At 42.4% G+C, this 144179-nt stretch overlaps 1 protein-coding gene across 8 annotated transcripts; it reads right to left on the bottom strand.

Moving 5' to 3' along the window:
- Nucleotides 1-914: 914 nt before the first annotated feature.
- SYBU (syntabulin) lies at nt 915-69581 on the bottom strand. 8 transcript variants are annotated; one of them, XM_045861345.1, is made up of 8 exons: nt 69555-69581; nt 65649-65729; nt 63701-63905; nt 42807-43004; nt 12909-13011; nt 5934-6137; nt 4205-4354; nt 915-2727 (listed from the first exon to the last, which is right to left on the bottom strand). In XM_045861345.1, exons 2-8 carry the CDS (start codon nt 65670-65672, stop codon nt 1623-1625), a joined length of 1989 nt encoding a protein of 662 aa, XP_045717301.1. In that variant the 5' UTR covers nt 65673-65729; nt 69555-69581; the 3' UTR covers nt 915-1622. The 8 variants fall into 8 exon arrangements, with proteins under 8 accessions (XP_045717301.1, XP_045717304.1, XP_045717302.1 ...); XM_045861348.1 differs by lacking the exon at nt 69555-69581 and adding an exon at nt 65945-65997 and having other exon boundaries at nt 63701-63902; XM_045861346.1 differs by lacking the exon at nt 69555-69581 and adding an exon at nt 65945-65962.
- Nucleotides 69582-144179: the final 74598 nt, after the last annotated feature.

Here is a 144179-nt window from a genome sequence, read left to right on the forward strand (position 1 = left end):
TCACTGCTGAAGACAAACCCAGTAAAGGGCCTAGTATGTGAGCACCCAAAAAGAATTCGTTGGATGGATTACTTCATTCAACAGCTATGTTAGAACCCCTCCCAAGAGTGTATGTGCCATATACTCTTGTGAACAAAATAGAACACAGATTCCTACACTCGGAGAGCTCATATGTTAGGGCGGAATGGGCAATAACCAGGACACAGTAGGTAAAAATATAGTTCTATGTTTAAAGGTGGTAAGTGCTGTATGGAAGACGAGTTTCTGGGTGAGAACCCCGGATCTTCTCCAGGTCTCTCCCCTTTGTGTGGTAAAGTGGAAAGGCATTGGCTTTTCAGACACCTGAAATCCTGGCTTCTAGAGATGAACTAGGACATCCTGAGCAATCCACCTCTTCGAGGCTCAGCCCCCTCTCTGTAAACTAGAATGGTACCCACCTCACAAGACTGGTGTGAGGAATAAATGAATATAGATAAAATACTGTCTCACCCACCCCTTTCCAGCCACCCACCCTCACCCTATTATTCCAGGAGGAGGAGGGCTTATGGTACTAGAATATTCTCCCGCTCTGCACCCTTAACATGCTTTTAGAAAAAAATCAGCTCAACTTTCCCAAAAATACTCAACACATCCTTATGGAATAAATATGTGGAGAAACAAGTGTATGGGTAATTTAAAAGCATACAAAGAACCAAAACTACTTTTACTCACAGACTATGCTTTTTTAAAATTCAGAGTAGGACATCCTTACCTCTGTTAAATAGTTATTTTCCCTTCTCCTCATTTCTTAAGGCAACCTCATTTTTACAGACTCCTACTGATAACCGTGGAAGGATCTGCTGCCCATTTAATCTTTGTTATATATCAAAGTGAAACCACAGAGGTAATTATTTTATAGCAGGATAAGACATCCATTTAACTGGAAACACTAATCTTTATTTTCATCATGCTGAAGTGTGTGGTTACAAACAGTTCCCAAGAAAACACTATATATAATAAGCAAAAAATAAGTTAATACATTGTAAACTTACATACAGTTTCATCAATTAACAGGTTTAAGAACAAACAAGCCATTTTAAGACTTTGGAGCTACATTTAGTAGAAAACTGCAAACACTCAAATCTGCTCAACCCCAAGTAAGACACTAAAGGACTAGTTAAGACTTCTTCAACCCAATGACACAAATACGTGTTTATTTTTGGTTACAGTCCCCTGCTGTGCACAAGACCATTGGAATGCTGGAACTATCACACATTTGAAAACGGCACAAAGCAAAGCAAGGAGATAACATGCCAGCCTTACAGAAGCTGTCTTGAAAGTGCAAACTTTGCATTTTCTCTTCCTGAACCACTAGGGAAAGAACGGGTACCTCGGACGACACGGCAGGGTCACGAGCATGCTTTCTACACCTCACGGGTGGGACATTTACTTGAATCAGGTCTCCATGCCTTTGAAGATACCTCGGGTCCTCGACAGTGAACAGGCTTCAACTAAATATAGTGCAAATCAAATACCGAGGAGCAACACAACAGAACTGAGACCGCCCTAGGTCGACCTGCTGTTTCTCCACCTGGCACCACATCACACGGGACAGATTGGCACACGGGAACAACCACTTCTATCTAGGTTTTGATCTGAAAGGCGGTGCGGCGCAGCGAGTGCAGGGCCACCACGCAGCAGCCCCGGAGCAAGGCTCCGATGTTATAAACGGGATCTGTCCCCCCTCTCTGAGTACTGAATGCCCACAGCACGGTGGGGACCACAGGGGCAGCCACAGCCAGGAGATCCACCAGGAAACTGTGGCTCCAGTATTGCCGCCCCACGGTCCCCCGGGCCAGCGGGATGATGCTGTCCAACCTTTCCTCTGCGGTGCCTGCAAAATCCAGCTCTCGCATGAGGCGGTTTGCATGAGCTTGCGGATCCACCGTGGTGTATGGGGTCTCCACGGGAGACAAAAGGATGGCCGAGTTTGGATTCCTTGGGGTTAAATCAACCACTAACGCAGAGAGGGACTCCAGGAAGCTCCCTGTGGAGTCAGCAGTGGACTCGTCGGGGGACACTGAGCTCGAGGGGTAGGGGTCCTGGAGCTGGAGCACATACTGAACGAGCTCCGAGACTGCAGGGCTGTAGGGAACCACGTCGGTCTGCACCGCCCGCTCCACCGCCAGGATGCCCTCCTCCGGCCCCGCCACCAGGGGGAGGCCCTCCAGGACCTTCGGCCCCGCGGGGGAATGGAGAAGCTCCAGGTGGCCAGCCTCGGTGGCCGTGGCCGTCACCAGCTCCTCCAGCGAATCTGTGGCATCAGCCATGCTCTCACCCACCAGCAGCTCGCTGTAAGCCCCTTCCTCTGTGACCTGCCCTTCCAGCGACAGCCCCCCTGCCATCTTGTCAAAAGTGGTGTTTCGGGGGAAGCTCTTCTCTGGGGAATCACACGGGAGGTCCAGACAGAGCTCATCCCGCAGGGAGCCGCTGTGTGCCATCTCCATGCTCTGAAGGAGGGACTCCAGCTTCTTGTTTTGAATGTTTATGTCCACAAAGTATTTCTGAATGCCTTTATCTTTATCCGCCAGGTTGCTCCTCATGGTTTCGATGACCTGCTTGAGCTGTTTGATCTCTTTCCTGGCTTCCTTGAGGGCCAGCTGGGCCTCCACCCGGTGGCACTCTTCTTCAATCCAGTCTTCCCTCATCCGGGCCAGCTGGGACTTCAGCTCCACAATTTCCGTTTCCCTGGAGTGAGAGGACAAGCACGGCTGAGAAACAGGTCAACCTGGAGCCAGGTGGCAAGCAATTCTGACACTCGGCCAAGAGCCCACACTCTTCCCCTTGAAACCCAGAGGCTATTCAGTTTTGACATTTCTTTCTTTCACAGGTATTAGCCACGAATGGCCCCCCACCACAATTGGAAAATGGCTTACGTAATCATAGTAGAATCAGAATAAAAAAACACCACTATTTTTTTTTTTTAGTGCTTACTACATGTCACACATTGCATTAAATACTTTACAAGCATTATACTCTAATACTTAATATTTGACATTTTATTATTAGAACACACTAGAGTCTCTCAGCTTTATTGCCATAGCTTGCCCTTTCATGTCCCTAGACTTTGTGGGAGCAAAGTCCATTTGACTTCTCATCACGTATCTAAGAAGGCAGAATTGTTGTGACCATATTACAATGAAACTTTAAAAAATAAATCATATAATGCTACATACTGCAAGGATTTTGTGGAACTTGAATTATTCAATCTCCTCTTAGGTAAGAGGATATTGGATCCATCCTACACTGAAGAGAATATATCCTATTTTCTTAGATCCTTCACAGGACTCTATTTCAAGATCTTAGCTGAAAGTTTCTTCCTTACATATAATTTCTTCCTATGTCCTCACATTCTCCGTGGCTATGAAGACCAGGTAGTCAGGGTCCTTATATGTAGGAAGAGATGTTGGTATTGCTGCTTTAAGTGTAGGCTTGCATTTTCTCCAGTTTCACTGCCTTCATACCTCCTTCTCATGACTGCTCGAACCCTCCCACGGTTTCCTCACACCTAAACCAAAGATTCCCACAAAGTACGGTCTGACTCACTGCAGCCTTAGCCTGGGTTCACGGCTACCCTGGCCGGAGCTCTGCCCCACCATCCTAAAGCGTTCCAGGGAAAACCAGCCAGCAGAGAATCAGGGCTGCTCCAAGATGTCAAAGGTCTTTTCTCTCTGAGATAAGATCTCTTAAGCATGGGGCTGCTTTGTTTTGTTTTGTTTTGACCTCAACACTTGGCCAAGAATAACGAACCTCTTCCTTCAGCACAGAAATAGCTTGCAGGGATCACGGCCCACACACACAGTCAGCCCCTCTCTCACAGAAATACAGAGCTTAACAGGGGCTCACTGTGTGTGCCCCATTCTGCGGGAACTAAGGCTTGTTCATCTCAGTGTTCCCGCCATTTAAAAATAGTCAGGCACACACCCAGCGCCTCACGTCAAAGCTGCACACACCCAGAAAAAGCAGGCGGTCTCCTCTAACTTTGGGGTGGTCCCTTCAACTCCCGAAACAGCCAACACTTTTGAGAGACTGCTTTATGAAATAGAACAAAAAGGAAATAAAATCACATTTCTTCTTTTCTGTTTTTCTAGAGGGCAGTTTCACATTTCATCTTATAGGAAAAACAACTGTCCTAAAGCACCACATGCAAGGCCTGTGGGTTCACCTCTCATGGAGCCGGCGCTCAGATTCCTTCAGCCTGGTCTTCAGGTGTCTCACCGTCACCTCTTTCTGCTGCAGAGGAGTCAAATACTGCTCAGGATTCGGGGGCTTGACACCATGGTTTTCACCACAGGACATATACCTCCCGGACCGCCTGAAAGAGCACAAGTTTTGACAGGTTACTCTTTGCCCATTTCCTTTTGTGTGAAAAGTTAAGGCGCAGATATAGTTTGAGAAGAAATCGCAGTCGTGTGCTGGGGTCTTAAACCTCAGTCACGTCTGACCTCACTGTGAAAGGGGACAGTAATACACCTGCCAGTCCTAGGATGTTCATTACTTGGAAAATTGGGGTGCTGTTTGTGGAGGGTGACGGGAACGGGGGGGGGGTTCCCGTGGCTTTCTAAAGATCTCATATAGAATAGGGTGCAATTGCCCATGGCCTGCCTGTCGGTTCAGAGTAACATGCTGCTAGACGGAAGGACAAAGAGTGGGGCAGGGAGGGAAGGGAGCGAGATGACCTCACTTTCCACACAATGTGCCCCTAAGATCCTGATTGTTGTGAGCTGAATTCAAATTGTTCTGGAAGAAGTCCCTGGAGTGACTGTGCTGATTCAGTGGAGAGCTTCCTTCTTCTGACGGGAATGAGGCTACGGCACTCTCACCAGAGCGTGCTTTGTAAGAGAGGTGCCCCATGTTCTAAAATCTCCCTCCCCGCTGACCAACCGCAGCTGGAATCCGGCCCGGCCCTTCTCGGGCCTGACCAGGAGCCGGGCTTCCCTCCTGGGAGGGCTGACTGACGGAACAGGACGCCCAGAGGAAGAGGACCGAAGGAGCACGGCTGGCAGCTTCTCCGCTGACTCTGGACCCAGCCCAGGCCGCTGCGCTCGCCCTGCTCCCCTGCGCCTGCACTCCTTCCAGGATGGGCTGAGTCCAGTTCCCCGTCCCCCAGTCCTCCTGTCCAGGCCCATTTGGATGTGCAGTTCCTTCTTTCTGCCTCCCCACCCCCACCCCCACCCCCAAGGACTAACTCACTCCTTACTTGAACTTCAAATCTCATTTCCATTCCCCTTTCTTAGTGAGGCCTCCTCCGATCCCTCCAGACCGCAGATGGACCCACTGGCCACCTTTTACATGCACACATACTGGCAGAATAATGGGAATGGGAGTTTTTACAATTTGGTTGATTTTAGAGGGAGAGGCAGAGAGAGTGGTTTGTTTTTCCACTTACTTATACACACATTTGTTGCTGACTCTTATATGTTCCCTAACTGGGGGGTGAAACCCACAACCTTGGCATGTTGGGACGACACTCTAACCAACTGGCCAGGGCATCTTATTGTGTTTTTGCCATTAGATGAATAAGGTCCTTCTTCTCCTCTGGGTGGTAGGCACAGAGACCATCTGTTGGTCACTGCTCTGTTCCCAGCACTGTACACAGTACCTGGCACAACGTGGCACTCCACACATGGCTGGTGTTTGAACAGACGCATGAATGATCCCATTTTTCCTCCCTGTCCAGTCACTGCTTGGACTGCTGAAACTTACAAACGATTGTGGCTCGTGTCCTTTCTGTAGCAGCCCTTAACCAATTAGCTGAGCGTGGAAAGACAAGTGTCTTATTGCAGAATAAGGCAGCGAATCAAGAGTTGCACAACTTTTTTTTTTTTAAAGAAAACTTACCACGTTGGACAAACTAGGAACCATGAACTGAAGGACGATCAGTACAGACTCACCTCATGACTGGGCTGCAGTCACTTCCTTTGTAGGAGCCCGAGTTGCTACTGCTCGGGGAAGAAGGCGCGTAGCTAGGGTGGGTGTTCACAGGGCTCAGCTGACTCCTGCACAGCATGGACAGCAGGTCCTTTTCCCGCGGGGACGGCGGGCTGTTGCCGGACTTGTGTGATGAAGTTCCATTACTCCGCCCATGGGGACCTCGACTGGGGAAAAGCATGAGACAAGGTTAAACCCCTCGGGGCTACTGGCGCCCAGTGAGAATGCTTTACTCCTTAGAGCTACTTACCACCAAAGGAGTCCAACTTACAGTGTGGAAACAGGTGCTGTCATCACTAGTGCAAACTGCCCTTTCCCTCCCTTCCCACCTGCCCAGTACTTCCTCTCCTTGTGCCGTCAGCACAGGTCATCTCTGCTCTGCTGCCCTTTTCAATGGTTTCTGACCACAAAGCTTGTTTTGGATTAAACCCAGCTGAACAGTAGGAACACAAACCATGTAAATATTGACTTGGTTCAAGTTCATTTTGGAGACTGCTTTGAAGATGTGGTTTTTGTTCCAGTGCACCTGTTTCAGCTTTAAAATAGTTGCGTTTGGTTCAGGTTGAGGTAAGAAAATTGGGTAGGTTCATTTGGAAGATGGGGGAAAAGGGGGTTGCCCATAAAGAAGAAGGAGAAAATAGGACAGATAAACATAGCCCACATAAATGCATTGAGTCCATAATTTTAACCTCCTTTTCCCCTCTCCCCAATAACTTAATACAACCTTTATCATTTAACTGCTGAAATGTTGTAACAGCTCCCTCTTCATTCCCTGGTCTCTTGTCTTGCCCCCTCTAGCAAGAGGCTGACTTTGTGGCTGGAGTGGCCTTTCCAAAGTGGAATTTGAAGACCACTGCCCTCCCCAGGGCCATCCCCTGACTCCCCACTGCCTCCAGAATAAAGGGCAAACTCCTTGCCATGCTCACAAGGTCCCACTGCCCTGTCCTACCCACCCTCTGCCACTTCCCCTCCTCCCTCCATTCCGGCCTTCCAAATGACTTAGTTTCCTGCGGATTCACGTTCCCCATCATCTTTATATATATATTAGATTTATTTTATTTATGTTCAGACAGAGGGGAAGGGAGGGAGAAAGAGAGGGAGAGAAACATCAATGTGTGGTTGCCTCTCACACACCCCGTTTGGGGACCTGGCCTGCAACCCAGGCATGTGCTCTGACTGGGAATCAAACCAGCGACCCTTTGGTTCACAGGTCAGCATTCAATCCACTGAGCCACACCAGCCAGGGCTTTCTTTATATATATATATATATTTTTTTTAAAGATTTTATTTATTTATTTTTAGAGAGGGAAGGGAGGGAGGGAGGGGGAGAGAGAGAGAGAGAGAGAGAGAGAGAGAGAGAGAAACATCAATGTGCGGTTGCTGGGGGTTATGGCCTGCAACCCAGGAATGTACCCTGGCTGGGAATCGAACCTGGGACACTTTGGTTCCCAGCCCATGCTCAATCCATTGAGCTATGCCAGCCAGGGCGACTTTCTTTATATTTTTAAACGTATGATTTCCTCTGCCTAGGATACTCTCCTTCTACTCTCTACCCTAAGCCTCGGGATACCTCCTACTTCGAAACTGATAGGAACCTACTCCAAGCAGCCTTCTCTGGACTCTTCCTTCCCCAGGCCGGTGTAGGTACCACTGCTTGGTGCTCCCTAATACTCTGTGCAAACCTCCATCGTGAAACTTACCACACTGCATCACAACTGCAGACTTGCTTGTCTTTCCCGCTAGACTAGGGCATGCCGAGGGCAGGACCAGAGCCTCGTCTTTTATATCCCCACCGCTGCCTGGCACGTGCCAGGTGTTCCTCAATGACTGACAACTGAGTACACTGGGTTTACGTCCTGACACTGCCACTTCCTAGGAATTCAGGCAAGTAAGCCACTTAATAGATGGGGACCTATAATAACTTATCCTGTTTTCCTCACAGAGTTGAACGCGTGTGAGTGCATTCGATTAAGCTGGTAAGGGCAATTGAACTGTGGGGTATTATATTATAGAATAAACTTGTTTGGACCTCCCTGTTCGTCTATTTCCAGGGGAAACATTTTGAGAATGTTGAAATTACTTAAACAGGACAACTGTTCTGCGTCAGGAAGATTTCTTGACGACATTACAAGAAAACAACAGGGAACAAGATCCCTTTCATGGAGCAGCCCTGCTTTCTGACATTCCCGCCCTTGCCATTCTAATTACAGCTGCATCCAGCAGACACGCATCTCAATGAGAAACGTGTGTCAGGGGGGATGTGAGAGCGCGTGTGGGCATACTTGGCCCCATAACCACAATTACTTATTTAAAATCACATACAATTTCAACCAGCCGTCAACCCAGTAAATCACGCATAAATGAAACATCACCACCTTGGAAAGTTAAAAAAGTTCTTTCCTTTTGAAATCATCCAAATGGACTCTGCCTCCATTTCACGAATAGGGGACACTTTATATAGAACAGATGGGCTGATGGCTTTGTGACAAACCGACTTGAGCAGCCCAGGGGTGGGAGGCCTTGGGGGAGCTGAAAAGAACGTGTACTCTGGCTTGGATCCGCTTCTCCACGCTGCGCTGCTCAGTCTGGCACCAACTGGCCTATTTCTTAATGCGGCTGTGGGAGACCTGGAGGATTAGCCAGTACAAGAGAGAAAGCAAAGGACTACCCCTGATTTTCACCTGGGGAATTCGATTCTGAGTTAACCTTCACCGAGGACCTTCTGTGACCCCAGCCCTATTCCCAATGCTTCATGAGCATTGTTTCTCGTAATTCTGACCATCATGCCCTGTAGCTGGTACAATTATTGCCTCCTTTTCTTGTTATGCTGAAGTACTCATTCGGCTAAGTAACTGAGGCTCAGGGGGTAAAAAAGAGAAAAATTGGCCCAGGGACACACAGATGAACTGGAAATGAAATGCAGGTCTTGTAATTCTATAGAAATGTCTCCTAATTTACACAAATGGGATGTGCTGTTTGGGGCTTGTAGACAGGTATATTAGGTACTGCCTTTATATGTGGTTATTACCTAAAGAATTCGCCACTGACTTCTCTAGCAGGACATATGTTCTAAGATACAAATGAACTTAGATGAGGATTTTGTAAGAACTCATCTGCTTTACAGGATACAGCAAAAACTATTAAGCTATGAAACATTACTAGAGTTCAATCAAATCTTCAAATATATTTTAGGAAATGAATTATTAGACTGTTTGGAACAGCTTTTACAAAAGAAACTACATGCTTAAAAATATCTGTTATGTCCCTTGCATTTAATTTAATTCCAAAGCTAACACATATGGGCAGAAAGTCATCATGGTTGATGATAAAATATTTTCGAAGGGGAAGCAGGGGTTCCCCATTCGTCAGAGCTGTGAACAGGCAAACCCAGCACTGCCCTCCTCAGCCCACCCTGAATCCCCTGGTTTGGTGGATGAGAATGAAGTCCACAGAGAGGAGGCAGAGTTCTGCTGACCACCCCCACCCCACCCCCCGCCCTATTTCCACAAACATGAAGACAATACATGGAAAGTGAGAGAAAGGAAGAAGTGAAGAGCAAACTTCAGAAGGGGCCCAGGTGAATTTCTATTCCCCAGCCATTGTCCTTTACTCCAGGTAACATTCTTACAACACCACCATCATCACCATCATCAGTGCCATAATCATTGTTACGGGCTGAATTGTGTGCTCTCCAAATTCGTAGGTTGAAGCCCTAACCATCCAGTACCTAAGAATTGTGACCATATTTGAAAACAGGGCTTTCAAAAAGGTAATGGAGTTAAAATGAGGCTGCTAGGGTGGGCTCTAATCCAACTTGACTAGTGTTCTTGAAAGAGGAGATTTGAACACAGACAGAGGGAAGTATTGGTGAAGAAATGAGACAAGACGGCCCTCTATAAGCTAAGGAGAGAGACCTCAGAAGAAGCCAATCCATGCTCACACCTTGATCTCAGATCGATAGGCTCCAAAATTGTGGGAAAGTAAATTGCTGTTGTTTAAGCCACCTCGTCTGCGGTATTGTATTAGGGCAGCCCTAGCAAACCAGTACGATCATCATCACCATAATCACTAGCACCAGCAGCAGCAGCCTGAGTGAGATGTCGTTATTGCCCTATTTTCCAGAAGAGGCAACTGAGCCTCGGGCTGCGGGTCATGCCCCTAATAAACAGTGGACACTGAACTCAAGTCCAGGGCTCTTGACTCTAAATCTCAAGGTTTTTTTTTTCTTCTCACTTCTGTCTGCCTCTGACTAGACAAGGTTCTAGTTTAAGAAAGAGACTTCCTCAGAAATATGAGCAGAATTGGCCTTCTAGAAGGACAGATTATTTGTAAATCTCTAATGTTTTATTTTTAAAATCGCCTATTAAAAATATTCTCACCAACTCCGCCTGTTCCTCATTTCTCCCACCGCCCTTTACCGAATGTTCCCATCGCCCTTCCTCCCAGGAGCTGACTCTCCACAGAGAAAATTCCTGTATTACAGGAGGAAGGAGGCCATTAAAAAAGCCACAAGCTATTACAGACTTTGGCATGAACACTGGCCCATCTACAGGAGCTGTCCTCGATGCATGGTCCTTTGGAACACAAAGATTACATGAAATGCCAGAGCTGTTTCATCATAGAAATCTACGCATGATGCTCTGTGCCCAGGTCACATTAAAAAAATAGTGAGGATAATGGATAGAACATTGCCTGTTTCAATTTCCCATCTATTAAGCATACATTTTATTTGCACATAATTATATTAATCTATTCTACGTTTAACACATCAATTTTCAATCACTGAGAGAAACCATGAACTCTAGATTTGAATATTTTCTCTAAGTCACTCAGTACTATTGACATTACCTTCGCATTTAATCACAAACACGAATTCCTTTGAAATGCTTAATAAAATTGTCTTTTTTCTTCATATCATTTTTTTCCTCTCTGTTCTTTGATACCTTGTACCATGGGTATGTGTTACTTTCTCGAATGGATTAGATAAGTGGTTTATTCTCAGAGCGAGCCACATCTGATTTATACAAAGAATGTTTATATTCCTGTCCTCTGATCCCAGATGCACTTTATTTCCATAACAGATGGTATTTGGGAACAGAATAATTGTGCTTTTTCACTGTGGGCTTCACTCTTTTGTTGCAGGTTTGTCTGGCTTCAGCTTTGTTTTTACTAAACTCTACACTGTGGGTCTCAGGTCCCTTTGTAAACACCAGCCAAAGCTTCTCCTTACCCAGGGGGAATGAGAAATGCTTGCTGACTCCTGGAAATACCAGACTTTAGAAATAAAACAGTTTTTATCCAGGAGAGGACCTTAAAAATCACATAGTCCAACCTCTTTTATACAAATGTGGACACTGTGGCCCACGAGAGTTAAGGGACTCCCCCACAGTCTACAGACAAATCATACCCAAGTGTCCTGTGGCTCATACATTGCTTTGTTCAGGTCTCTGCTCTGAGCTCACCCCCTGGCAGAGGTGTCCTGGAACCAGCCTATCTAAAATACACCACACACCCCACTACTCTCTTACAGCTGTTCCCTGCATGTTTGAAAAATCATGGTGTCATTTATGTGCTTACTGTCTTTCCCTGCTAGAATGAGTATAGTTCCCATGGCGTTTGGTTTACTGCCAGATCTCCAGATCCCGTCTCACAGTCGACACTCAACAAATACTTGTTGAATAAGCCGCTGTTGGTGGCAGAGAATCCTAAACCACTGAATGTGGACAGAGGCTCCCATTCCTCCCTGTCTTCTCTCCCACAATCCAAATAGCATCCATGGTGGCCCTGGTCGATGCTTACTATGCTCCAAGCACTGACCTCACACTTTACCTGTATTAACCAATTAATCCTAATAATAAACCCTACAAGGTGGGTAGGACCATAGCCCTATTTTTTACAATTACTAAAATAATTCTTATTTATTTTTAAAATTATATTTTATTGATTATGATATTATAGTTGTCTCAATTTTTTCCCCTTTGCCTTCCTCTGCCCAGCACCCCCCACTTCCTCAGGCAATCCCCCCATCATTGTTCATGTCCATGGGTCATGTGTATAAGTTCTTTGGCTGCTCCATTTCCTATACTGTAATTTACATCCCCATGGCTATTATGTGACTACCTATTTGTACTTCTTAATCCCCTCACCTCTTCACCCACTCTTCCTCACCCCCCTACAACCTGGCAACCACCGAAACGCTCTCTGTATCCATGATTCTGTCTCTGTTCTTCTTTGCTTAGCTTTTTAAAAAATTCCATTGTTGATAGATATGTAGTTATTGCCATTTTATTGTTCATAGTTTGGTCTTCTATTTTACAGATGAGATAACTCAGGCACAGAGAAGTTAAGCAACTTACTCAGGGCTACACAGCCTGTAGGTGAAGCTGGCTTTCAAACCAAGTGGCCTGGCTCCATGGCCCACACACTTAGCTCTTTTGCTCTGTTGCCTCTTTCAGTGGTGGCCACTCATGCCTCTGGGCTTGACACTTCCTTCACCCCTTCCCCAAGGGAATGTTGGGGTGCCCAGAGGGTCACTTATGCTTTTTTCATGAGGATTTAAAAAGAGAAAAAAAAAAGAAGCTCGGGTAGCAGAAAAAAAGGCTGAAATCAGAGTCTTCATAGCTAAAAGGCAACAGAGATGGGGAGGTGGGGTGGGAAGTGGAGACAAGCTTAATACCCAGATGAGCACACAGGTGAGTGAGGAAGCGAAAGTAGAGTGGACACAGAGCCAGTGGCTGCATGAGAGAGAACACTGGCCATGCCATGTGACCCCAGGAGGACTGGTAAAGAATACTGATTTCAAATCACGAAAAAACAAACAAAAATCACTCACTGGATAATAATAAAATACGAATGGGCAGTAATGTGGTGGCTCTACAGAAGCACCCAGTGCAGGGGTAAAGCACTTGACTAATTAGAGAGCAGGAGACATCGCCTACTTGCGTGAGGAAGAGGACCGCTTGCTTCCCGCAGCAGACATGTGGACCTCGGGAGCAGAAATGCTGCCAGTGCTGCTGGAGGAGCTGAAATCGGCTTCGCTACCTGGAAAACAACAGGGGAGACAGGAGGTGAAGGGAAGGAAACTGAGAACACACTGGCCGGATCCCTGCCCCACCCCGAGGTCCCTGGCTCCCTGCCTTTGCACTCTAACTCAGCAAGTGGCAAGATTCCAGGGCTCCCAGTCTCTCATCTGTTTTCCCCGAAGCAGGCAAGAGAAGGCGCAAATGCAAGGACATCATTTCCTAAACACAGCTTAGAGGCACAGGAGGGCCGGTCTTCCAGCAGATGGTATACCAACAATGACCCACGTGGCAGGGAAAATACACAGCCCTCTCTGTGAGCCGCACGCTCCCTCAACAACATCAACACTCGGGCCCAAACTTGGAGCATGACAAAAGCATGCTTATCAGTCTCAGAGTAGTTTTTTCAAGAAAGTTTCTCTTTGGGCTTCTGTAGTCAAATAGCCAGGCTTGCATGTGTCACCTGGGTCTGAAGACAATCACCCAATGAGAAGCAGTCAGGAGGACAGCCTGGGCTCCAGGTAACTGCCCGGGAGACACTATCTGCTTACTGACTTTCTCTCATTAGACTGCAGCTCTGGGTTTTCTATGAAGAACAGAGCCTTAACGAAAAGCAGCAACAAACAATTCCAAACAGAAGGAAAAAAGTTCACAGTGATGGAAGCTCTGAATTATAGTCAAGTTTGAAATTTCAGGGTTTGGGGAGGTGCAGTGGAGAGAGTATTCCGTAGTTTACAAAGATCACATTACAATCTTGAGTACAGACTAGCATTTGGTATGTAATTAGAAACATGCTGTGTGGTAGAAGAGTTAATATAAACTCGTTTCCAACAAAGAAATAGTATGTAGTTGTGAAATTATAATGAAAATAATCCATGGATTGCCTGGGGAAATGAAGCAAGAGGGAGAGAGGCAGGAGAGAACAAGTGGGAAGAAGAAAGAGGATTAAAAATAAAAAGATGAAATTCCATATGCTTTCAGAAAACAGATCGAGGTGTGCAGTGTCGTTGGCCTCGCCTCTCAGCTCCCACAACACAATTTCTGAGTCTGCTCTAGGACCTAGAGCCAGCTCACATTTCTGAGCTGAGGAAAATAGGAGTGATTTAAATCCCTTGAGTTACTAACAAGCCGTGAGCGATGATTATCATAAAAACTATGTATTGAGTGGCTAGTAGGGCCCAGGCCCTGTGTGAAATGCTTTCTATTCTTCATATTTTTGACAACTTTGCAAGGCAGGCATTAATATCACTGTTCTACAATTGAGACCAAAACTGGCTTACCCGAAGCTCGTGAATGACAAATCCTGCCCGGGACAAAATCCCTGTGGGATTTCTATGGACCGTGCTGCATCCTTAGGAAGGCAGTGGGAAAAGAGGGCCATGGCAGGGCTCTAGAGTAAACGATATACCACCATCTCACTAACTCGCAAGGTGAGCACAAGTGCAAGATGTGGCCAGACTGGCCCATGGGGGAACAGGTCCTGTCACTGACGGATTGCATTAGTTTTGCTAAAGGGGAAGGTAAACAGCAGCGAGGCAGAGAGACAGAAATCCCTCCCTGGCTTCCACGACCTCTCAGGAAGCTCAGCCTCTTCTGGGAAAGAGATGAAGAATGATCCCTGAGCACATATGACAGGAATGAATTTCACCTCCCAGCACAATTCTGGGAGGATTACGGTGGCAATTTATTAGGACAGAATGGGCTATGCCTTCCAGATTCCAGAGACTTTGTCTAATGATATAATGAACTCTAGAAGCTCCCCGGACTTAATTAGTTGCCTCTGAGAACTGCACTGGCTAAACTGTATTTACAATCTCAACGATTCGTGATTGGTAATGGTATCTAGTCCTGACAGCTTCATTTAGTCAGGCCTGTCTGCTAGTAAATTATCAGATCATAAATTTGGTTATTAAATCATAAACTTGGATGCTTTTAAAAAATAGATATTGTGGCTGAGGCTACCGGGTTTAAGATATTATTTCCGCCCTGGCTGGGTAGCTCAGTTGGTTAGAGCATTGTTCTAATAAGACAAGGTTGTGGGTTCAATCTCCAGTCAGGGCACATAAAGAATCCACCAATGAATGCATAAGCAAGTGGAATAACAAATCGATGTTTCTTTCTCTCAAATCAATAAATAAAATTTTTAAAAAAGGCATTTCCTAATATAAAGTTATTACTCTGAAATGCCCAATTTTCATTCCTTAAAAGATACACAATAGCCGTCAATCATAATTTAACCGTTTGCAGAAAAATGGAAATTCTTAAAGAGGAACAGTTGCTGAGAATCCATTGTTCCCACACGATGCCTTTGATCTGTGGTAATTATGGCCTCTACCTGAAGGGACAACTTTTTTCTACACTTCATCGCTACCGGAACCAAGTATATTGACTCTCATGTCTTTTCAGGGCCTAAGATCACTGCATTCCTGTACTTTTCGAATTTTTCTTCTGCGCATCTGAAAAAGATTAGAAGACTCATTCAGGACACCCAGGAGATGCATTCGGGACTATTTGAATAATATGACAGTGAAAAATATATAGGCCACTTTTCCACTATTTCGGCTTACGATTTGAAAAAAACATAAACAGTTTCCAGTTTGGTTAACACAATGTAAAGTCAATGCACTCTATTTAAGGGATACACAAAAAAGTCAGTTTTACTACATCATCTGATTACTAAGCAAGTTAACTAAGAGGAAGGCTGGAGACCTGAGGACCCCCATTCATCTATTAGTTGACAACAAAGACACAAGGAAAGAGAGGCACTCTTTATTCAGTTCCTTTAAACAGTGAATGCAGCAAGGTTAGTGCCATGAGCACTGCAGTTCAGAGGTCTTTGGGGTTACGAAGATCACACAAACACTGCACCTAACCTAAGAATACAGACTCTGAGTCAGACAGTCGGGTTCAAATCCCACATCTACTGCTCGTTAGATAGAACACATTAGCCATATTACTTCACCTCTCTGTGCCGCAGTTTCTTAATTGTGATGGGGTTAAAAAGACAAGCTTTATTATACTATATATCTCCTTTATAGATAATTTAGAATATAGCAATGGTCCAGAAAGAAAAATGTAGCTTATTAATGTCATCACCAAAAAAATTAGCTATAGTTAACCTTTGGATATATAACTATTCAGACTTCATACTTAATACATTGTCATGTAACCTAATTGTTTTTCTTTCAATATGTGAATATCTTTAGGGCACACCGCATGTTGTTTCATCAAATCAATGAATATGTAGGTTATTTCCAGTTTTCCTACTATGAGTAACAAACACTGTGTGCCGGAAACCATCCTAAGCATCCTCTACATATTAAATCATTCGTTTCTCATGCCAGAACAGCCCCGATGAAGCAGGGACAATTATCAGTCCCTTTTACAGGTAAGGCAGAGAACTGAGTGACACCAATATGGGGACACAGCTACTAAGAAGTGGAGCCAAGGCTGGGACCCAGGTCTTCGGACCCCAGGGCTGATATTCTTAAACACAGGCTAAGTGTTCAATGGGTACCTTGGGCAGACAACTTTATACCCTTGTCTGCTTATTTCTTTAGAACAAACTCCTAGAAGTAGAATTTTGAAGACAAAGGATAGGCTCAATTTAAACACTTTTCATATTTCAATATCATTAAATATTAAAGGCTTGCAATATTTAGCAGTTGCCCCATTTGTCTACGTGTAGACACCCAACTGGGCATCTCTGATGTCACAGGGGACTTGACAATACTTGAATGTCGAAGAGTCACGCCTGAAAAGATGAAGGGAATTTAAAATATGCATATCCAACTCATCCTCATCAATACTGTCTTTGTTCCTTATTAGTACTGTCTTTGATCAGCTGCTGTGGTTGGTGGAGCAGGGTTCCAGGAATGAGCAGGCAGGATGAACTTGACCTTTAAGATACTGTGTGGTGCCAGGCCTGATGCCTGAGCATCCTGCAGCTGAAGGCATTTCCAACCAAAAGCTACGTTCACTGGCCTCCAGAAATTCTGGTGGTGTTTCATCTGGTAGTCTTGCTAGACTACTGAGAGGAGTTACTTTATTCATAATGCTGATACTAAGCATTCTCTGCATATGATGGAAAGTCCAGGAATTAGAGAAGGAAAACTGGAGACAAAAAGAATATGTGCAAAAACCGATGGCTTATTTTTTAAAAGAACACTGACTGTGATGTGGTCTCTCAGGACATTATTAATTTTGCCTGCTTTCAGGATACAGTGGAGTCCTCATACATCAGTTCACCAAGGACCTCTGAGGACAGACCAATCCTGACATCTACAAAGCTGAATTAAGCCATTCTAACCAGAGATTGATGCAACCCCAAACCCTCCCTTATCCTTAGCGTGTCACCACAGAGCTATCAAATTAATTCAGGTTGGCCGCCAATAGCCCCACCTCAAACAGAGGCCACAAATTAAAAAAGAAAAAAAAACCCAAAGCCAGTTCCTTATCCCTTCATCCTCTCATGCCCTGTCCCCACCTGCAGATGCACAGATCTTTTATTTAAAGGTCTCTAGGGAGCAGAGATGAGCCATTTTCACTGAAGCCAAGCAGAGCTATTAGGGAGCAGCTGGGGCAGTGGACAGATGTAATTATACAAGACACTGTAAAAGAAGCTACTCTATAAAGCGGATTCAGAGCTGACTCTTAGCTGCAAAGCTTGGGTGGGGGGAGCAGCCAAGTAATCAAAAAAAATGCTACACAGAAAAAACAGGACTTTTGTTTCAGATTTTGCACACTATTCCTTGAACCTGCTCAGGTGGTTTATCTCAGAAAGGGAATATTTGATCAAAAGGCCAACCGATTAAAAAATATAGAGAGCTATTCTTATATTTCAAAAGAAGTCTTCCTAGAAATTGTGAATATCACTTCCATGTATATCATAATTTCTGAAAAGGTTTATCTTCATTCTGATTGACGTGCAAGGAATGGAGCTGCCATAAACATAACTTCCTTCCCCCCTAGCCCTCTCTCTAAAATTAAATAAATAAAATCTTAAAAAATAACATCTAGAGTTGCCCCTGGGTGAGAACCGTGCCTTCTCAGAGAGCCCCAGGGACAACGCACACAGATTCACAGCAGCGCTGTCCTGGCAGGGGCCCGCCCCGAAGCCAAGTAGCTCTGAAGGTCTGAGAAAGGGAGGCAGGGAGGGAGCGTGGGAGAGGAGGCCCCAGAGGGCCAGCAGGGTCAGAGACAGCTCCACCCAGTTCACTCCTTTATCTTGAACTGGCTCAGCCACCTGTCCTGGCAGAGACACAGGCAAGCCACCTGCCGACAAAGAAAACAGATGAATGAAGTGATAAAGGGGTTGTAAAGGGATTGCAAGAAAGGAGGAGGAAGTGGAAATTTCTGATCAGGGCAAAAGTTTATGAATTTCCCACAGGGACCCAGTATTCCTCTGCTTTACCCCCAGGGGAAATCAGGACAGTGCACTGGCCAATCTTAGTAGAAGCAGGAGAATGGGTGCTGTTTGGCTTTGTGAATGAGCACCCAACCTCCCAGGGCTTGCGCTCTTCATTAGTTATAAATATGTGGCCCTGTCAATTTACCAGAGAGAGCCAAAAGAAGAACGCTAGAGATCCATCAGTTCAACCAGAGGCCCATCAGATGCCTCTAACATTCTCCAGTGCCCCTGCCATGCATTACCCAGCATCACCAGAAGGAGGCGCCAACCTGAAAACTCACACACCCACAAAGTCAACCTAAAGAAGACGTTGTTAAATCCCGGCTCTACCTCTCATTACTTAATGTGCTATTGGCCAAGTGTTTTTAACCTCCCCAAGCCTTGGTTTCCTAATTTATGTATTACACATGTCCATACACGTGCATATGTGCATGTTTTTAAAGGTTAATTCATTGTTTATTCAACAAGAATTTATTGAGCATCTGCCACGTGCTTGACATGCTCATGAACATTAATCTTATAATTAATATTAATAATGCAATGAGTCTTAAACCTTACTGTGCATAGGATCACCTGGGAAGTTGAATAACAGGGCAGATTTTCTGGCAACACTCACAGAAGTTCCAGTTCAGAAGGTCTGGGGGGAACTCAGGAATCTGAATTTTTAATAATCTTTAATAATGGTGAGGAAGAGCGCGCCAAAGATAAGAGTACCTAGCACCTCTCTCCAGGGCCAGTCAAATACAAGGGCTTTCCTCAGTGGGAAGTGGAAGGTGAGTAAGCACAAGCTAAGGCACATAGGCAACAACAACAAAAAAGAATTAATTTACAGGCAAAGCATGCAGGAGCAAAGAGCTTCAGTATAGAGTGACCTGTCCCCTCACAGCTTGGCAGGAATGTCTACCTGGGCCGAATGCATTTTCAGAGGATTGGAAGGGAAATGGGACACAGAGAAGGCACAGGTTGTTCACAACTGGGCAGTTCCAGCCACACTCGTGTGCAAAAACATTGGTTTGTAAAGTGTACTGGAGACTTAACGGTTAAGCCGAGATTTGAAAGTCCTTCCAATCCTGTTTGAAAGAGGAGGGACCCCCAGTTTAGAGTTAGGGGTCTTGACCACCATTTGGTCGAAAGAAACCCCTCATGATCCAGCCTGCTCTCCATCTGGGTTATCCCATCATCCCTAACTTGCTGCCTTTGGTGTGGTCGATGTGTCCATGGCTGACGTGCTGAATGGCACCAAAGGAACTTGCATCCCCTCCCACATTGAGTCAGCATTGGGCACGGCCCCTTAGGCAGGTTAGCTAGAAGGCAGCCCTGTCCCCTGCTGCCCTTCACTGAGCAAGTCTGGGAAGGGCTCCATCCACAGTGTCCATGAACTTCATGCACATCGATTATTTTAGGGCCCTGGAAATAAAAATAAAAACACCCTGAAGAATTTTTCAGACTCTCACATGTTCTTTCCCCTTGATTTCTTGACGAATATCCTGTACTAAACTGAATTTCTGCTCCTTTAAAAAGCTAGCTGGAGAGCCTACTGCTTCTATTTAAAGAGAAGTGTTTATCCAGTGTTTACCATAATGAGGTGCCTGCCCTCATTTTGTCTGGCAAGAAAACCTAAATCGGGGAAAAGCAGCAGTTGGGGTGCGGAGGTGGGTTCAAAGCAGGGGTGTCACTGTGCGGGTGTGAATAGCAGGAAGGAGGGGATGGGGGTAGGAGAGGGAAATGGAGACTGAGATGCCACCAACACCTAGAAGTCAGGGCAGGGCTAGGGCCTGTCTGTGACTTAAAGTAGAGATCATAAGGGAGAAGGAAGGGATGGCTCTCTTGGGAAGTCACCTCATTTTCCATTTTTCTCAGTGACATGGTGCTGTCTGCAAGCAGTGTGGGACCACGAGTGGAACAAAACACCCACTCATGAGGAGAAAGATGACATAATTTACAACTCACTGCAGAGACATGCAGTGAGGGCTCTAACACGTTTTTTAAACTCTCACTTCTGTCCTTGAGTGCAGCTCTTTACATGGACTCTAAGCCTAACAGTCTTGACTGCCTCTCCTCATCCCTGTCATCGCAGGGGGCGGCCTCCAGGGCACAGCAGACTATCTGCTGTCCACACACGGGCTTCCCCCCGCCCTTGGCAGCAGCCCCCGGTGTCACGGTCCACAGTCGACACTCAAGGGGGTCCACAGCTGCTCGCTCCCATGACTTCCTCAGCAGCGCTGACCTTCACCTTCGCTCCACTTAACAGTCTGCCTGCAGAGTCCCATCGCTGGACCTTGTCAGCACTCGGCCATGCTTCACTCCTCGTATCTGACATCCTTTCCCCAGCCACCACAAAAACCGGAACGCTGACGCGAACTTACGGCTGTCTCCCTCGTCCTGCTCACCAGTTGCTTGCCTTCAGTTTTACAAAGAATGATCTCATCTGTGTGTATTCTCAGGAGGTGGATTTGCTTTCTACTTTTTAAAAAATAACAGGTCATCGTGATATATGTAAACTCTTTGGGGGCAATTTTCACTCAAAATGATATGGGGAAAATTCTCAGTATAACTGCAGTGCACTCACTTGACTGCTATATAATATTCCATTTGAATGACCTGTACCGCAATTTATGTCTTCATTCTCCAGAGGGTGAGAAAATGAATCAGGTTTACTTCACTCACTCATCTAGCTAGATTTTCCATTCTGATAAACATCTATTTGCATTTCCAGAGACACAAGTCTCCTTAAGAATGGAATTGCAAGAGTAAGCCTACTTTTACACAATGTGTTCTGTGGGCAAAAAGAAGGGCTCTGTGGGTCCTTATGGCCCTTTCCCTCTCACTGTGATGTACGATTGGCATTAAAGGCAAAACCAGCATCTCTGCGTTAACCTATCTCAGTATTAGGATTCAACATGCCTACGGTGACCTTTGGTCCTAGGGCTGTTCTGACCCTGAGTAGTCCTAAAAGCTCAGGAATTACCTGATGCCCTTTGGGTTTGGCTTGAGTCACTCCATGGCCTTTCGCCCTTAGCCTTGGCAATGAGACCAGCTGACCCAGAGTTACCAAATCATGCTGACCCAGAGTTACCAAATTATGCTGAGGGGGTAAAAAACAAAACAAAACCCTGTCCTAGGGTGGGGAGGACAGGGGACAGCTGGCTGCATCCCTGTGAGCATGTGCCACTGCTTAACGCAGCCCAGAACTTTGTTAAGTACCTGGTACCTGGTTCTAAGGCCAAACCCTCACCTCAGTCACAAGTGAGGGAAATGCCTGAGTTTTCAAACAGGCCCCAATGTTTCAGAGAAGGGGACGCAACTGTACACAGGTCTCTGGATTAGAGGGAAACTGATATGCTTTAGAAACGGGAAAGCCGAAGGCATTATTTCTGTCTTTCGATTTGCATCTAAGCATCTAGGCGTCAGATGTGACGTCTGTTGCTTCAGAACATCCTGTGAACTTAAATAAGTAGGTCTGTGGAGCAGGTCAGGCAATTACAGGGTAGATTGTAACCCATCTGCTGCTCCTGAACTCACCAGGCATCTTCTCATGCCTCTAAGACAGCCACTGGCTGAGTGTGGCCCCAAAGGGGCAGCAGTGGTCTCACCTGGGGACTCCTCAGGTTCTCAGACCCCACCCGGACCTACCGAGTGGGTACCGAGTCAGCGACTCAGAGGCCGGGCTGCAGCTCAGGCATCTGGGTTTTAATGAACCTTCAGGTGTCTAAGGTTGGAGAACCTCTGCTCTGAGACCCCTCTGACTGAGACCCCTCGCCTAGCAGCTTCTGGAGCAGCTGCCTCTGAGAAAGGGGGCCGCAGGCTTGACTGTGACTTAAAATACAGCTGCCCACCATCGCACACATTGGGGGAATCACTGTTACATGTTCCACATTCAAAATCAGTCCATTTCTTCATTTCCTTGGCACAGCACTGGGGGTCACTAGCCATGCCGCCGCTAACTGGCAGTCCACATTTGACAGCTGTGGTTACAAACCAAGTTCTTGCATTGGATGATTCCGAGTTCAAATATCACATTTTCCTTTAATGACAGTGTGACTCAGGCAACTGCTTCACTTCTCAGCCTCAGTTTCCTCACTCTAAAAAGAGTGCCTGTCGCACGGGATCACTGGAAGGGTTAAATGACATGGTAGGGAGTGGTGTAAGTCCGCAATAAGAATGCACCGTCATTACTGGCCTACTTTCCCGTGTGTTTGGTATGTGTTGGCAAACACTAAGTTTCTCTAAGATTTCTTGCATGTAAGCACCACACACTGTCTCCTAAATGTGTGAGTTTTTTTAAAATACTGTGACTTAAGAAGGGTTTATTACATGACTAAACTCTAATTGAAGTGATAAATTTCACTATAGGACATCTGGCTTCTTTCTGTACTGGTCAGAATGGCCTATTATATTCACATACTTTCAACGTGTTTTACATGCATTCTCACTGAATCCTCACATCAAACGTAGGAGAGAGGCACAATTTTATTCCCATTTTACAGATGAGAGCAGGCAAGAGCAGGTCCCTTGCTCAAGGTTACACAGCTCGTGAATAGTGTAGCTGGGATTTGAAGGGCCAGCATTTAGGCCTCAGATCTATCACACCAATGAATGCATCCGAATATGCCTTAAATGTTAATAACACACACCTGTGTGGAACTTCCAACAATTGGGAATTTTTTGGTTTCCCCATAAGTGTATGCTTTGGCAGAGCTGTCACTGAAACCCTTGAAAATTCATTTACAGTCTGCAGCAGGGGTCGTAACAAGATGATTACCACTTTGCTCTACTGGGCATTGCTTACCAGAAAGCAAGTAATAAGGGAACACGGACCACACGAGCAAGGAGACACTCTTTTTTTTTTTCCCTGTGGACCCCTGGGGCTGAGCCATTCGCCTCTCTTCAACAGAGATAATAAGACTGAATCTCCACTCTAAGTGAAAAGTTAACATACTGTGAATACACCTAGAAGTATTGCTATTTTAAAACACCTAGCAGAAAGGGCTTTTCATGGTGTTGTCTGAGGGCCAGACAACAGTGTCGCCTGGACTGCTTGCTGAAATACAGATTCCTGGCTCCTGCCCCAGATCTGCTGCCTGAAATTTCCTCTAGTCATTCCCATGAGCCACATTTTTTACAAATCGCTCAGGGGATCTTTCATGCACACTGAAATTTGAGAACCAATATAGCAAATAGTTCTGGTTTTCAATATTTAACTATAAATCACAGCCACCATCTCAAATCTGTCTGTTTAGGAACTCGGTGATCGGGCTGCTCCTTCCCACGGTGAACACTCCCCCGCCCCCCAGGCCGTAGTCATCCCTTCCCCCACCACCCCGAGTTAGGACACGGTCACTCCCTCCGTCCCAGCTGCCGGTGTGGCTCTGAGCACTCCATCTTCCACCCCGCTCCTGAGCCATTAGGCGATTTACCTGGGGGCACCCTTTAACAGCAGCCCGTGTCCTTAAGATAAAGCCCAAACTCCACAGCATCGTTTACAAGCCCTTTACGATCTCTTCTGCCAGCTCCGCGGTGCCCTAGCGGCACAGTACGATCGCCGCTTTCCAAAGGCGAGGCATTGCTCTCTAGACGCCCTGTTTTCACACCCGCTATTCCCTCCACCTGGATTATTGACCTGTCCCTCTGGGCCAAGCTAGCTTAGCTGCTACCTGTCCTTCAGGTCACAGGTTAGCCTCCGCCTTTAACTCCTTCCGGAGGGGAACGAGGTGTCCCTCCTACGCGCTCTTGCTCACCCACAGCTGAACAAGCATTTATTACATTGCACTGCAATGTCCCAGCGCACTGTCAGCTCCTTCAGGGCCATCATATCTCGTGTCCACTGCAGCATTTAGCGCACACACAGTAGGTGCTGTCACCTTAAAAGATTTCAAAGCATGAAAGGCCCCTCCACCCTTGGCATTCAGCAATGGTTCCCAGAAAGGCTCTCTACGGACTTGCCTTCCTCTGTCTCTCCCTTTCGGTTGGGTTGACAGATTGCTGCTGTTGACAATCAGGATAAATATTCCCTCCACTCCCGCCTCCATCCCATATGCCCAAGTTTCTTACAACTCATTTTCAGACTAAAACTGAACATGCGAAAACCTGGAAAGACCTCTGTCTCATTGATCTCTGTATTCCCAAAGCCAAGCACAGTGCCTGGCACACTGTCGACTTGGAAGGATATTTACCGAATGAGGAAAGGAAGGGCACTCAGAGAAATTACAGAGATGCTTGTGGAAAGAGCACCACTAATTTTTGAGAAATCTCAAAAGGAGGAGGTAGCAGGTTGGAGGTTGACAAAAATGTACAGACTCTCAAAGAAGAGAAAACAATAAATTCTGAAGATCACAAAGTGCTAACTTGAGTGTTCCTGCCCATGAAATTGTAGAAAAGGCCCCTTAACATGGCAAGGAAGCGTGGCAAGAGTTCACTGATGGCCAGATAAGAAAAACAATTCACGTCCTTTTCTGACGCAGTTAGGCTTGTGGCTGCCACATGCACAGCACGTGTGGAATTCAGTGGGCACTCTGTCAAAACACTCATGAAGAGTCACGTGAGCAGGGCTGGTCTGTGCACTCAGTGACAGCCCTGCTGCACTCGATGACAGCACAGTTCAGTCCCCAACGGATGCTGACTAATGGATTTAATGGATTGCCTGTCAACCTCGAGGGAAATCTCTAGTAACGTGTCACCTGGCCCCATCCTTGTCCTGATCCCACTTAACATGCTTTATTAATGACACGAACGAAAACATGGGAGGCACGGTGTTGATGGCAGCCCGCATGTTACACCAGCCTTGAAGACTCCACTAATATGACCGATGACGGAGTTGGGTACCAAGGTTACTAGCCGCTGTGGACTAAAAACCCGATCTGTCAGGAACTCTCCATCGGCTCTTTCCTTTAGTCCTTCCTCTCTAAGGCATACAGGGCGTGAGCGAGGAAGCCGAGGTCCTGGGTGGAGGCGAGATGTGTGCCGAATCACAGAACCGGTAGCCAGCAGAGCTGGCTCGTCTGACTCCAGGCTCTGCTTTCTTCTTTGCCCACGCTGCTTGGTACCTCGATCAGAATTTGCAAAGATCTAAGAATTAGAAGCCACGATGATAGTCATGGCACTCAACTGAGCCCATTTCCAAGACGTGTTGAACCTTGCATACACTAAGGCACTGGTCGGAGTGGGGGGTGTGGTCATGGAGAAGTACAGTTCTGGTGTTCAAGGCTCCTTTAAGGAGATGAGCTGCACACACAGACAACCAGGATATGCGGCAAGAAACACAGAATAGGAAGAAATACTCTCAGTGAGGGTGACAGGAAGACGGCAGGGAATGTGGCACGGGCTGACGCCACCTGAGATGGGCCTTGAGTACCAGGCAGAATAGGACCACATGCTGGAGGGGCAGAAGGGAGCAGACCTGAGGTGAAAGGGATGCCATGAACTGAAAAATGGAGGGAAAATCCACCGTGAATATTTATAATACAGTGAATCCCTTGTTCAGTGACCAGATGAGAAAATGCAGCCAAAACGGGGAGTGGTACACAGAGAGCTGAAGAATGTGAACACTACTCACACAGCTACACAGAAGCAGGGAATCTATGCTAAGGGCATTTACTCTGAAGGCAAGAGGGAGCCATAGCACGGCTTGAACAGGCGGCTAACAGGAACAGATGCTTTATGGAGATACTGAGGCAGCGGTATCTGGTGGAGGGCCTGGCGGCTGGAGGGCAAGGCAGGTGACTAGCACAGTTGGGAGGTGGGTTGCACAGAGAGGAGGAAGCCCAGACCAGGGAGTCCCCTTGCACACAGCTCTTAGGTTCACTCAATTAACTGCCCAGGTTCAAAACCACTGAAAACCCCAGGTCACTAAAGGATTTAAAACAGTAAAACAGAAAGTAAGTTCAACATTAAAAAACACCACATCTTGCACTGGCTGGTATAGCTCAGTGGATTGAGCACGGGCTGAGAACCAAAGGGTCGCTGGTTCTATTCCTAGTCAGGGCATGTGCCTGGGTTGCAGGCCAGGCCTCCAGTTGGGGGTGAGTGAGAGGCAACCACACATTGATGTTTCTCTCCTTCTCTCCCTCCATTCCTTCTCCTTAAATAAATAGATACATAAATAAAATCAATCTTAAAAAAACCCCCACATCTTATGTGATGTACTCAACTGCAGTGCTAATGGCATAAAAGAATGAGTGAATAAAGATATGTTTTCAGTACAACCAAAAACTGGAAAAACAAAACAGGAATTACCTCCATGAAATGAAAGGAAGAAAACATCTCTCATATTGCCTGAGGACTATGTGAAAAATTTAATAATCTAATCAGAATGGATTGAGATACTCCGAGATCAATGCCAGATTTACCACTGTGCAATCCGTCTTTAATGCAAATATTTTTTGTTTGCAAGGACAAGTGTCAATAAAATGTAGCAAATAAGCTGGGTAAATTCAGGCAATTCCTGGCAACTGTGCAGAGTGTTCGAACAAAAGCAAGTGGAGAGATGGAAGGCCTCATGGGGTTTGTTTTAATTCAGACATGTGTTCACGGAACTCACATGCGCATTGGGGAGGAAGGGGAATAGTGAAGTCATGTGAAAATGTTTCCAGGAGAAAACCTGGCAGCACAACAGAGAATTCTGGATCAGGAGACGGGCTTGTAGGAAAACAGGTGCAAGGCAGGTGGACCACTCCCACCCTCCTGCCCCGGGACACCTGTTCAAGTCTCGGGGAGCCTAGTGCCAGCCCCGGGAGGTGACTTCACCTGGGACGCTACACACCCACCGTGGCCTTCCGGAGTTGCCAGCTGGGCTGCCAGCAGTGAGCTCCTGCATTTCACCTCACACCATTGTTTATCAACTGAAAACTATTTGAATTCTCAAGCTTCTGAACACAATGTTTCTGAATGTCCCTCTGAAAAAGTTCTCCTCTAATTCTTGTGTGCTTTGTAGCATTTCAAAAGAATGGAGCACACCCACGGTTAGATTATGCTCTGTACCCAAATCATGCTCTGAATTTCCATGGACTTGCTTAAGGGAGCCTTCCCCAGGGTCTCAGCTCAAAGTGACATCTGGCACAGAGCACTCCGTCCCAGGCCAACCCTTTGCTCGTCCAACTACTCTGCCCCACCCCCCACACAAGTTAACTTTTAAATTCAAGTGGACTCAATGTTCTCTGTTCTCTCCACCCTCCGATGTTCTATGAAAAGCCAAAGAAGAATGGAAAAGCAAAGCAGACCATTACAAAAATGTGAAGGCCACTCTCTTTAGGACAACTGGGGGGTTTGTGTGGTGGTACAATGGAGAGAGGTGAAGTAGAAAATGGTAGTTTGGAAATACCCCCAAACAATTAAAGAATGCATGACTAATTTCTGGAGTCTACATAAAATTGTCCCCAAAAGACAAAAGTAACAAGGCTCAAAAGGAACAAACCCGCTGGAGTGGAATTCCAATCTCCCCGTGGCAGGCAGAGTTGCCAAAATACCTCTGGGCTCTGGGGCCCGGCCATCCACTTGCAAATGTGTAGCAGCGGCACCTGCTAAGCTACAGGCACTGTGCTAATTATGAAAACACGAAGGCAGAGAAAACACAGCTCCTTGTTTAAATTTTACATTGCATTCCAGCATATTTTTAGCAACGCATTCCTAAGGTTGTAAAATTATGTTTGAGTGCAAAGAAATGATAAAACCCACATTTTGATGCGGTGGTTACCTCTTGGGGGAGACAGAGAATAGGATCTGGGAGAGCCCACAGGCAGTTTTGGCGGTGGAGGTGGTGGTGGTGGTAATTCTTAAAGTGGAGTGTGAGGTCACAGTGTCTGCTGTATTACACTGCATAGTTTACATATGTATCATATAGTCTTTTCTGCATCTCATTAGATATATAATAAGTAAAAAGAAATAACAGAACTATCAAAAATGAATTCAAAACAAAAGATAATAAAATGAGAGAAGGAAGGAAAGAAGAAACACATGATCCATGTCCTAGAGATGCTGACATTCTAGTAGAGAAAAGTCATTCTAAAAGATAGTTGTTAAATATAACTTGGTAACCATAACAAAGAAGATGTGTTTTTTAAAAAAGCCTCTAAGTGCATGGCATGTAAGTTAACAGCAATGATGTGCAAAGTTCAGATCCCCGAGTGTCTGCTAACTTAAAAACCTGGTTTTACCCTTTTTAAGTGTTAATACAGCGGTACTTCCTCTGGACCGCTTCCCAGACCCTCCAAGTCTGGGTTCCCTGGTCCTCCTCTGTGCATTCTGGCACCCTGTACTCCCCCTGACACATGTCCCACAGGCACAGGGAGTCCCTGTTGTACTATTGTGTCCCAGTGTGTGGCTTACTGTCAGGCACATGATAAATCTTTGTTGAGAAAAACAAACGAGTAGCATTACTGGGTTCAGTTCTGTTAAAATGACGGCTGAAACTACAGAGACAAGGAAGGCTGGAAATGCTACATCGGAGAATCCCATCCCAAACTCAAAAACGCCCCAGCTGAGCATGGGCGAACCCCCTTGCTGCCCCTGGGAAGCTGGGCTTGGCAGGACACCAGCAGACAGCACTGCCTGCAGACCCAGCACCCTGCTCTGCATGCACCAGCGCTTCTCTGCCTGTGGCGCAGATCCTTCACTTCTTCCACCAGCCAGGAGGGGACAAGCATTGGATGTCAGGCAGTCACCCTGTATCGGGTTCAGGCGTAGCCTTTCAAGAACAGTCAGGCCCGCCAGTAGTCCCGGCAGAAATCAGATCCTCCTGGCAGAGGCTCGCAGAGCCTGCCTATCTCAGCCACAGGGGTGAGGACAAGAAGCCAAAGACTCAGGAAGATCCAGTTTCTCTGAATAATGTTGCTGCCACACAAGACGAGAGGCATCTTTCCCTCTGGAGCTGCCATGAACGCCCTCTGATGAAAAAGAACTTGACGAACAGAACTGCGACCCAGAGCTCAGAAGGACCTGACCTGCAACTCATGACAGCAGCACCCAGCACCTAATACGCACGACAAGCTGTGCGCCGTCAGACCATGCACCTGTATGACCACATCAGTGGAAAGAAAGTGGGGCATTGTTTTGGCCACAGACCAGCTGAGTATAGATGAAAGGTCACCACGGCAGCGGGGGATGTTGCTAAGCACTTCATTTTTGCCTTGGAAGAGGCTTATTTTATTCTGGGTTGTTTCACTGAGTGATATCGCACTTGAAATCATGTTTAGCCAAATGGATGTAGCATTTATGGACATACATCACTTGCAAGCTCTCTGCCTGCAGAGAGCACGTTTTCAATCACATCCTACAAATGTCCTCCCCGGCTTCCTTCCTCTCAAGCAGTCAGGCCCTTGATGCACACGCCTTGGTCTTTCCAGGGCAGACAGATGGAAGGAAGAGAACATGGCAGGCAGAAGAAATGGAAAATGAAAATGACATTGAAATAAAAGTAAAGCTGCAAAATGTAATCTGGGTCAACTCGTCATGCATTTGAAAGCCAGCACCGGCAGGCTGTGCACATGTGGCATGGGGGTTTATACTTTTCTTGGCTCAGCCGTCACATGGAATTAGTACAGGAGGAAACATCCCAGCGTGGGGCCTATTTTTATACAGATTAATCAATCATGTCCCATCTCATCCTCTCCCATCAGTCCCTAAACTTTCAACTTAATGAAACTGTTCTCATTTCAAAGTATGTCATTACTGACCTCTGAACGGAAATCCTTTCAGGGAAGGAAGTGAGCTTAAAATTTGAACCTAGATTTTTAATTGTCGCATTTTAAATTTGTCATAAATATTAACTGACTGTCACTCAGTGGCCTGGCCCCTTTTTATCTCGCATGTCCCTCGTGGTGTCCCACATCACTGTTGTGTTACTGGCAGCAAAACTAACTGGCAAACATTTCATTACCAAAGTGTACAGTGGTTTAGCAAAAGCATACAGCCACACACTCGAAGAGAGAAAACTCACTGTGCACCTCCCATTTCATTAGCTACATTTTCAGGAGCATGAAATGCCATCATTCCCATCAGAATGCCACCCACAGAGTCAGGTTCCTAGTAAGGATTTAGGAGGAAATTTGATAGGCCGAGTGGGGTCAAACCAAAAAACTACCCAAGCTGTCAGTGACGGTCTCTCTGGACTACACGGCATTGTAAAAATGACAACGATACGTGTGGCAGGCACAACACAATGGCAGCTAGTACGTCCTGAAGGCCAGGTGCCATTGATTAAGTCATTGAATTTTCAAAGCAGCCTTATATTGTCGGTCCTGTTATCATTCCACTCTGCAGATGAGGAAATGGCTTCAGAGAGGGGCTCAGATATTTTAAGGCTGAAAATAAGCACTGTGCTTGGCTGGTTTTCACAGACAGACACACTGAGAAAGGGGAAGGGGCCTGGCATTACAAGGAAGGTAAAACACTTTGGAGTGTCACAAGCACTGTTTCCAGTCTGCAAAGCCAGGGTCCCTACGGAGCTGACTGGGTACCCTTGTTCATCTGGTGGGTGGCAATTATATCTATAAAATATAAAGGCAAGGCAATGACCTAAAACTTGACCCCAATGCCACAGTCAGAGCCAGAGCCGTCGTCAGTACGCTCACATTCTCCAAGGGTGGTGACTTTCCCCCACCGTGGGCAATTAAAGTTGACCCATGACTAACAGCTGGAAAAGATGACATGGCACTGCTTGTCCTGTGCCTGCATGGTCATGAGTACAGAAAATAAAATTACAACCTAGCGTAATACTCTGTGCTTACTCCTTAATACGATCAAAATGAGTCGCTATTCTACCAATCCAGGACATGGCCTGCTTTTCCTTTACTGCTGCTAGATGCCAGGTCTCTTCTCTGCACCACCTAAAAATCCAAACTTTACACAGTTTTAAAGTTACTGAACTGGAGTTGAGGTTACCATATGTATCATCTTTCTTTTGTTTCTACTGATTAGTTGTCACACCACCGGCGTTCCTCATTTGCCCAGCAGATGAACATCCCTTTAAGATGACTCATGTGCTTTACAACATTGCAAACCCAGCCCCTTATGCTCTTGGAATGTACAGTAGAGAGGAAACGTCAGATCAAATCAGTGAATAAAAGGAAAACTCTTCCACATCCCACTTGCATGGATGTGGCAGAGTTTCAGAGTTTCTAGTGGATGCCACGTGACAAAAGGAAATTAACACGGGCTGCAGAGATGTGCTCGGAATAATTTCCACATGCAAAGAGTGCAGCTCATCTTTCGGCGGGCGATGGACAGGATCACGTGAACAGGCTCTCTCCTGATAATAAACACATCGCGTCTCGGCCTACCCAGAGGCCCACTGCAAACAGCGGGCAGTGCCAATTAGCATTAATTGGGGCTGTGCTCATCTATTCCCACAGCCCACACCAGCTAAGGCCAGGCTTTGCATTTGCAAGCGCAGCATGCACTACTCAGGGTTAGAAGAGCATTCTAAAATGTAAGCTCTCGTGGTCATTCTTTTTTTTTTTGGTTTGGCTTCCAATTGCACAGGCTCACCTATGACCAGGGTTATTGAAAACAGTATGTGTGTGTCTTTTTAAGAGTTTAGTTAGCGACTCTGCATTCAGGCTATCTGAAAGGCAGAGTTGCAAATTTGATTTTTAGGCTACAGCTTTAGCTTACCACAGCTAACTTTGCACACACACGCACACAAAGAGCATACCCTCTGTGATCCAACACAATCATTTACTTACTGTGACTAATGCTACTTACTTAGAAGGTAAGCTCCGTAGACTTTCATGGCAAACACTGCCTCTGCAAACAGCCTCCCACCACAGGCTGGGGAATGTCTTGTGCAGAAATACAGTGTGTGCAGCTCATCCCTCGGTGGAGTACAGTCTCAGAGTGGGGTATCCATGGAGACCGAGCCTCCTACATGTGCAGGGCAAGGAAGTTACTCTGCTGGGCACCATAGCAACAGGAGGCAGAGGGAAGGCCAGCCAATCAGGGAAGAGCACAGGAGCTTCTCCCTGGTGACTGCAGCATTTCAAATGGAACCAGCGCCCTCATGAATGGACACAAAGCATTTAAAGAAATACCAGATTGTCAAATGGAAGTAGATGCCTACACAACAGTCAAGGCTAATCCTTTGATGGTGTTGGAATAAAACACTTAGAACCTTTCCACAATGATTATATCCCAATGGACACAGAAGAAATTACATCAAAACCCCACACATTCCTAAATTTAATAGCAAGCCCCTGAGGCTTTGAGGTTAAGGCTTGGTGTACTCCTTGAATTCCAGCTATTTAACTATGCAAGGCAGTCCGCAGTGCTGCCGGGGGGAGGACAGGAGAGCTCTGCCGTGCAGAGGGGGAGAAAACAGAATTGGGCGCTCTCTGGGACAACTGCGGGCACATTCCTTCCAAACAGGTTTGCTCAGAGTAAACACATTTATCAAACCTCCCCCAAACCCTCCATTATATCAGCATAATTCTTACTAAGGAGGCATGTGCGACAAAATAGGACCCATGCGGGCAAGGGAGCGAGCGGACAGTCAAATGCCTTAAAGTTGTGCTGTTTGGAAACTTGCCTCAGCTCTCATTTTATGAGAGTGATGACAGGGACCATTTATTGGGCATGTTCTGTGCCCCAGGCAAACCCTGTCATGACAAACCCAGCTTCCTGCCAAACACTGACACCCATTTTTGCAAAAAACACAGGATGGGCATGTTTACCTCTTAGTGCTGCACAGAAGTTATGTGATGAATAGAGTCTGCTACACATCGAAGATATTTTATGATTCTCACAGCAACCCCAAAGGCTAAGTATTCATTATCCCTCCATATTATAAAAAAAAAAAACCCATATCCTTACGTTACTAAGGACACCCTTCCACTCATCAACTCCCCTCCCCACACTGCTCTGCTGTGGGCTTCATGCACGGTACTCACTGTCTAAATACAAGGTGAGGTGCCTCCTCCCATAACCACATCCCAGAAAAGAAATCCCTTTATCTTGGTGTCTTTCCAAAGTTTCTTATTGTAGAGCTCTCTTTATAATTACCTTCTTTGAACAGAGTCCCCTTTTCAAAAAGACACATCTGTCTGAACAGACCCCAGTCAGTGCTCGGTCGGTCCGCCTTCAGAGGCCAACCACTAGGCTAGGGCTGTTTCACAGGAAGGGGGGCAGGAAAGTGACAAGCAGATTCTTAATTATTCCTGTGGTTTGACTCCTCCAGCCCTTTAAAGAGCACTCAAACAGCAATACAGTCAAGGGCCAGGTTGCAGAAATCACACAAACCCGCATCCCTAGCTAACTGAACTCAGGACCTGAGTAGCTCTGGGTAGTGAAGGACGCTCAGACATATCAACAGGAACACAGGAGAACCGGCTGTCCCCAGGCTGTGCACGGATGTTGTGACAACCTGCTACGTGTCCTCCAATGCCCATCTCCATGCTCTCCCTCTTCCATAATAATAGGTGACTAAGATGTCCTGGGATGTAATTGGAAATGACATACAGCACATCTGTGTCCTGGGTGAGGGGTCCTTTCCCCCTTCCTTCTGCCTGGTAGGTGACAGTCAGTGATGGGGCTGCCTACCAGCTTGGATCACCCAGATGCCTACGTGCTATTTTGCAAGAGACAAATACACTTCTGTTGAGTTCTAACACCTGTGTTTGGGTGGGTCTCTTTTTATAGTAACTTAACTTGTACCCTCACAGTACTTGTCTTGAAAATGTGCCCCGGGCATGGATTCAAAACTGCTTTCTGTCAAACAAATTGGTTGGAAGTGAAGATGGTCTGTTCTAGCAAAGACAGACAAGTTGAATAGTAGCAGCAGCTCTAGACATGAAAAAGACAGAATTAAGTTTTTTATATTAACTACGATTAATGAAGTCAATGTTTCTAAATAATAATAGAGTGTACATATGTTTAACTAAAATAACAAATGAAAACCCATCAGACACTATTTCATTCATCTCTCTAAGGGCTTACTTGAGTTAGCAAATAAAATAAAACATTTTAAATCTCATTAGGAAGATGGGACACTTTATATTCTGTCATATACATTGTATCCATATACAGGGGTGGGCAAAAGTAGGCTTACCATTGTGAGTACGGGAAACACTGAGTTTATTCTTATATTATTTATTAATTTTTGTATTATTTTCCCTATGCACCACTGTAGACCTCCTTTTGCCCCACCCTGTACTTTTCTGTTTTCACTGCCTCCATCCTAAGCCATCTAAACTCAGTGTACCTGCTTCCAGTTCCATCTGCTGATGATCCAAGCTCCCAAGTGGCCAGAAGGATCCCAGACATAAAACTTAAATTACGTCTCTATTCTTAACCCCCTCCGATGGCATCCCATCACTGACAATGCAGACCTCCCCGGCTCCCACTTTCTGCTCCACCCCCACCCCAAACCTCTACAAGGGCGAAGGAATTTGCCTAATGTCTTAGCTCAGAGGTCATCCCCTAAACCCTTCCTTGCCCCTTCCCAGTCACTGTCTGCTAGCCTTGACTTGTTTCACTTGTCACTCTCTGGACTTACCCTGTTTGTCCGCTTGTGTATCAGCCATCGCCCCGAGTTAAAGGCATGCTCCATGGGAACAGCCATCTCGTTTGTATTTTCACTCCTCCACCCTTAACGTGTCAGTGTCAGCACCCAGTCAATGCTGAATACATGTGTGTTGCGTGAATGAGTGCAGGCTAGTTAGTGTACAGCGGGGACTCAAACCCGAGTTTAGCAGAAAACTTATATATGGGGAAATAAGAAGTTTATCCTTCCTTTAGAAGTATAAAGTCTTCCTTTAAACCCTTACATAGTGATCACCTTCCTGCAAGGCCACAAACATTCCAGATTCTGCATCTGAGAATGTAAATCCACTGACGCCACGTTCCTGAGGCGTGATCTCACTCAGCCACAACCTGCATTTATGTAGCTTATCGCTGCTACAGGTTAGGTGGTGGAAGATTCACTGAATTATCTAAATGAACGTACTATATTGTTCAACACATAACTTTTTGTCAATAACCCCACAATACACCCAAATGCCACACAATGAATTATAGTGTCAAAGAAGACGGCGAGATCTGGGTGTTTACCCCTCTGGCTCCTTTACCTGTCGGGGAAAGGGCACAGTTTCTTCACACACAGCCTGGGAGTGCCCTCCATCTGGCATCTGGGTAACTCAGCCCTTCTTGTGCCCTGAGTGATGTGGGATGGTTCCAAACTGTTGCCAGAACCAACTATTTCACCATACCTTGTGGTGTCTCCTTAACTACGCCTCTGCCTTTACATGCAGACAGTCTCTTCAACAAACCCTCCTCCTCAACTAGGAAATAAGATCACATATCTGCATGATTTATAGCTCTTGGGTTATGAGTTTGCGAGTAAAAGAGGCTTCCAAGTTTATTTCTCACACGCTGGCTGCTGATAAATATGTCGGACAACGGTGTGCGGTCCACCGGAGCATCTGCCCTGTGTGACAGACCTACAGGGCTTCATTCTCAACACGTTACAGCACGTAGTGAGCACTTGGCAGGCACCCAAATCGGTGGCTAGAACACTGTACATGCAATAAAACCTAGTGAGCCCAGGACTTGGGTGGCAGTCACCTTCAGGGAGAAGAGGATTACAATTCACTGATTCTCAGGGGAAAACATTAACGGACCACTTGGCAGCATTACGTTGCCCGGAGGCATTATCGAAACACAGATGGAAGAAAAGCATGAGCGTAAATAAGTAACCTGGCCCTGAAGATAAACACTAAGTCCATGCATCGCAGTTCAGCTTGATTTCACTGGTCTGGTTGTGCTCTGCTCGGGGGAGTGATGGACCATGCAATCATCCACCATGGGACATTCTCTGCTCCGTCCTGGGTGAGGTTTCCTTCTCTCGGGGTGAAAGAAAGTTTCAGAGAGCCATTTCAGCAACAAGGCAAGAGCTCTTGTTTAACTTGACTAAGTCTAGTGATCTTTGTTTGTGAAAGCATTTGTGATATACACCCAAATGTATTTTCATAGTAGCACACAAACATTTTGACAAGTAGAGCAAAGACGAGTTCCCAGTTAAGTGGGCAACACCGAAGACCTTTACATTCCTTCTCTGTTCACATCCTCCCAGCTCACTGCACTGATCTGCATCCAAACGGCTTTATGGGTTCAGCTCTCTGTATTTCGTTGAGGTTCCACTAAGGTTCATTGATTTTGTTATCAGCAATAGCCAGCATAATCTACATATGGACTGTATCCACTAATTTATAAAAGTTAATAAGAATTGTTAGGACTGTACAAACATTAAAGAAAAATAATTTCTGTCCTGTGTCAACAGATCTTCCTTGATATTCACTCTCTTCAAATCAATCCTTTGAAGACAGAACGGACAATCAGTGCAATGGCAGGAGTTAGGAGTAAGCCTACTTGCTCTGTTTAAAATCCACTTACCAGATGAGTGACCTTGGATGAGTTACTAAACCTCTCTGTGCCTGTTTCCCCACCTATGAAATAGGAGGCAATGATACCCCTTTCTAGCACTGACATTAGGGTAAAATGAGTGAAGTGCTTGGAATTTTGCCTGGGACAGTCAATGCTCAATAAATATCAGCTAAAAAAATGTAAATCCAATTTCAGAGTGGTATCCAAGCCCACAGCTACATGTAATATGTTCTTCCAGATGTTTTCAGAAGGCTTTCGGTCTCCCAAACAGGGCTCTCAACTCTCCCGCAGGTAGCTCGAGTTGTTATAAGAATGGCCCTCCCAGCTAAGCTGTCCAGCTCTCTTGTTTCACAGAACTTTGAAGTGAAAGTGATGCTTGTGATAAGCACAGGAACATCTGTAGGCAACCTGGCTGTGTGGGAAAGAACCCCTATCTATTAGGGAACCAGTGTTGATTAGTCACTAACCTAGTTGGTGCCCTTCTGGGTTTTCTAGCAAATGCCTCTGAATGTGGGAAATAGTTTTTTTTTTAAAGGAACTGAGCCTCTGTTATTGTTGTGAGGTTATTATAGTTCATCTGGCCAGGCCTCCAATTTCAGTAGCCTGGATGGTATCTGATGACAAAGGAATACTAACTTAGTTTGAAAGCTGACAAAAATATCATTGACATCTTTCAAATGCAGAGTCCAACATTTCAGTCTCTCACTGTGGATTCCTTTTAATCTGAAGCACCCCCAACTATTTGTTCTTTACTTATCTCCTTAATCACAGGTGGTGTGGTTGTTTTTCTGTCACATTTTCTAATTACTTGTTTAAATTGTGTAATTGCTTCCTCTGCTCTGGAGAAAGGATTTAGTGCTTCTCTTTGTAAAACAATGACACTGAGTCTTTTCATTCTCTGGGGTGAGGTATAGGACTCTGCAAGTAGTAAATCAAGCCGAACACGGGAGGCCCAGGAATGTCATTTGAGGTACTAGCAGTAACCCAAACTAGGCCTTTCCTTTCTGAGTAAAAAAATCTCTTCAGGAAAACTGACTGCAAGCTAAACATAGGAGGAGCACTTGGGAAAAGAAATGTTTCCAGCGCAGAGTCTTTAAAATGTTCCCAGTTGGAATACCTTCATTCCTTTCTTTTTCACCTGTACTGTGCCAGATTTATCACACGGTATTTTCCTTCAATTATAAGCTCCCTAAGAGAAGGGCGACAGTGAAAGGGTGGTCACCTTGACCACATCTTTCCGACATTCCTCCCACAGGAAACGTAACTCCTTGTACAAAGTGGACACTCCCTTTCTCAGTCCAGTATTTATTGGATACCTAACTACTGTATGGCAGACGGTGTATTAAGCTCTGGAGATTCAACCTGAATGTCTGCTGAAGTGACTTGTACATAAAAGGAAAGCCTAGAGTCATCATCCAATTGGACTGTAGGGATGCTTGCTTTTGCTCCTTGGTGACAATTTTTAATTAAACACACACAGGCATTGACGGCAGCCAAATGACAGAAGGCTCACTGTCACTGCCTCTAAGAAGTTCCAGGAGGTGTCCTGCCTGGAGGAAGGCGGGCGTCACGCTGCACGTGCCACTGTGCCCTGCTGGAAAGGGGCAGGCTTGCAAAGCCCGCCTTCCTAAGCCCTTCCCGGCAGCCTGTGACATATACCCCTTTTCCTTCTGCATTGGATAGAGGCAACGTGATTAGCTCTTTATTGTAATGACCAAAGGGGCATTTCAATAACTCCTTTCTGCAGTGAACTGCAGTTTTCCAGAATCTAGAACAACAAACCTAAAATTAAATGGGCTCATGTTACTTAACGATCAAGGGCCCCTGAGCATCTGTCTCAGAGACACTAATTGCTTGCTATTTTAATAAAGTGCTGTTGGTTCTAATGAGATGATTTCTTTTTTAAAAAAGTAGAGTGTGCACACCAAGATCAGTTTGGGCTGGGGAGAGATGGCCAGTTGGGGCTAGGGTGGAGATGGAACATTTTAACCTGACAGCGGTGTCATCTTGTGGTTAACAGACTATGTCTTTGCATTTGACGAATTTTGGAGTCATCCAAGGGCCTCATTTCCAGGATTTCCTCTCTTCATATTTGTATGACTGACAGGTTTATTCTGCTGAAAGTTCAGAGAACTATAGGTCACGGTGCAGACTTTTCTAAATACAAAGAGCTTATTATACAGAATTGGATCCCATTCAAATAACTGAGCAACTTTTTCAGTGATGACATTAGGAATTTTAGGCAACTAAAAAACAAACCCAAAAAAACCAACAAAACTTTAGGGATCCCTTTGATCCTGGTTAAATGCAAACAAATAGAAGGGTCACAAGGTCCTACCTGCTTACCTGATATGTACACCTATGAGCAATGAAGTTAGAAGTAGTTGACAAGAGTGATGTGTCAGGGTTTGCCTTTGGGTGAGGGTCACTAGGATCCATAAATTCTGATAGAGGAGATCCATGAGATCTCAGAAATCAAATGCAGTATTTTGCATAGGGGTATTCTTCTGGAATGTGGGTCCATGGCCTTCATGATTCTCAAAAGATCCAAGATTCAGAACAACATTAAGAACAACTGTTCTTGTTTCCTTCCTTCCTCTCTTTTTCCTCACTCCCTTCCTTTTTTTCTTTTTGTCTGCATTTTCTTCGTGAACATCTAAGGCCTTAAACATTCTCAGAAAGACAAGTGGCTAATCATTAGCAGGATCAGGGACTTGCTAGGTGTGACTTCTGTGTATCTATGTAGAGTTTTAAGTCTTATATCAACATGATTATTCTTTATTATGGTTATTGGGACAAGGAAGGTCAATGATAATCTTAACTCCCAGTTAAACTGAGTTTGTTCTCTCTGCACCACTCTTGTCTCTTATTCCACTGTTTACTTGCATCGTTATCACTATAAGAGGATTTTAGAATGAGTGGTGGATATTTTGGTGGATGATATGGGGTGGATAACAAAAATGAGATAATTTCTGTTTGCATTCAAATCCTACATTGCTTTCACAAATGAATCTACTTTTTCTTAATAATTAATGAAGCTGACATTTTTTTTCCAGCACATTTCATCTTCACAATCCCGGAGTCCACCTTGGCTGTTGAGGTCAACAAGTATTGACTGAGCACCCCAATATTCACTGACCCTGTGTACCAGGAGTTTGATAATAGAGCTCCTGCTCTTCAACATACATTACATGTGTTAGGGAAGCAGATTCTGTTGGTGATTACTCCCAGGTAAAAGGAAAATTGAGAACATTTCTCCAAAGAAGATATATGAATGGCCAACGAGCACATAAAGACACTCATCATCATTAGCCTCCAGGGAAATGTAAATTAAAAAGCACAATGAAGTACCACCTCACACTCACTAGAATGGTTATAATTAAAAAGATAGGCAGTAACAGCTGTTAACAAGGAGGGAAGTAGAGAAATCGGAACCGTCATACATTATAAAATGGTACAGCCACTTTGGGAAGCAGTTTGGCATTTCCTCAAAAAGTTAAACATAAAGTTACTCTACAACTCAACAATTTTATTCCTAGATGCGGAACCAAGAGAACTGAATGCATATTCATACAAGAACATGAACATGAAAGTTCACGGCACATTATTCACAAGAGCCAAGAAGTAGAAACAACCCAAATGTCCATCAGCTGTGAACGGAGAAACACAGTGCGGCACACCACAACGCCCAGGCGAGACGTTAATAGCAGGGGAGGCTGGAGGTAGTTTTGGCGAGAGGGTACCTGGGAACTCTGTACTCACCACTCAATATTTCTATAAACCTAAATTTGCTAAAGAAAAGTCTATTTAAAAATGTGGTATATCAATATAATAGAATATTACTGAGCCATAAAAAGAACAAAAAGTGCTACAATGATGAACCTTGAAAACAAGCGGCCAGACTCAAAAGGCTGCATACTGTATGATTCCATCTACACGAGGTGTCCAGAATGGGCAGATCCATGGAGACAGAGTCTAGGTTAGCGGTTGCCAGGGCCTCGGGGGAAGGGACCTTGTGGAGTGACTGCTGACAGGCATGCAGTTTCTTTCGGGGGTGATGAAAATGTTCTGGAATTAGACAGTGATGATGTTTGCACAACCTTTTGAATGCACCAATGAATTGTACACTTCGAAGGTGTGGATGTTACGGTGTGTGAATTATATCTCATTATCTCAAAAGGATAATGGAGCTGAGGGAGGGAGGGAGGGAGGCAGTTCTTGTCTTTGGGTACCAAGGGGAAGCAGTTTTGCCACCCAAAATATGCCTTTTGGGGAAACATTATTTTTAAGCTGGTTATTTTTAAGAACAGAAGAGGCAAGAAAAGCATTTACTTTCCCCTCACCTGCCTAAAGGAACTCGGGTAGAACAATCTGCTTAAAGGAGGGGAGCTATCACCTTAGCATAATATAACCTAAGTGTGGCCGTCCTGAGAAACCAACCTGCAAAGTCTGTTTGTTAGACTCCGTTCTGTGTCCGTTGTTTCCGAGTGGCTTCATGAGAGTTTGTTTACCAAATATTTGCTCTTTCTCATCCACCTGTGAGTTGCCTACTTTCCCTCTGAAGTCCCAGATCCCTGCCTCCCTCTCCTTTGTCCAGAAGGGCATATAAGCCTCACCTGCCCAGTCTGTCCAAGGGTCTCCTATTCTTAGGGAACCCCCACATGTACATATGTGGTCAGGTTGGTAATTTTCTCCTCTTAATCTGTCTCACGTCAATTTGATTACTAGACCAGCCAGAAGCCCTTAGAAGAATAGAAGAAAAATTATTTTCCTCCCACACAGTACACAAGGTAATGGTTGTATTTTTCTATAATGGCATGATATTATTTACTTCATTGCCGCCATCCTGTGTGTTGAGGGCAGCCAACACCCTTTTTACAATATCCGTCTTTCTCTTTCATGTGCTGTCTCCCCTGCTGTGTATCATTCCCTTTCTCTTTTATATGATTCCCAGCAATGAACTATTAACAAATTCACCATGACTAAGATTTATCCGGAACCTAGGAAAGACGGGGGTTCTTTTTCACACAGTTTAAGGTGTGCTCGGAGACTAAACAACGTTCTCTTCGGTTGACTAAAATGCAAGATGAAGAATAATCCATTAAGGCATGCTGTGCACATCAATTATTCAGGAAGAACAAAAGCAGACAGAGATGGAAGAGGACACAGGACCTTCCAGTGGAAAAGCACACCCGACCAAGCTGTGGCTCCACTGAAATCAAGCTGTCTGCAGCTTCTTGCACAAAAATGTCACCGCCAAGCAAAATTAGAAGACAGATGAGGACTCATGCAAGCTACTACTCTGTCTTTTTGGGCTCATAAATATGCACCGTGTAATGGGACGTTAAAGAAAATATGCAACTTCAAGGTTTCTCTCAATGCCAATGCTGATGTCCTTTTACTTTGAAGTTAGAACTTCAGTTTTACTCAAACGATATTTGCTCACTTACCGCATATATTTCTGAGATACAAAGTATCTATTTATATATTGCAAATTCCCAGAATTGACTCTTTCTAATGTTCATGGCAACCCATCCAATACAATAATGATCACCATTTCATCTCATAGCTTTTAATGTTTTGTAATTCTTGAATATCTCTATAGGTATAACATCATATTCAAATTTCAACCTTTAAAACAAATAAACTAACCAGGTTAGCAGGTATGCCCAGCCCTAAAGATCTGCATCAAGATAACTCATTCTTTTCATAATTTGTGGGCACTTCAGATGGTACCAAGTAACTTCTTAATATAACTCATGCTGGAATTAACTACAGAGTTTAAATGTCAGCTCATCCAGTTTACGTTTTTTCCGCTTGACTCTGTCTTTATAATACATGCATGCCACTGTTCTTAATCTTTAACAACGGTACAGAAATATTCCACTCTTTGCCCCCACCTCCTTTTTAAAAACCGGATGTTTCTGGGCACCAGGTCCAGCATTGGTGTTCCCTGTCTTGACACACAGGTGCTTGCCTTCAAATGTGAAATCACTCCGGTCACGCTCTGCCGATAACAACATGAATATAAGTGCATTTACCTGGCTTTACAAGGCCTGACTTGGGTTCCTTCTTATATCGCGCTGACTGGATGCCTCCCTCACCAACCATTCTAATTGTGCATTTCTTCCTGGTAAAGTCTTCATCACTTCCAGGGGGGAAGCCCACAGGACTGTTCCCAGTGTCCGAGGGCGTCTTCACAGGAGACACCGACTGGCTGCTAGGACAGCCTGTGTCATCTGCAAGACAAGAACCAACACTCGTTTAGCGAGGAGGAGGAAATCCACGACGGCCAGAAGCGTGCAGCGTCACACACATGTGCGTTCACGCACCTGCACTCCGAGCATCAACCCCCAGGTTAATGCCTGTGAATAACTCTCCTTTTATTTTCCAAATGTTGGCCAATCATTTAAACAGAGAAAACACCAATTATCAAAACAAAACATATTTTAAGGCAACACCTTATAAGTTTTTGGATCATAAATATTTCTGTAACATTCATGTTGTCAAAAGCTAAAGATTTGTCTATTTTTACACATTTAGGTAGTTTCCTTTTGGGTCATAACTGTCCATGGATTTTTGATGGGCTTAGTAACAGCAACTGGATGTTCACCACAGCAACTGGAATCATTCATAGAAACTCTCGGAGGTGTCTTGTGTTAGCAAAAAAGTTACTTCAATGTTTTGTCCACATCCAGTTTCTGATCACTGGGCCCATAATTTCGTTAACAGGGTGACAGACAAGACAACTGGCATGAGGAGTTCAAGCAAGCATTGAGAAATGGTCTTGTTCTGTTATACACACCGAACCAAAAATATATCAACCAGATAGTGTGCTGTCTGGAGTAAACAAGGGAAAGGAAAATGATACTCACATTAGAAACATTCCCTTAACTTTCAAGTTTCAGATAATTACCACCGTCATTGTTATAAATTAATACAGCTGATATGCCCTTGCTGGTATGGGTCAGTGGGTTGGAGCATCATCTGCAAACTGAAAGGTCACGAGTTCGATTCTCAGTCAGGCACATACCCAGGTTGTGGGTTCGATCCTCAGTCGAGGTGTGAGTGAGAAGGCAAACGACTGATGTTTCTCCCTTGCATTGAAGTTCTCTCTCCCTTTTTCTCTCTCTCCCTCTTTCTCCCCTTATCCTATCTCTCTAAAAGCAATGAAAAAATTTCCCTGGGTGAGGATAAAAAAGTATATACATGCATAATATGAAGTGACCTGTGAAGACATTTACTAAGCAGATAAGAATGTTGTATCACTGATTCCTGTAAGTGCTTTCCATATGAAATATTTACAAAGTTGGTTACTTCATTTGTACTTTGATGAGGAAAACTGCATAGAAATTTAATGCAGATCAATATTACTTAAAAGTATGTCCATTCAAACTAATCAATTAGTGGTAATTTTCATTACTAAGTATATCTTTGTTATTCAAAAATATTTTAATGCAGAGTTACCTTAGAAACTGGTTAAACAAAAAAAATGAATAGACATTTAGTATGAATAACTTTTAGGGAACTATTCAACTTTTATGAATATTAAAGGAACTAAAAATAAGTTGCCATCTATGAAAGACTGTCTTAAAACTTGATAGATCGAATAAAGACAGAAATAGAACTAGGCCTGAATAAAATATATTGATTGCCTGAATTTAGAATCCATTTGAAAAAGAACCACCATTGCTTCATTTTTGGCTTTTACTTCAATTTTTATTATGAAATATCCCAGTTCCTGGAACAAATGAACTTGGCACTGGTAAAAGGATTTATTTCTCTTAATATCCTTTTTTGACTTTGGACATATTAGTGTACATAGGACCTCAATAGCCCATTTCTAGATGTGAATGGTGCTTAGTGCATTGTTCACGCCTTCTGTCTTTGGTGCTCTTTTCAACGTGCTGTGTTCTTCCTGAACTCCGGAAGAGACTGGCCCTGAATTACAGGGGATGAGAGCCCCTCTTGGCTGCTACTGGTAGGCTATTTCACCACTTACTATCTCTGCCTTTCTCTTGTATTTGCATGTCCCGTGCTTCACCCCAAGGAAACCAGAGCTCTTCTCCAATGGTGCAAGGCTGCTAATTACTCAGACTGATCCCCGTGCCCCGACAAGGCCCACAGGCCTGCATATCACCTCAGGAAGCCTCTCTTTCCTGAGTCCTCTCCCAGAGCAGATAAAGTCCCCCAAATGAGGTGTAACCATTCAAAAGTACCTCTTGCCTTTAAAATCATTCCCTTATGAGTCAGTTCCATAAAATCCTTCTTTTGAAAGAGAAATGATCCAAATAAATAAAAGTCCATGCTTCAGATTCTCCATTCTAAAAAGTAACTGTTTGTCTTGAAAACTCTCAGACTCAAGGGGACATTAAAATTTTTCCAGTATTGGGAAACATTGTCAACATTACACTTTAAATAAAGAGAAGGCAAACATGTTTTCTTTAGTTCTATGATCATTTTGCTAAAGTTAAGTAAGAAAGAATATGTATGCACCATGTTTTCAGTATGAGTAATTTCAATGATTAAGTGCTGGGGTCTTATTAAAAAGTGGGGACTGAAATTATTTATGGTCAGGAAGGCAGGAGCAATTTTTCACCTGGCGTGCGGGCCTTACCTGTCACTAATATGCACAGCCAGCATCTCCAGGGACAGGTATTGAGAAGATGAGTAAGTTTTTCACTTTAGTAACCGCATAAAGCATGTGAACCACTATGTAAACTGGGGTTCACCCAACATCTCTTACCTGTCTAATATTTTGCTGCATACTGAAGAAGAAACAATAGGAATATAAGACATAATCTTTCATTGGCTAAACAAATATGCATCAAGCCTTGGCACTGCACTGGCCCACAGGCATTATACCCAGTGCCCATACTGATGGGACTTACAAACAAGCCAAAATGCAAATGATATTTACTATTAACTGGTAAGCCTCGTAAGGCAAATCCATATCCATGAAAATCTGTGAGTTATCAGAGAAGCTGGGACATTTGCCTGTTTTGTCTAACAAAGGACTCTAGTTTGGGAAAGGGCGGGGCCCCTCGTTCTCCCACTGCAGAGAGTATGCACCAAGTTATGCAGAGTAAGACCAGAGCGAAGGCAACAGAGCTTCCCATACCAGAGAGCCACCTCGTCCCCTGCGGCACCCGCGGCATTTTCCTCTGTGCAGCACTGAAGACGTGGTGATTTTTCTTCACCAAGTCATGTCTGAGGCCCCTTCTCCGCTCTCCCCCTTCCCTCTTCCTCCTCCTTTAAACGTCATGGTCCCAGTCGGAAACAGACCACCCGTCCAGATAAAGACAGTTCCCCTTTCCAAAATTCTATGTAAGATATCCTTCATTCACATCGACTCCAATATTCTAAGAATAGTGAAGACAATTTATGTTCCTTGGCTGCTCATGTCCGATCTTACTATGCGCCAAACCCCATGTGGCCCAAGCACATGTTAAAGAGATTCATGTGTTAAGCCTGCTCTGGTTAAACCCTTGGAGCCTGCCTTCTGTTCCTGCTGCTGCCTTGACTCCCGAATCTGTCCTGTGGAATCCACAGATTTCTGAACACAATGGTTATAACTGTAGCTCTTGTTAGCTATGTTAGTATAAACCAATGATCAATAACAGACATTTCTATTATGATACCATGAAGAATCTGTTTCTGGCAGGAAATGGCAGAAATCCTGAATGGTCTACCCCCAAAGTGTGGGGCGTTCTACATTTCCCGAAGAATACCAGAGAAAAGTAAGAACATTTTACTCTGGTTTTGGCATAAAGGAAGTTTTGCTCCGAGGACTTTAGGAAAAGGCTGTAGAATGCCGTCTGCCCTGGAGAGGGAGGAGTTTTTCTTTTAAAACACAAAGCAGCATGTGTGTGCACACACATTCACACACCGAGTCTTACATTGTTGAGTTTTTACAGTTCTTCCTCTATTATTCGTGGTTAACTAAAACTCCCTTACACATGCATGTGCGCATGCATGCGCGCGCACACACACACACACACACACATCCTGGAACCCTATTCCACATTTTACACAGTGTGTGATCCATTTTGAAATACAGGAGGATTTCTTCCTGGGGTCAACAACTTAAAATCCCACGTACAAGGCCCAGGATGGCCACTGGTGAAACTCAGGTAGCAGCGGCCCTCACCGAGGCCACACCTAGGGGATCACAATCTATGGAGGAGACTCATCCACATGCCCTCCTCGATTTACAGTAAGGAACAGGCTTTTTGGTGTTGTTCTCGTTCATTTGCTTTGAACCTGTCAACACAGGATTGATGGAAAGAATGGAAAGAATATTGGAAAGAATATTCCCAGATCCAGGAAAACCCTGGAAGTTGAGGCTTAATAATTAAAGTGCCATAAGAACTATACCTACTAACGGGTTTCCAAATTGTTGTTAAGGAGAAAAAAATTTAAGGTCTATAAAGACAAATGGGAGAAACAGGAATCGATTATAATTTCATAGCCTAGAATTCATTATAAAGTTATCTATTTTTCCTCTTCGCATACATTACAGCTCTTTGGCAATATGGGCAATAATCACTAATTATCCACTTAGCAGCTCTAAAAAAAGTGTGTATTGGTATCTTATAAAATAATTTGAATCTTATTTTAAATGCACTAAAGGAACTTACTAATAAAGAGAATCTGTTGGGATTGTTAGAATTTTACCTTATTATTTTTTTATTATAAAAGTAATAACTCTCATTGTGGAAAATCTGGAGTGCAGAAAAATACAAAAAGCTAAGGAAAAAGTGAAGAGATAGTATTTTCCTATAACTGTACTACCAAGAAGAAATATTTAACAATTTGGCATATTTCTTCATGATCTTTTCTTAAATGTATATGGTTGCTTTGGTTTGTCTTTTTTGTTTTGTTAAAGTTTCAATATATATTATAGACAGTTTCATTACTTTGTTACGGAAAATGTTCCCTGGAACTTGTTAGACTGGGAAAAAGCTATTAAAGATTAACAAGAGCCACTCAAAGGAGCCCCAGTTGACCAAAGATGGAAAATTTAAGCACAAAAAAGCATAACAAATACAACTGACTGATAACTATTGGATATTTTTAAAAGTCTATGAGTTCACAGTGATACATAAAAAGCAAAACTAAGGAAGGAAAAAATATCCCTTTTGCCCACAAGAATTCTAACTTACTGGAAATCACTGGATATGACCCAGGGACCAATTTTTTATGTTGAAATTTGACAATTAAAAAGAAAGAAAACTTAGCATATATTCCAGTTACAAAAACTGGTTCCTATACAAATTATATTTTAGTATACTGTTGTAAAATTCTTCCTTACAACACACACATTTCTTTGTGTTTTAAAAGAAAAACTCCTTCCTTCCTTCATGAAAGATGGAGTAATAGAAATAAAAAGTCCCGTTTTGTAGTTATTTCTAATTAAATTTTCTAGGCAACAAGCATAATCGATACAGTAGAAGGATCGGTACCCATTAAGTGTTCTTAGCGTCGCCAGCGGCAGGACGACGGACAGATGTCGACCAATGGGATGAGAGATGAATCGTACTCTCCATATGGCATTCTTGCCACAAAAAATTACCCCAAACCGATTCAACTGTGATCTACCTTATAAAGCTACTACCTTATAAAATACATGAAGAACAGTGTCGTGAATTAAATCAGGGCTTGGCAAACTGCAACCTTTAGGCCAATCCTAGTTTGCAGCCTGCTTTTGTAAACAAAATGTTACTGGACACAGTTCTGCCCAATCCTTTACATGACATTTACCATGGCTTTCATGTTCACAGTGGCAGAGCTGAACCATTGTGACAGAGATCATCTGGCCAGCAAAGGCGAAAATACTCACTACCTGGCCCTGTATAGAAAAAGCCTGCTGGCCTCTGGGTTAAATGATACCATCAAAAAGCAAACAGACACTTTGAGACAGTTGGGGCTATTTCAATGTCCTCTGTCATACCAAGGAATTATGGTAATTGCGTTAGTAGTGAAAATGGCACTATGATTATGTAAAAAAAATGTTTATCTTTTAAAAGAAATGACTGCATGCTGAGGTATGTAGGTACACGTAAGATGACCTGATGTCTGGAGATTTGCTTTAGAATGCTTCAGCAAAGTAAAGAAAGATAAGAAAAAGGGGTTAGGTATAGCAAGCATGATAATATCTTGCTATTGCCTAGTCCAGACAAAGTAAATAAGCAGCATATTGGGGTTCACTGCAGTATTTTCTCTGCTTTTAAGTATGTTTTACACAGTTTGAAAACATTTTATTTAATTTCTCAAAATCTTTAAATGAGTAACTTTAAAATAGATATGAACACAACATTTTAAAAAAGCCTATCTCTTCTTCTGGGATATTTTAGGTTGTTTCTAACTTTCTCACTGTTATTAAATTGCTTTAATGACATCTTTACAGGTAAATATTTGGTCAAATTTTTTATTACCTTAAACAATTTATCTCTAAAATTAGTGGAATTACTAAGTCTTCCAAGTAGTTTAAGACAACTTACACTCCTATATTATTGTTATGAGGTATCCCGTTTATCAAATTATTGCCAGTATGAAATACAATTTTTGCCTGCATTTTTGTCAATAACGGAAAATATATCTGTGATGTTTTAGTTTGCATGAATTTAGTTATCAGTGAGGCTGACTGTCTCTTACATGTTCATAGGTCTTCTTACTTATTTTGTGACTTGTTCATATGCTTTGACAATTTTTCTGTTAAAGAGTTTAATGACTCCTTACTGACGGGAGGAAATCCTTGCCCATGAAAGGCATCAACTCTTTGTCAGATCTCATCCAGTCCGTTGGTTGCTTTTAACTTTATGTGTTTGACTTTCAGACTTTTTTTATTTCTAGTCAAATAAATCCATATTTTGTCAAAATCAGATTTTGTCAAATCTGTCCATATTTTTTTTGTTTTCTTCTAATGCTTCAGTGCTTAGACTGTTTTTCTTTACTTCAAGATCATTTAAATATTTACTTATTCTCTATTCTATACTTGTATAGCTTAACTTTTCATTCAAATTAAGTCCTTTTGGAATTCACTTTAAAATATTGTATGAGGTTCATAGTAACATTATGTTTTAACATTTTGAAAGAAATTTTTCATCCCTGGCTGGCATAGCTCAGTGGATTGAGCGCGGGCTGCGAACCAAAGCATTGCAGGTTCAATTCCCAGTCAGGGCACATGCCTGGGTTGCAGGCCACGGCCCCCAGCAACCGCACATTGATGTTTCTCTCTCTCTCTCTCTTTTTCTCCCTCCCTTCCCTCTCTAAAAATAAATAAATAAAATCTTTAAAAATTTTTTTTAAAGTTTTCAAAAAAGAAATTTTTCTTTCATATTACTGTATAGTGCTTTCCTGATGAAAATTTCAAAGCAATGGATTTTTTTTGCAAAGTGAATATAAATATCTATATATATTTTTAAATTCTACATCTTAAAACATTAGGGTTGTCCAAAGTGTGTGTTATATAATTTTCTAGTATTTAACTGAAGGGCCTAACCACTAGGGCTACAAAACACATTTGGGGGCAATTATGATGACTAATCCCTGTTTACTGTCCTTGCACCAATTACATGCAAGAACAGAACACTGGATTCTGAAGATTGCAAATAAAATATTTCTTCAAAACTGAAGAAACATCTCTAATACTTTTGGGTCCAAAGTTTTGAATTTAAGCCTCAGCGCTCATTGCTGAACTAAACAATTCCAGAAAACATAATTTAAAAAAACATCAGGCAGAGGAAAATGTGGTTTTGTGCCATAATGTCTTGAAACATTCAGTTATGGTTTGATGCTATTCAATGTTCAGTTGCATATTTGGAGGAGAAATCATTGCTATTTTAAGGAAACACTACTTAAAACTATGGAAATTTAGTTATTCTCATGAATGACAGAAGTTTTTACAGACTACTTATTCATCCATTCAACTACTTATTGAGTATCTACAATGTGTCAGATACTACCATGATGTTGTTATTCTTCCTGCTCTAGGTACTGACATTTTTTGAGATAGTCTGATGAGAACAAATAAAATGCCACATCTTAAACTCATCCTTAATATGAACCCTGTGAAACACCACAAACCACTCAAATGCAGGAAAGAGGTAAGAAAAGTACTCAAATGCACTGAGTATAGGTACAAAAAGTAACATTTATTAAGCAGTTATCATGTGGAAAGAACACTACTTTTATCATATAATGTAATACTATCTTATTTTATAGGTGGTGAATTGAGGCCCAGAGAGATTAAGAATTTCAGGCACACATCTACTAAGTGACTCAAGATTTAAACTCAGGATTGTCTAAACGTTATAAAGTCCTTGCTTTTTCTAACTACCACAAGCTAGCTGTTTTCTAAATTTTTTTTTACATGTTTGTTCTAAGGGGAAAGAGCAGCAATTCTGGGAATGCTCAAATTAAAAACAGACAAAAGGAAGCTGTTAAAAAGGAGCCATCCCATAATAAGCAGACCACAAACATCTGAGGCAAGAAACTCTTTCTAGATGTTTCCAGTTTTCTAATATTCCTGCTTTAACACAGTAACCATATAATGCTTGCCATTCAAATAGTTTTGCATTCTATGTTTTCAATGGCAAAATTTGAACTTCTATTCCTTTATTTAATTGTAGCATCTTTTTGGAGTGAGAATTCACAAGTCTACAAGGCACTACACTAATTTTGCTTCAGTATTATGTAACACTACCTAATTGCCAATGTTGAGGTGTAAGAATCTCATTTGTCTGTCTATCCACCTGTCCATCCGTCCATCCATCCATCCATCTCTCCATCCAACCTTTCCACAAATTATGACTGATTTCCTGTTGTGTGCCAGGCAGTCTCGTCAATATTGGAAATGCAGGAATGATCAAGACTCTAAGATCTTTGTCCTCAAGGAGTTCACATTCTAGTGGGGAAGAGAGACAGCTAATGAACAAGTAAAAAACGAGCACAGAGAAGACATTTTGATTGTGATGTACTGCTAATGAATCCAACTGGGTGATATTATAAACACTGACTAGGTGGGAGGTGGGATGGGACGGTACCACATCAGACAGGTTGTCAAGGAAGGCCCCGAAGAGGTCATCTGAGCTGAGACCAAACCACGAGAAGAAACCAGTCATGGAAAAGGCATGGGAAAGAACTCCAGGCAGTGGGAACAACGAGGAATTGGGTGCACTGAGGAAACTGAAAGGAGTCCAGGAAGGCTGCTGGAGAGAAAAGGGCCGATGGCGAGCTTGAAGGGAGGTAGAAGCCCGAGTATGTGCGGGACTGCGGGCCAGGAATCCGAAGTGTATCAGCAGTGCAGTGGAAGCCATAGGATGCATTAAGCAGAAGATGACAACAGTTTGGTTTGTGGAGAAAAGACTGTATTAGTTATAACATATCTAGCTAATATGTACTGAGTGCTGACTCAGTACCAGGCATGATCTAAACACTTACTACAAAACTTAATTTAATCTAATATCCCTTGAGATGGGCACAAATACCATCCGGCTGTGCAGAGGACTATAGTACTAGCACTAGCATTTACGCCACCTGCTGAGGTCTTGTAAGTGGCAGAGCAAGGACATGAATCAAACAGACTAAGAGCAGAAGCAAATAAACCCACAAGGAGGCCACTGCCATGGCAAACATGTGAGATGATGGTTTGGCTAGGAGGTAGTGCTGAAAATTGAGAAGAAGTAGATGGATTTGGGATAGATTTTGAAAAATTAATTGAAAGCCTTAATTTAGAGCAGTGAGAAATAGGAAGGGATCAAGAATGTCTTCTAAATTCTTCATGTAAACAAGGAATACGGTGGTCATTTCCAAGTTGGAGAAAAATGTGTCTGCAGGGGGTGAAACCAAGACTTCTGGTTTTAATGTGAAATCTGAGGCACATATTATCCACCGGTTTGGAGATTATCAAATAGGCAGCTGGATGTGTGAGCCTGAAGCTCGAGGGGGAGGTTGGGAAGCATCCTACAGGCGAGGGATTTACAGATGGGAGCCCTCGGGGAGGGCAGGAAGTGAAGTGGGCTGAGGACTGTGACCCAGGGCACAGTGACACTGTGGGGACAAGAGGTGCGGGGGAAGCCAACACAGGTGACCTGAGAGGCAAGAGGAATGCTCAGAGGGGTGGGATCAAAGAAGCCAAGGAGAAAAACCTTTCCCAAGATGGGAGCTTGTTCAATTATGTTGAACGCTGCTGAGAAGTTGAGGAAAATGAAGGCAGATGAGAGAATGCAAGATTTGCCAGTGTGGTCACTCACCTGCTTCACAAGGGCAAGTTGGAGACAGGATTTTGCAGAAGTCTGGCTGAGAAGAGGAGCAGAGAAGTAAGAGGGCAGATACAAGCTGATGAGGGGCCAAAGGAGCTTATTTTCTCCAAAAGAAGCACATACTTGAGCCCGTGTGTGCGCTGACAGAAATGAGCATCTGTGTGCGGATGGCAACTCAAATAAAGCACCTCCGCTCAGCCACGCAGCCAACATCTACACAAATATAGTGGAGAGTGAAGTCATTATTTAATGAACGTCTCCCTGGTTTCTTGGAGACAAAATAATCATTTCACATACAAACGTTCCTGGGATTTCTGAGCTATTTTGAAGCTTTGAGTGCTCCCATAAAAGTCATTCAGGTACAGCGCCCCCGGCAATAAGAGAGAAAGTGAAATGAAATGAAGTGAGGCAGTGCTCCATTTCTCGCTAGAACTCGGCATTCTCTCCGAACGAGGACCTCCCCTTGGTTCTCTACCAAGCATGAGCCAGGTTGCTTGACTTGCATTATCAGCCAAAGGAGAAGGAATTTGTACAGAAAAAATATCTCGGTCCAAATATGAAATGTAGTGTGAGTAAGGACTGTAGGAATCTGTCTGGTTTTGGGGAGGGAGTTGCTGATACGGAATTTGGGGAACAGGGCGGCTCTGTCATCTCCAGAGACAGGTGAGCTGGGCATGGGTGGGGGGACAAGCTTTAATTTCTCTTGCCCTTTCTTCCACAGAGTGCGACCTTTCCCAAGTAAGCATGTTACCGATACTTTTGACTTTCTTTCTCCTTAGCAATACCAGTTTATTTGCAGTTTCCAAGCCATGCCTTTTCAGAGACTCAGTGTTTTTGTTTGTTGTTAGGTTCCTTGGCAGGAGAAAATGGAGAAGAGGGACAGGAGCGGCTAGGAGAACTGGAGAGATAGGAAGGAAAGAGAAGAGAGAGACAAAGACAGACACCGAAAAGCTCTCTCTTATTATTCTCCTGAAAACCTTACAACAAGAAAACTCCAAAGCACTCTAAGGTCAGTTGAGTTACAGTTGGCTCCCTTATAGCCATGTAAATGTTCCCCCCTTCCTTCTATTTCTTGTCACATTGAGCATCTGAAGACAGGAATGGTCAAGAGGGCTAAAAGTGGGAGAATGCTAAGGAAAACACAATGTTCACTACATAGTCTCTGTGACTGCTACATTTATGTTTTTTTCTATTTGGAGAAAAAAAGACTTGTTTTAGATAATACCTGTGTGTCATGGCATTTACTTCTTTTTCCTTTTTCCAGAAAAGAACAAAGAAAGAAGAGAGAGAAAAAGAGGGAACACACCCAGAAACAGTCTAATCCTAGTGGCATTCATAAAACAAACTCCTGATTTTCGAAAGTTAGCCTCACAGAATAAATGTCCATCCACAGAAGAACGGCTGAATAAGCGACGGCCGTCTGTGGAGTGGAATATGTGCATGGCTGCACTGGCACAGCCATGGATGGGGGACTGCCGTGCACTGGCATGCAAGGACAGGTGCCGGGACCACCTGCAACACACATTCCCAGACAGGAGTCTTGTCAGTACTGCCCATCACTCTAGTCCCCTCCTAGGACTGGTCCCTTGCCCACAGCAGATGTTTAATAAGTATTTGCTTAACAAAGGAACAGAAAGGATCACAGATGAATATAGCACAGTCTCACTTTGGCGAAAAGCAAAACAGAATAAATCGTATAAATGTGATGGCCTCCACTCTGACATGCATGTTTGCCCATTTCCGTGACATTTAAATTAAAAAAAATATATGATAACAGGCATCAAAGAAACACCCCAGAATAAATAGAAGGGTAGGTTGGGGTCCGCCAGGATTCAAGAATTTTGAGGGTTAGTTAGGTCAGCAGCTAAGAGGAAGCCTCCCACACCGAAGTGGAGAGAACGATGGCTGAGCCGGCCAGGAAGGAGGAACTGCCGGAAAGCTCATCAGAGGGAAGAGTGGAAGGGTGTGTTTCTACAGGATGGGGCTGAGTGCTGGGACAGCCCACCTGATGAGCACTGGCGTCCCTGGGACGCAGTCACCCTGAAATCACTGGCCTCCTGGAGCCTGACAGTGGGACCCAGGCAAGACAGTGGAGCGCCTGGACGTGATGCAGGTTGTCCAGTGGTGTGAGGAGCAGCTGGGTCAGGAGTCTCTCTCTGCTCTGGCAGAGGAGGGGCTAGATTGTATCTGCAAAGCAGGAGAATGCCACGCGGAGTGGCAGGGGAGGTTTGGGGCAGTGACCACGCCCAGGAGCTGGCAGAGCCACAGACTTGCACACCTGAAGTGCTCCGAGGCTCCCTTGGGTTAGTGGGAGGAGACTGGCACTTCCTCAGAGTCAAAACCACCCAGGTGTAAGGTGGGTGGTGGCTAGTGTCAAGTTAGAGTCCTGGGAAAGTGGGTGTGTGGCTTTGTGCTACATTCCTTCTTGACTTGAAACTGGGCTGCTGATTTTTCCCACGGTTTTCTTGAGTGGGGCATTTATTGATTTTCTTAGTAAGAGATTTCTCTTTGGCCACCCACAGCACTGGAGGGCATGGTTCTATTATGGAGATTATTATTTTTTGTTTGACAGGATCTTCTCAGGTCAGGATTGTTATCTTAATTTAATAAACCTATTAAATTGAGTACTGGGTATGGTTCTACGCTGTCTTATTTCCCCAACTATTAAGATAGTTTTCTACTCTCAACAGATTTTATTAAATGAATGAAAATGCATTGCTTGTCCTATTCGCATAGTTGTGCCTTCTGCCAAGTCCCCACAAATACTTCCTAAGCAACAGTTGCATGTCAGGTATGATGCAGGTAACTATACTGTTCCTGCCTTCATGGAGCTCATCAGCCAGTCCGCTGGGGAGTCAAGTAATTAAATATGAAATTTGAAAACCAGGTCATGTGGTATGAGAGAGGAAGCACACAGAAAGGACACCTAACCCAGAAATGTGTCCTTCAGCCACCTCCTTCATCTATAGATATACTTACCTACATAGGTGACCTTTGAATTGCATGGGTTTAAACTGCTGGGCTGCATTTTTACATTTTTTCTTCCCAATAAATATACAGATGGCCCTCCGCTAACCCTGGCTTTTCCGTTCTCAGGCCGGTGTTCACCCCACTAAGCCACACCAGCCAGGGCTTAGGCCTGGCTCTTCTATCCACAGATTCAACCAACCTCAGACCAAAAACAGTATTTTGGATCCACGCTTGGGCGTCCACACTTGTTCGGACCTGACTGTATCCATTGTTTGGACCTGACTGTATCCATTGTTCTAGACCAATTTATATAAAAGACTTGATCTTCCATGGATTTTGGTATCTAAGCGAGGTCTTGGACCCAGTCTCCTGCAGAACTGAGGGATGACTACTGTTAAGTTTGGGCAAAGTCTTAAGTTATACACAGAATTTGAGTTGCACGGGGGTTGGTACCCCTAACCCTTGCATTGTTGTTCAAGGGTCAACTGTATTCACACCCAGCCTTCCTTTCCTTCCTTATATGTCTTTTTTGTCTACCCCAGTATCATTACAGTGATCATTTCTCTACTATTTTCAATATCTCTTTCTCTCTGTTTCTTTCTTATTGTGTATTTCCCCCAGCCTAAAAACGTTATCGAAATACCTGTCATTTGATAAACACGCTATCTTTACTATACATGCAACACTTTAATTTTTTTTCAATATTTGACAATTCCAGAGAGAGAAAGAGAGGAGAAGGAGGAAGGTGGAGGGGGAAAGAGAGAGAGACAGAGCTAGACAGAGAGAGTAAGAGACAGAGAAAGAGATGGAGAGAAATGGAGAGAGAAACAGAGAGAGACACAGGGGTGGGCATTGATTGGCTGCCTTCTGCATGTGCCCCAGCTGGGGCCAAACCCACAACACAGCTATGTGCCCTGACCTGGCACCCAACCTGCAACCTTTCGGTGCAGGAGATGATGCTCCAACCAACTGAGCCACACCAGCCAGGTGCAACACTTGTTTATTCTATTTTCTCTTTTCCATCCCGCTTAGGCTTTTTAAAAAAGCTGTCTACACTCTATTTGTCACCTCCCATTCACATCTCGACAGGATGCAATTTGGATTCCATCCCCACAGCACTCTGGGATTATTTCTGCCTGAGATCCCTAATAACGTAATAGTCTTTTCCCTGCATCTTTTTCGGTGCACGGCTAATCCTGCAGTGACCTCTGAACCTACTGGCTACTTTCCTCTTGAAAGCCTTCCTTGGAGACTGCAGACACCATCACTGTTGGCTCCCTTCCCTCCCCCCAGACTGCTTGTTCTCAGGTGCCTTGGCTTCCTTTTCCTGCCTCCTCTTGCTTTATCTCAGAGTTCTAGCCTCGGCCCTCTGGTCTTTATCCAGCATGCACTCCCATAGGGCATATCAACTCCCTCAACTTACCTACCAACATCTCTGACTTCTCTTCACTCCTGGCCATCACCTTTACCTCAAATTTCACAAAACCTAATCTGAGCTCATCAACCAGACTCAATGTCCTTCTCCCCAGTCCTGCTACTCCATTCGTGCTCATTCCGTGGGAACTTAGACACAATCCTTTACCCTTCCACTTGCAGCTGGTGAGCAAGACCCGTAGGCTCCAGCCCCTCATCTTCATACACATCATTCCATCAGTCTTCACTTAGACTGCCACAGTGGCCTTCACACCAGGCAGACTCCCCCGCATCAGTTCCTGCCCCTCCCAGCCGCTGTCTGATACACAGTCAGAAAGATTTTTCTAAATTATAAATCTGGTCATAACTATTCCCCACTGAAAATCCTTCATTGGCTTGGCACGATCTTATGAACTGCGCAAAGGCAGCCCAGGGCCATATCCCACTACTTACGTCTGCAGCTTTGCCTAAAGATCGAGTTAAAAAGCTGAGTTTCTAAAGTTCGGAATAGTGCTAGAAGGCATTCCGAATACCACCCAGTTCTCGAGCGTCCCTCCCCCACTGCCATCCATCCAGGCAGCCCCACTCTTCCCACTGCTGCTCCACACTCCCTGTGTGCACCCTCGGTCTCGTGGATCTCGGCCGTAGCACAGCACGCAGAGCCTCTCCCCATCGGACCCGCCCGCCTTGCTAATCTCATGTCATGCCCTCACCTCCGGCCCACTGATGCCAAGGCTCATGCTTATCCACTCCACCACACTAGTTCATGTTACTCCTTTGAATCCTCGGGCTTATGAAATGGGAGAGGTCAATGTGATAATAAATGGAGCAACAAAGTCAAATGACAAGGAAGGAGTGTGTGTGTGTGGAGTGGGCGTGAGTAAAAGGGACAGGGAAACGAGAGAGTAAAGAGAACCGTGCGCGAATCACGTCCAAAGATTTGCTCTCCATTCACTTTGGTGCCAGGGTTAGGATGGTAAAATGTTATATTTTCCCAGTCCCTGTGTTTCTCTCATCTTTGTAGCCTTGGCACAATTTCTGATCCATGGCAGGTATTAAATAAATGACTATGGGGTGGTACATTTTTGTGGAAGTTTGCAAAACACTGAATGTGTTGCTCCTCCCAGGCCAGGTTCTCTCCCTTCTCTTGTCTCTTTCAGTATACCCACTGGCTGTGTAGGGTACACTCATGGTGTACCCAGTATACCCACTTTTGGCGTTCCCCAAATCATCCTAATACCAAAGAAAGAAAATGCAAAAGAATAAAAACCATAGCATGAAATAGTAAATCCAGAGAGAGCATTATATAGGAAGATAAAGGAAGAAAATGTTTTCTCTTCCCCTTCACTTTCCTTCCATTTAAACACAAATTAAATCCATTATGTAGATATAAATAATATTATTGTTAGGACTAATGGCATAGGAATAGTAAATAGATAGTGAGAAGCTATAATTTCCAAGGAATGTGCAGGCATTTTCCTTGTCCCCTGACCAGCTGGCCACCACCTCCACCACCTTGACCCTCATTCATCTGCTGAGGCCCCTTTGGACATACTCCTTGCAGTTCTCATACAAAATCTCCAAACACACTCAGACCACACAGCAGTGAGGCTGACTTAACGCTGACTTAAGAATCATCTGGGAAACCTGTAAAATACAGATTCCTGGGCCCTCCCATCCTGAGATGATATGGTGGGAGTAAGGCATCCACATTTTAAGAGCATTTTCACAAGGATTCCATACTCTCAAATTAAGAAACACTGTGACAGAGATGAGTATTTTAGAACATAAAAGATGTTCACATCCAGTCCCAAAATTTGCTTCCAGGCATGGTCCAATTCCACCATGATTACTTTCACAGTCACTAGCGCTAAGTAATTTTTTTAACTAACTGTCAAGAAAATTTTGCTCTTGTCCTAACTGCAGTTACCACATCCTCACAGAAATAGTGCCTATGTACCCTTCATTTGTAACCTATTTTATTAGGTACTTATTTCTGTGACTGAGGCAGCTAAGCACCTGAAATATACATTATGCAACTGTGCCTAACTTCTCTCCTCATTAAAATGATACTAAAGTCTCAGGGTCTTTTTTTTTTCTTTCTTCACAGCAGGTTGGCAGTCATTCAATTATGCTGTAATTTGGTATTGCAGCTCACTTTACTTTAAGCAGTTCATCTCAATTCTGTTCATTATGTTCAAAGGCTCACTCTATCCAGATGCCAAGTTTCCTCCACTGGACAAAAGCGGAGCAGAAATATTTCTGCTTGGCAAAGCCTGGCAAATTTTTGGAGGCGTTGTCATGCCGTGCAGAGCACTAGTCAGGTTGTAATTTGCCTTAATTGTCCTTCCCACAAACAGCAACAATGATTACCTCCCAGTCATGGCACTCAAAGAAGGATTTCTTCATAGCCACTGCACACACCAAAACACTTTCTGCAAACGCCTTCCTTACTCAGGATTAGACAGCAAAGACTCTTGGGTTCTGATCACTGAGCAGTTGACAGGGTAGAGAGTTCTTAATGGGTTAAGTCACAAACTTGCCTGGGTACCTGTGTGTGCAGATTAGAAACATGGAAATAACTCAGAGAAATAAGTGGTCTCCCATAAAACCACCAGTGTTCTATATGCATAATTTGTTCCACCTGCCATGTTTACAAGGCACCCCAAGGAGAACTAGCTTAAAATCCAGCAATCCATCTGCCTCCCAGTTCTAAGGGGCAATTATTGTCTCAACTAAGCAAAAAGGAATGCCCAGCATGCTGCTAACCATGTCTGGTGACAGATGTATGTGACTGACTTACTCACCCTGGTCATCAGCTTTGCTAATAGTGGCTGGAGTCCCAGTATGATGACAAACACAATTAACTACCAACAAAAAAAGGAGGGGAGAAAAATGGACACAGACCTCGATGCGGTGAGCCACACCCAGGACACAAATCATACATATGGGTTTTATCAGTTCTCATGAGTATGTTAAAACAAGAAACACAGGCAGGGAGTTTGCAGAAGAAAAGACAGGGAGATACTAGGCTGACACCTTGGTTAAAAAATGATTAAAAATAAAAGGGGGGACATGGGAGCAGGTGTTTTGTTACTAGTAGTTGTACTTCCTTATGCACTCTCTTTTTCAAAGGAAGTGTTAGTTAATATTTACTAAAAGTATACAATGTTTTACTTGTTATGCACACAAAATAAGGCCCAGCCTCCCATATCAACTTAACTGCACACAACTGAGGTCACAGGGACTAACAGGAATACACACTGTAAGGAATAGACTGTTAAAAGGAGAATGATGTTGCAGTACATTGCCCCAAAATGCATATCTTCAAAGAAATTCTGCTAATAAGAAGCTATTAAAAGAAGAGCTCTTTGGGGACACACCCCAAATGAATTGCCAAAGGTCACACACAACTCCTTCCTGAAATGAGACAGATACAACATACAAATTAGCATATAGAATATCAAGTCATTAACTGTTCCTTGTTGAGGCTCCCATGGGAAAGAAGGCGGAAAGCAGTGGGCAGGAATAGAGAAGAGTAAAAATGGACAGGTCACTTTGCCAACAGTTTCCAGCGTTTTAATTTCACAGATCAGTGAAATTAAAAGAGAAAATGAGGGTGGGGGTGGAGAACAAAACCATTATCATGATTTTTTTTGTTACACTATGAATAATAGGAAAGCCAGACTCTCAGAATAAAGGGTAATCCTTTATGTTAAGTAAATTTAACTTTGTGTAAACTCACCACATTATCCTTCTTTCAATAACTTAATATCTTAGAACAGATGATGCTCTTCACAATCAATGCCTTTGATACAGATTTGGAGAGTCTCTAGGTTGCAGTTCTTAAAATGTAATTTTCAAATTAAATTGCATCTTCCTCTATCATTTCGTCTCCAGATTGTAAGAATCCCCCTAACTCTGCGTGTCCCCTTTCACATTAGAGAACAACATGATTGTACAAGAGATAAGCTAATGCAGACTGATCACTGTAAGGTTATGAATCTATGGCAGTAACAGACACCACTGAATAATTTTAGTTTCATTATAGAAAAGGATGGCTTTTGTAATATTTGCATGTACCCTGGTCTCTGACTTAACTGTCACGATTAAGCAGCCAACATGCTTTCTGGCCCTAGTGTTAAAATGGTTGGATTAAAACCAGCTATTTCCCCCTGCTGGTCGGACTCTTTTGCATTTTCTACCGCAATGCCTGCAGCTTTAATGCTCCCACAGTACCAACCCATTTATTTCCCATCCACTGACTGACCTCCTAAAGCATCATTAACACGCCCCCAAAGGCCTTTCTCCTGTCAATTTTAGTCAGCACAGCACTCAGAGTCATTGTGGGGTTTGTCTGGGCTCTGCAGGAAAAGCAAACAAAGATAGAAAAGGCACCAACCCAGACCCTGGGGAATTGCCAGCACAGGAGGATGAGGTCCAGGAACAGAGGGGATTCCATCAGGAGACAGGATGCAAGGCTTTAGATGGAAAGGCAGGTTTATAGACACCCATCATTAGATGCTTCTGCCACTCAATTTTCAGCTAGGAAATGGCAGAAGAATCAATATCTACCTTCGATTTTCATGTACAGCATTATGGCCTTAGCGGGAGATGGGTCTTTTGGGAAGGAATGCTGATCCAGAGAACGGGTCTCAGAGAGAGTGATTCATGACCCAAAGTAGTAATTCTATCGGTTTGCCAAATATGTTTTCTAAAATAGATTTGGAGACTTTCTTTTGTTCTGACCAACTTTTTCTTCTTTTCCGATAACACTACTCACCCTGAAGTCAGTTTGAGCAAATGACTATATGGAGAGAATATCAGTAATAAATGCGGACCTGAGTTATGTAAACAAAGCCATGTCCGTCTGAAGGGATATCCCCTGGGTTCACCCACACTCTGCCAGGGTGATTCCAGAGCGCCCAGTGGAGGGAAAGCAAACAGCACTACATTCTGCAAACACGACTCTAGTTTCTCAGGATCTTAACTGCTCCAGCTTCTCACTTTTCTTGTTTTCTTCCTTATCGAGCAAACCATCAGTGGGTTTCCATTTTAAAGTAGATTCATATCATTCCAACAGCAATAAGTATTAAAATATAACATTTTGATAGATTTTTTTTCAGAACCAAGGAGATAATCTAAGCCTTTACAGAGAAAAAAATTAAAAATAGGCAGCACAGTATTTCTAATACACCAGTTGTAGATGAAATCCTTTTGTGAAAGTATATAATTAATCCAAAGTCTTATTTTTAAAAATCCCTGAAAAATGTAGTTTACCAATACTAAATATAATGGTATATTATATCCTGCTAAATTAGGGTATTAATCACAGCATCTTGATTCATATGTTCCTTCTCATAATGGGTCAATCTTCAAATTCATTTTCCCTAAATAAGTTCTAAAAATCATCCATTCTGAAACATTCTTCATTCATCATAACAGTCAACTTATTTAATTTTTACCCAAATTCCTAATATCTTTTTAAAGATTTCAAATCCTCCTCAGTCACATGCTCCAATGAGGAAGCATCCCAGGTTCTGTCAAGTGGTAATGGTGGCGACTTCCAGAGCTCTGAAGAGATTTGTACTTTTACCAAATATGCTCAGAACTTTCAGGAAACTTCCTTAATTATGTGCCAAAACTGACATCGCTAGTTCATCATGTTAAGAACCATTCTTTGTGAAACCCTTCTATAAGCCAGGCACTGAGCCAGGAGTATATTTAGGTACATGGTCTCATTCAACCTCACAGCAACTCTACAAGGTAGGTGTTACCCCATTTTATGGATGCAATAACTGAGGCTTAAGGGGTTAAGCAACTTGCCCAAGGTCACACTGCTTGTACATGGTGACAAAGCCAGGGATTCCAGCTCAGGCCTGGAAGATTACAAATCTAGTCCTCTACCCCTTTATCAGAACTCCAAGGTCAGTCCTGGGATAAAAACCTCCTTGATCCTGAGGTTTAGGAGTTGCTTTACCTTTGGGGATTCCATAAAAAGCAGTCCACAGGCTTACAAAGGTTTTTAGTGCAAAATACAAGCTAATATGTTTTGCAGATTTAACAAAAATTTTTTTAAACAGTTCTAGAAACAAGAAGTTAGAAGGTACATTGTAAATGATAAAGTAAAAGAACATATAAAACTGCTGTATTTGTAGGTCAAACAGCCAAAAAGGTGCAACCACAGACCAATTGATCCTAATAACAGAAATCTAGTTCTAGGCCCTCAGGGGTATGATCCAGATCCATTCACAATGCACTCGCAATGCACACACTTCATACTGTACCTGAACAGAAGCTGTTGCTGCTAATGGTCCTCGCTGAGCGCCCGGAGCTGCTGTGGTTGAACTCTCTGCTCTCTTCCTCTGAGAAGGGAGACTCTGAGGCCGGGGACACTTTGTGCTGCTGCTGGGGCAGGTGGGGCCGAAGAATCAAACGGGGAATTCGGCTTCGGGAAAGCTCCTTCTCATGATGCTGCACTCTCTGCTCCTTCTCAAGTGGGACATCAAAAAGAAAACAAAAGGAAATTTGTTTCCCACTCTGAGCTCCAGTCTGTTCCTTCTGGGCTCAGTTTCTAAGAAATCACATTTCTGAAGAGTGAATCTTCCCAGAATAGCGCTTATCTCAGTTGCAGAAATGATCTCCAAAACTCTTCCACTGAGCTAACACTTCTAACCCACTGAAGAGCACACGCTTGAGCAGGGATGCACACACGCACTAACATACACTCTTCCCCCACTGGCAGGAAGGCCGTTCTACACTCCCAGGGCATTCTGACTCACTTTCTCACTCTGGCTTTTTCTACCACGTTCAAGCTTTTGACTGTCTCAAGGATGTGTATTGCCCTCAGCACACTATTAGATTTCCTCTAGACTTCCATTTTGCTGTCCCTGAGTTAGCGGTGACAATCTGACTTCTATTTTCCTGTCTCCTCACAAAGTAGGCCCCACGCACCTGAAACAATTCTCTCCTGATAGATCATGCAGCCTTATCTTTCAAATCCCTCCTCTTCCGTCCAGGAGCTTAATTATTCATTAATATCCTGGTACCCAAGGCTAGTTGCCAACAGAAAAGCAAACAAAAATCCAATACCTGGTAAGATGGCTCCACCTTTTACATCATGTTTAGCTTTTGTTTTCCTTACAGGATACCCATGAGAAGAGATCTTTCGGTCTCTTAAAAACACAGCAGGAAATACAGAGGGCTGTGCCTTGGGGTTTTTTTTTTTAATGCATAAAAAGCAATATCTTGGCCATGTTTTTCCAATTTTAAAGTGCATTCCCAACCTTTATCTCATTTGGTCTTTATAACCCAGGCCACAGAGAGAACACTAATTTAGGTCCCTGTTTACAGATGAGAACACTGAGGCTGAAAGAGGTAAGTAAAGACACTTAGTTAACACAGCATACCATAGAGAAGCAGAATGGGGCCTGAGGTCCATTGCTTTTCGGAATCACCACCGCCCTGCCTTATTAAAATGGATTCCTAGGAGGAGCTCTTTGGGAAAAAAAAAAAAAAAAAACATGCTCCCTCCAACCTCTGCAACTGAAAACGGGCTTTAGATTAGGTAACAACCACTATTTTGAAACATGACCTCCTGCTCCTTTCCATGCTGCTTACCAGGAAGGGTCGCTGCCAAAGTAAACACCTCTAGGAGGCCCGCACAGTGCAGGAATTGAAGGGAAAGCCCAGCCGCGGGAACTCCTAAGGTCGCCCAGGCATCCAGCCTACTCAGGGGCGAGAGCCGCACCCAGTCTCTGGATTCGTTCTGCACATCAGTCACCCAGCAGGTATCACACGTCAGCCACTCCGCCTAGCACACTGCAGACCCTGAACCAATGCTGGCTCGCTGACATGCTGGAGTCCTTATTTCTCAGTCACCGATACATGAAATGGTTTTTAATCATATCACACATACAGGACATCAATTGAGAGCTAGATCCCAAATACCCAGTTTCGGGAGATGGGATTAACCCTCCAAAGACAATCTTTTTCATCGTCTTGTCAACCTCCCAAATCTGTTCCTCTAGAGTCACCTACCCATCTCATCACCCGAGCAAATGTCCCTCTGTCTCCCCATCATCCCACCACCCCCTTGTCCCCGTTTATCCTGACTCTAAACGCCACCCCTCCAGCTCGCACCTGGCTGCTTCTCGCTCCGTAGTGGCTACCTGCCCTATCCCTCCGGCGCGCAGGGACACTGCCACCCGCGTCCGCGCTACGTGTCCTCCTTACCTTGGTCTCTCGAAGGGGTCCCATGGCGCTGCTGCCCGCTCGCTCCTCGCGCCGCCGCGGCCGCCGTCCAGGAGGAGGCACCTGTGTGCACCAGGGCGAGGAGACCGCGCTGAGCCGGCGCTGGGTGCGGGGAGCGGCTGCTGCGGGGCTGACGCGCCGCCGCCACTGCCGCTGTTCGCGCTCAGCTCCTAAGGTTCGCCTGGCCGCCCCGCCCCGGCCGGACACGTGGTGCTGCCGCCGCCGCCACCACCCGCGACTGCCTCCGGGACGCCTCCCCTCCCCGCAACCTCCCTCACCTGCCTGCCCTAGTGCAGCTGGTCCGAGTCTCGATTCGCCGCTGGCACGTCCCCCGCACCCCTCCACCCCGTGTGCCGCGCGTCCCTTGCTCTCTGCGGACGCTGACCCCAAGGGGGCAGGCGAGGCTCGGAACATCTGCATTTGGGAGGGGCCCGACACCCTCTTTTGGGCACCTGGTATCGGGTTTGAAGGCTGTACAGGTCGAATGGAGGAGCTGAGAAAAGCTGCGACATCACTGAGAGCCAAAATGGAGAAGGGGAAAGTTTTTCCCTCGCGGCCCCTCCCTGCATACAGCTCCCCACAATTACCTCCCCGGAGATAGACAGGGCGGGCCCTCCTTCACCCTGACCCCAGCCAAGCCAATACTGCAGGGCTGACACAGCTTCTGGGTTCCGGGATCGCAGAGGCTGCGATTCCCGCTGGGGAATTTGCATCAGAAGGTCCTTGGGTTGTCAGCACAGTGCCGCAGGCAAAGAACTATGAGGCGGTTCCCGAGGGATCAGGGAGCCAGGATGCTCAAGGCCAGGATGCCCAAGCAGCCTTTTCTCCAGCTCTGCCCTCAACCTCCAGCGAATGAGCCCTAACACAGGGCTATAGGAAGGACCCTGCCCTTGAACTCAGATGCCAGGTTCAAGGCACCACTCCACTCCCTTCAAGCTGAGTGCCTTTATGCCTAAAGCTCTTGATCAATTTCGAATAAATGACATCTGAACCTCGACCTTTCTGAACTTCAAGTTTACCCTCGTGAAACTGAAGGATAATAGTTATATCTATGTCAAAGGTTAGCTGTGAGGATTAGATGAGGGAAACAAAAGAGCTGTACCCAACTGATAGAACGGAACTTCCCAAAGAGCAGTTAAGTCACCTCCAGGCCGCCAGTTCCCTATTTGCTGAGGCCTCTTTCGTGACTGGCATAAGCATGATTTGTGAGGCAGACATATTTATTCAAAAAGGCTCCCAAGCCTGCCCAACTGAGGCCTTAGAATAGGGACCATCAGCTGGATCATGGGCCCTGATTTATTATTACACTTGGAATACTTAAATCTTATGTGATGATGAACCTCGACATGTATAACTTGGATGTCGTCTGTTCAGAATTGGAGAGTATTCTAAGCAGCAGTGTGGTTAGGGAACAGCCTGTCGTTAAGGTCCAAGTGTCTGTCCCACATGGGAGGGCTATGATCCCTAAAAATCATATTTGAATCTCCAACATCCCCATTTGTCTGCCCTCCAAACAACATTTTTTTCTCAGATTTCAACAGTCAAGTCTACAAATGAGTCTAGAGAGAGCCTGAAGTTAGGGGATCAGTGTAATTAATTTGCTTTTTCCCTATACCTCCAAAGAAATGTCGTTTCATACACCTTCATGCCTTTTCAATCTACTTAGCTTTCTTAAGCAGTGAGGTTGATAACCTTAGAATTCTTTATTTGGGGGAAAAGGGTGATAAATTAATACTTTCTATACCCATAGTTGTCTCAGAGAAGGACTTCAGGAAAGTGATGGTCCACCATGATTCCTACAGTTTATTATTTCCAAAATTATGAGCCTGAGGACATACACTGTTGTATAGAAATGAATTGTTAAGGTAAAAAGATGCTTCTGAGTTCCCTCCTGAGAACTGAGAATTGAGTCTGGGCGCCTAATTAAGCAGAAACATCCTCCACAGAGCTATCTAATTCAGAACCTCAGAGTCATTCTTGACTTCACCCTCCCTTAGTCCCCACATAGCAGAAGCCACCAAGTGATCTCCATGCTCTCCTCGTAGTAATGTCTTGAATCTAATTATTTCTATCCACTGATTGACTGCATTACCTTTATTTAATAAAGTCTCAACCATAAATATCCTAGATTATTGCAATAGTGGTCTGACTAAAGTTGCTTTGCGTCCAGTTTTGCCTCTTATTTCTTTCTTGCAAGTTTTTCAATTTTTTTCACAAGGTCTTTCTGAAAAGCCAAATTGAGACATGCTTCTTCTTTAAAACCTGTTGATGATTTCACAGATGTCCTCCAACTATTACTGAAACTCCTTAATGTGGCACAAAGGTCTTTGATGATATAGTCTTCTTTACTTCTCTGATCTCCTTTCTTGCCAGGCCTCTCTCTCCTACCAGGTATACTGTCCCTTTTCTGTTCTCCTCCACTACCCTCCTCCCTCTACAAATAGACACCCCTCAAACTGTAGAATCTTCAGTTCTCTGGAGGTATCTGGCCTCTTTCCCCCTATGCTGCTGCACATGCTGGTCCCTTTGTTTAGATCATCTCTTGTACCCCACCCACCTGGCCTCCTCAACTCCTGAAGATGCATTAGTTTCATTTTAGAGACAGCTTCCTCCAGGAAATCTCCTCTGGTCCCCCAAATGGGTAAGATTCCTCCATTACATACTTCAAGGACATCTGTATTTAATTTACCCCAGGAGAGCTGTTATGCTCTTATATCAGAATCCCTTATTTATTTGTCCGTGTTCACCAGAGATCTCTTCACCAGGGATTGTAGGCAGTGCCTAGTAGAGGTCCTGTCACATAGTAGGCTCTCAATATATAACAGTCAAATGAATGAATGCATGAATGAGTGAATTCTATAACCCCATAAGGAGCCCATCAGTAGAGGATAAAGAACATAGACAGAACTTCTGTTTTGAAAATGACTCAGGAAGAGCTGCCTCCATTATGTCTTTGTATTTGATGATGGGGTATATGCCTAAAAACTCCAACATGTGTTCAGTGAAAGCTTTTACTGCCGAAGTGCAGGCAGGAGCGGCTGTGTGGTGAGAGGCTCCCTATGTCACCATAGCAACCCTGGGAGGGAAAGGCTGATGATTTAATGTTCAGATGCCTCTTAGCCCTGGACTTTTGGAACCCAAGCCTGTTTTTCCACCGCTCTAAAATGCAAGTTTTACAAATGATAGTATCTATGTTGCCTTTAATTTCATTCAAGTGTTTCTTATGCCATTAAGAGAAATGTCTTACAACGTTCGGATTATACCATCAAAGAGATATAATCTAATACAGTATATTAAACTCATCTTTCATCTGCTTAAAAATATTCCCATGTATCATTTTTCAGTTTCTACTTACATACTTATTTTATGATCTGGTTTTGTAATTTTGTGGCTTTGCCTTTAGAAATGAATGTCCTGCTGGTTCTTAGAAAATATCAGCTGCTTTAGGAGGCCAGTACCCTTCAAGATTATAAACAACATCCCTGCCCAGGCCTGGGAAGGAACACAGTATCGCATGCTAGGGGAAAGAAATCTGTCTATGTAATCATGCCTCCAAATCTGGTATAAATTATTTGATTCTGTGTTTACGTGAAATTTGTAATTAAATGATTCATACCTTTCATTTGCCCACAACTCTATATTTTTAGAACTCTTTCACATATTTAATCTTATCTGAGCCTCACAAAAGTCCTGTGAGGCATATGGGGTTCATCCTTGAAACCAGTTAAGTGATAAAGGACTGGTTTTTATGGATAGGAACCCCTGCCCCCCACCAGACTGCAAACTTTGCAGAACAGACAATACAAATACACGGCCAAAGAGAAAACCTCTGCAGCATACCACCGAGACACATCGTGGTCCCCACCTGCAAATTTTCTCACAGCTCACCTGAGTGTGCTGGGGGCTGTCTGGGACTCAGTCAGGGCTGACAAAGCACCATCTCTTAATCCTGTCAGTTGTGTGAGCCAGCGCTGCAGTCTGTCTCAGTGACCCGATGTTTGGTGATCTGCACAGCAACAAGGAGCAGCTGACGTGCTTTACAGCACGTCATGGTCATGAAGAAACAGAACTGCATTCTGGGGCATCTTGGGAATTTTCTCACGGTGGGGTGCAAACCCGTATGTTTCTTACCAGGGAGAGAGCTGCCTGTTTTCCTGTAAGAGTGTGTATGAGTAATCAACCTCCCTCTTATTGTATGTGTGTTGTTGTTGCTGTATGGTTAAAGGATTTTGATGTGCAGCTGTAAAGTGTAAGAATTCCGTAAGATCACTCCCCGACAGGAGGGCCCAGAGAGGAGCCGGGGTCAAGAGGGGAGTAGGTAACCTGAGGCAAGGCCGGCTTGAACATTACTTGGGTTTGGAGTGAGCCAATTATCTCTGCTCTGCAAATGAGTTTTCACTCAGAGGCCTCTCTCAGATAAGGAACAGGAAGAATTGAGGGCAAGTCCACAGGAGGGGGCACAGGTTAGGAGTTGGAAGCTTTGAAGACTGGGATGGATACAGTCTCCTGCTTGCCTGATGGGGGAGCAGACATGAGGTATTGGCCAGAATGCCGCCTGCTACTCTTTGTGGCTTTGTGTCCTGTTGTAAGAACAGGGGAAAAATATAAGTATGATGATTGTATTGAGCAAATCGGGACATGTGGTTGGATAAATAGGTGTTGGTTGATTGGGATGGATTAGAACGACTGAAATCAAGATGCTCTGGAAAATATGAGTGTAAAGGTTGCCATCCAGGTAGGAGAAACTGAGTTTTGACATTAATTAATGCTTCAACTGACTGGACCAGACAGGGATGTGGGGGTCTTACAGACTTACAGAAAGGGCAAGAGATGTTATCTGTAAGTCGACATGGGAAGTCCTAAATCTGGGAGCTTAACTCTGAGCCTGAGAGAAAAGCACCTTCCTCCCCTAGAGACCAAGAGACCAGGAAGTATGAGAAGGACAAGGCGGTTGGAAGCTGCCGGAACACAGCGGGGAGCTCCCAGGAGAGGCAATCAGGAATGAAGGCTGAGAATCTTCTCAGATGTTGTAGGGGCAGAGCAGGTAGCCCCTACAGACTCGGTTATAGACTCGGAGGGATTCATCCAGCATCCACAGTGTCTAGGCTTAGACAGGAAATGGATAATCTGGGGTCCCAGGAAGCAGAGCTGTGACTAGATTTGAGTTATATTAAGTTAAAAAAATCTGTTCTCCACTATATCATTTATCTCCACGATTTTGTACTTGTTTTCCCTTCTACTTTCTGGTGAATATGTTTTTGAATTTTCTAAAAAAAAAATCTGCCCTTACTTCTGCTAAAATATGGAGAGGGAGAATGAGGAGGATTTTGAGATTGCCCACTGAAAGGACAAGAGCACTGCATATTGCAAAATGGAGCACAGAGCCCCTAGAGGCCAACTACTGTAATGGCAGCTACAGAAGCTCTGGGGAAGCCTTCAAGTACCACCCCAGCTGGACAGGTGGGGTGATGGGGAGGCAGGGGGTGTGATCTCCGAATTTGTAGAACTGAAGAGAGTTTTGATTGGTACTTTACTTCTATCTCACAGGCCATTCCCGTGAACCATTTTCCTTCATCACCAGAAATCTTGTGACTTAGTGAGTAAACATGGCCCTTGCTATATAGTAGTAGTTCCTCTCCAATGCAGCGCAGAAAAATCTGTAGGAAAATAAACCCAGAATTTGGGAATCTGGCCTATGTTGTTTCATCTATTCATGTGTCTTCTCTCTAGCTATTTATACAATGCTGGTTAACGAAAACATTTTTAAAAGCACTTTTAAAAGGGTAATTTTAACATTCTCTCTTTAGAAGTACTAAAACTGCATCATCAAATTTTTGGAAAATAAAACATTACTCATCATCTCATTGCCCTAATATCAATTATTCATACTCCCTCTGTTAGCATTTTTGTGTATTTGCTTTCAGGCTTATTTTTCAGTACAGCACTATTAAAATGAGAATGAAATTCTAAGTGACACATGGCATTTGGGGTCTCTTGACCCCATCACATCCGGCTGTTTCCAGATGGCTGTGGGAGGCTCCCTTTCCCATTGTTTTCCCAAAAGTTACCACCTTTGTTTGTCCTCTGAGTGGGCACTGACCAGGGATATGAGCCTCTCAGTCCTCCTTACCACGGCTGACATGCTGCTGGGGCTGCTGCTGGAAACTCAGAAGCTCAAGGATAGCTTCCTTGGTCCCTGGCCCTGGTGACAACTGATCAGTCCAAAGTTTCAGGAAAAGCTGCCAGTAAAAGGATGGAGAGCTAGCAAATTCAAGGCTGAAGAGATGATCTCAATGCAGAGGATGGTGGAGAAGCCCAGCTACTGCTTTGCATGGTGCAATGCTGATTCAAGCGAGAGTAGGGAAGTGAAATGAGGTTCCCAAAGCCTGCAAAGAGTTCTCTGTGAGCAAATGTAGTTTAATAAAGGACATGGATTCTCAAGTCCCATAGGCCTGGTCAGTCCTTTTCTACCTCTTCCTGACTGTGCAGCTTTAGGGAAGTTGTTTATCCCCTGTAGGACCCAGGATGGGATAAGTGCATGTTACTGGAAAGAAGGAAGGAAGGAAAGGAAGCTGAGTTTGCACCAGTTAATGTCTTTGGGCAAATTAACTTCTCTGATCCTCACTTTTCTCACCTATTAAATGGGCTTAATAACAGTAATTAGTCCATAATACTGATGTAAGGATTAGATAAGAATACATGCATAACCTACCAATTATGTCTGGCATATGGTTAGAATTAATATATGTTTTTTCTCCCTCAGGATCAACCACCATTGCTGCCTCCTGTTTGCTTGTTTCAAGTTCTCCTCTTCCTAAGGCTTCTACTCTAACTTTTATTAAAGGGAAACTGTATGTTTTTCTCAGATGACTTATGAGCTATAAAGATAGAAACTGACCTTCTTATTAGGAAAGATATTGACAGGACTTTCCCTCCCAAAGGTAGGTTAAAAAGGTAAAGGGCATGATAAATAGCCTGATACCTATCATTCATTCATTCGTTCATTCTTCAATGTTTATTTTGAGCCAGGCTCTGGTTCCAGAGTATTCAAAGATGAACAGTGTTAGCTGTCCTCAAGTATCTCAGACTCTGACAGGGGCCTGGGCATGACCATCGGCTGTTACCCTACTCACTGAGTTAGTGCCATCACAGATGCATGTCCCTGGGGCTTGCTAACTTCTGAATTAGACTGGGGCATGAGGCTTCCAGGGGTGAGTTTTTAGACGAGTTTTGAAGCATAAATAGGTCTTATTCAAAATCGGGCTCCTTCAAAGGTCCTTTCTCTTTATCTCTCCCCTTCCTTCCTCTCCTTCCCCCACCCCAAATCTTTTTTTCACTTTGAGACACTTCTGCTGCCTTACATACTAATCTACCATATATATGTTTGATTTTATTTTTTCAATTACAGTTTACATTCAGTATTATTAGTATTAATTTCAGGTGTAGAGTACAGTGGTTAGATAATTGTATGCTTTACAAAGTGTTCCCCCGAGGCTCACAATAGATTGATGCAGAGAGAATCTTTATTGTATGACTGTAACCTTCTGGAAGAAAGGCATTTTGTCTCAGAGTTCTGATTACCTAGCACAGCATAAAGCACAGTACCTGCTACCTCAATCAATATTCTGTTAATTAGCAGTATTATTTAAAATTTCAAGAACACTTTGTTATACTGCCACCTATTGGTTATTAGTGAATTTTTTCTTCTAACAGGGAAAGTCTCATGGTTTTTAACAGTCTTCCTAACAAACCTTAAAAGTGCCTTTACTCAGACTTTTAGAACACGTTCAAAGTTTAAGAATACACATCAGTTAACATCAATAAACACAAATGATATTCAGAGCATATGGGATAGTGGGCAGGTGCTTTGTGGCCCAATAGACAATACTTCCCACTTGTTTTTCTCTTCACCTGCAGAGCCACTGCAGACAAGCAAGGTAAATCGTGTGTGTAAGTCACATGGTAGGTAGGTCACACTCAGGTGTCCCTACATTGTCTATTCAGCTTTCTGCTGAAACTACACAAGTGTATAACATAATGAAAGATAAAGCCATATTAAAGATACAGTGAACATGGAAGCTGTGTTAGCTTTTGGGCTTGTAACATAAGCCGAAGAAAAATGCAAAAGAATATTTTAGTGATCAAGTGAAATAATGACTTCCAAATTGGCATAAGTTGAAAAGCTTCTGTCAGAGAAAATACATACATTTCATCCTATTCATTATAAAATATTTTTCTTAGCTTCATTATTTTAATGGACTCATTTCCTTTGAGTGGAAATTCAAAGAATTTTTTGAAAAAGTATTCCTGTATATTGCATTGTACACCCACAGAAAACATGAGATACTTCCATTTGCAACAATATAGTGGACCTTGAGAATATTATGCTAAGTGAAATAAGTCAATCAGAAAAAGCTAAGAACCATATGATTTCACTCATATGTGGGACATAAAACTGAAACTCATATATACAGAATACAGTGTAGTGGCTACCAGAGGGAAGGGGGCTGTGTAGTTTGCAAGGGGAAAGGGGGATCAAATATATGGTATCGGAAGGTGATTTGACTCTGGGCGGTGGGCACACAATGCAATATACCGATCAAGTATCATAGAAATGTACACTTGAAACCTATATAATCTTATTAACCAATGTCACCCCAATAGATTTAATTTTAAAAAGAAAAACAATTCTAGATAAAGATTTATTTTTAAAGACACTGCCTTTATATTTTAAAATATTCATATGGTTCATTGCTATGTTTTTTTAAAAGATTTATTTATTTATTTATTTTTAGAGAGGGAAGGGAGGGAGACAGAGAGAGAGGGAGACAGAGAGAGAGAGAGAGAAACATCAGTGTGCGGTTGCTGGGGGTCATGGCCTGCAACCCAGGCATGTACCCTGACTGGGAATCAAACCTGCGACACTTTGGTTCGCAGCCCGCTCTCAATCCACTGACATTGCTATGTTTTTAAATGCTATAATAAACTCAGGAAAATGCAGTTTTTTTCAAATGTATGTACAATGTAGGTAGATCTATTTCAAAACTCACTATTTATAATGAGTAGTTACTTGAGCAAGAGAACATTACTATCCCAACACTACAAAATCTTTTTAAATACACTTGAGAACAGCCAATTTCCTAATGCTTGAGACACTAAGTATAGAAGTGGGGGTTTGCCAAAACCAATGTGTTATGTTTCGCATAGTGAACACCTGTAATTTTTGCATACAGGTGCAAAAATTACCCTTTTTTTTCTGTCCACACTAAGGTCAGTAGCCCTCTCCACAGAGTTCTGAATTCAGAAATACCTCTATAGAAAAGGACTGTGAAATGTTGCAAATGGGAAATAAATACAGAATTAAGAATCTTCTCCTTTTCACTTTTGGCTTTTAATTATACAATAATGGGTATCTGAAAAACATTGTTTTAAAATTTGAAGGTGATTCATCTGAAACACAGTGGAGCTGATGCAAATAATAACTAGATAGTTTCTGTAATGCTCACCTAAGAATTGCCTTACAGAATTATGTTTTTGCTGCTGCAAATTTCATCCTGTGAATTTCAAACTTTCTACAAATCAGTGATTTTACTCATTCAACAAATGCTAATCAAGCTTTTCCTCACCATGTACCAAGAACTCTGGTAAATATTGGGAGGAATTTTAAGTAGTTTGCCTTGGGAGTGGGAATAGGTGTGATTTTTAAATTTTACTTTGTGCCTTTGCACAGTGCCCTAAGCAATGTTTGGACTGTTGTGTGGCCATTCAGCATAAGGTTAGATTGATGAACTCCACCTGATTATTAAGCCATGTGCATCCTTTTGGATAATTTTCAAATAATAAAATCAAAATTTGATCATTTTTAACACTTCAAGGGTAATGACACAACTCACTCAATACTAATAATTCAATTTCTAGTTTCAAACTCTATTTTAAGATAAACCAAGAATGAAAATACAGAAGTAAACATGAAAAAAGAATCCTTTTTATTAATATAGAACAAATGCTGTATTTTTTTTATGATTAAGAAATGAGGTCGAGTGAAAATCAAGCAGGTCTTTTCCCCCTTGGCTGAATCCCTTGAATTCCTTTTCCACAGAGTACTGCTGTTTCTATAAATATTCAAAACTAAACAGACACACAACAACCTCTTAATGGTAGGGAATGTCCTCACTTCATTTTATTTTGCCATAGTATCTCTATTATTACACTTTACAACAAATGTAGCCAGAAATAATGGTGATTTACAGAGGGGATACAAGCAGAAAATTCTATTTATTTTTTATCAGAAAGAATATGGTTCTCCTTCAAAACTGAGGTTTTCTGATGGTCTTTTGCCAAAAGGTAATTTGCCCGTCCGGGTGAGCTTTAATGAAAACAAAAAGGAATGTAGTTATGTATTCCTGGCTCTGGGCCTTCCATAAAAATGTGCTTTGGGTATTCCAGCCCTTTCTTAAACATGCTATTCCTGCAACCTGATTTCATCCTTTCCTTTCCACTGTTGCCATTGAAACTGGAAATGACTGTCGAATACAAATCACATGATAAATATTTGTGAATTTTTCTTTGTAGTTTTTCAGCGTTTCTGCCAAATATATTGCCTGGAGAGCTGTGTGAGGCTTTTCAATCTGAAACCTTTGAGCGATTCCATTCTCTAGCCAACTGGGGAGCATCCACGTGATTTATTCGTAGCAGCCCTTCTCGGGGATTAATCAACATTTCAAGTTCCCTGACTGCATATTCGCTTAAGGCTTGCTTATTTGTTGGCTATATATTTATATTCAATGATTTTATTTATTTGTTTTAAATATATTTTATTGATTATGCTATTATAGTTGTCCCATTCCTCCCCTGCCTTTTTTCCCCTCTTCCCTGGATCCCCCCTCCCACTCTCATTCCCTCCCTTAGTTCATGTCCATGGGTCGTACCTGTAAGTTCTTTGGCTTCTCCATTTCTTACACTGTTCGTAACCTCTGCTGTCTGTTTTGTACCTACCATTTCTGCTTCTTATTCCCTGTATCTTTCTCCCTGCATTCTCCCCATGCTCCTTTCCTGCTGATAACCTTCCATGTGATCTCTATTTCTGTGATTCTGTTCCTCTTCTAGTTGTTTGCTTAGTTTCTTTTTGTTTTTGTTTTTTTTTTAGGTTCTGTTGTCGATAGTTGTTTGTTGTCATTTCACTGTTCATATTTTTGACCATCTTCTTTTTCTTAGGTAAGTCCCTTTAACATTTCATATAGGATGCATCTTCTTTACGAAGACCCTCAAAATGTGATACCCACAGTTTTGAATTGCATTCGTATAAATGAGGACTCTTCCCCTAAAATGTTTCATCAGAATTCCACCTCCACTTAGTCTGATCCTATTGAAAAATGCTCCCTTTGGGTTTCTTTCAGACCTCACCAGTGCATCCCTGAGGGTCCCATACAAAGTCCCTTTCTTGATCCTTTAGAGGGGACAGCAGTACTTCTCAAGCAGTGATGTGGCAAAGAGCCAACTGCACTGTCCTTCTGGAAGATGATGTCATTTGGAGAGTAAATCTAGTATCTCAAGGATGAGTAGGACAAATTTTAGGCTACTGAACCTCCTCATTTGTAGGCCTGGACTTGTGATTTTCCCACTGACTGACCGTGCTGTTAAAAAGAGGCACTGATGCAGGAAATATATGAAGGATGCTTTGCTTGTCCTGTCGTTATGCTAGAACCAGGGTGCTCTGCCTGCTTTCTTCAGGGCTATTAAATGGTCCTTAGCACAAACTCTGCTAAGATTTTTAACTCTCAAAAAAAGAGGGATGTTTAAGTTATGCAGAGAAGTAAGTGTGGTAAAAATGTCAACAAAGCCAGTGTTTTAAATGTTGTCTGTGGCTGCTAGCTCTCTAAATGGTAGCTAAGACAAGGTACTGAAATTACGAAGAGCATTTCCTTAGTCCTGGCTGGTGTGGCTCAGTGGATTGAGTGCCAGCCTGCACACCAAGGGGTCACCGGTTCAAGTCCCAGTCAGGGCACATGCCTGGGTTGTGGGCCAGGTCTCCATTGGAGGGCTTGTGAGAGGCAACCACACATTGATGTTTCTCTCCCTCTCTTCCTCTTTCCCTTCACCTCTGTCTAAAAATAAATAAATAAAATCTTTTAACAAAGATTTTATTAATTTTATTTTTAGATAGGGAAGGGAGGGAGAAGGAGAGAGAGAGAAACATCAATGTGCGGTTGCTGGGAGCTGTGGCCTGCAACCCAGGCATGTGCCCTGACTGGGAATCGAACCTGCGATGCTTTGGTTCGCAGCCCGCGTTCAATCCACTGAGCTATGCCAGCCAGGGCTATATAAAAATCTTTAAAAAGGGCATTTCCTGCTTGAGAAGGTCAGAAGCTTCTCTCTTCATTTGGAGATTAGAGTGAATGTTGTTACCCATTAAACCAATATGCTTATCACTGACATCCACTCCAACCTCCGAGACTATGTTAAGAAGTACATTCTTCAGACCTCCTACATTCACCTTGCCTGGCCTCTTTTAAACTTAATAATTTAATATTTGGCAAAGCTGTCTTACCACATAGAATGTATATATCATTTTGAAGTCACTAGCACTTGTGTTTTCAGACCCATTAATAAGGATAGAAAAGTACTGAGATGGCTGAACAGTGATCATAGATCACGTCTGACGACTTTTCCAGTGATGTGGGCGACCTTATATTGACTCTCCGAAAGACAGTCCTGCTTCAGGTCTGCTCCACAGTGAGCGTCTAGTTGGGTGATGAGAGAGAAGTAGCCAAGGGGATTTCCAGTTTGGCTCTCGCAGAGGCGGTAACATGCAACTGGGCAACCTGCTGCCTCTTGTTTGCCTGGGCACCTACAATTCTATTCACGGTTGGCAAATAGAAGTTCCCCAGTGTGACAGGGTAGGGACTCTCCAAAGCTGAGTGCTCTTTGTTGCATTTCACTGCCTGTTTATTTACATTGTTCTTTCTCAACAAGCGGCTCACGGTGATGTTGACAAAAGCAGCACTATATTCTACAGTGACCCAATTTGGTTTTTCCTTCTGTGCACAGAGAACAATACATCGTACCAACCAGGGCCCCTATCCCCAGACTCACAGGAGCTCCTCATCTGCCTGTCGTTCTTTTAACTCTTCCCTTGCTGGCAGTTATTCTGTTGTTCCCTCTACTCCTGGTTTTCCACTTAGTTTTTTCCCCTTTCCTCCAAATCTTAAAGCTCTTTTGAAGTTCCCTGTAAAGAGGTGTGATCTGATGAACTGTTAGTATGAGAAAGAAAAAATATGTATTTGCCATTATTAGTTTTAGAAATAGAGGTGGGTATTTTTGAAAAACCATTAGTCCATCAGTCAGTCCTTTAAAAAATGATATTGATATGATGCTAACGACATTTGTCATATGAAAATACAAATGCTGCATGGAAAAGGACAAATTAGTTTTACTTCTATCAAACAATGTGTGTGAATCAAGCAGCCAATAAGCCAATTAGCTAGACAGCTGTGATGAAATGACTCTAAAGCATACCTAATTATAAGTCATCTTCTGGCTTTTCCATTTGAGGACATTTATTTTAATGGTAAAATATACAGATAAGATATGTGTGTGTGTGTGTATGACATCTTTCCACATTGGTTCCAAATTTAAAATAAAACCAGAACCATATTTTTGTTTACAAATCAAAAATTAAAAGTCCTTTTTCCTTTTGAGAAAACATAGAATTTGGTCACTGAGAGCATAATTTTGAAAAGAATGAGTTGAGTTAACATGTGACCAAACCAATATTTGATAAAGGTGCTTTTGTTTTGTTTTGTTTTAAATGGTGTCGCTGATCACATTTAAAATATTTCTGGAGGTCTTTGATGATTCATCGTTGTCTTTCCTTCTCCCTAGTACACTTTTTACTTTGAGTTTTATTTTTGCTCTCATTTTCTAGACTTCTGTTTGGCCCCAGCTTATATTTCCAGTGACCTTATCCCTTCTGTCTGCAAAGAAATGCCCAAGGTACCTATTGGCATTGTTGAGTGTTGCCATACTCTTCCATACTAAACAGGTGGCAGGTCATTCTGTACTTCTATCACTAATTACAGTTTAAATCTGAAAGTATTGTGCAATGGTAAAAACTATGGGATTTAGCTTACTTTAATGTCCAATTAGTGTTGCTATTATCATTAATAGGACTAATACACATATAGTATGATCACTTATTATATTAAGCTGAAACAATAGGCAATTAGTAATTTTGCACAACCAAGATGATTTCTGGCTTTAAAAAATCACATACAGTATGTGTTAGGAAACAAGATATAAAACTTTGAAAATTTAAGTAGAGATAGAAACTTTATATAACAGCTTGAAACAAGAGTTAAAAAGCCACAAAAGAGTATGTGCTGATTAGGAACTCAGTCCTGTGAAATGTATAGATAAAAAAACACACTCCATTGTCAAAAAGGGCTGGGAAATGCTGTATACCAAATGGCTATTTAAAAGTTTGCAATTCAGATTAAGCTGTTTAGGGCCCTAAGAAATCCTGTAGTAAAGAGACCAATTTGACTATGTTAACTCAGCATTTCCCTAATGTAACTCTGGTAGTCCTGGTGTTAGAAGAAGCACCCTTTGAGAAAGGCTGGTACAGGGTACAGAGTAAGTGCTACAGACTTGAGAAATGGAAAGAGACCACTTTCTGTTGGAGGAAACCATTATGAAGAAGAGACAGGCTGAGTTAGATCTTGGAAGGCGAAGGTGGAGATGAGGCCGGGGAGGTGTCCCAGGCAAAGGGCGAATCATGAAGGCAAAGACACAGAGGAAAGAGAGTACCAGATTGTTCCAGAAGAACTGGAAGAACCTGTTGGGGGGAATTACAAGGTTTCTATAGGGCAGAAATGGGGAAATGGAGAAACATTAACATTACATAAATGGGGAAATATTAACATTATGTAAATGATGCTATGTAATAAAATGACTAGAAAACTGTATTCTTATTTATTTTCCCTCATATTATTAAAAATTTTTAAATTCTTTTTTGAACACAAAAGTGTTTACTTAATTAAAATTTGAATGGTCTAGGCCAGCACTGTCCAATAAAAATAATGAGATACAATATACTTTTAAAATTTTCAACATTAAAATCAGCAACATTAAAAAAGTAAAAAATAAAAGGTTAACTTAATAACATATTTTATTCAATCTAATGTAATAAAATTTTATCATAGCAATATGTAATCAATATAAAAATTATTAATGAGATTTTTCTTTTAGCCAAACCTTCAAAATCCAGTTCTTTTTTGACATTTGTAACACATCTAACACTACCCAATTGGACATAAATTAGTTGGACAAAACAGTCAATTTGGATATTTTCTAGTAATGTTATCCATGATTGAAAGTTTTAAATGGTTTAAATGGCTAAGACACATTTGCTTTACTGGTTTTAGAAATGTATATTTTATTTTTAGTTGTATTTAAAATAGGCAAATCAGGTATTATTATAAATCAAAAGTAAAAAGCTTCATTTTCCCTCCAAACCAGCTAATTAATATAAATAAACTGCCTTCTTGCCTTTTTTTTTTTTTTGGCTCTCTTTGAACCACTAGTAAGTTAAGAAAAATCCATAGATTTGGGACAAAACACAAAGGCCCAACTACACACAAGGCTGATTTGTAACCATGTGCATGTTCTGAGAAACTATTTTTCAGGTTTTAAACATTTTAAATGATTCTTCCTGCTGGTGCAGTTTCTTCACACTTCATCACGTCTCTAAATAAGTGATCGTGTCACTGAAGATTTCGTGTCCTGAAGGCATTGCACCAATACTTCCAGATGCTTCCATTCGCACTTCTCGTTTTTGAATCCATATTTCAGGCCATATTGGGGGAGGAGAAACTAGAAGCCCGCTCTTGTTTTTGCTTCCTACACATTCTATTTACCGAGAGCTTGAACATTTCTTGCTTACATTCCAAAGCACATTTAATACCCATCAGAATCTGAGCGAACATGGCACCTTCTTTAAATAAAAGTTCTGGAAAAATCTGCTGCTTTAAAAATGGGAGCTGAGCGCCAAGGCAACTGCTGTGCTTCTGAAGAGAGAGCTCTTCTCTAAATGACATGGACTAGGGATGAAAATACCCCGAAATACAACAGAGTCTTTGAAAGTTCGTGGCTTTCTTCCAGGGTTTCTGAACATCAGTACTATTAACATGTTGGGCTGGGTAATTCTTTGTTGTGGAGGCTGTCCTTTGCATTGTAGGGAGTTGAACAGCATCTCTACCCTTTGCTCACTAGATGTCAATAACATCTCCCCCCACTCCTAGGTCTTAAATCAAAAGTTCCTCCAGACATTGCCAAATGTCCCCTGGGGGAGAAAAATGCCCCTGATTGAAAACCATTGCCCTGCTCACAGTCTGAACATTGTATATGTACAAATATAGCATGAGCTTGAGTTTTACAGTACATACCCATGAATATTAATGTCTACAACCGCTTTTCCTAAGAACTTGCAGCCTTTGAAAGATGGATTGGAATTATACAATCCATACAATCACACTCTTGTGTCTCACCTTTTCAATCTCAAAGATCTTGCTTTAGATTGTCCTCTAATTTAAATACTCCACCTCATTTTTACCTGAGATTGGCATACTATAATGATAATGTTGACTTTCATACATACCTATTACATGCAACAGAGAGTGAAAAGATGTAGCAGCTTGAAATCCCTTACATATTTCAAAGCTGCTTATTGAAATTGTTTTTATAAAGACCTGTACTCTTTTAAAAAGCAAGAAAGGCACTAAAACTTCACTGCCATCCATTTGGTGTCTTCCAATAGCACTATACGGAAGATGCAGTCATTCATGTTTTAAATAGTACTTAACACATTTTCCAACACATAAAAATACTCAAAGCAAGATTTATATTTCTCTTTTCACTTTAAAACATTTCAGATAGATAGCATCTTATATCTAGTCTAACCTCTTCTTTGTCAGATGTAAAACTTGGAGAATTTAAGAAGAGTGAAAGCATATCCCATGTTTTAGGGTTATACATTTATTTTGAAATGACAGTAAAGGCAGACACGTATTATGAGGACAAGAACGTGGTAATTTCTCAGAGGTAGTACCTAGAACAATGTAGATAAACTATTTGTTCTTTACTACCCTCTGGTGGTTTGTTTTAAAAGAAAGCAATGGGTCTTTTGTTTTTGTTTTTAAATACCTAAAGGAACCATTATTCTAATCAACAATAATGCCAAGAGCTACCGTTTATTGATAAACACTATGGCAGGCTTAAAGAAATTCTCTCATTTAACTCTTAACAGTTGGGTGAGGTGGGTTTTATTGACCCACATCTGATAATGAAGGAAGTTGAATCTCAAAGTGTTAAAGTAACTTGTCCAAATCGATGTGTCTGGTAGAAATGGCATTCAAAATCACACCTATTTTATTGTTAAGGCTCAAGTTCATTGTGTGTGCTCCTGTTTCCTGGGCAACTCTTAATGAGAGCTGCTGGCCTATGTGAGCCTTGTAATGTGCAGAGGCCAATGGGCTTTTTGGCTAAACGGTAGAGTCCTGTCATATTCTCATTTAAATTAATCAAGTTCAACTACTCACTTTGAGAGAGACTAAGAGAAAGAGAGAGAGACAGACAGACAGACAGACAGGAGGGGAGAGAGAAATTTTAATAGTGTGGACATTTTTAAGTGCAGTCCTGTGAGTTATACTGAAATGGGAGATGTGAGTCTATTATTTCTTTAGTTCTCATGTCTCACTGAACAATGTGTTTCTAGCATTTAAAGATACAAATATTTTTATAAAATAGTTCTGATTATAAACCAATGTTCATCTCTAGTACATAACTAACAAAAAGTGACCTATTGTGATGAAAGAAGAAAACTGACTAGACACTAAATTTATGGCCAAATTAAGGAATTTTCAAAGATTAACTGAACTTTATTATTATCACCGTTTACTTTGCATGTTTTTATTTTTAATTATATTTTATTGATTATGCTATTTCAGTTGTCCTGATTTTTCCTCTTTTGCCCCACCTCCACCCAGCACCCCCTACTCCCTCAGGCAATTCCCCAACCATTGTTCATGTCCTTGGTTCATGCTTATAAGGTCTTTGGCTCCTCCATTTCCTGTACTGTACTTTGCATGCCCATGGCTATTCTGTAACTACCTATCTGTACTTCTTAATCTTACCTCTTCATCCATTCCCACACACACCCCTCATCTCATCTGGCAATCATCAAAACACTCTGTATCCATGATTCTGTCTCTGTTCTTGTTTGCTTAGTTTGCTTTTTAGATTCAGATTCAATTGTTGATAGATTTGTATTTTTTGCATTTTACTGTTCACAGTTTTGATCTCCTTCTTTAAAGCCTCAACCCAGCACACAATGTGATTCTGTCGCCTTTGTCCACATGCATCCGTGCTAAGGAGTTAGGGGTAAGAGGCGATTTCGAGGAGGTCACTCTGCATTTTTCTAATAAGAAAAATGAAACCCCAAAACATATTCTTTACGGTATCATTTAAAATAGCAAAGCAGTATCCTGCTCTTTCAGACCATTGCTGGCAAAGATGCCTATATTTTAGAGGTTCTCCAAATGGTTGCAGTTCAGACCGAGTCAGCCAACAGAAAAGGGTGGACAGTCCTTTGAAAGAGTCACAGAGAAAAAGATTATGCTGGCAACTCAAGCTCAATAATTTATAACTTGGAATCCTCTTAATTATTATTATATGTATATTTCATGAAAAATAGTAAATATGTGTATTTTATTCGATTACATTAGATTTTAGGTACAAACGGACTGAAATTCATCCACATGTCAAATATCTGAGTGTGAAATTCATCCACATGCCAAATATCTGAATGTCTATTAAAGGGGAGACATTGAAGAGAGAACAAAAATTTACCAGGCAGTGGATGTGCAGGCACATTTCCCTGACTTATTTACTGATTAATTGTTTATTTAATTACTGAATAAGATCAACTGATCTATGACATTGAAGATATTGATTGGCCTTGGCTTAAGTACCTATAAAAATTGATTAAATTACATTTATAGAGCATGATTATATAAAACGTATCATGTGTTGAATTTCAAGTTGAAAACATCAATTGTCATTTCTGATGTAATATCATATGACATTTTATTCAAACACCATGCTTTTATTTCTGGAGGGCAAGTTAGAGATTCTATCAATGAAAAGCTTCTGGGGGTTGATTCTTTCCTCTTCCCACTTCTTTTCCTGTCCAAGAAAATGCATGGCAGCCAGAAGCTTTTATTCATAATTGAAAAAAAACACAGCCACTGGTTTCAGAGAGGGTATTTATTTATTAGCTTAAATAAGTGCTTATGCTTTAATTACAACTGTCTTTATGCAAGTATTGTTGACTGAGCCTGGATCCTTGCTACCTATGTGAAAATTGGGAAATCCATACATGCTAATGCCATCAAAGCATTTTCATCCCTCAGTAACTGATGAAGGCTCATCATACGTATATTTATTTTCAGTATAAATGTGGACTTTGGCAAAATAAAGATTTGTGATAGTAACAGAATTATGAAGAGAACTCTAATAAATTAACTTCCATGATGCCGAAAATAGCTTCTGTTATTGGCTATTACCAACACAAATATGCATGCATCACTATACCAACAAAAATGTCCAAGTTGAGCACTAAGAAGGTAAATTCTACTTTAAGAAAAATATTAAAATCATACTTTTCATATTTATAAAAAGAACTTCCAGAAAAATGCAACTTAATATTAATTTATATATTTTATTTTTACAAATCATTTTCATGTATACTAGATCATTTAAATTCAAACTTCTTCTTGACCCTTACTATACTATTTTTAATGAGCGTATTGTGTAATGATTTTTTTGGTTTTGTGGGTACTACTGAATGAAGATATAAATGGTGGTTCACATCTATATCAGTGTTTTAATATGATATTTTTAAATTAAAATTTTAATTATAGCATATTTGCTTTGTTTCTGCCAGGGTATCAGTTTTTACCAAACAACCCTAATTCCTTCCTTTTTTGCTTTCTTTCACTCCCTCCCTTTTTTCTATATATTATATCATTCTGAAAATAATATAATTATAGAATCTACAGCATTTTTTTAGAGAAGTGATTGAGACCACACCTCTCAAATTAGAAATCTTCTAAATGAATCTACTCGCTCTTTATAATTTATAGCATAGTAATTAGGTATGAAAATCCTGACTTCAAATGTGTAATGTTGGTTTTTCTTCCCATAATAATCTTTTATTATTAAGTGAACTCAAACTTATATGCAGAAAACCATTCTTTACAGTAAAGTCATATTAAGTTCAAGACAAATTTTATTTCAGACTTCTCAGGTTTTCTCATTATTATGGGTATGGCATAGTGTTTTCCTGAAAAAAAAGGAAGGCCAGGTGAGTGCATATTTCACAAGCTTCGCGTTCATTATTCATACCACTAGAGACAGAAGGAACACATGCACACGGAGCGTTCTCTCAGATGTGACCTCTGAGAAGTACTCGCAGCCGCAGCCTCAGAAGGGGCTCTTCAGTGGGGCTGCAGTGCTGCTCCTGTGTCGGCAGGTGGCGTGCCTCAGAGGTACCCCTACAGCAGTGCTCCGTGGGCGCCAGGTTCCACTGGAATTTCATTTTTGGCCACGTGCGTTAGGCCAATGGCACTTTACCCCAAAATATTTGAGTAATTACAGCATTTGAAAAAATTCAAACGATGTGTTCAAGGTGTTTTGCTTATGTGTTTCAGAAATATTACTTTCTGAAATGACAATAAAACAATCTCTAATTCAATTTTGGGAATGTTCATGTCCTTATTTATTTACTTGTATAAATCAGATTCATGTTTCTTATAAGAATGTACAGCTGATTTAGGCCTATGAGTTAATTAAGATACACTGAAGATGCTGTGGGTACTTAATAATATTTAATTATAAAAACGAGGGTAGCATGTTTCTTCCCGACTTGAATTCAAAAAGAGTGATTAGTATAAATGTTTTTGAAAACTCATTTATGAAGCCAACATGAACTAATGAGTTGGGTGCTAAAATATACTATGTAATTTAAGAACAGGAATGAAAACCTTTTATTCCTTAATATTAGATAGGTTTTCCCTGGTCCATCTGTATACTTACTTTCAGTAATAAATAAAAAGTTATAAAAAACAAGGCAATAAAAATGAATTTGAGACGACTTCTTCCCGCACCTCACTTCTGCACAGATCTGAGGTAGATTCATAGTTCTTATCTCAGGAAAACATTTACTGAAATTAATAAACTAAGTTCTCACATAGTTATCATTATTAGAAAGAATGTACCAAATGCTAGAAATTTTAAGGTTGCTGTGCATTTAACAAACTGTAGTTAAGCAACTTAGAATCTGGGGTCTCAATATTAATAGCAGTTGTCTAACTCCAGCTTCACAATACAACCCATACCGTAGTTTGCCATGTATAATGTGCACCCACATTTTGTGTGCATTGTACACGGGATTATCATGCCCATTACCATGCCCATGGTATGTACTCATTATACCTATATATACAATACACATCCTTACTTTTCCCTCAAAAATTTGGGCAAAAAAGTGCACATTATATGTGGCAAAATGTGGTATTTGATACACAAAATACAGGGTAGGGCAAAAGTAGGTGTACAGTTGTTTGCATGGAAAATAATGCAATAATTAATACATAATAATATAATAATAAACTCTGTTTTGCATACTGACAATGGAAAACCACTTTTGCCACCCCCTGTATAAATTAGCAAGAATCCAACTGAAATAGCAAAAGCGTAAGTAATTTCTGTATTGAGATTTATGGTTTGATGTTCAGTAACTGTATAATTAAAAATGACTTAAATGTTTTCTTAATAAATCGAGCTATGGACATGGCACCCAAGAGGGAATGGAATTTTCTATGTCATTAAGATGTTTGCAATTCAGTGGGTTGCTTTGGTGGTAATCAGTTGTCAACATTTTGTTAAGGAAGACAAAGAAAAAAAGAGCTAGAAATACGCATTTGGTTGGATAGAGGCGAGTGGTAGACATGAATTAGGGTTTGAGTTGGAGGCCTTTTAAAGAACTAGGGTCAATAAATGGCAATGGCTGTTCACAAAACTGAAAGAATTTATGACACTTTAAAATAATATATACAAGTTAATTCCTGGAAACTTTCCAGTTAAAAAATATGAGAGAACTCAAATAATTTTAAATGTTTCCTGCGGTGTATTTGCCACTATCACCAAAATAAGGATGTATTTTAATCACTTCCTTTTCCTTATGTTAACATTTAGGCAAACTAATAAACCTTGCCTTTTCTTTATGATTTCTTAGTTTTTGTACTTTGAATTTCTTTACTTATTTCAAAATGAATTACAAAGAAATACACTTCATATTCCAGGCAATGCTGTGAATTCATCTGGTTTTAAAAACAACAGAGAAACCGACACAATTTGGGGACATAGGTTTTCCAGACACATTGCCTAAAAGCTAACCTGGGACGTTTTAAATGTTAAAATAAATAAGCTAAAAAAGGAAGGGGAAAACTAAATTAGATTAAGTATCAGTTGTGTGTCAGGCACCAGGCCAGGCATTTAACATGCATCACCCCATGAACCCTTCAGTAACCCTCTTAGTAAAGTAGTACATGTAGCCATTTGCTGTAGACAAGGGAACTTGCTTGGGTGCTCCCCAAACTGCCAGCTGAGACGGGTCTCAGGGAATGGAGAAACATGATAAGCATTTCCTCCTAACTCAAACAGTATTTTTATATTTAGGTATAGATACATTGAGATGTGGAAAAGTAAAATTAAACACTTTTTTAAATGTTATTTTCCATACCTGTCTGCAAATACATCAGCATTTAGATAAAGAATCCTGTTTTACATTCTCAAAGCTAAACATATTAGCAGCTCTATGAATTTTATTTTATTCGTTATGTCCCGTAACTCAGATTGTTAGATCAACCTTGGTACCTCCTTACTTCTCTCAAAAGTGGATAAATCACTAGTACCTAATACCGCTTCCTGGAGTGGAGAGAAGAGCCATTTCAAAGGACATTTAAAAATTCCACAGGGAGATAATTCTTCTAAGGCAATGGTTCTCAACCTTGACCAAACCTTAGAATTACCTAGGAAACTAAAATATATTAATGCTGGGGGTCCAGCATGTGATTCTAAAGTGCAGCTAAGGTTGGGAAACATTGCTCTTAGTTTCTACCCACACCAATGGCCTTATTCTTTTTGTAATTGCTTGGTTATCGCACCCACATGACCTCCAATAAGATGAGCTTCGGGGCACCAGGTGGATGTAAGAAATTGGGGACAGCACAAGAATGACAGCTCTCAACGTTGTTAGAATGAGGTACTTGCATAATGACAATAATCACCATCCCTTTGGGGTACATGTCTGAACTTTTACAAAAACTGTCTAAGACTTAACCGTTTCTCCCTTACTAAGGTGGGAGTTTAATTGGCATCTACTTAAAGACAAAGGAAACTGGAGCCTAAAAGAAAACAGTTATATTTAAACCAGTTTCACCTGCAAGAGTCTCCATCAAGTTATATATTAGACTATTAAATTCATGGCAGCTATTTTTGAAAATCTACATACTGGACAGTTTAGCATGAATAGTACAGCACTTCTACTTAACAGAAGACATGACTCTTTAACCCTAATCTGTGACAGCTCCCTACCAGGAGAACATATACAGAAACTTACTCAGCTGCTACCTAGCTGGCAGGTGTAGGAATGGCTACAGTTCAGTGTTGTTAGCAGTTGTCTGCTGTCAACTTAGTGAAAAACACAGGGAATAGTTCTGTATGGCTAGATAAAAGAAAAGCCTGCCTTCTACCAAAGTGAAAAATTATGGTTACTTTTTACAATACATGGTTTGTAATTTTTTTCAGGAATCATAAACCAGACAGAGTAAATTCTTTGCTGTTTCAGTACTCACTTGGAAACTGAAATTTCTTCAGATCCCATTCAACTCCTCAAATTAGGCTCTCTGGGAAAACCAGCAACATTTTCCAAATGCGGTTTTGTTTGCCACACCTTCCTTAATATTTTTATGACAAACTATTGACAAAAGCATCCACCCCGCCTGCTGCCAAGAAAATAAATATACCTCCCTCATCACCACAAGCAAACTTACCTACTGGGAAGAAGTAGTAATCAAAAAGCACCAGCTCAGGAAAACATAAAGAGCTGTTGGTTGGAGATAGTCAAATGAACCCCAGCCAGAGGGCTGAGGCTACCCTCTGGAGGGAAGCCAGAGGAATCCGCACTGGTGTGCAGAGCTTCCTGATGCCTCCCTTTGTTCTAAATAGAATGAGAACGCTAATGCCGCAGTCTGAGGTCCTGTTTGCTCAGGGAGCACTGACGCAGCCTGGCAAAGCTTCCAGCTTACACATCCTAATGGGGAAAAAATAAGTCCCAGAGATGGAACCTCCCTTGTGCACTAAGGAAACAAGCCACGTGATGAATGTGCAAATCTGAACCGACGGAAATCTGTGGTCACGTTAGTGTTATCTCATCCCTTTTGGAAGATGTATTTGAGACATTGAGAAAAGACATTTTCTACTTCTTGTGAATGACCATTAAGGAAGCAGTGTGTATCTTTAAGTTTTTTTCACCTCTTTCTTCTCCCTGGTGTGCAAAAATATTCACTGGCAGGCAAAAGCAGGCAGTGAAAAAGAAGAAGACATTCCTTAGGGCAGTGAAATATAAATGAAGGCACAACATAATGGAATAAAAATGCTATGAAAAAATCATGGCCATAAGAGAAAAACCTAACAGTGTAATTTATTCATGTGTTCAGGTGATATGTTTTATAGTATAGAAGAAGTTTAATTTCATATTATTTTAATGCTGTTTTGAAAATAAAACAGAAATTGACAACTGTTGAATATTATTGCTACTGGTCTATCTCAGTAAATAAAGTGTAGGGGCATAATTAGGAAAATTCCCAACCTGTAGTTTAAATAGGTTAAAAAAAGTATTTGTCAATTCAGCCACTGTGTTGCACATCATTCAAATACACAAACTTGTAATGTGTGCAAACTTTCTTTCTAGTCTGGTTATAAAGTTGAACAATACACTCATTCCTAAGTCAATATTTGTATCTTTATGAGTCATTAACTAGAAGAAATATCAATCCTTTCCCCACCTCTGTCTGACCCTGCAGTGGGACCACTGATGGACAACCAGTTTCAGCACCATGGACAAAGCACTCAACCTTATTCTTGGGGTTGCAGGAAAATAAATGTTCCCCTGAGGTTAAAGTGTAAGAAACAACTTTACAGTAGCTACCTTGCATTTTAATATGTTTTAAGGTCCAAGTGAATGCTAAAGAATGTTCAGCTTGATATATCAAGTTTATACTTTCAAATCCCTTTTATCTTATGGAAAAACATAATGGCCCCTTTAAAGACATGCATCATTGTAATAAATGCATTTAAGTGTCATTAGGTTTAATGGGTCCTACTCACTCAGACTATTATGCCATACCTTTCCAAGTTAATTTAATGCACATTAATGGTGTGAAATTGGTGAAATTATGAATTGAGTTTCCCTGGGCACAAGTTAAAACTAAAAAAGAAGGAAGAAGGCAGGTCAATCTTACCTTCCACCCCATTCTTCACTTGTACTAAAAAGATGTCAGCCCTGCCCTTGGGAAAGAAATGCTCACTGTTAGTACATTGAATTTAAATTGACTTTTATGGTTTTAAACTCAGGCAAGTGTCTGCAGTTGGGTCACGAAAAGTTTGTAGTTTTCTTCAGGGAATAAGAACATATGTGTGCTTCTGAGATTAAGCTGATATTTTATTTCATAATTTCAGAGAAAGAGATAACTTGTCACCTCCTTTACTTTCTGAATTCATCTTAAAGGTTTAACTTAGGGGTCACTCAGGATATTCTCATTTTGTAATTTCTCCCTTACATCACTACCATGTATCAAGCAAAATAGTGATGCTTGATCAGTTTAAAATGAGTTAAATATTATGATAATACTATTATTATTAATGTGAAAAATTTTAAATCCAAGATCCTGGTCCCAGAAACACTTGATATATCAAAACACTCATTCACAATATCAGGAAGACTAGAATCTAACTTTGAATTATGATCTGCTAAAACATTAAGAATGAGAAAAATATTAATCATGTTTGGAGAAAGTACAAGCTCACCACTTGTTGCAATTCATTTAATATTGATGGGTGATTAAGAGAACAAAGAACTTTGTAGCTACTCTTTTGCTTTTCTATCAAGCAAAATGATCTCCATGCTAAAAAGGTTAGCTCAAACCAGGTAAGGATACTAATTTTTTTAAAGGCATTTAGTTCACTTGACGGACTAGTTATACCCTGGAAAAAAGAAGAGATGCCAAGAGATTAGAAATCTAGTAATTAAGTGTATAGTTCTGTGTTTCAAAAGCTAGGAGAGTCTCTAAAGCAATGGTAATACTAAAATGAAGTATTAGGTAATATTCTGAAAAAAAAAAAAGAAAAAGATGGTTTCTGAACACTTAGAGAAACAATAAGTGAGATACTTAGAGGTCACCTTAGACTCCTTTTTTGACAGATAGGGTTAAGACTGGTAAATCTGAGATATGGTTAGGACATAAGTCACCAACTTAGAAGCCTACTTCATCCAGATAATTAACACACATGAGCTAAGGGGCCCAGTATGCTATTAAGTGGAATGACAATGAGCACTGTAAATGGAAGAGACTATGCCCAACTACCACCACTCAGCTCTAAGTTAATTATTTATTTTCCAAAGGAAGTGGCAATCTTGATTTTTTATATTTTTATATGAATCTTTTTTTTATCAATCACAGTTGACATTCGACAGTATATTAGTTTCAGGTGTACAGCATAGTGATTAGACTTTTTCATAAGTTACAAAATGATCCATCTGATAAGTCTAGTAGCCATCTGGCCCCATACAGTTATTACAATATTATTGACTATATTCCCTAAGCTGGGGAATCTTTTTTAAAAGTATATTTTATTGATTATATTATTACAGCTGTCCCAATTTTTCCCCCTTTGCCACCCCACCACCCAGTACCCCTTTCCCCCCAGCAATCCCCTCTTAGTTCATGTCCATGGGTCATGTATAAAAGTTCTTTGGATTCTCTATTTCTTATACTGTTTTTAAAATCCCCCTGTCTATTTTGTATTACCAGTTATGCTTCATAAGCTCTATACATTTCTCCCCATTCTCTTCCTTCTCCCCAACTGTTGATAACCCTCCAAATGATCTCCATATCTATGAATTTGTTCCTTTTCAGGTTGTTTGCTTAGTTTGTTCTTTAGATTCAGTTGTTGATAGTTGTGAATTCATTGCCACTTTAATGTTCATAATTTTGATCTTCTTTTTCTTAAAAAAATCCCTTTAACATTTCATGTAATAGTGGTTTGGTGATGAACTCCTTTAGCTTGATCTTATTTGGGAAGCACTTTATCTGACCTTCCATTCTAAATGATAACTTCGCTGGGTAGAATAACCTTCACTGGATAGAATAACCTATAACCTAGGTTGTAGGTTGCTTTTCATCACTTTGAATACTTCTTGCCAGTCCCTTCTTGCCCACAAAGTTTCGTTTGAGAAATCAGCTGATAGTCTTATGGGAACCCCTTTGAGGTAATTCTCTGCTTTTCTTTTGCTGCTTTTAAGACTCTCTCTTTATCTTTAATCTTTGGTATTTTAATTATGATGTGTCTTGGTGTGATCCTCTTTGGGTCCAACTTGTTTGAGACTCTCTGTGCTTCTTGGACTTGTATGTCTATTTCCTTCATCAAATTAGGGTAACTTTCTTTCATTATTTTTTCAAACACATTTCCAATCTCTCATTCTTTCTTTTTCTGGCACCTCTGTGATGCAAATGTTGAAATACTTGAAGTTGTCCCAGAGGGTCCTTATATTATTCTCATTTTCTAAAATTCTTTTTTCTTTTTTGCTGTTTTGGTTGAACAATTATTTCTTCCTTATGTTCCAAATCTCTGATTTGAATCCCAGCTTCCTCCCCTCCACTGATGGTTCCCTGTACATATTCCTTTACTTCACTTAGTGTAAACTTCATTTCTTCCTTTATGCTGTTGCCATATTCAATGAGTTCTTTGAGCATCCTGGTCACCAGTGTTTTGAACTCTGCATCTGATAGGTTGGCTATCTCCATTTCATTTAGTTCTTTTCTAGAGTTTTGTTATGTTCTTTCATTTAAGCCATATTTCTTTGTCTCCTCAATTTGACAGCCTCCCAGTGTGTTTCTGTGTATTAGGTAGAGCTTCTTTGACTCCCTGTCTTAGTAGTGTGGCCTATTATTGAAAAGGCACCTGTAAATTGTGTGGGGTGGAGCCTTAAGTGCCTGGGTTGGGCAACCCCCTTCACCACTTTGAGGTTCTGTGTGGGAGGAGGGTTCAGAGAGGGGACAATGCTGCTGCCTGGTTTCTGGAGGTTGCCACTTCTACCCCTCCCTCCCTCTGATTCATTCCATTTCCAGTCACCTCACCCATTTCCTGTATGTGACTGGTGTGCTTCCAGCTGTTGCCCTGGTGCTGAATCCCAGAGTGGGTAAGTTTGCATATGTTCTAAGTCTATGTGGGCCCTTTAAATGGAGTCTCCTGAAAATTCCTAATTTCTTGCACTGCCCCAACCCCCACTGGTTTTTACAGCCAGAAGTTATGGGAATTTGTCTTCTCAGCACTAGAACTCTGGGCTGTATTGTTTGGCCTGGGGCTTGGATCACTCATTCCCACATGTGTTGTTTGGGATACTCAAAGTATTCCTCCCAATTTTTATCCACCATAAGTGACTGTGGGACCATCCATTCTGATGCTGCTGCCTCCTCTCCACACCACACTGTATCTCCAAGCCTCTCTTCCCATCTCCGAGACTCCTCCCCTCCTACCTGTCTGGATGAATGTGACTTCTTTAAATCCTTCATTGTCAGACTTCTATACAGCTCAATTTTCTGATGGGTCTGGGTGTTATTTGTTTGGATGTCTGGTTGTAATTCTTTCTGTGGTTGTTCAAGGAGGAGAAGCATGTCTACTTATACCTCCATCTTGACAGGGAATCTGGGGAATCTTTTTGATTAAAGAACTTTAACTGTACTTTTTATTAATGAATACTCTCCTGATTTTTAAAACAAAATAAAGTACCTCAGCGCACAGAATCTGGCCTACATGCTGCCAGCTTCGGATACATGGAGAAGCATATGGACTTCAGTGAGGCATCTGGTAAAGTTTCACATGAGATCACTATTGAGAATTTCTGGTTGGGTGGCAACAGAGACATTACAATTAGGGAAGTTCAGATTTAATCTTAATATAAGGATAATTGGATCTTCCCATCGATGAAATAGACTACTTTTACACTAACTATAAGTATTCACCTTAATCACTATTTGGCAATTCACAAAGGTATATGGATTTAAAAAAACCTGGGGCTGGATTTTGAATTTAATGTTAACTTTTTCTCATAAATGTGAATATACTTATGTGTATATATACCTGTCCTCTTTCATTTAGTCATTTATTTGAAAATTTTTATTAAAAACCTACTATTGTCAAGCACTGTTCTAGATGCAGGGAATAAACAAAAATTTCTGCTCTTATGGAGTTTATATTTTATGTTTTCCACAGTTTGGACATTAAGTTATATAAGTGCTATGTAAATGCCTCCCTTGTGTGCTAACTCCATTCTGGAATTTTCCTATGAATTCACCATAGGATATGAAATTACTTTGGGTGAACATCACACACACTGTGACAAATGGGTGTTGTCAGTTAATACATTTATTCACTCATTTAAACTTTATTTCCAAAATATTGTACACCTGCCATTCTGCCGGGGCAAAATGCTAAACCAGATGGGATATAGAGTCAACAGGTACAACCTGGGATATGCAGTCACACTCTACACGCACCATCATGTTGAATACTTTGGTGACTCAGCAGCCCAAACACCCTACATTATCTTTGATTAGCTTGTCACAAACTTAAATTAGAGAAGAGGACAAAATCATTTACCATCTGACAGTGGTTGTTCCAGCATCAGCATCCCTCCCCCTAGGGAGAAACACTTTGTCTTTGTTGATAAATCCAATCATTCTTTGGCAGACTGTAATTCAAAACGAGGTGGCAAATATGGTAAAGTTTGGTGATAGACTGTGAATGAGTCTATTCTAACCCAGTTTCTTGCTTTTATACTTGCATTAATAAATGTGGTAAGAAAAATTATTTAAAAATTATAATGTGCTAAAAATAACCCCCTTTGATTTTGTAAATAACTTATATTTTTAAAAGCAAAGAGTCAAAAATAACTGGGGAGATGGGTTATGACTGAGTTTATTACTGCTCTATTGATTCAGTCATGGTCAAAGAATTCACATCCTTTCCTATCAAATCTGAATTTGCTGGTAGGTTGGTCTAGGAAGATTTTAATCAATTAAACAAAAGGCATGCCAACACTTCTTGAGAACCAAAGTTAAAAACAAAGCAACAGATCATTTTAATGCTTGAGACTAGATTAAATAAAAAGATTCACAGCCCTGAAGAATTCCTTTGTAAACCATATGTTTTTATAGGAAAATATTGGGTTTTATCTCCCTCTTTCTAATGATGGAACACTCTCAATGAAGTTTAACGGTATTAAAATTTCATTTTGGAACCAGCAGAAGCACAATGAGTTAAACTTCCTTGAAAGCATTTTAAGGACGGCTGTTATGGACCTTCCATACTATCTTTTCTCATACAGTTTTTAAAAAAATTTACTTTGAGAACACAAAGTTTTTCTTATCCATGAATTTTGTTCAAAAGCATATCTACAGCAAACCGACTGCCCCACACAGTAGTTTCCCACCTCTCCTTGTCTGTGGTTTGGCTTCCCATGGTCTCAGTTACCCACGGTCAACCACAGTGGGAAAGTAATAAATTTCCCCAACCATAAACATCATCCGCTCCTAATGTCCAACCATCACCCTAAGCAGATGATTCTCCTTCTGACATGCAGTCAGAAGATCAGCAGTAGCCTAACACTGCATCCCAGTGCCTAGGTCATTCACCTCACTTCATCTCATCACACAGGCATCCTATCATCTCACGTCATGAGAAGGGTCAGTACAGTACAATAAGATATTTTGAGCGAGGCCACATTCACATATATTATAGTATATTGCTATAACTCTTCTATTTTATTAATGTTTGTCATCGTTAATCTCTTACTGTGCCTAATTTATAAATTAAACTTCATTACAGGTGTATATGTATAGGAAAAAAACATAGAATATACAGAGTTTGGTACTATGCACGGTTTTAGGCATGTGCCACTGGGGTCTTGGAACATACCCCCATGGAGAAGCGGGGGAATGCTACGGTTTAACTGAGTTAACATCTTCTGAGAAAAAGAAGACTGAAAAAGCCCACATATGTACAACTTGGTGATAAAGCCTAGGAGACAACCTGAATAATCATTACTATAAGTTACAGACATAAAGACCAAATACAGCTTTTAGCTTCTAAGAGCTAAAGATACTTGCTGAGTTGCTCCACTCTGATAGAGATTAATTTTAGGAATATCTTATAATTTTAAAAGATTAATGAAAAAAATTTTTTGTAATAAAAACATTTGTAGGAGGAACAAAAGGTCATTTCTTAAATGGTTTCTAGGATGTGGGAGGAACCTGGTTCTCCCTCCCCTTAACCACCAATCAGGAGCCACGCTGGGGGAACAGGCTTGCCGCCCCGCAGCGGCCGGCCTGAGCGCCTCCCAAAGCTTTGCCACTGTACAGCATTGCTCTTGAGCTGGCCACATCACCAGTGCCGCAGATGATAATTTTAGGTTGTTCATGGATATCTCTTTTAAAGTCATAGATTTATTTTTAAATATTTGGAGACATATAATTGACATACAGAATGTGGTATTTCACGGATATTATCCCTTATATTAAGGCTAAGTAAAAAAAATAGTTTTACTGATAATATTAGGTCAATAGCAGTACACTTTGCATTTAGAAGGTAAAATTGTGGTGCATGCTAGAGTAACTGGAGCTCTGGACACAGTGCTTTCTCCATTGGATAACGCTGTTTCTTCCGTCGGACGTGTACACAGAACTTTCCTTCACCAGGGCCTGCAAGCACCTGAGTCTATAGGACCAGGGGAACTTAGTTTCCTCTCTCCTTCAGGAATGCATTTACGTGTTGTGAGGCTTCTGCCATGGGTGCCCAACCACCAGAGAGAAACACCCCAAACTTGGTGAGGGTAGCCCTAAAAATCCACATAACTGTTTAGCTATGTCATTAGCTTAATTTACATTCCTGATTTCTCTCAAAGAGAGAAGTCTTTGTGAACATTAGTTTCTTTCTAGAGAAAGTCTGTCTCCTCCTATCACTTCTGCCCAGTGATAGCTATCTCTTTAATCACCTGAAACACAGAAAACAGTCTCCAAAGAAAAGAAAGACCAATTGTAGACCTAAGACCTCAGTATTGTCATGCAGAAGAAAGAAGGAAGGAAAGAAAGAAAGCAAGAAAGACCAGGTTGCTATTTTTAGCACAATAACTAGTCAAAGGAGACATTTTCTCCTTGTTTTCCAAAATTGTAATAACCTTAAATTAATATCTATGCTAAGCTGCTATTTAGTATCTTCAGGATATACTGGTATCTAGCATGACAAGTAACATAACTTGGAAAATGTCCTCTGGAGACTTGGGACCAGCCACGTCTTTGGGGAGACCTGCAGAGGTTTTCGTTCTGGAGACCGTCAATCCCGGCTTGAACCTTCCTTATCAAAACGCACCATTCCCGAGGACAGTCAGTAAAGGAAGATCCCAAACCCACTCCCTGGTCATCCTTACCTGTTGCAAGGAGGAGTCCAGCCCAACCATCTCAATAACCAATCAGAGACAGCGCCCCTTTGGCTCTCTCTGCAGAGAATCCTCGAGTTCCACGACCTCCTCCTGGGCGTCTCCCGAGCGCCTTGGATTACTGCCCTCCCCCCCCCCGCCCCCCGCCACACACACACCACCCTCCGCCCTAGAAGTTCGGGTCCCGGGCCCCCAGAGGCTCCATCTCCGCATCCATTGAGCTGCAGAGGATAAGTCGCCCTCCCGTGCCCGAGGGCCTTGGCAGCAGAACCCTTAGACTCCTGGTCTTACCCTTTCTCTCCCAGAAGAGCCCCATCGCTTGGTCCAGGAGGAAGCATCTCCGCCCGCCCGGGGCGCTGGGGCCACTCTGGGCCTGGAGCGGATGCGGACGCGGCCTGGAGTGGACGCGGTTGTGCGCGCATCGGGGAGCGGGGCCAGGCCCGCTCTGCCCGTGATGGCCCGGGCGGGACACGTGGTGCCTTCGCCACTGGCGAGCTCGGGTCTGGACGGCCCCTAGGGCCCCGCAGCCGCCCGGCCACGGCCTGGGCTGCGAACCTAGCGGGGAGAAGGGCGCTGGACCAAACAGGCGTCGCGGGTGAGCCGGGTGCAGCAACGCGGGCGCGGTGAAGGCCACACGCGGCGGGCGCAGGGGTCTGGTCGCCCGGCTCCGGACCTGCAGGCTCGGTTCCTGTCCGCTGGGCCTCTGCCGCGGGCGCCGCAGGCTGTTTCCCCGCAGCCACTCGGGGCGGGGCGGCGCACCACTGCGGAGGCGCCCGTTCTCGGCGTTGGAGGAGACGGCGGGAGGGTCTACTTTGCACGACTCCGGGGGGCCGCCGAGGGCCGAAGGCCGGCGTCCGCCTTGTGGTCCTCACTGTCCCCGCTGTGGAGGTGCAGACCACTGGAAACCGCAGCGTGGACCTGAGATGTGGTTTAGGCCAGTCGCGCCCTAAATTCCTTTGGCTTCTGCAGCCTGTGTGGGAGTAGCAGAGGGGAGAAGGCTACAAACTGGGGCCCAAGACTTACCCACAGTCACAAGTTTTTCGGACTTCACCAGTGACCTTGGGTGTCTGGTCTAAACAAGGTGTCTTTATCCGAATTTCCTGATCCTGGGGATAAGTGTGGCCATTCACTTTCCGACTCTCAGGAGGTCCCTAGTGATTAGGTTTTAAAAAGTAAATAAAAATGCTCCAGGCGTCTTTATTAGCAAGTGTAATAAAGATACCATTTGTATTGCGTTTAGGTAAGGCTGAAGTAAACCTCAGGACTGGGAAGGAAACGGTTCCAATTTGTGAGTCCAAATGCAAAAGAACCCATCTGTCACACTACCTGCTCTTCCGGGGAGGTGGGTTTTTGAAGATACTGGTGGGAAGGTGCTTTGTTCCCTCAGAATTGCCAGACCCTAGGTAGCCCCATCCAGAACATTCTGCGAAACTAAAGACCTTCATGATGAAACTGGCTGCATTTCCTGTCCCATCCATGGCTTAGGGTCCATGGGCAGCCATCAGGTGAGTTTCTTGTTATTTGCTTACTCTTAATTTAATCTTTATTTTACCCCTGGGAAGAGCCTTCCACGCAGAGACTGCTTCTGGAGAATAGCATCGCTGTCCTGGCCTTGACCCCCTTCTCCTTCCCTGGCTCCCCGTCTTACCTATCCACTACTGTGTAGCACACATGCTCAGCTGGAAGTAAAACAGACTTAATATTTATATGTGTGAGTACTTCGCAGTGCAAAATGCATACAGTTGAAACCCATATGTAACTTGGAACATATTAAATGCATGCAGCGATTTATTCTGTTGTCCCAGCTCATTTTCCTCCTGTCGTCTTTTCTCCTGCTTCTCTCTGGTGTTTTCTAAGTCTTGGAAACCGTTTCTTCAATTGAAAATGCAGATTCGTAACATAATGGAACTTCATCACAACAAAAATTCTTCTTTTGCCAAATCTTGACATTACTAGATTTTAGGAGGTACTTGACTCTGTCCAATCAGTAAGTTTGAGCTTTCTTGAACCTCAGAGATAAATCCACTCCTTTGGCTTCTTGTCGAAACTGCTGTCTGCACCAGCACTTCCTTCTCCAGCCTGGCTCACGGTGTCTTGGGACTGTGCACTAGGAACTTGGTTTTCTCTCTTCTCTCCGTCATCCAGGCTTTAATGCCCTCTGCATCAGATAATTCTGGGTTATTGTCTTTGAATCCCTCCTAGTTTTTTTTTTAATTCCTTGATTGTTGTTCAATTACAATAGCCTTCATTTTCTCCCCACGCTTCCCCCCCACCCCAGACAAGCCCACCTCCCTCCCTGGGTCCCACCCTCCCCCTTGGTTTTGTCCATGTGTCCTTTATAGTAGTTCCTGAAAACCCTTTTACCCACTGTCCCTCCCCTCTCCCCTCAGGCTATTGTTAGATTGTTCTTAATTTCAATGTCTCTGGCTATATTTTATTTGCTTTTTTCTTTTGTGGATTATGTTCCAGTTAAAAGTGAGATCATACGGTATTTGTCCCTCACTGCCTGGCTTATTTCATTTAGCATAATGCTCTCCAGTTCCTTCCATGCTGTCACAAAGGCTAGAAGCCCCTTCTTTCTCTCTGCTGTGTAGAATTCCATTGTATAAATGTACCAAAGTTTTTTGACCCACTCATTTACTCATGGGCACTTAGGTTGCTTCTAGCACTTGGCTATTATAAATTGTGCTGTTATGAACATTGGGGTGTATAGCTTCTTCTGGATTGGTGTTTCAGGTCTCTTAGGGTAAAATCCCAGCAGTGGAATTGCTGGGTCATAAATCCCTCCTAGTTTTTAATAAGATTGTTATGAAGGTAAAAAAGCAAGTGCATGTAAAGCCCATGCCATGGAAATATAAGCCTGTTGGGTTAGTGATTGCCATCTCATGCCCTTGCAAATTTACAGATTCCTTTAAAACAGACACTGCCACCTATTTGGAAGGAAATGTCTTAGATTTTTGATCTGAAGACTTCAGAGCACAAGGAGTGTGTGTGTGTGTGTGTGTGTGTGTGTTGAAGTGAGGTGGGATGAGGTGGGGTGGTGTGGGTAGAGGGCTGGTAAAGTGGGAAAGAAGGAAGGGTAACATGCTACTAATGTGGAGTTCCTGAGTGAGAAGTGTAAAGTGCAGTAACAGATGGGAAGAGGAGAGGGAGAAATCCCGGTAGGAATGGTTTTCATCAGAGTGGGCACAGTGCTGGCTTCTGTTGAACAATAAAGAGACATTTGTCCTTAGGAACTTAGTTTTTCACTCATTGTCAATGTACATCCTCCACAATGCATCCTCTATAAAATGACCTTCTGAAGTTAAGAATACAGTAAATACCTTTAGATGAATAGCAAAGCACAAACCACTAAACACTAGGTTTCCAGAACATATTGCAAAAATACAGTGCAATTATAGAAGCTGTTGCAGAGTTCATTTTAGAAAGCAAGTTTAAACCAGGAGGTTTATCGGGTCTTCACAACGGCGGAGACTGGAAAAGGCTACCTAGTGCAGCCTTTGAGATGCTGCATCCGTCGGGCTGCCTCAGTTCTTGGCTTCTCTGTTTTTTCTGTTTGGCACCCAATTTCATTTCAAAACTCTTGTTTCCAAATCAGGACTCACTCCTCGTGGCTAACAAGAGAGTTTTTTTCCCAACTTACCACTTGTTTCTTCCTAGATTCTTGACTTGAATTAGACTAGAGAAAATTCTCTTTTGATGACGTCAGACTTGAGAATGAGGTTGAATAACCAGCTCACAAATGGAAGGGTTCAAATGGTATCCAGAAGTCACACGGTCCTATACAAAAACACCAAGTGTGATTGATTAGATTGATATGTGTTCCTCCAAGTTTCCAGGATGGGGAGGAGCTCATATTTGCTGAATGTGTACTATGTACCAATTTACACGATCTAATTTAATTATTACATTTTTATTTTTTGTTTTTTTCTTAAATTATATTTAATTGATTATGCTGTTAAGTTGTCCCAATTTTTCCCACTTTGCCCCCTTCCACCCAGCCCCCCCAACTCCCTCAGGCAATCCCCACACCTTTGTTCATGTCCATGGGTCATGTGTATAAGTTCTTTGGCTACTCCATTTCCTGTACTGTACTGTGCATCCCCATGGCTATTATGTGACTACCAGTTTGTACTTCTTAATACCCTCACCTCTTCACCCATTCCCTCAAACTCCCCTCCCATTTGGCAACCATCAAAGTTCTCTCCATATCCATGATTCTGTCTCTACTCTTCTTGTTTGATTAGTTTGTTTTTATATTCAATTGTTGATAGGTATGTGTTTATTGCCATTTTATTGTTCATGGTTTTGATCTTACTATTTCTCTTAAGTAAGTCCTTTTAATATTTCATAAAGTAATAGTTTGGTGATGATAAACTCCTTTAGTTTTTTCTTCTCTGGGAAGCTCTTCATCTGCCCTTCAATTCTAAATGATAGCTTTGCTGAGTCGGGTAATCTGGATTGTAGGTTCCTGTTTTTCATGAATTTGAATACTTCTTGCCAATCCCTTCTAGCCTCCAAAATTTCTTTTGATAAATCAGCTGATAGTCTTATGGAACTCCCCTGTAGGTAACTAACTGCTTTTCTCTTGCTGCTTTTAAGATTCTCTCTTTGTCTTTAATCTTTGGTATTTTAATTATGATATGTCTTGGAGTGGGCCTTTTTGGGTTCTTCTTGTTTGGGACTCTCTGTGCTTCCTGGACTGGCATGTCTATTTCCTTCACTTAATTAAGGTAGCTTTCTTTCATTATTTTTCAAACAGATTTCCAATTTCTTGCTATTTCTTTCTCCTTCTGGCATCCCTGTGATGCAAATGTTGAAATACTTGAAGTTGTCCCAGAGACTTCTTAGACTACCCTCATTTTTTGGATTCTTTTTTCTTCTTGTTATCTAATTGATTGTTTTTTGTTTCTTTATATTCCATATCATTGGTTTGATTCTCAACTGCATCCATTCTACTGTTGATTTTCTATAAATTGTCCTTAATTTCCATTAGTATATTCTTCATTTCTGCCTGGGTCATTTTTATGTTGTTGTGGTACTCACTAACTTCCTTGAGCATCATGGAATTGTGTTTTCACAATTAACCAGTGTTTTCAATTGTGCATCTGATAAATTGTTCATCTTCATTTTGTTCTTTTTCTGGAGTTTTGATCTGTTCTTTTATTTGGGCCTTGTTTCTTTGTTTCCTCATTTTGGCAGCATCTCTGTGTTTGTTTCTATATATTAGATAGAGTTGCTATGATTCCCTGTATTAGAAGAGTGGCCTAATGTAGTAGGTGTCCTGTAGGGTTCAGTGGCACAGCTTCCCCTATCACCCAAGCTTGGTACTCAAGGTGCACCCTCCGTGTGGATTGAGTATACCCTCCTCTTGTAGTTGAGATGTGATTGCTGTTGGCAGATCAATGGGAGGGATTTACCCAGGTGAGTCAGCTGCAAGGACTGGCTGTGACCACTGACCATCACCCTCTGCCCTCCATGAAGGATCAGCTGTGCAGGGGCAGGGTGGTGGTGCTCTGACATGGTCTGTAGCTATCCACTGGGTGTGCAGACTCTGGGGTTTCATGAGTGGTTTAGTCCATGGTGAGCCACCCCCTTGCATTCTGCCTGCGGCTCACCATGAATTACAAAGCAATCTGCAGATGACTGCTACTTGTTCTGGGCTTGGAGTTTCCCTGGTGAAACGGAACTGGTGATCCAAATCTGGCAACTGCTAGTCCTGGGCCTGGGGCTGCTTAGGCAGAGGTACAAGGACTGGAGTCTCACTGAGGCTGGTTGTTGTTTGTTTGAGAGGATTTAGGAAGAAATAAGGCCTGAGCCAAGACCAGCCATTCACATTGGAAAAGACACTGTTAGAAGCTTGGGTGGGTGGAGTGGATTCCTCAGGGTGAAACAAACTGCGTGAGCCAGGTTGATGGAGTCTCAGTTATAGACCCTGCCTGCTGCCTCTGTGTGTCTGTGGTAGGGAGGGCTCAGAAAAGGAAAAATGTCCTCTGTCCACCTTTCTGTCTGGGCAAAAGCTGTCCTTCAGCTCTTGTCCTGATGCTAGACACTACAGTTCTTCCCTGTATGCCAGTGGTACCTTTCAAGCTGCTACCCTGATGTTGGATCTCAGAAAGAGTGAGTCTGAGTAAGTCCATGTTCAGGATCTTTAAGAGGCACTGCTTGGGACTTCAGTAATTCCTTTCAGCAATTCAAACTCCACGGGTTTTTATAGCTAGAATTTATGGGGGCTTATCTTCCTGGCACAGGGACCTTGTGCTGGTATGGGGCTGGGACCCCTCACTCCCAAGATATCCCTCTCAAATTTTTATTCACCACATGTGGGTTGGGACTAACCCATTTTGCATCTCTGCCCCTCATACCAGTCTGGATGCATGCAGTTTCTTTAATTCAGGAGTTGTTAGACTTCTATTCAACTCAATTTTTGATGGTTCTGAGTGATGGTTGTTCTGTGATTTAGTTGTAATTTTGATGTGGTTGTGCAAGGAGGGGAGCTGTGTTTACCTATGCCTCTGTTTTGACCAGAAGTAATTATTACGTTTTTTTAAAAAGTAGTTATTCCTAGTATACTTTACTGATGATAGAAAGGAGGGTCATAACTTATTTACAATCACAAGCTAGTACATGGTGGAGTGGAGATTTAAACCCAAGTATTTCTGATTTTTCTATATTCCTATTCACTGTGCAGACCTTGACACACAGATAGGTTTTCAGCCATGAGATGTTTTTAAAAAGTGGATAATTTATTCTTAATTGTAAACAGTTTTCTTGCTCATGTTGCTGTGATGGTTGAAAACAATGCCTTTACTCAGAAAGAATAAGTCAAATGGGAGACATGAGATGCTGCTGCAGGATGGACAGGGAGCAGAGTTGGTCATTTTTTATCCACTCAACTCAAATAGGCCAATAGCTTTCTCTTTTGTGATAATCTAATCAGATTCCTTAGGAAGACTGGAAAACTGCAGTAGACTGTCCTACACTACCCATATCATGGGGAATACTTATTGAAAAAATCTTAGAGAAAGATTGTTTATTATTATTCTTGGGTTTATACCATGACTCTAAAAATATTTCAGATACGATGCAGGCCAACAACTTTGATTCATAATGGATTGGTTTAGTGGAATGAGGTACATGGTAAATTTGAGCAACTCATATATCCTCTCTGAGCTTGTAGTTTTTTATCTATAAAACAGAATCTATTAGCAAAACTGTAGAGGAGTTTGAGGTATCAAGAAAATAATGAAAATATAAGTGCTTTCAGAACTATAACCACCTGTACATTATCCAATACTATATAATAAGAGCTAAATAGAAATCACATAGTAAATTGAGTGCAAAAGGAATAATTTCTAATTCATGTAAACTTTGATTATAGTCATAAAGTTTTTGCATAAGTGGAAAATTTATAGATTATTTCACTTCCCCATTTTATAGATGAAGAAACAAATGCCTGGAGAAAGTAAATTGTCTACAGTCACGTCACATCCTTAAGAACATTGCTGAAAATTCTAAAATGAGACAGTGTTACCATGGAAATAGGCAGAGTCAGTCAGTGAATATTTATTGAATGCCCACCACATATCAGGTATTGTTTTAGATGCTGAGAATACATTGAACAAACATATAATATTTCTGCTCTCTAAGATCTGCTATTCTAAAGGAGAGAGTCAGATAGAAGATGTGTGAATGAGCAAGGCCCTTCAGGCACTGAGTGTTTTAAAGAAGTTAAAGCAGACAGCATGGTGATGACCCCTAGGTTTTGGTCCACTGGGTGGATGGGGGTGCAGTTTACTTCGATGGAGGTGGATTGTAGTCGTGGAGATGGCTGGGATGGGAATAGGAGAAATGATTCATTGTGTTTTGGGCATGTGAACTGTCAGATGACAATGAAGCATCCAAATGGAACCGTAGAGTAGAAATTTGGAGCTTAGAGGAGAGGTCCAGGCTGGAGATAAACATTTGAGAGTCTTTATCACATAGACAGCTTTCAAGCCATGAGATGATTTTTAAAACATGCATAATTTATTCTTAAATGTAAAAAGTTTTATTTGGTCAGTTTGTTGTGTTGGTTCAAAGTAAGGTGGTTTAAAAATGTCTTAGCTTGTCCCCCCCAACTAAAGCCACCTGAAGCTGCTCAGCCACAGGCTAGCAGGCCATCACCATAGCAACAGCATCTTGTGGAAGGGGATGGGCAATCTTTTCTCATTTTGAGCTTCAGTCAGGTTTGCCATTTTAAAATGAAGGTGTTCATGACCACACTGTTATTCCTTTTATTAAGACCCAAATACGTGCCTCAAATCAGTTTCAGAACTGCAGAAATGGACTTTTATTAGTGCATTATGTGTCAAATAATCCCACCCTCTAAAATGAACATAGATGATAATGGCTTCATATTTATATTTTTAGGATATGTGTAATAATTCAATTTATATTTTCTTAACTAAGCTATCTCAAGAGCCTATTTTTCCTTATCTTTTAATTTTTATTGTATGTCAGAAAATTTATTTTTCATTGCTTTCTCAATAATCTTTTTTTAGTACTATAGTAACAGTTGCTATAATATGCCAAAGGAAGTCATTCTTGGATAATTTTTTTTAATTTTGAGGAAGAAATAGTGAGGCCAGAGATTACTGATTTCAGGAATAGTGTTTCTCAAGGTGAATTCTGTGATCAAAAAAGCTTCCTATGCCCCCAAATACCCAGGTTTCACAGTGACTCAATGTTTTATCTTTAGAGAATAATTTCTCAGTCCAGCACTTTATTATCCTTATAGTTCTATTGTATTTTGAACAGTAATATTTACAAGCAAATTACAGAAAATTTAGAAACACAGAAATGCACCAAGAAGAAAAAAATTTGTAATCTCCAACTGAAAGATAAGTACTAATAATATTTATATATATATTCTTCCCATATAACTTTTAAATAAGATGGAATCATACTGAATACACTATCTTGTTAAATAATATTTTTCTCATCACAAAGTAATATATTATAGAAAATTTAGTAACTATATAAATGCAAAAACTCAGAAAAACAAAAATTATTTATTATCTGATCTCTGAGTTAACCATTATTACAAATTTTCCTGCATTTTTTCCCTGAAGCTATATTTATGTATACACATGTATATGACATATGTGTGTGTATATATTTGTTTAATATGGGATTGCCTATTTTGCAACTAAATTTTTCCACAGAATATCACCGGTAATTTTATCTGTTGCTGATAATTCTGCTACCCAATTATTTTAACAGCTTTATAGGATTATATCATATGGCTGCTAATATGTAGATATTCATATACTGTGCCATGGTTTCATGCAAAGGAGTAGACAGGTTCATATCAAATTCAAATGAATGTCTTTAACAACTTTATGAAAGGTAGATCAAGAAAGTAAGGCTCTCAAGGTCATTGTTAAGGTGAAACTAATTAGCAAAAGAGCAAGTTTCTAAAATGTGGGTATGGAAGTTTCTGAAATATGGATGTGAAAGGGTCAGCTTGTGGTTGATGCGTATATGGACACAGGGGTGTGACGACGTCAAGTCGCTGGTCAGTTCTAGTTGTCGGGCTGTTCAAAGGCACCGGACGATGTTGAAGCACCAGTGTCTGCTTTGCACAGGATGGTTATATGCACATACAGAGACGTGGATACACAACAGTATCGCCAAATTGCTGAGGTTGATGGATTTAATGTTGCTAGTTTACAGAGTATTTCCTATTAGCACTGATCACTGAGGCCTGAGTAGAGAGAACACCCCGGGCATTCACTCTCTCTAGAGAGCACCAGGAACCTGTACAGCGGGTTCCGACACTCCCTGTAACCAATGGGGCTCTTTCAAAGGGTTAACAATGCATTTCACACAGTGCAGTTCATGCACCAAGTACCACCCAATCAGAGATACTTGGGGCTTGTTAATAATTTAGATTTCTGGAGTCTACTCTAAGCCAAATAAATCAAATCATCAGGTTTGACACACTTTCTAGGTGCTTTGTATAGAAATCAAATTATTAGAATGAGAATTAATTTAGGGAATTAACTTAAAAATGGCTGTGAGCTCCTCAGCATCAGGGACTTTTTTTTCTTATTTGTACTATCTGACACTCAGCATAGTGCCTGGCCCGTGGGAGGTGATGGTTGTATGTTTGTTACATTGGCTATTTGTTTTAATACTTGTAAGTTTTTGCCTTGTACTATAACATTTTTTTCCTCCAAAATATAACAGTTTTTCAAACAATTCTCATAATTCATGTGAGCATGCCTTGCACACAGTAGGGATTTAATGAATGTTGATTACATGAAAATGGAAATTAAAGTGTGATAACATATAATTACTTTTTCCTCAGAGCAGTGGGCTACCCTTAGTTATCTGGGATTCTGCCTTCTGTCCCAGAAATTAGTATTATTATTGGTATTATTATTGGGAAGGTTGTATTATTATTATAATTGGGAAGATGTATTACAGTTTAGTTTCTTCACCTATGCTCCAACCTTCTTGTCTGTTTTCCTTTGGCACCGACTCCATCTTTTTTTAATTCTCTTTCTTGCTGGTTCTTCCACCTTAGTGGATAAACATGCTCAAGTGTTTTCTATATTTAAAACTACTATTTCCATGTCTACTGTCACCACGACCACTACGATCATCACCTCCATCATTGCTTACACAACCACCCCTTCTACCTCCAACATCCCCACCTCCACCTTCATCACCTCCAAACCACCACCACTACTACCACTGCACCTCTACACCCTCACCACCTCCTCCGCCACCTCCTTCATCACCTCTGCCATTGTTGCCATCATTACCAAATCCACACCAAAACCTTCCTTTACATCTCCGTCTTTCTAAATCAGTCATGACATCTTTCTATTTCACAGACAACTTTCTTGCAAGAATGGTGTGCATTTGCTTTTTCCTCTTTGTCTCTCTCACTTGCTGTTTAGCCAACTACAACCTGGTTTCTATTCTCATCACTTCATTAAAATGATTTGGAAAAAAGTCACTACTTCCAGCCCTGGCTGGCGTAGCTCAGTGGATAGAGCGCGGGCTGCGAACCAAAGTGTCGCAGGTTCAATTCCCAGCCAGGGTACATGCCTGGGTTGCAGGCCATAACCCCCAGCAACCGCACATTAATGGTTCTCTCTCTCTTTCTATCTCCCTCCCTTCCCTCTCTAAAAATAAATAAATAAAATATTTTAAAAAAAAGAAAAGAAAAAAGTCACTACTTCCTATGAACACCATATTGCCCCATTCAGTGGACTCTTTGATCCTTTAACTTATTAGGCCTCTTGGTAACACTTGATTCTGGTTTTCATTTCCTCCTTAAAATATTCTCTTCCTTTAGGTTTTGTGGTTGAAACCTCTTTTAGCCTCACAATTTTGTGTCCTCTCCTTTTCAGTCTTCTCTAAGATCCCACCATCATCCAGGTACCCCTTGAATGTGGGGGTTTCCTAGGCTGTCTGCTGATTTCACAATCTTCAGTCAACTCTCTGTGTAACTTCTCATACTCAGTTCCCACATCCAGTGAGCAAAAAGCAAGGCCATTTTCTGTGGCTGGGAAAGAAGACTTGCACAGAGACGGGAAAGTCTGTAACAGTTGCTGAGGGAAATAAGCAAGGGAGCTGACTAGAACGTGCTGGGCTGGGCATGGAGCCCAACTGAAGTTGCAGATCTTAAATTTGTGGAGTCTTGAAACCACTCGGTTGTACATTTTTTCCAGGGTCCTAACAAGACAAAAAAAGTTATTAGGTGGATACATTGCTAGAGAAGGGGTTCAAATCCCTAAATAAATTTTCTTACAGATTTGTTCCCTAAACTGGGTTTGTTCCCTAAACTGACATCATATCCCTAAATAGCTGAGAGGGTGTGGTAATCCAAAAAAGAGTAATCTCTAAGCACTCCCACTTAAGTCAACACACTCTGCCTGTTTTATATGATAACTCTTTATTCTGTGCCCTTGATATGGTCTTTGTAGACTTTCTTAAGATGCCTTTTTAATACCCAGTCCTGGAACAGACAAAATTAATTTGAGGTGAACCTTTGGAGTTGTATCTGTTCCTCATGAAATGGGCTCCCCTGTATTTTAGGGACTGGGTCTAAACCAGTTTATTTTTAATCAGATCCTTATTTGACCATGCATGAATCATCGCATGGCTGAATTCATGTTATTTGGTTTTCTATTTCATCTTGCTTTCTCTTGTTGCAGACCCTTGTATACATTACTTAAAATTATTTAAAGTCAGGGATGATTATATTTTGGATAGGATCCAAACATTTTAACATAGCCTTTCATTAGAGGTACCTTGTCCGTCTCTCCAACCTCAACTTTCCATTTCCCTAACCTCATTACATATGCTCCAGCCATATTGAGTTACTTCCAAATCCGCAGACATGCCATGTCCTCTCTCGCCATCTTGCTCTTGCATGTGGTATTCATTCACAGTAGATTACACTCCCCCCTTACTAATTTCTGTGACTTCTTCAAAGGTTCCGATTGGGAAGTCTTCCCCCTAACACCCTAATGTGAGCCGTATCTCAGGACTTAATGCACTGTATTGTAATCATTGCACTTTTGTTTCTCCTGCTAGATGATAAGATCCTTGGAGACGGTTTTCATTCCAGTATAGCTAGTGCCTAGCACAGGGCTTGACAGTTGGAGGCAGTTAATAATTGTTGTTTGAATGAGTGAATGAATGAATGAAATTATTTGCCATGTTCCATTTTTCTCTTTAAATCACATTACCCTGACATGTTTTCAGTTATGTTTCATAGTTTCTTGAATATAAAATCATGTTTTAGTAATATTTAATAGAAATATTGTTTCTCAGTGGGTTTGCATCTTTGTACTTGTCTAGCATTATTCACCAGTGATCTTGAGTTATTTCTGCTCCCATAAGCTTTACGTCCCACATTTTTATGCATTTACTTGCTCCTACCTACAGGCATAGAAAGAGGTGTGTGAGAAGCTTCCTTCCAGGGACGAAAAGTCGCTTTGGTATCAAGGCTCCTTTTTGCCGGTGCCCAGTATCTATCTGTTGTTTTGCTCAGCTTTCTTGTAAATCACCTGGTTCCTGCTGAACTCACTGGGCTTTTGACCGTCCGCCTTGCCTTCCACGTTTGCACATCCTTAGTTCATCTGCGCCTCTTGTCTCACACTCACTCACCTGCTGTTTGCAGGCACTGATTTTTCCTTTTCTTTTTAGTTTCTGACTGACTCCCCCTCCTTGATCTCTGACTCAGTTGTGTGTTTGAATTATGGACAGATCACTATGGTGGTCGTTTCATCTCTTCCCCCAGATCCCCTCCTCTGAATGTGCCTTAGCTTTCCTGGTCTCAGAGGCATGCCTTGTTATCTTTAGCTGCAGGCCCGGCTCTGGCTTCTTAAATCTTCTGAACACGAATGGTATTCCCAGTTCTGCAAGCTCCTAGAAGCTAATAACCACGTCTTAGCAGCCTTTATATTGCTTGCATCACCTAGCACAGTCTTTGCACAGAGAAGATTTGCTAAACTTTGGTGAATAAATGAGTGACTCAGTGAAGCACATGGGACAATATGTGAAAACTGCTTCTAAATGATAAAATGCTGTGTAAATAAGGGACAACCATTATTTTTACTGTTAAGAGTAATTTTTAAAATGTTTTTGGAATTATGTGTGCATTCAGAAAGACACAAGAGGAGAAATGTGAATTTCCCCAAAGTGAACCAGCCCCAGAATAAAAGGAAAATATCACCAACATCCCAGAGGCCCCACCCCCCAGTCCCTGTCTCTTCCGGGGATAATCGCTCTCCTGCTTTCCAGCATTGCAGATGCATGTGGCCTGTCTTTGAATTTCATAAAGTTGGATCATATCGAATGCATTCTTTTTTTGTGTCTTATTTCTGCTTAACATTAAGTTTGAGAGAATCATTTATATTTTTGGATGTAATAATAGTTTGTTCATTCTCTTTGCTATGCATCATCCCCTTGTATCAATATATTTCAGTTGATTTATTCTTTCTACTATTGAGGGACTTTGGGTTGTTTCCAGTGTGAGGCTGTTACCAATACTACAATAACATTCTTCTGCATGTCTTATGGTGAAGATGTGCATGTATTTCTATTCTATGCATAGCTAGGGGAGGAATGGTTCCAGGGTACAAATTCAGTTTTAGCTAATGATATGAAATTGTGTAATGCTTCCAAAAATTTATATACCTGGTTACACTGCCAAGTGCAGCGTGTGAACGTTCCTCTTGGATGAGACTTACTGCTTGGCTTTCTCATCTTAGCCGTGCTGGTGGGTGTGTGGTGGTGTCATTGTTAAAATGTGTTTAATTTACATTCTGTGAGGGAAGACCTTTTTTTAAAATTGGTTCTTTGGGTATTCTCTTCTTTGGAGCATCTGTCCAGGATTTGGCACATTGTTTAATGGGGTTCCTTTCTCTTTAAAAATTCTGTGGGAGTCCCACATATAGAATGGATATGGGTCCTTGGTCAGCTATTGGTACTGCAAACATCTTCCATGTAAGTAACTTTGACCTGCCAGTCATGCAGAGCGAAGCCACTCCAGAAACCCTAACTACTGTCAGCCTGGGGTCCAGTAGAATCCCCGAGTAGGTTCTACAAGATTCCAGGGCTTGGCTCTCCTTTCTGAAGAGCTGAAGGAGCACCTCTGGGGTTGGGGGAGGCGGCTCTGCCTGTTGTCCAGCATCGTACCCCCAGTGCCTGACAAGCAGTATTTTGCTCAGATGGACACAGACATTTAAAATTTAACCTTTAGCTCAAGATCCATTCTTTCACCAAAATATAAACACTCTAATTTGAGCACATTCTCATGTGATTAAAGTACATTACAGATTATAGGGCTTGGTAAATAAGCAAAAATAAAAATCTGTCAGCACACGTTTACTCTTTATTCACGAGGTAATAAACTTTCTAAGAGAATGTTTAGTAGTAGTCTCGTATAAAAATGAAAGTCGTTGAAAATTACTTTTTATCTTATTCCTCATAAAATGAGGACATGATTCAAACCATTTCTAAGGGGGGGTAATTGTGATTTTTATATTTTAGCAGAAGAGGTTTCTGTTTGAAAATGGGATGGGGTGTGCTGCTGTGGGGGAGCAAAAGGGTAGAGAGTAAAAGGCTGCAGCCTGTGGCTCGATTAGAAACAGGCGGAGAGAGCTGCCCAGCAAGGCAAAGACCCCTCCCAAGGGGCCCAGAGGACCCTTGGCGATGAGTAATTGCATGTGTTTTGAATGTCCCTCTGGGTGGAAATTTCCACAGCGGGGCAGATCCCATGACCTCAGACAGGGCCTTCCAGCTTTATATTCTATATATTTTTGCAATGCAAGACCCCAATACAGTGCAAACTGTTCTTCCCCCTGGGTGCGACCCTCCCAACCCCATTCCTCTTGCTGTCCTTGTCCTTGGTGCAGAGCACACACCAAGACGTTTGGGAAGTCACCCTTGGAGGGAATGTTTTGCCAAAAAGGGTGCTTTACTGTCCTGGGTTTAGCAGAGAGGTTCTTATTACACCTCTTCTGCCTTTAGGATTTATTCTTGCTCTATATTTTTAGGGACTCCTACATCCCCCTCAGCTAGACTCAAGATGTTCTGTGAAATGGAAATGTAGCTGAGCAGAAAGCAAGATTGACAGTGAGAATCCTCAGTCTGCCATTTGTGAAGGGTAATTTGTTCAACATTAAATATAAAAAGCTCTGCCTGATGGCTGCATTATAACCAGTGGGGTGTCTTTCAGCCAACATGCTGAGAAACAAGTTCCTGCGACTCACTCTTTTCAGTAATTATTGCCGTTAAGCAAGGGCATCCGGGCCTCTTAAATGAGACTTAGTTCAGTTTTAGTGGATGGATCCGCTGAAAGGATTTTAGACGGTTGGGCCGATCTGGCCCTCTGTCCTAGAAGCTGTATGACATCGTACGAATCTGTCCCTTTGAAGCTGGAGAGAGGACCCGGTGAATGACTGGATGCCTGGCTTTAGTTGTTTACCTTTCCTGACTCATCTGGCACCTGCCACACAGGTTTGAGTGTGCAGGGCTCAGGGCTGGCCTCCCGCTAACAGACAAAGATATTTGTAGGAAGTTATTGACCCCAGGGTGCACTGATTCTGAAGCCGAATTCTCGGGCTGAAACCCCGCACCAAAACTATTCCACTTGGCTTCTTAGCTCGTGTTTCCAAGTGTTGTATGAGGTTCGTCAGGCAGTGTCGCGTCTGATGGTAGGAACTGAGCAATGCCTGAAGTTCCAGGATATTTCCCGAACTAATCAGCCTATGTGCCAGTCCCCAGGGTGGTAAAAGTGTTGGCACAAAGTCACAGAACATGACATCTCTAGTCTCGAACACATGGAGTGCGCACCCGCAACAGGGAGACCGCACCAGTTCTGGGGGTAACTCCGGCAGCATGTCGTGGTTGGGCCTACACTGTCACACACTGGTGTACACGGAATTACATCCAGAATTGTTAAGTGCAGAAAAAGGAACCATTTGAAGGGCTCATTTAATATTGCCTCAGGAACATTTGTGGGGTGCTGGGGCAAATAGGATTGTTTTGGTAAACAGTTAGCCACGGCACGAAGTCTTTAAACACTATAGGTTCTCCGACCTCCCCTCAGAGCACCTTTGAATGGGGACAGAGCTCTGCCTGCTGTGAAATATTCATTGAAAAATTCTCCTTGGTTATAGTTGTCTTGGTGAATCCTTCAGTCTATGGTAAAATTTTATTCCACAGCCATGCCCAGACTGATTCATGGACTAACCACAGTTTTTTAAAAATCTTTTAAAAAGTGCTTATTAGTTTATACAGGTAGTATGTGAATACATTCTTATGAAAATACTTCAAACAGTGAAGAACTATATTCCAGATTAAAGAGTTAGTCTCCTTTTATTCTTCCTCTAATCCCATTCCAAATGTCTTCATCCTAAATACAGTCAGCATTACTAGCAGAGTATCTATTTCTGATCTGTTTAATGTACTTACATTCATACATATGAACACATACCACACAGAGTTTAGCAAATATTAAGGAAATAATAGAGGAAATAATTTATCTGCCTTTTTCTTAAAAATCACGTAATTATGTTTAAACCAGAGACCAGCATGATTTGAGATGTCTCCTTGTTTACAAACCAAGAATTGGAGTGTTTCAGAGGCCTGCCTCCCCTGTGGTGTCCCAGACTGCGCTATTTCATTTTACACCCCCCTCCCTACCCCGCCATCGTGCCTCCCATTGTCTCACAGTCCAGCTGCAACAAGAGGAACAACATTCTACTCAGTGAAACGATTTAGAAAGCCTTGTTTGTGCCTTCAGTTAAAAGGATACATAAAGATTTTTGAACCAACAGGGTGAAAAATGGAAACACTAACAAGTATCTCAATTAAGAGCTAACCCCTGCACACCTAAAGTGCTTAGGCAGCAAGGGAAATTTGTCATAGCCTCGGAGTTAGAAATGGTATAATTGCTAAGAGAAGTGGATCCATCTCACCCATTATCCCTTATTTGTAGCAAATTCTAGCAGCTTCCCTAACCCTGCCTTCAGGACCACTTGACAACCTAACAGAAGGAAGAGTTCTTCCCTGCAATAGTAGAGCTTGATTGCTTACAATCTTCCACCCCCGGGGGTTCTCGCCCCCCACCTTGATTAGGAGAAATGGCCCCCTGCTTGTGCTGTCAACGCTCCCAGGCTGCACAGCGAATGGGGGAGAAATCTCATTTTGGAGACAGGCATTCTCTGTGAACTCTATTAAGCAACAAAGCAGTGAAGCTTCACGGGGGTCACATTTCCAGGACGTAATCATCAACTTCTTGGGTGCAATAGAGGCCCCTGCCGGAGTCCACTCTCTCCGTGTTTGTCAATGTGATTATTTCACAATAACAGCTTTCTTGAGGGAGTCAGATGCTTTCTGCACATTTTAATGAGCCTGTCATCCTGCCTCAATTTTTCCCTTGGTCTTTATTTCTTTTCTGATTCTTGTGTGTTGTGAGCTGCATGCATTTGGAAGACCAAATGGACACAGAGATTTTAAAGGTTATCCGGCATCGGTGAAAATCCATCGTCTTCCCTTCTTGAAATATAGCAATATTGCATTTTCTTCATTTAACGGGGTTAAAAGTATTTTATATCTGTGTTCTGAGGGAAAAGTTATCATTGGTCATGGAATTTCAGGATGTTCCTAGATTTAAAAAATGTATTTTTCATGAAGAATTGAACATTAAGTACAGTTGTAATAAACAGCATTATAACAAACATCTTGTATAATAAAATATTTCAGAATCCTATCCAAATTTGAGCTTCCATAGTTCTGTTTTTACTAGAATTTATGTAAAAAGACCAGATAATCTATACATAGAAACAGTGATGATTCTAACAGCAAACATTTTCTTTTTAATTTTCAAGTGTTACTTAATTTAACAACACTGAATTTGGGAATCACAAAAATGGGTTATAATGTTTAAGCACAAGGAAAAAGGGAATAGATAAAGTATGATTGAAATGTTTGATTTCATTTCTGTTACTCATACCATTGAATAATTCCTAAGCTTGTACTTACTTAATTTTCAATATGCTTACTAATTTTTTCTCACATCAGAGTTTGATTTTTATAACTAAATTTACCCTGGGATTTACTGTAGGAGGGTAGCCAAATAGGATTTGATTTTATAAATAAGTTTACCTTGGGGTTTACCATGTAAGGGCCGTAGATAAGGGTACATTTTAATGAATTTCAACTACCCATTGATGACTTTCTATTCTAATCTTTTCGGGTGGCTTTTGGTAATGAATGGTGTCTGCGACTAATGCTCCCGGTAGCTTCACCTCTTTAAATTAATCTGGCTCTTTATCCTTTGTCAACACAGGTAGGCGCTGCTTCAACCCGCTTTCCTGAGAACAAAGAGAAGAAGGCCGCGTCTTTCCCCCGGAGAGTCACAGATGGTATGCACTGAACTTACTCAGCTGGATTAATATGATTACTTTTGTGTGTGTATGCAAAGGGGCATGGATTGCTTAATAACATCTGAGAAAAGGGAGATGACTGTTCTGCCCCCAGCTCCTTGGCGTCTGGATCCAGGGCAGAGGGTGTCTGCGCTAAGAACCCTTGTGGCTGCTGAGTCTGAGCCTTCCCTGGGAAACGGTGCTCCGTCTGCCTCTGGGAAGGGGGATACATTCTCCAGCTCAGGCAAAGAAGATGGTGCCTTGGCTCACCTTCACTCGCCCCTGTTTTTCTAGTAGTGATGAGGGACTTGTGGGCACAGGTTTCCAGTTGGCCCCCACTGTGGCAGAACCAAGGCCTGGGTATGTAGCCAGCTGGCTGAGGGAAGGACCTGCCCTCTCTCGGGGCCTGGGTGTGGGTCCATGAGGCCTTGTCTCCCACACCTCCTTGATGAGCATTTTATTTTGTTGGAGCTGCTGTAACAAAATATTACGGACTGGGTGGCTTATCACCAATAGAAATCCATTTCTCCCAATTCCAGAGGCTGGGAAGTCTGAGATCAAGTTTCCAGCATGGCCCTGTTCTGCTGAGAGACCTTTTCCTGGTTCATAGTGATGGGGGAACTCAAGAGTTGGATACATGTAGTTTTAGGTAATCGTTAATAAGCGTAGTAGTTAATGCATGTGAAAAGCTCTCGGTTCAGAACTGAAGGGATGGCCCACCCTGACTCCAGGAGACCGCAGACAAGTCCATCGTTGTGCCCCAGAGCAGTCAAGGTGGCATCTGGGCCATTGTGTTCCAGGGAGAGACATCTGCTGCCCAGGACGCAGATAAAGACAATCACCCGGGACACAGGACACAGGACAGAGGACCCAGATAAAAAATCACTGGTCAATGGATGAAAGTATACTAGGGAAATTGCTGGACTGCAGCTTTTATCTGATTAACCTCTTCCTTGAATTCCAAATCCCTTACCTATACTTTTTTTTCTCCTTATAAAAAAGCTGGATTGAAAGGAAATGTACATGGTCTATTAGGGTGTATAACCCATCATCTTCTCAGATCATCAGCCCTCTGAATAAAGCACCCATAAAGATTCAATCCCTGTCTCTGCTTGTTCATTTTGGAAGTGATAGGCAGCAGGAATGGCGACTTTTCCAGTGTCAATAGCAGACTTGGGCAGAAGAGGCTGGGGATCTATCTCTGTGGGTCTCCTGGAAAAACGCTAGTCCCAATCACGAATGCTCCACCCTCCTGATCTAATCACCTACTGAAGGCCCCACGGCCTAATCCCATCGCCTTGGGGGTGAGATTGAACCCAGGAACTCTGGGGGACACAAACTCTCAGACCACAGCCCTGTGCTCCCCCCACCCCCCACCCTCCCTTTACTGCTGGTGTTCCCCAAGTTCTTCCTCCGTTCTCCTCCCTTTCATGCTACATCCACTCCCTGATCATTCCACCAAAGCCATGATTTTTGTCATCTCCTGATGACTCTAAAAAAATACATCACCAGCCCTGACCCTCTCCCAAGATGCAGACTCAAATATTCAACACTCTACTGGGTATTTTCATTTGAATACAACATTGTTCCTCAAAACCATCAAGTCCCAAGATGAAGGAAGTAATTACCTTTATTTTCAAACTGGCCTTCTTCTGTGTTTCTTATCTGAGGGAGTGATACCATCCAATCACCAAAAGGAGCCATAATGGATTCTTCCCTCTTGTTACTGCCCACGTTCCAGGTCACTAAGTTCCATAAATTTCATTTCCTAATTATATCTCAGATTCCTCTCTGTTTTCCATGACCACTGCCACTACATTAGACAAGCTAGTGAATTTCTTGATTATTTTGTGGAGGAGGGAAGTGAGTGGATTGGGAGATAAGCATTTTCACAGAAGTAGTACAAACTTTTTGTAGGCTAGGTCAGACACTGAACATACTACATCACTATTTTTCTTCTTCCTGTATAGCTTTTGTGAATATAATTTTAAAAGAATGTACATTACTTTGAATTTAATGGCAAGCCATTTACCTGCTGATAGTATGTTCTTTGCATCAATATATTGTTGCATTCACATTATTTAAGAGTGTCCTTTTTACCCACATTCTTGTCAACTCTAAAAATTATCAGTTTTTAACAAGCCGAGGGACAAAAAGTTACAGTTCATTCTCTTGAAGTTATGTTTTCACAATCAGCAATAACCTAGTATTTTCATGCACTTTATTATTGTTTTCCATTTACTATGTGAATTACCTGTTCTCATGCAATTTTTGTGATAATGTAATAAAAATATTATTTCCATCGAGTTGGAAGAGTTTTTTATGCAGGGCATAGGAGACTTTTCTGGGGTGATGGTGTGTGTGCAGTGATTTTTTCCTCTGCCGCTTGCCTTTTTGATGCTTCGTCATTCAGAAATAACTCGTGTGCAGGTTGCGTGTAGCCTCCTGGTCTTTTCCTGTTCGCCTCCACAACGTTGTTGAACTAGTCTCTCTCCCATCGTCTCCCTTGCCCTTCCGTCTGGACTCCAGGTTGTTCCACAGGTATCTTTCCACAGCACACGTCAGCCCTGTTACTTTCTGCACATTGATTTTAACACTGCAAAGTGATCTGCTCCCTCTGTCTCAGCGTCACTCCCCCCGGCCAGCTCCCAGGGCTTGTGTTGGAGTTTTTGCACACATTCCCCTTGTCAGGGACACCTTTCCCCTTTCCTGTCCTCTTAGGGAATTCCTACTTACCACTCCAGGCTCCAGCACGCTGTTACTCCTTTCTTAATGCCATCATGCAGTGTGTATTCCTCATCTTGAAGTGTTTTTGCATTTTTTTTTCTGTAGCAATGTACCTGTAGTCTTAACTTAATAGCTTTCTTTAATATATACCCATTCTCAAATAAAACTCATACAAAAGGAAATTTTACCTATCTGCTGTAAATAATGGATGCAGGGTTAATTGCAGTAGAGAGAAGATCATAAAAATAAAAGCATACCTACTATAAAACCTTATTATGGCCCAAGTAAAATCATCTTGTGGGTGAACACACACTAACTTTTAGAAAGCACTGTTCAGTCGTATCACTTACTAAATTATCCAAAGATAGACTTTTAAAGAGAGATATTTTCTGGAGCAGATTTACAGACCATTGCACAACAGTAACTTATAAAAGAGACATGCATTTGTAAAAGGGTTTAAACAAGTCCTTAAATAACACACACTCATTTCTAGTTATTGTCACAGTGAGATGCATTCATCTTAACCTTGTGCAAACAAAGCAAGTCTTGGTTGACTAACTCATTTTTAAACAATGTTATGGAAAGCTTTAACAGTGTTTCTTAGTGCATTATTTCCTACGGCCTCTGTCTTAATTCAGGAGGGAAAGTATTAAACACAGATAAAAGGAAATGAGATGAGCTGGGCAGTGAAAATGGGACATGGTGCTTCAGGGGACAGATGTCGTTACAGAAAACTCCATCAGGCTAAGTTAGTTTGACTACGTGCGAGGATAAAGATGGCCAAAGAACAAAACACAATGTTATATTGAGATTCGGGAATGGCCAGGGACCCTGGCTGGGCTGACCTTAATCATATGTGTCATTTGACTATATCAACCAAAATCTCAAAGGGATTCTTATTTTATCTTAGAAGTTTAAATATACAATTCACATTACTTTTTATTATCTTCTTCCCTTTTCCTTTCATCTCCAAGTGCTGATTTGCACATTTAATAGATATGCAGTAGAAATACTCTACATTCAGATATTGCTGTTATTTGGTTTGTTAAGAAAGAATCAACATAGAAGCCGAACATTTAATAAATTGAGAGCTGGAAACAAAGAAAATTATTATTTAAAACTTTTCAAGTTTGTTACCCTTCTCATCCTAGGATTATAAAGTACCAGTTTCTACTAAATGCATAAGAGTGCTGCCAGTCCTATGAATTTCAGAGGGAATGGTGAGCATTAACTAGTATGATAAAAATAGAACTTTGTGACCAGTAATGAAGGGGTGTTTATTTCCTACATTACTTTGAAATGTATAATTTTAGTTGTTCCTTTTCAAACTACAACCGGATACAAAAATGTCTTTTATTCAGAAAGGATGTTATTAAGTTTTCCTTAAAAAAATGCAGCTGTGTGCAGGCAGGTCTCAAAAATGGGCGCAGAGATGAAAGTAATAGCTTATTAACATGATTCTATATTTTAATGAGGTGAAGTCCTGCTGTTTAATTCTTTACCCTTCATGCGGATTTTATTACCATTCACCATTTGCGACCTTAGGTTGGGGAAGGGCATGTGGTTTAGACTAAGCTGAGATTGCACTCACGAGTCTGTGAGCCCATTGGGGCTGGTAGAGGTTGTCCTCTGTCCCGTGACTCTCCGTGATTTCAGCATTTCTGCAGACCGTCTGCTGAAGCTGCCGATCGCATGCCAGTGAGGTTCCCCTCCCTTTAGTGAGGGCCATCTGGCGTCCTCAGCAGCTGCAGCCATGTTGGGTCCCGCATGACTGCTCACACAGAGAGGTCAGTGGGGAAGCCTCAGGGCCCCCCCATTTCTGCCCCCCAAATTATACACAACGGTGTTTTTTTTTCCCTATGAAGGGGGATCCATAGCTTCCAGAAGATTCCTCAAGAGTCCAATAATTTTTAAAAGGTTGAAACTGATCCAGTAATGTCTCATTTTGTTGTAATTTGTAGTCCCAGAGCAACTGTCTCCACATTATCTAGACTTAGTCTTTTTATGATGAGGTTGGCAAGATGTCTTTTTTCTAATATTAGGGTACCATATACACAGCATAATATTTATCTTTTTAACCATTTATAATTGCATGATTTAGTGGTATTAAATATATATACCCTGGTGTGTAACTACCATCACTAACTATACCCAAAATATTTTATCACCTCCCAAAAAATTCTGTACCCATTAAACGATAACCCCTTCCCTCTTCACCCCAGCCCCTGGTAATGTCTGTTCTACTTTCTGTCTCTATGAATTTGCCTATTCTAGGTACCTCAGATAGGTGAAATCATGCAATATTTGTCTTCCTCTGCCTGGCTTATTTCACTCAACATCATATTTTCGGGGTTCATCATGCTGTGGCATATGCCCAAATTTCACTCCTTTTTATGGCTGAATAATATTGTATTATGTGTATCTACCACATTCTGTAATCCATTTTTTGTTGATGGGCACCGGGGTTGTTTCTGCCTTTTGCTATTGGGAATAAAGCTGCTATGAACATGGGTACACAAGTATTTGTTACTTTCTTCTTTTTCACCATCTAAAAGAATTTTTGCCACATACCCGTTCCAAGTCAGTTGTTATTCCCTAATCAGTTCAGTACATGTAACCCTTTGATACGAATTCACATGGTGGTCTCCTTGATTACCCCATTTTCAAATGATAAGTGCCTGTCCCCTGGCCTTGCCTGTGAAACACTTGGAAACAAAATCCATCAAAGAAAAAAATAGCTTCTTGTCAATTTTTCTTGAGTATACATCCCATAGACCCTGTTCTCTCTGAACGTTCATGACCCGTGTAGAATTTTCTACTTCGTGAACAAGATATTCTGAGCATCATTTCTATAGAACAATTTTCAGGATTTATTTTGCAAATTACTTGAAGTGGCACCTGTCACCAATGAACAGGGACAGTAAATAAGGACATGCCATTCTCCTCGTGGAAATGATTATTCCAGACACGACGCTAATTTGCCAACCCTGAAAAAGTCAGTTTCGTTTATAAAGGCCTTGACATATCCACAGAATTGAGAATTTTAAGTAAATATCATGAGCTTGTATTTGCTGCTCCCTGGGGAAATTGCTTAATACAAGTTCTCTGAAGCTCTTTACCCTCAGAAATCACATTAAAATGATGACCTTATCAAGGTGTTGGAGGATGGGAGACAAAAAAAAATTGAACTTGGATTTAGAGTGGAAGCTCAGACTGAGGATCATTTTCATAGAGATATTTTGTCCTTTCCCTTAAACTCACCCTTTTGTCCGTCAGAGAGGATGGAGAGAGAATGTGCACACTGCACTCCTTTGAGACTCATAGTTAATTATCCTAGCAAGCGTGGTAGATGTTGCCAGCTGATGGGAATGGAAATCTGGGAATCTCGGGACTCTTTCCCTCCCTGCTGTAGATTGGCTGTGGGTTAGCTCTGGATGTAGTTTTGCCTCCTCTTCTGAAGAACAATGGATACACAAAATCAAAGGTTTCATAGGTGTTTATACTCATGTGTTTGAACTGCACCCACATCTTTGCCAACTAGATTTCTGCACCCCCAATGGATTGTTGGGGGACAGTGAGCAATGCTTTTGGAGCTAGTGAGCGATGGTTCTGAGGGTCCCAGTTTAGGAGACAGGCCAACTGGAACCTGACTTTGGAGCTGTAAGTCTTTAGATAAGTCACTTAAAATTCCTGAGCCTCAGTTTCTTCATCTGTAATACATTTTTAATAAGGTCTTACGTGTTTGTTATTAGACCTAAATAGAATAATGTTTGTACATGTCTATCATTGTTTAGTGGCTGCTTTGTTCTCATCACAAGTGTAAGTGCTCTGCAGACATGCTATCTCTGGTTGGAGCAATGACAGCCAGGTCAGTGTCACCTGTGTCTCGAGTTGTCATTCAGGCAGATTACTCCAGGAGTTTCTTAACAGCATCACATCTCCCCCACCCCACCTTTAGTTCTTCCTCCAAAGTATCATGGGATCATTACTAAATAGAAGTTCGATTGTATTACTTCCCTACTTGAAATATGTCAGTATTATCTTATCTCCATCAGAACTATGCTGACTTCTCTGTATGTCATTCCAGCAGACTCTGACTTCTGCAGTATTTTAACCATGTTTCTTGCTCCTCCCATATACTTATCCTCGGGTACAGTTAAATGGGTGAAGCTTCACTCTCAGCCCTCTCTCTTTCACAAGCCCTCCCCTCTTTCTGGGATTACATGCACTCTGCCTTGCTGGGCTGACCCAGATGTTACTTCTAGAAGCCTTCCTTACAGCAGTCAGGTAATGTCACCATGAGTTTACCTGCCTGCGATGGACCCACAGCTCGGACTCCCAGAGACCAAGAACTGTCTTTTATTTTTATTTTTTTTCAGTATGAAAATGCTGAGCACCATTCCTGGACTTTAGTAGTTGCCAGCTAATATTTACTGACTCGATTTATGAGCAAACGCATGTCAGTCCTCTGAAAGTAATTAGCACGTCTTCCCACGCCTCACCCCTGAACTGTTTCTCTTCCTCGTCGAACCACAGACTCAAATCTGGTTGCCCTATTAATGCACCGCGGTGGACTCAGGTACCCACCAGATGTCTGCACTTGGCTTATGATTCACATGGTAACTCGAACACCTGGGCTTACCCTTCCTCTTGAGATGATGGTAGAAAAGTACAAAGGGTGATATTAAGTACTGAGAACTGGATCAAGGATGTCAGCAAAGCCCAAAATTGAACCAATTTGGGGATACTGAAAGTGGATAGGTGACGCTGCCGGCTAAAGCAGGAGGGAGGGGCTCATGGCTCAGCGTTTGCAGGATGAAACCCTAGAGGAGGCTGAACCTGTTTTCAGGGTAAGTCTATCAGATCGGGAAGTGGGAGGAGGGACAGAAGTCAGATGACAGACCTGGTCCCTGAAACCTGACACAACCAGCGACGTTCATTGGTGTAGGCTCTCTTCCTCCGCGGCTGTGTGTGCAGGGCTGGTGTTGCCCACAGGTTGAAGCCAGAAAGATACCCCCAAAGAAACAGAACGCTCTTCCTGGGAAGAAGGCGTCTCTTAATTAGTCTGCCTTCCTATTGTCTCCAAGTTCTGGAGACCAGAAGCCCTTAATCGATATCACTGGGGCTGACGTCAGGGTGACGTCAGGGTGAACCGCAAGTGGCAACAGTCTTTCTGGAGGCTTTCAGGGAGAATCCATGCCTCGCCTCTCCCAGCTCCTGGTGCTCGCTGGCATCCCTTGTCGTGTGGTTACCTTACTCCAAGCTCCACCTTTGTGATCACCGTGCCTTTCCTTCTTCTGTGTCAAATCCCCCTCTGCCTCCCTTGTATAAGGATGTAAAGATTGCATTTCAGACCCACCTGGATAATCTCCCCATCTCAAAAATTTTAATGTAATCACATCTGCAAAATCACATATAAGGTAACGATCAGAGAGGTTCAAGGACTAGGACATAGATATTTTTCGGGGGTGGGGAGTGCTTTTCAGTCCACCTAATCATATCTACATATATGGAAATGAAGGGATTAAGTTCACTTCCCAAAGACACACAGGCGTTAAGCATCAGACTCTGAAGTTGAACCTGTGTCTAATTGATCCTGGATTCCACCTGTCCCTTCTTTTCTCCCACTATCTCTAAATAACAAGCAGTACACTAACGGGGGTGTCCAACCTGTAGCCTGGGGGGCCGCATGTGGCCCAGGAGGGCTGTGAATGCGCCCAACACAGAATCGTAAATTTACTTAAAACATTATGAGATTTTTTTTTGTGATTACATGTGGCAATATATTTAATGTGTGGTGCAAGACAACTCTTCTTCCGGTGTGACCCAGAGATGCCAAAAGTTTGGACACCCCTGCAAGACATTGGCATTGCTGTTTTATTGCGTGCCAAGGTTAAATGTAAAACCCTTAGGTTTAGGACTCAGAAGGCAGGCAAGGCCGAGCAGTTGCTGCTGACACACCCACACTAGTCTTGAGGTTCATCGTTGAAGCAGGCAGCGGCCCTAGAAGACAGATGGGGACGCACTCCTCATGGGGACGGGCCAGCGTCTCATTCCCTTGGCTGCTGCTGCCTCTCAGCTTGTGCATCAGGCTCTTCTGCTGTCAGGATTTTCTTCTGCCGGGGGAGGCGTGTTGCAGCCTCCAACCCCACCCCCCAAAACCCAGCGTCCTCCTTTGCAGATGCAGGGGGGTGGGTGCTCTGGCCAGGGGTGAGGTGATGACGCCACTTTTGTTTTTATGCTAGAACCTCAAGGGATCGGAGGACCACGGCAGCACAGCAAGAAGTGTTAGCTCCACTGGCTTTACTTAAACCCAAACAACTTTGTATATTACTCGCTTTTCAGGAATAAATATGCCTTCTCCTTTTCAAAAATGTTTCTCAAAAATATTATGTTCGACACCAAGTTTTATATAAACACGCATATAATATATCTTAAGAACAATACATTTGTGTTTAACGAAGTGGGGTGAAAACACTGCCAAAAGGAGATCGCATGAGGTGACTGCTGAATCTCTTTGACGGTTACTTAAGTGACACGAGTCACAGGTGCACACAATCCGACAGTTCACATGCACACAGGGCATCCCCTCCTTAGGGGTAACTAAACACCGAATGGGAGCATTATTTTGGCTACTTGCTTTTCAAAATTAACAATGAGCCGTATGTTTACAGGTCAGACCTACACAAAGTTGTGTAGTATTTCAAAATATGCCTACGTAAGACTGTAATTTACTTACTCCCCTGCTGGACATTTAAATGTTGGTTTCTTATTATGAAAACAATGCTGTAAGGGGCATTGTTCCATGAAGCTTGAATGTTTGAACTTCAGTGTACTCCAACAGCTTGATAAACCCTTCCTTCCTCCCTCCCTTCCTACAATATCGGGCATTTAAAATCTAATGTAGAAGCTGTTACAAGGACCATCTTCTTGTATACAGTTTTTTTTTCGTTAGGGTGCATACTTTATGGAAACATTGCACTAAGATGAACTACAGGTTGAAGCTTTTGAACATTTTTATGATTCTTGCAAAAGGAACCATGCTATTTTGGGGAAAAGTTTTCACCAGTTTACATTCTCATTGACACTGTATCTGTGTTCCCTTTTAAAACATTAAAAAGAGATGAAGAGAGAAAGAAAGGAATAAGAGAGAGGGAGAGGGAGTGGGAGAGGGAGGCAGAGGAAAAGAAGGAAAGAGAGAAGGAAAGAAGGAAAGAAAAAAGAAAGAGAAAAAAGAAAGGAAGGAAGAAAGGAAGGAAGGGAAAGAAAAAGAAATGTGGGGTATCCAGGATTGGATCAATCCTCCCCTCTTGTGGTAAATCTTAAAATTGCAGGCAGTGGGGTTTTTCTTTTTTGGGTTTTTTTTTTTCCTTCCCCACCCCAAAGGGCTCATTTTTAGACTGTTTTGGTATAATGCTGTTCTCTGTCAGTCACAGTTTTTTATTGTTTTTTAATGGTTTTGGTCTTTCTCTCCAGGGCACTAGGGAATAATGGAAAAGCTTCAAACACGTGTGTGTGTGTGTGTGTGTGTGTGTGTGTGTGTGTGTGTGTGTGTGTGTTTCAGTCTGGCTGTGGTCTGACGAGTGGATTGGCAAGAAGACTTGGTGAGGGTGTGGCTAGGAGGTGCCCTTCCTGTAGTGGATGGAGAGATAATGTTTCTGATCAAAGTAAAGGCAATGCAGAAAAGTAAGTAGATCTAATAGATATTTAGGCGGCAGGCTGGATAAGACTTGGTAAAGGGTCAGATAGGGCAGATGAAAGGATATTGCCAGGGAAGACCAGGCTTTCAGAATGCAGCTGAAGGGGTGGTGCTCCTGTTCATTGAACTAAAGAACAGCGAGGGGTGCAGGGGTGGGAAGGCAGAGGTCCTTTTTGGAGTTCAGGTGGTGAATCTAAGGAAGTGGCTGGGTTTGTGAATCTATAGCTCAAAGAGAGAGAGAACAAGGGATAAAAACTTGAGAGTCACTGAAGTACAAAAGGTCATGGGTGAAATTGCCTAGGGAGAGGAAGCATAGCAAAAAGACAGTCTTCATGAGTCTGGAAGCACCTGAACATTTAATGGCCAGATAAGGAAGGCAGGCTTGCAAAAGAAGCAGGCGTTGAAAGGTGGAGAAAACCTAAGGAGGTGGTGTCGCAGAGGCTGTGCGACATGTTCCAAAGGAGGGGAGAGGTCAAACCTATCAAACACGCTAAAAGGCTGTGAAAGGTAGGGCTGAACATGTCCATTAGATGTAGCTACATGGAGGCCTTAGAGAACCTGAGCAAGAAAGCCGCAGTATTGTGGGTATGATGGAAACCAGATCGTGTTAAAGAGAGGAGGTGAGTACATTGAGAGAAGAGAGTGGAAAAGTTACTGAACTAGTCCAGGTTCTCTGGGGAAACGGAACCAGTGTTTGCTGTTTGTCTGTTTAAAAGAACTGGGCCATGCAGCTGTGGGGGCTGACAGATCCTGAGGTCCACAGGGCAAGCCAGCAAGCTGGAGACGGAAAGCCCAGGGAGCACGTCCATTCAAAACCCTGGCGGGCTCAAGACCCAAGAAAAGCTGACATTTCAGTTGGAGTCCAAAGGTTGGAAAAAAAGCTAATGTCCCAGCTCAAAGGCAGTCAGGCAGGGGGAATTCTCTCCTGTTCATGGGAGGGTCACTCTCTCTCATCCTGTTCTGGTCTCCAACCGACTGGGTGTGGCCCACCCACATTGGGGAGGGTTGTGTGCTCCACTGGTTATAACTGTTACTCTCATTCCAAAGCACCCTATCAAACACACCTAGAAGGATGTTAGAGCGAATACCTGGGCACCCCATGCCCAGTCATGCTGACACATAAGATTAATCATCACAATAGGTGCTGAAAGGTCAAATAAGAGGAAAGAGGCTGAAAAGTATCCACCTGAGTAATGGACACGGTAGAGAGATGGAGAGAAAAGTCATGCCACAGGTGTCTGAAGAGTGAGCTCGAGGTGATGACCTAGAGATGTTTCATTCGGGGAGTTTTGCTGTGAAGGAGAGGGAAGTGAGACTGTCAGAGTTGGAGGTGAGCTTGAAAGATTCTTTCCCTCCTTTCTTTTCCCTCCCTCCTTCCCTCCCTTCCTCCCTCCCTCTCTCCTTCCCTCCCTTTCCCTCCCTTCCCTTCCTTACTTCTGTCCTTCTCTTTCTGTCTTTATCTCTTAATTACAGAATTAAAATATTTTGAAGGGAAAAATTATCAACCAAAGATAAAAGGGGAATACATAAGGTAAAGTTATTGAAAAGGCAGCAGAGGATGAGATCCTCATTTTCCTATCAAATTTCAATCCATAACTCTAAGTGGGAGTATATCAGAATCTCACTCTAAACACTACTTTCATTATTTTCATCACCACCACCATTAGCATCATTGAGAGCATTTATGAATTTCCAAATGGCATTAGGTGCTCTCAAAAGAAACAATTTTTTAAAAGATTTTATTTATTTATTTCTAGAGAGGGAAGGAAGGGAGAAAGAGAGAGAGAGAGAAACATCAATGTGTGGTTGCAGGGGGTCATGGCCTGCAACCCAGGGCATATGCCCTGACTGGGAATTGAACTTGTGACACTTTGGTTCACAGCCCACGCTCAATCCACTGAGCTACGCCAGCCAGGGCTAGAAACAATTTTTGCCTCTACCTGCTCTATCTTGAACCCTGGCTGCTGGAGTAGCTCAGCCTGGCCTGCCTTGGACAGTACGCGCATACACACAAGAGTACAGAGGTTGTTGCTCATCTGGGGAAATTTCTGTTTTCATTTTACTTACCAAGCTGATACCATGTTCAGGAATAAACAAGATAATAAAAATCCATCCTGAAGATGTTGTCATTTAAAATATGCAGAGTTGAACGCCTAAGGGGATTATGAACCTTTGTACTTACTATTAAAAATATGTAAAAGTGGTAAAAATTTGCCTTCATTTTGTTTAAGCTTTTTGCTTTTAACCTTTTTTGAAGGAGCATTTCTGAAGCGTGTACCAGCGGCTTGCACTGTGCCCGGTCCTAGAAATAGAATGGTGAATAAGCAACACTTTTTGCTTCCAAAGGATGTGCAGTCTGGTGCGCCTAAGATAAATACAGACAAGAAAGGAAGTCTCTGGCGGGTCATGGCCTGGCCCGTGTTGAGGACACGGTGCTGCATAGAGCATGTAGAGGAGGCTCTGGTCTTGGAGGGTCTGGGAAGGCTTTTCAAGATATAATTTGTAAGTTGAGACCTGAGAACAACTAGGATCCAGGTGAAGGAAACAGCTGAACTGAATGGGAAAGGTAATTTGTACAGAGGAAACAACCTAGGCAACGGGTTTTGGGAGAAATAAAATTTGGTGCACTGAGGGTCACCTCGAGCTGTCTTTTATGGTGCAGCATGGAGTGCAAGGGGGAAGTGGTGAGAGATGCGGCTGAAGCAAGCAGGGATGATCATTCTGGAAGGTCAAGGCATGACAGGAGCAATAATTCTATAGGGTTTGCCTGAGCCAAGTTTATGCATAATAATGCATTAGTTCTTGTAAAACTCTAAGATAGGGAATATCGCCCTGGCTGGTGTAGCTCAGTGGATTGAGCTACTGGGAACCAAAGTGTTCCAGGTTCGATTCCCAGACAGGGTACATTCTTGGGTTGTAGGCCATAACCCCCAGCAACCGCACATTGATGTTTCTCTCTCTCTCTCTCTCTGTCTCTCTCTGTCTCTCTCTCTCTCCCTTCACTCCCTAAAAATAAATAAATAAAATCTTTTAAAAAAAAAGAAAAAAACCTCTAAGATAGGGAATATCATTGTCTCCACAAAGTGTATGAGTAAGTACAGCGAGGTGCAGTGTTTGCCCAAGGTCACACTCTTAACTAGTTAGTCTAGTTTTTACTTTCATTAAATTGATGATTTTTAAGTCAAGTACACTATTCAAGAAAAACTATATCCTACAATCATTGACATGCTTCTGCTATGTTCTTCCAAAGAAACTCTCACTTTCTCCACTAGGACAATTATCAACCTTTCACTGTTATTACATAGGTTACCCATGTGTCTGTCATCCATACTTTAAGGATTCCACTCTAGTGTGTATGACCCATATCCACACCTGAGTCCGCTCTCTCTGCACCTTACCTCTCTGCTTCCCCTACTGCCAGAGCCATGCGGGGCCTCTGGCCAGCCCCGCTCTTTCCGCCTTCCGGGCACCACTGATCCAAGGAAGGCAGTGTTCGTGGGCCAGAGCGGCTCTGGAAATTCTGGAGTGGAAGGTACCAGTTGCCACAGAAGATGCACAGATTTCAAATCTAAGGTGGGCATTGGCATTCTCAAAGCGTATCTGCCTTTCTTTCCCTATCTCCACAGGGAATTCTCACTGGCCTTGTCCCTCTATAGCCTCTCAAGTACCTTCAACTTCAGGTGCCTTTCTCCCTGTTCTTGTACACGCCTCCCAAATACCATGGCATTTTTAAAAATTCAGAATGGTAGCAACTTAGCTCCCTCCAACTTTAAGCAAAGCTCTAGGTCTGTCTTTGTAGACCCAGAAATTATACATGGGCGCTATTCAAAAAGGGGACTTTTACTTTGGTTTCTATTCCCCTACTTTACTGAGATATAGTTGATATATAATACTGTGCGCATTTAGGGTATAAAACATGATGGTTTGATATACATACATGTTGTAAAAAGATTTCCACAGCAGAGTTAGTTAACATCTCCACCACCTCACATAATTCTCATCATGAGTGTCTGTGTGTGCGTGTGTGTGTGGTGAGGACATTTAAACCTAGTCTCTTAGCAACTTGCAAGTACATAATACAACACCATGAACTACAGCCACCATGACGCACATGAGATCCCAGAACTTTCTCATCTTGTAGTTGGAAGTGTATGCCGTTTGACCGACATCTCCCTGTGTCCTCCACACTTAAACCCCTGGCAACCCCCATTCATTCTGCTCTCCGTTTCTGTGAGTTTGGCTATTTCAGATTCCACGATAAGTGAGATCACACAGTATTCGTCTTTCTCTGTCTGACTTATTTCACTGAGCATAATGCCCTCATGGTCCATCCATGTTGTCACCATTGGCAGGATATTTCTTTCTTTTTAAGAGCTGAGTAATATTCCATTTACTATCCATTCATCCATGTCCTGGCTATCGTGAATACTGCCACAATGAACATGGGGGTGAAGACGTCTCTTTGAAGTTCTGTTCACTTCTTTTTGATATATAGTTAAAAGTGGGATCACAAAATCATATGGTAGTTCTACTTTATGTTTTCAGGAAACCTCTGTGACCCAGGAAGCTCCCACTCCAGGACAGGGGGACAGTGGTGTGTTTAATGGCACAGGAAAGGCACGTGTCCATCTCCTGGACTCACGGTCAATTCTCCAAGTCCTGCTGATGGCACAGAACACCGTGGAAAATCAAGTCATCCTCAGTGAGTAGATCGGAAGGCAGAGGGACAAAAGGTTCACTCCACATCCTAAGGAAAATGAGCAGCCAAGCCAGTGTTAGGCTTTTGCTCAGTCTGCCGTCAATTATTGAATTCTATTGAGTACTCTTCAGAATCAAGTGTCTGCATGCTTAATTGTTTTTGGTCTCAAAAGAAACTTATCTATGAATGCAACTATGGGATGCAGCTCATAAATAAAAAAGTGAGACGGTTCATTTTCCAGTTATTTCATTTCATTGCTATTCAGCTTACAGAGAGTCAAGGGAGCAAGGGTTTCAGACTAATTGTGATGGAACAGTTTGAATAATGCAGGTTATGGATGCATTACTCCTGGGGAACATGTTCACTGAATCCTTTCTAAAGTAGACTTTAAACAATGTCCTCAAGGATTTACCTCCAGATTTTTTAAAAAGTACATTTAATAATTCTATTTTGGGGGATTTTTTTTCTCATTATCATCCAATGTTAGCCACATAAATGGCTTTTGCTGATGGCTGAACATGGAAGTCTTTCTCATCTACCCATGAGCCCAGTGCTCGAAAATCTGAGTCTAGTGCAAGAAGTCTAGCGAGTGAGGCTACTCTGAAGGCCATGAGCACATGGCTCACTGTCATGGCTTTCCAAATCTCCAGGAATCCCACACCACATGTTTCCCATTCAGGTTTTTTTGAGCTGTTCCTGGGTTTCATTACCTCTGCCAAGATGCAGGCAGGAGTGTGAAAACTCTCCTATAAAGTCTACTTTTAGTCCTAGTAAGAATGTCTTGCATTCATTCACAACTAGCATATGAAAAATGACATTCTGACTTGATGGTAAAGTAATGAGGAAAAATATATAATCTCTTACCACAAGGTGAATACAAATAGTTAAAGATGAGTTCGCTTTTTCATCGTTTGGCTTCTCTTAGAGCAGAATTGCACCTTTGGGACTGAGTAAGTGAGAAGCAAAAGCCCTGCTTTTCCCCATTTCATGGGGATTTCTGTCACTTAAAGTGGACCTTTTTGTGCCTTCCCTTCTCTTCCCAGGGCCGAGGTCTAGGTTGTGGGAAGGAGAGCAGTAGTTTTAGAGACATTCTGGTAATTTAGTGGTCATCTCTCTAGGCTTTGTATTTTTCAGATTCTTGATTTATTCCTCTTTGACCTTTTCTGTTTTATTTCCTTTCTATTTTGTAGCCTAATATTATCGATTTAAAGATAGCCATGAAAATAGGCAAGTACTGCAGTGGACTAGGAGAATAGTACAGTTGTCCCTCGCTATATTGTGGTTCACTTATTGCGGCTTCACTGTATCACGGTTTTTTTTTTTTAATATATCTAATTCTGTATTGTGGAGTTTTCGCTATATTGCAGGATTCTGCAGTATACTGTACCCATATACAATTTTATATGTTGTTAAAATTACACAGGTTTAAGAGTATAGAAAGTGTTTAAGAGCATATGAAGTGTTTATAAGAGTGTGGGAAAGGTTAATAAGAGAGTGGGAAAGGTTTATAGGAGGGTGGGAAGGGTTTATAAAGCCTTAAAATATATATAAATGATAAAATAAATATAACACTGCTACTTCGAGGATTTTCACCTCTCGAGGGGGTCTCTGGAACATAACTCCTGAGACAGGTGAAGGATCGCTGTCTATTAAAACTCCTGATCAGATGAAGTCTCTCCTCAAGTTCCCTCAGTCTTATCTCCTACATCTTTTAAAGAATTTTTCCCCCAAAAGGTACCTTTCTCCTTCTCTGTGTTTGAGCATGTGCTCTGGCCAGCTGTATGACCTTGGCCGAGACACCAAACCTGGCTAGGGCCAATATTCCTCACCTGCAAAATGAGGACAAGGTTTGCTATGTGCCAGGAGCTTTGAGGCTTGAACGAGGCAACACATACGGGGTTCTCTGTGAGCTGTGAAGCCTTCAGCAGATGCATAGAAGGTATTAATGAACTGCCTGCTTTACTCTCTAATGTATATACTGAAAGCTATGAGGGGGAACAGAATTTTGTGACCCCCAAATATGCTTATTTGGGGATATTGATCATTTTAAGCCGGTATTTTTAATAAATGAAAGACCGGAAAAGAGCCTTTTACTTTCTACCTGCCTAAAGGACTTCAGATAGGAAAAGCCGCTTAAAAGAAAGGCGCCATGACCTCAGTATGACATCAACTAGGTGTGGCAGATGGGGGGACCCTGCAAAGTGTGGCGGTTGGGTTCCCCTTTCTCATTGTTTCTGGATGGCCTGGCAAGAATTCGTTTACTGTGTGTTTGCTCTTTCTCATCTACCTGTGAGTGGCCTAGACCCCCGCCTCCCTCTCCTTAGTCCAGAGCCTCACCTGTTCTTGTCCAGGGGTCCCCTATTCTTTGGGAACCCCATATGCATCTATGTGATAAGTTTGGTTATTTTCTCCTGTTAATCTGCCTCATGTCAATTTGATTACTAGACCAGCCAGAAGCCTTTAGGAGGGTAAGAGTAAAATTATTTTTCTTCCCCTACAGCTACCTTCAGAGAAAACAAACTTGATTTTTCAGAAACCAAAGCCATTCACTTTGAATTTCTTATTATTCACTGATTGCACACGTGTTTATTAAGCATCTATTCTGTGCCAGGCCATTGTCTCAGCCCTGATTATCTTCTGTTTACTCCCGCAGATTCACTCTCCAGCCTTTTCTGCTCTGCGCCTCCAGAGACTGATCTGGAGAAACTGCCGGCTTCCTTGGGGCTCACTTTCGGGAAGCCACAGCAGGTGATCTGAGAGACAGGGCAGAGAAAGTGGAGACATTTCTCCTCCCGGCTCCCTTCTGATGGGAGGCCACGGGCCTCCACACTGCAGGCCCCTGTTCTTGTTGGGTGGTCCTGTCTGCACAGTCTTCCATTCTCTGGTTCTGGCAGTGCTTCTGCTGTGCCCCCAGGCCTAGGAGTGACAACAGCATACTGCCTCTTAGGAGCTCTTGAATGTTGCATTTTCCCCGTGCAGTAGAAATCATGCAATAGTCAATCGTAAAGAGTTCATTATTAGTCTTTTGATTCCCATCAAGGCCCTGACTGGTTTAAGCAACAAACTAGACGTGGGAGACCTCACTGTCAGGAGCAGAAGTTCTGGAGGGGGAAGACAGGTAATTAACAATTAAACAAAAATAACCAAAATCATAGTAGTGACATTATATATGTGAAAAAATAAAATGTTCCATTTGATAGAGAGAAACAAGGGAGTTAGAGGTGCCAGAGGGGTGAGTCCCTGCTGGGGACTCCTGCCTGGAGTCAAGGGGGTTCTTGGCTTCACTCAGGAAAGAATTCCAGATACAAGCCAGACAAGGGGTGAAAGTGGCAAAGCAGGTTTTATTGAGCTGAGAAGACAAGCAGGAAAAGCCACTCCATGGACAGAATGGCAGACTCTCCTCACATGAAAAGGAAGAGAAACCCAACCGCCTCTAGAGGTTGAGCTTATATCTGTTTGTAGCTTCTGTAGAAAATTGCTGGTATGGGGGAACACAGAGTGGGAAAGGGCTGGGGTGAAATTAAGCCTTTATGAGGTGTGATCTGTGGCCTCGAGTTCTCCCTTTATGGTATGGGTAAACAGTAAGGCACGGGTGAGTAGCTATTAATCAATGTTTGCAGGGATTTTCTTTGCCTGGAGGCTCCTCGAGATCCTCTCGAGTTTCTGGTCAGCAGAGTTACATGTCAGGCAGTACCTGGCAGGCCGCTGAGTAACCTCCACCAATTGGTATAGTTCTCATGGCCCTCCTCTGTATCACCCTGAGATCTGACTGTCAAAGTGATGGGGGAGAATCATGGGCAAATAGAGGAAAAGCACTGGCGCAAAGGACTTGAGGTGGGAATGAGAAGAGATCAAAGAACATAGAGAAGGCCTGGGTGGCCGGAGCGAGAACTCAGAGCGCAGGGGCGGGGAGCAGGAAGGCCTGAGAGGGACCCAGGGCCATGGTGCCCAGCCCAGCACTGGTGCACATGTGGCCCCCTAGCAGATGTGGTTAGTAATGGATGTACACCAGGTGCATGTATGTTACACATACTGGGATTTTCTGCTGACCTACCTGGGGATTCCAGAAAGACAACAGGTTGGTAATAATTCCCCTGCCCCCGCCACTGGAGAATACAACTTTTGTTTGTATTTCTCAGTTAACATTAAAAAAAAACTACATAGCGGTTTTTTAAAGATCTAGGTCAAATATTCCTCTTCCCTTCCCCAAATTTATCTTTTGGAGAATGTGCCTTGAGCTTCTTTCTGTGTCTCAGCCTGCCACTTTCCTTTCTGTGCCTGTCAGCCGCACATCTAGGCCTGGGCGTGTTTCATGCCATTTCAAAAGTCTGTTCCTGAAGGCAAGCCAGCCATGCGTGTGTTTCCAAACCCCAGTACTTGAGTCCACTTGTCTGTGTGCACCAGCCCAAAGAAATGCCCAGAGCAGGAGTCTGCAGTGAAGAAAGGAACTCGTTTGTGATAGAATGGACCAATCAGGAGTGCTGCTGAGCCTGTGCTTAGAAAGACCTGCCTCCCTGATGGCGTGCAGATTCCAGATAATATATGACAAAATCACAAGACACTCAGAGTTAGGAGTTTGGAGTCCTACTGGGAGCTGATTTGTTGGAGGTGAGGTAAGGGTAATAAATCACTTCTTCAGGTCTTGACAGTTTTGAGGTCTGTTCTGGCTTCCTTCTGTCTGGTTTCATGAAAAAGGAGCCAGAGGGGGTATATTACCTTAGGGCTCAGGAGCTGGAACATATCTAGGTCAAGATGTTATCTTTAGCCTGCCAGAGGTCTGGACCTTGCGACCATTAGTCAAAACTGGGTTGTTGTCCTCCTCTGCCTCAAAGGTTACTGATTATCCAGGAGAAAGGCTAGATCTATGAGGGGTATAGAAAAAGAGGGGGAAGTGATTTCCAAAGCCACAGTCACAAATGAAATCAAAATAATGGACAACCTTGTATCACTTGAAGCTCATTACCTCCCAGATGGCAGTTCCCTTGTGTTTCCCCCCCTTAAAAGATGTAGAAGCACTGCTTCTGGTTCCACGCTTGCAAAGATCAGGCCCCACACCACAGGGGTCCCACTCTCGTAGAACTTTCTGACCCCACAGCTCTTTGGCTGCTTCTCCAATGCACTGCCATCTTCACAGTGCCCAGGAACCTCCAACACTGTGGCTGAGTCTACACTTCGGAGTTTACCTCCATGATGGACCTCCACAGGGTCCTGATGATCCCAGAGATGGGGAAGGAGAGCAAAATGTACCATCCTAAATGGCCTTTTGGTTATATTTGTTATTTTGAGCTGGTTATTTTTGTAAAACAGCAAACATAGGTGAGACTCTGAAGACTGAGTAGATGTCACCTTTAAGTAAGAGATACTTTCATTAAGGGACATCTCCATGCTTAAGGATGTCCCTTTTCTGTACCAGTAGGAGGAGGAGGATTCTGTTAGTGCAAGTTGCTAAATATTAATACAGGTGGGAAGCAAAGGGAAGCAGACGTTGTTAAACCTGCTGACCTAGGAAGCATGTTCAGATATTCAGCCTGCTCGCTTCACTAGGAAGCAACGCCTTCTTGCACTCCCCAGTGAGCCTCCAGTCCGTTACCCGCAGACTGTGCAGGGAGGAGGAACAGTAAGGGGGGGACTCCTCTGCTGGACACATGCCCAGCGGGAGCCAAGATGGCTCAGGGGGAGGGTCTTCTACTTTGAGGCACGTACAGTGGGGACCATGGAGGCCTGTCTTCTAGCCTGGGAAAAAGGTCAGATAGAATAAGGGACACAGAACCCTGGACAAATCTAGGAAATGGATTGGTTAGGGAAAAGATCCAACCCCGGGCTGTGAAAAATTTCGAAGTTGATTAGTTAGTTTGAAAAATGCTTAGTGCTTTCCAAATCAGAGACAATATAACCCACACTTAACAAAGAGCTCTCTTGCTCTCTCTCTCTCTCTCTCTCTCTCTCTCTCTCTCTCTAGCCAGGTAATACGTTCTCCTCCTGTTGTTCACACATTCTCCACAGCAGCCACACGAGCCTAGCAGCCACCTGGGGCTCCCAACAGACTGCATGGACCTGGGCACAGCACCAGCCAGAGCACAGCTGGGAGTAGAAGCTAAGCTAACCAGACAGGGGCAAAGACTGGACTGGACCAAGCTTGATGTGGACTGAACCAGGAGGGCAAAACCTCTACACACTATCCCTATTTCTGGGCCTGATGAATACAAGGCTGAACTTCTTTCAGGGTGGGAGAGGAGACGGAGTCCCGAGACACCGGAACTGAGCCCTGAACAATCCTTCGTGTTTGCCCCAGCTTCAATAAACCTGTCACTGTGCCACAGCCCCCCACACTTGGGTCCCTAGAAAGCTTTCCTTGCAACTCTGTGAAAGGGTCTTATTGCCACTGGCAATAACTCCAAGTCTCTACAAACACCTGTCAGTGGAGAAGGCAAGGACTTGAATCTATGCAACAACCTTTCCCCTGCTTACTCTGCTTTCCCAGCACCCTCCCATGTCTTCCCTGCCCACCCCACTCCCGCATCTTCTTTTGTCTTTAGCTGAAGGTGGTATTTAAGGTGGTGCCTTGGGCTGTTTCAGGGAGTCACTCAGTTTTCCTGGGTATTTCTCTTGTACCTGGGAGGTATATGTGTTATTAAATTTCTGTTTGTTTTTCTCCTGTTAATCTGTCTTTTATTAAAGCTTGTCTTTGAGAAAGAAGATTTGAAGCAAGTTCCTCTAAAAGAAAACTTAAAAAAAATGGAAAACCAGCCCTGGCTGGCGTAGCTCAGTGGATTGAATGTGGGCTGCAAATCAAAGTGTCACAAGTTCGATTCCCTGTCAGGGTACATGCCTGGGTTGCAGGCCATGGCCCCCAGCAACCGCACATTGATGTTTCTCTCTCTCTCTCTCTCTCTCTCTCTCCCTCCCTTCCATCTCTAAAAATAAATAAATAAAATCTTTTAAAAACATTTAAAAAAAGAAAAAAAATGGAAAACCAGAGACTATATCATATATAATTGATATTGTCTTTACATTAAACATAAAGAGGGCAGGGGATGTTTGTGACTATTGAATTGGAACTTAAAGACTACAGTTCTTTTTTATTAGTATATTTAACTCTGGAGTTTAATAGTATCCTGCAAGAAAGAAACAGCTATATTGGGTCATTCAGTATTGAGGAAAGGGAACTTGTTGAAATGCTAGATTCCATAATGGGACAGTTTTCTGGGAACCTACCCAGTGTGGACATGGTGAGTGGGAATCATGGGTGGTCTTAGAATTCATTCCATACTTGGGCCTTTGGATTTCTATTGAAAAGCTGTGGGCACTTATAAGTGTGGAAAACTCACAATCATGTATAGACTGGAGATAAAAGAATAGAATTTGTTGCACAGGTAAACTATTTGGTGATTGATTTTTATCATGTCTTTATTGAAACAATTCGATTTGTGATTTCACAGATCAGACTTAAACATTACCATATGGTAACCACTAGATGGCAGGAGTGAACAACATAAAAAAATGCAACATCGCTTCTAACAGAAAAAAAAACTGGTTTTATATTATCTCTTGTCCCCCTCACGCCCCTTCTTATAAGTACTTGTCTGCTCTTATTTTTCCACTTCCCTCTTGTTGTCTTTCACTGTATCTGTATTTCTAGTTACAATGTTAAATAACTGATTCTCAAGAATCACATAACTAATTCTAAAAAATCAGATCTGAAAATCAGTCAGTCCCAGGTACTTAGAATTTGAACACCAAAGAACAAATTATTTTCTCTAATTCAGGAAATCTTGTACAACTGCTTTCCACCTGAGCTGTGGATAAAGCTTCTGTGGCTTTGGAGACTCAGGAAACCTCCTGGTTCAGGCCCTTCCTCTCACACTGGCAGGGGGAGGCAGCTGCGGAGGTGGTGGTGGTGGTGGTGGTGGGGTGCAGAGGAGCAGGACTGAACCGAAGAGAAGGGAAAAGCACAAAGCCCTTTGGAGCTCAGCATAAACCCATAAGCCATGGTACTTCTCTACGAGGCTATCAGAGGGATGGCTGCTGATGAGCAAGGTGAAGTGCTGAAGTCATTCCTTAAGAAATAGAAAACCTAAACCCCCCAATACAGCCACACAACAAGGCCACAGGCAGCACTTGAGAAATGAGCTACCATTTCCCTAATCCATTCAGTGGAGGGGACTCATCAGTGTGAATGACAGCCATGCCGGTGAGCCCCGTGTTTGAGAGCTGTGATTTAGGTTCTCCGTTCTCTCAGAGTCATTGTTTGCTGCTCAGTGAACCTTCCCTTCACTTTAAAATATATATTTTTTCTAGTCTTAAAGGCTTCTTTTTTTGAAGACAAGGGTTCTGGTTTCTTAAGTGCAGAGTTTGAATTTTATCCCTTAATCACTCAAAAGCAGGCTTTCAGAGAGCTTCTTGGAGGTTAGAATGCCTCCTGGGGGTGCTCCGTGATCACTGCTGGTGAACTAGGGATCGTGCAAGGTCCAGCTGTTAGACATTGCCAGACCCTGGGACTTGAGGAAGTGAGGAAGAGTCATACCTCTCTCTGCCTCTCTGTTCCCCTCTCTGTCTCTGTCTCTCTCTCAAACACACACACACACACACACAGCAGATGCTATATCCACAAACATATAAATGAGAGAAGGAAACACAGTTATTCTAGTTTAAAATTAAACCTGGACCAAAGAACCAAGATTATGAAAATTCCTTGTATGATTGTAGTCATCCTGTCTATTCAGTTTCCTGCAGTTTGTAGAAGTTAAAGACCAGGACTCGATCAGAGGTTGAGAGAAAGGAAGAAGTTGCTACAAAGTGAAGTGATTCCTGGGATTGCTGGAACTCCCTGATATGAGCTACATTAGCTCCAACCACACTCAGAGACTTTGGGGTATAATCAGTCATTCCAACTGTTCTACATCTGAATTACAAAGCAACACATGCACAGTTACTGCAATATGATTGTTTTAGCTGCAGTGTCCTGGAGGCTTTGGGTGGATGAGTAGGATCTGCAGAGGTGGGGCCTGGAATGGCCAAATATAAAGTATGACAGAGGGTGATGCATGCTACAGAGAGAAGAGAGGAAGGAGAGGAGGGTGTGCTGGAAAGGGACACGGTTTCCCATAGGTGGACCGGGGAGGCTGCCCTGAGAAGTCTCACAGAAGTTGCTGCCTGAGCACAGGAGATGAAGGAGTGAGCCATGTGGATACTGGGGGGAGAAGATCTCCAGACGAGGAAACCCTAGATGCAGAGTCCAGAAGCAGATGCAGGAATAGCAAAGAGTCCAGGGTGGCTGGAGGAGAGGCAGCAATGAGGGGAGGCCAAGGAGATGAGGTTGGAGCTGTAGCATTGTGGGGCTGGTGGTGGCGAGAGGGCAGGCCATGTAGGGCCTTGTGGGCCATTAAAACACCTTGGTCTGCAGTATTTATAGTCTGAAAACATTCTTATATCCAGAATTTTCCTACATCCTACAAAGGGCCATGAAAGCCACAGAGTTCAGAACAAAGTTGGTCAGCAGGAAAACAATCGGTATCACTGATACTTTCTTTGTAACAATGACCTCCGCTGCCGCTCATGATCCTCATGATCACTACTGTCGCACGGGGCTTTTTGTCGCTCCTGAGACAGACACTCACTTTGTTTCACCTGGAGATGAGTAAATGAGACTTATTAGAAGGAAGGATATTACATTTTCCTTTGGTATTTGATAGGCCTGATGCCCTTTGCTAATACATAGTTATATTTTAGAATTCTGAGTGATTGTATTTTAAACATTCTCTGGCTGGTTGACTGAATTCTAAAGGTTTTCATTTCTGACAGGATTATAATTTTACATTTGGTGTAAAAAATTCCAGCAATTGCAAATCATGAAACCTGGTAGAGCATATCCTGAACCACAAGTTTTGGGAAATTTCACCTCCGTCTCTGTCTCTGTGTTTCCACTGTTTCTCTGTTTTATACATTTCCATTTTTTAAATCGATTCACAGTTTGTAGCACTCTTGATAAATAAAAGCCACCTTACAACAATTTTTATAAGGAATATTAGGTAAAATTAAATTTAAAAGAGATACATACACATAGAAAAATATGGGAAAATACATAGGGAACCTTCTATCCATAACAAGGCTCATAGTAGATACCCTTTAAATCAAATAACATTAGTGAATATGACATGACTTTACTGGTGAAAATTAAAGTAATTATGTTTCTAAGAACACTAACATCTAGCACAAATCTTTGTTGATAAATTTTTGTTGCTGAACAGAAAAAGGTAGACGGACATCCCAGGGCGTGTCCGCAGACTGAGGCTGAGTCTGGAAGACTTTGGTTAAATGGGGGAAGGGAGGAGAAACAAGAACTCGGGGTGGGTGAGCAATGTCTGGAACACTGGCTGTGGAGTTTGGACTTGGTTTGCCACAGGATGAGGAACCATGCGAGGCTCCTCAGCAGAGAATGAACACACTTAAAGCAAGGCTGGAGAAGATGAACGCAGCGTCAGAGGTAGAACCGAGGCTAGGAGAACTCTGGGCATTTGACTAGAGGACGGTTAGAATAGCCTAAGTGAGAGGCGCCGAGAGATAAAATGGAATGAAAAGTGACATTTCTGGCTGTGAGGTCACAATCAAACAAAATAAAACCACGAAGAGCTTCTCTAAAGTAACAGAAGTAAAATGTTGCATGCTTTAATTCATTTGCAGTCACTCCTTGAGCCCTTTTTGAACATTCACCATGTGCCTACCCTGTGTCTACCAAGGTTTGAGAAATGAGAGGACATATTTGCCTCCGAGGAACTCAAAAGGGAGACAAAAAAAAACAACCCAACGAATAACAAAACCCACAAAAACCTGCAACTCAGTAGTTGCATAAACTCAGAGGATTTTTTAGTAGTGACATAAGTTTTTTCTGATAATCCATATTTTCCCCTTGGGTTTGTGCTTAATAGCGTTCAGTTATAAATGGACCGACCGGGATGAGGGTCAAGTCTGTGATGTGCTATCTAGCAAAGGAGTTATTTAACGGGTACTTTCAGATCTTATTTACCGCCTCAGGCTCCTTGGCTGCTGTTTAGCTAAGGATAAGAGAACTCAGACAGCTGAGGAGGGAAGAAGTGAAACAGTGAGGGGCGAGCGTCACACCCTGCAGCCATACCTCGCTGGCGAACTTCCAGAGCTGTCCGTGTGCTACCTCAAGCTTTGATGAAACGCTAAGATCTTGTTTTCAGGGATGGAATGTCTTTCAGGTGGGTGATAGATCCTCTTGCCAGCATTAAAAAGAAAGAATAAAACGAACCCTTTCAGCCTACTACTGTCATCATTTCATTTTATTTGAGCAGCAATCAACTGAGGAAGAGGGTTCAGGCTTCTAAAAAGGAGGGGAAAAAATGCTTCTTTATTACTCACCAGTCTTTGGGCTCTGTCAGCAATACCGAGAGCTCTTGCAGCATAAAATGATTTAGCAGGCGCAAAGTTGTTTACAAGTGCAATTTCCACCCCTTTCTCCCTGAAAGCAGGAGACGACTCAGGCAGCAGTGGTGTCTCAAAGTGTAAATGAGACTCTGGGTAGTTCTTTCAGGCT

Source organism: Phyllostomus hastatus, unplaced genomic scaffold, assembly GCF_019186645.2.
Source record: "Phyllostomus hastatus isolate PE091 unplaced genomic scaffold, TTU_PhHast_1.1 phas_scaffold_21, whole genome shotgun sequence".
In the NCBI taxonomy this organism is placed as follows: domain Eukaryota; kingdom Metazoa; phylum Chordata; class Mammalia; order Chiroptera; family Phyllostomidae; genus Phyllostomus; species Phyllostomus hastatus.

What these genes read in the sequence shown, in the direction of transcription:
- SYBU (XM_045861345.1), bottom strand. Translation starts at nt 65,672, where the DNA reads ATGGGACCCCTTCGAGAGACCAAG. An exon ending in GACCCCTTCGAGAGACCAAG is followed by an intron (nt 63,906 to 65,648) that starts GTAAGGAGGACA and finishes GTCCCACTTGAG; the next exon opens with AAGGAGCAGAGAGTGCAGCA. An exon ending in CAGCAACAGCTTCTGTTCAG is followed by an intron (nt 43,005 to 63,700) that starts GTACAGTATGAA and finishes CTTGTCTTGCAG; the next exon opens with ATGACACAGGCTGTCCTAGC.